Raw genomic sequence first — 144,179 nt, forward strand, 5'->3', positions numbered from 1 at the left:
GAACAGAAAAGTGTGAGAAGCATGGGTTGATTATCTCTCTCTCCCTCTCTCCCTATATATTTGATTCACACACACCATGGGTCATATATTTGGGTATAAAGAAAGCTCTTGAGCCCTAGATTCTAGTATTGGTTTTACCTATCGTGACCTTTGATAATCAGTTGAACAGAGCACATATGTGGGAGTTCTAAACTGCTTGGGTTATTCTTCTTGGGTCTGCCATTTTCTAGTTTTGTAATTTTGGGTCGTTATTCAAACTTTCTGTGCCTTGATTTTCTTAGGTTTAAGTTGGGCCGTTAAGAGGATGAATTAAATATTACAGATAAAACTCTTAGAAGAGTGGTTTGGAATGTGGCAGGAGCCCTTCCAGCAGAAAGCCTTCAAGGCCTGCTGGGTTTCTCAGCCCTGTCCTTTCTGAGAAGGTCCTTTCCCTGTCCCTGCTCTCCTGCACTCTCTTCTCTCTCCTCTCTTTCTTTTCCTTTCAGTTCCTCTCCCTGCTTCCCACTCGCGTCAGGGCTCCTTTGTGCCCTCTGCTGGTCAATGGCGGCAGGACCAAGTGTTCTGGTTGCTATGGCTACCGAGGCAACGCGGTAACCAAGGAGACCGAGGCGGAAGCTCGGGATAGCTCTAGCAGGCGGTGGTGACGCAGGCGGCTGGGGTCTCCAGGTGGGTCAGCAGGTTGCAGATGACTATGGTGGGCGGGCGGCGGGGCGGAGTGGCGACCGACGGGTCCGCCGGGTGCGGGGAGCATGGCGGGACGGCGGGAAAGTAGACCGGGTTCCGGGTGGGGCTGGGGCGCCGGCCCTGTAGGTGTTTGCTGAGCGCTGCCGTGTGCCTGACACAGTGCCAGGCCCACGGGCCGCAAGACACGGCCTTGGCCTCCGGATGAAACTCTTTTTCTATAAACAAAGAACTTTCCAGCCTGTGAGGTGAACCGAGAGTGAACCCCCAGGCAAGAAAACCGGGGCCTTGTCAATTATACCCCCTCTACAACCTGACCTTTTCAAACGCTACCCTTTTTTTAATTTTTATACTTTGAAGTCAGGGGTGCCTTATGAGAAATTTGGTTCTGTGGCAATCCAGTAGGACATCCCCTTTTGTAGCTTGCTTTCTGCCTGGGTGGCCACAGGCACCCGCTGTATTATAGAAGTCCGTGCTTCCCAAGGTGAGGGGTGGCAGATTCCTAAGAAATCTGAAGCTGTGGGAGTTTTTTTTTTCCTTCTGTCCCCAAATCGGCACTAGAGGTGCTCATATATGGGTTCAGTTATGTATTTTTTTCCTTATAGCCTGACTTTTTAAATCCAGAGTTAGCAAGACTCATTAAAAAGAAGTCGTATATATTTGAGGCTACACAGGATTAAAACTATGCAAACTGTATGCTTATGGAAAATGAAAACAAAAATAAGAACAAAAACCCCACCTTATTTTGTATCACCTTATTTTATAACCTACATAGAGGCCTGCCTGACCTCCCATGATATTTCCAGTTGTATTACACATTTATTTGTAGGTAGCTAAGTCTTTTGTCTATTTCTTTCAAAACACTTCGTACTTCCCACAGTTATTTTATTTGCTTTTTAATTTTTTCCTACTCTTTTCACGTACTATACCTGTTTGGCTCACCTTGTTTTTCAGAGCTTAATCTGATACCTGGCACAGAAGAGGTGTTCCTATATTTGTTGAATGTTCACCAGAGTCTGGTAGGATACATGGAAAAAAGAAAACAAAAAGATTTTGAAGTGGGAAAGAGGGTGTTTGTTTGATTTTTTTTCATAAGATTGTGCAATAAATTCAAAGCAGTAGGAAAAAGCTAAATATTTAAAAGTTAGCATATTATTATTGGCAGTATGTTGTATGTAGGCACTCTTCTAATTGCTGGGGATTCAAAGATCAGTGGCAGGACTGCCCTCAAATATTTGGGATGCTCATGGAAACCACACCTATAAAAGCAAAGCCGAAAAAATAGCACAAGGAAGCATATAATAGCAAATGAGTGTAATACGCATGATGTTCTTACAGAAAGAGAAGTTCACTTTTGATGGAAGAAATCTGCATCGTAGAGGTGGCCTTCCAACCTGGCAATGAATGGAATAAAACTTGGTTAGCAGAAAAGTGGAAAATAAAGCATAATGCTTAGGAAAATTAGAATGCATAATTGAAGCTCTCAAGTACCGAACAGAGTAGATGAGTAATTTTTTTTTTTTCCTTCTGGGTAAGGGGAAAAGTTTTAGAGAAGAAATTTATAACCTTGTATTACATGGAGGCAATCTGAAACCCAAAAGGTTTTCACCGGTGTTTAAAAACATTACTGTAAAATTTAGAAGGTAATCTGATGCCAAACAGTTCTTTCTCTACATTTCCTTTTTAATGACAGGTTAAGAATATGAAAGGGAGAAGAATATGAATGATATGAATTCATCATTTTAAGGATGTAGAACAATTTAGATTTCAAGTCTTAAGAGCTAACAGGACTGGGAATAAAATTGTACTTTCTGGCTTTGTCACCAATCTTTCCTTAATTTTCCCATTTCTAAGATATTCAGAAGAGACCACTTAGGATAATAGTGGATTGTATGAGAATGGGTAGGATAGATAAATATAAAAGAGCTTAGGATTCTGAATTTAATTTATGAATTAAATACTTTCATTGCTATTTGTAATCATATGAAGTTTTCAGTTGATAATAATTGTGTATTGATTTACGTTGTGCCTTTAAAACATTTTTTAAGCTATTGAGGAGTTTATATTAAATCTGACTCAGAGGCTCCTTATGAAAACCGATGAAGTCAGAGAAGCTGTGGTTTGAGAAAAACCTTGATGTTCCCTCATTCCCTTCTCAGGGTAGTTTCTAACGCTGCCCCTTCTCTGAACCCGGAGCTCTCTGGTGGCCCTTAAGGAGCCCGCTGATTTACAGACCATAAATTAGAGTCCTTTTGTTTGATATCCTGCAAATTGGGTGGGGGTGGAATTCTTATCATTTAATACATGGATAAACATGCTCAGAGACCACTCTAACACAAAGGTCCTCTGAAATTAAACCTAGCATCTTTTAACATTACTTATCATTTTTAGTTGACAACTATTTTAAAAAGATACCTTGCCCCTTGAGAGTGAAAGTAAACTTTCTTAATTGCTCTCAAGGGAACCTTCACATATAAGGTAAAAAAAAAAAAATGGGTGCCATGGGCACTATTTAATACCCTGAAGCAGCGTTTATCAGCTGTGTTGGTTGGCTGAAAGGTTAAGTGCAGCTGAGAAGTCAGCACCTGATTTACTTTCATGGCCTGTGCTAGTAGAAAATGGCATATATATTTATTTAGTGGGCCACTAAAGCACAGGACACTATGCCAGGGATCATGTATTATCAGTCTTTTCCTTAGATTTTTAAAAATATTTAAATATATATATATTTAGAATAAGGATACAATTTTTTTAAGAGTTTAAAACTACCATTTTTATTGAAATTCATTTTTATTTAATATTTCTTGCTTGGGTATCTAACTAAGTGCTATGGCAAACATATTAGTCCATCCAAGAGAGTTGGCTTTTGGACCTTAAAATATGTGTCAAAGTAAGGAAAAATTCTTATTTATTGGCTTTTGAATTTTCAAGTCTAAGATGATTTCAGGTCATTAGACTAATCAGCTAATCTTAGATAAGTTTTCAGTTACAAAAACTGTCCTATCTTGAAAACAGTGGTTTCCCAAACCTCCCATTCTGCCAGTGGTGTCATGGCAAATTCTAGAAGACTATGGCAACTCTTGATAAATACTCTGAGTTTCTAGGAGTATAAATCATCATAATTTCCTTGTTTCCATTCTGTGGTAGCCGGCCTTGATGCTTGAGTTGCATTCCCAGGATGAGAACTTATGTAGAAGGAGAATCAAACCATCATGGACAATATTGGGTCATAGTATCTGTACACATGTGGGGAGAAACAGGTTGGGGACAGAAAAATGATGCAGTCTAATAAGTCAGTTAACAAGAACATTTTCCAAATAACTATTAAACCTTTGGTATTTAATTATCAGAAAAAAAAATTGAGTCACCTAAGGACAAGTGGAACTACAAAGTTTGCATAATAGGGAGTTTATCTCTATTTCCCTGATTCCATTAAATGACTAAAGTTTTGTGCTTTGCTATTCTTCCTGCTGACATTATTATCTCCTTGCTGTCCCAAGAAAGGTGACTAATACTCTGTTGGTTTTACGAAAGGAAACAGGCGGGACAGCATGACTCACAATTATAATCTTGCTTTTCTCTTCATACGAGAAAATTGACTTATGTGTGTGACTTGATAAAACATTTAACTGAGAGGGAGCCTTACTAATTGCATTCAATGAAGTGAAATGCCCCCAAATAAGACCATTTATTGGTTAAATCACATTATCAGCTATAAATCTGAATCATCTCATCCTAATGAAATTTACAGACTTTTTTTATTCATTTCAGTCTTCATGTGTATGTTCAGCTTTATGCATACGTACATATACACCTGACCATTGAACGATGTGGGGGATTAGGCACACCAGCACCCCAGTTAAAAAACCACGTATAATTTTTGACTTTATTTTTTGATAATGGTGGCAATGATAACCGTATGAAAGTCTTCTTGAAAAATTTATCACAGTAGACTTAGGGTCCAGCAGTTGGATTTCCAAATAATGCCAAAAAGAGATAGAGACTCTTTGAGTAGGATTATTCCTGAAGTCTTTTTTAAGTGAGACAAAGTTTTTACCTACAAAGAAGGGGTAGAAGATGATGTATCCTCCCTCCGCAAAAGCAAACCAAATCTTAGTTTTCCAGGGGTTATCTTTAGTTTTCTTTGACACTCATTTTAGCTTTGAGAGAGAGGACTTGGTACTTAAGAAATGAGTCCAAGTTAAATGTCCCTCCTAAGTATTTCCTTCTGTTGGAATGTTCCATGGTATTGTCATTGTGTGGCTTTCCCTTTGATTTTGAGTTCTTTGAGGGAAAACACTGTATCTTATTTACTATTGTGATATCAGTACCCATAAACAGGTCAGGAAGGAGTAGCTACATAAATGTTTACTGGGGGTGCCTGGGTGGCTCAGTTGGTTGAACATCCAACTTCAGCTCAGGTCATGATCTCGCGTTTTTGGGAATTTGAGCCCCGTGTCTGGCTCTGTGCTGACAGCTCAGAGCCTGGAGCCTGCTTTGGATTCTGTGTCTCCTTCTCTCTCTGCCCTTCCCCAGCTCTCTTTCTCTCTCTCTCTCAAAAGTGAATACTTAAAAAAAAATTAAAAAAAACCAACAAGTGTTTATTGAAGGCACAAATACACTTAGTCTTATGATGCATCTACTACTTTTCTTACAATATAAAATTATTTTGTATAATTCTATTTGAAATTATCTTCAGAAATAAATTCCTTCAGAATTTTCTCCAAGGTAGTAAAAATCTACCCTTTCAGGGTAGATTTGATTTTTTGGAGGTAGAATAACTTGAAACTAGATTTGAATGAATAAAGTATTCACTCCTGCCAAACAATATATATTTTTTTAATTTTTAATTTTTTAAAATTTACATCCAAATTAGTTAGCATATAGTGCTATAATTTTTAGTTTTAAATGAGCCACAACAAAGTAGATTTGTATGTTTGTTGGGTATATGACAGACTTTGCAGGAGGTTTCAAAGAGGTATTCCAAAAATGTCTTGATCAGTGGTTGCATCATTGAAATTATGATATGGTGTCCCAAAGAAACAAAACTGAAGAATTGCACATTTGATTATGTAGGTTTCCATGTGACAATAACCTTCCATTTGGTTACTCCTATTCTGATGCCTTCTCTCCTTAAGTTTTCGAGCAAAGCTTCTAGACTTATTTTCTGTTTTCCCTCTAAAACTTTCAGTGCCTCTTATTAGCTACATATTGAATTCCAAATGCCTTAACTTGGCATTTAAAGCCACTCATTATTGAGCTGCAGCCTAAATGTCCAAATTTATGCCTACTTTTCCCCTTCCATGTAACCCGAATATCAACCAAATGGAGCCAGTCATTAGTCCCCATTCAAGAGCTGTTCTTTCTCATAGTATGAAGTGTTCATCCAGTCCATATCTTTTTATATAAGCCCCCATTCTCCTCAAAATGCCACTTTAAATGCTAGCCAGCTTGAATTCTCTCTCTCTTCTTATATTATCACATCTGTAAGTTTTATGGACTTTATAATTTCTACCCTATTTTGTGGCTTTTATATGTAGGTCTTATATGCCCTTTTTGACTCTATGCTATTTGAGCCAGTCAGCGGAGCTCCTTGGGCCTTGACTCCATGCCTCTTAACACAGTGCCTTGCATATAGCAGAGCTAAGGAAATATTTATAGGGGTTTTAAGTACATAGGAACACATATAAAAACCAGCAGCATCAAATGGTTTGTCCATTTAAGACTATGGACTCTATGGCAATGGCCCTCATATTTCTTTAAGGGCGTTCAGAATTTGGAAATTTTTATTCGTATAAAAACCTAATGGTTGTGCATGTGATTCAGTAATTCAGCATTACAGACTAAATTATTATAGAACCATGAATAATTGGGATACTCAGGAAATAGGGTGTTCTGAATAATTTAATTTTCTGGTTAACTTGGAGTTAGGCAGAAAATCTTCTTTGTTTCATTTCTTGTTGAAAAATTCTTTCTAAATATGCTAATTTCTGATCTTAGGCAAAGAGCATCATTAAAATTTTCTTTGATGAATGAGGATATTAGAATGCCTCTGGGTAATTATTACATACCTTAATTCTCATTTTATATTACCACATATGAACAAAAAAAGGTTTTGAGTTTGGATTGTATCTCTAAGGTTCTTTTCTTTTTCCTATATTTAGCCTTGTATATTATTTTTGGATGAAAACAAAACCTGATTTATATTTTTATACTCTTCACCATAGAAAGAGACAGAGTATGTACTTGTCTTAATGAGTACATTCTTCACTTTCCTTTTTAATTTTTTTATTTTTTACATTTATTTATTTTTGAGAGACAGAGCACGAGTGGGGGAGGGGCAGAGAGAGAAGGAGACACAGAACTGAAGCAGGCTTCTGGCTCTGAGCAAGTAGCAAGCATTCAGCAGAGCCCAACGCGGGGCTTGAACCCACGAACCATGGGATCATGAACTGAGCCGAAGTCGGACACTTAACCGACTGAGCCACCCAGGAGCCCCACATTCTTCACTTTCAATCGACTATTTCCACAGTCTTTTGCTATATAATTATTGGTAAAATTTTATTTTATTTTATTTTATTATTTTTTTAAGTAGCATCTTAGAATTTTATTTTATTTTATTTTTTTTATTTTTGTTTTCAATATATGAAATTTATTGTCAAATTGGTTTCCATACAACACCCAGTGCTCATCCCAAAAGGTGCCCTCCTCAATACCCATCACCCACCCTCCCCTCCCTCCCACCCCCCATCAACCCTCAGTTCTCAGTTTTTAAGAGTCTCTTATGCTTTGGCTCTCTTCCACTCTAACCTCTTTTTTTTTTTCTTCCCCTCCCCCATGGGTTTCTGTTAAGTTTCTCAGGATCCACATAAGAGTGAAACCATATGGTATCTGTCTTTCTCTGTATGGCTTATTTCACTTAGCATCACACTCTCCAGTTCCATCCACGTTGCTACAAAAGGCCATATTTCATTCTTTCTCATTGCCACGTAGTATTCCATTGTGTATATAAACCACAATTTCTTTATCCATTCATCAATTGATGGACATTTAGGCTCTTTAAATTATTGGTAAAATTTTAATTCCATCATATATGCTATATTTATAACTTCATTAGTATATCAATATTTGTCAAACTTATGATATATTTAGCATATGTGTATTTATTGTTTAGCCTTTGATTCAACTTTTTCCCCTCATAACAATTTCTGTTTTTAAAACCTGTCTGAATTGTATGTAGTTTTGAATTTGTAATTTAACTGCTTTACTCTGACATTATTCTTTTGTCTGCTACTTTTTCAGATGTTTTTGCAAATCACAATAATTTTTAGATAATATCAAGACAGTGAGGGGAAAAAAAAAAGGCAGTAATCATGAACACCAAAGATTTTGTAGTTCTTCCATGGGGGAAACCTGGAAATTCCGTAAAACTAAAATACAAGTAAGTGTATATATATTTATTACTTAAGTAAAAATAATTGCTAACATTTCTGTAATTTAAAGTATTTTTTTTATATGAGGCTGTGTAGAGTTGAACTTAAATTTTTGAGTTCTTTTCTCCATTTGCTTTACATTGGTGCATTTTTATCTATAAGAGAGTAGGTTTGAAATATTTTAAATCCCTAATAGTTTAAAAAATGAGGACTAAAATTATTTCTGCCACAATATCAAAATGAAAAGTGATAAATGAAGTTTGGGTTTATTGACTATTGAAGCAGTCGAACAGAAAGTTACAAATAGTTTTGTGACACTTATTCAGAATTAAAAAGAATCACCCTAAAGAAACTGAAAGACCCTGAAATTTACGGAGACTGTTGGGCTGAGAGACCTTTAAATAGAGAATAGAGGGTACTAACTATCCCTGCACTTCACCTATTAAGGGACAGTATGTTGAATTCATCTTTGTCTTGGAAGGATACTATCTGTCTTGGATTGCCTTGTGAACGCATTCAGCTAGAACCAGGCAATTCTGGTATCTTGGGAATTTTATGACATGGCAGGGGTATGGGAAGTTTCAATATACTGCTTCCCTTTGAGATCATCTAGTGTCACTGGAAATTCCCAAGGCCTTCCTCTCAGAAATCAGTAAGGGTCAGTCAGTCTGGGTTGGGGACAGACTGTCGATTAAAAATTTTTTTTAATGTTTTTATTTTTGAGAGAGAGAGAGAGAGAGAGAGAGAGCAAGATGCGGTGAGGGGAGGGACAGAGAGAGAGGGAGACACAGAATATGAAGCAGGTTCCAGGCTCCAAGCTGTCGGCACAGAGCCTGACGCGGGGCTCAAACTCACGGATGGTGGGATCATGACCTGAACTGAAGTCGGACGCTCAACCAACTGAGTCACCCAAGTGCCCCCAGACTGTCAATTTTTAATCTGTTTTGAGTTCCCTGAATCAGATCAACAGTCCTGTGGTTATTCAGTGTCTTCACACTTTCCTAATTCTTCCTTCACTTTTGAGATAATTGTGTGTAAGAGCATGTGTAAGCTGGAAAATGTTATAAAAATATATGGCAATCTCAGTACAGTTCACCCTTGAACAACAACAAGGATTGGGAACACTAACCCCCTAGCACAGTCAAAAATCCAGAACTTTTGACACCCTCAAAACTTAACAACCAATAGCCTACTCTTGACTAGAGACCTTATGGGTAGTATAAATAGTCAATTAATGCATATTTTGTATGTTATAGGTGTTATATAATGTATTCTTACAAAAAAGTAAGCTAGAGAGAAGAAAATGTTATTAAGAAATTCATAAAGAAGGGAAAAGACAACACCGTACTGTATTTATCAAAAACAATTGTGTGTAAGTGGACCCATGCAGTTCAAACTCCTATTGTTCAGTATCATCTGTATTATTTTTACCATTTTTTGGAGGGAGGGAGAGCAATCCCATTGCTACTATTACCAATTTTCCTTTTTTTGTGTAAAAAGAAAAGGGGACGTACATAATTTGATTATGGTCATATGTTTCAAGTCTGTGTTTATATACTTATAAACCATTCATCCAACAAACATTAATTGCATGTATTCTACACACTGTGATAGGGAATGGTGGACATAAAAGTAAGAAGACACAACCTTTGCTCTCAGGTAGCTTGTGGAGGATGTGAATAGATAGAATCACATTTACAGTATGTTGTGAAGCATGGTATGATGAGAAAGCATAAACTGCTGGGGCAGGGGTGAGGAGGTCACCAAGCTTTGCCTGAAAGATGCAGTTATTTGGGTAGTTACTGGGGAAAACTTGTGCAAAGGCACAGAGGCCACATACTTTGGGAACTTTCAGACACATGCAGCAATTTATGGGACAGAGAACAGATTTGGAGAGAAGGGAAGGATTGTATAGATAGTAAATTAACCTCTATGCCACACTAAGGAGTTTGGAATTTATTTTGGAAGGGAGGGGGAATCACTGTTTCATGGCCTTTAGGGCTTTGATCCACCCATGATCAGCAACCTACAAAAGCTAGGACAGGAACACCCACTCTATGTTAATATCTTTGGAGTTCCCTTTCTTACCCTTTCCTTATTCCAAGCCTCTGCTCATTTGATACTATCTTAATGATTATCTTGACCTTGTCTGACATTTTGGTGTTCTCCAACATTTGTCTTTCTCTTTCCCAGCCCCCAGCTCATTTCAGTAGGTTATTTCTGGCCCTTGCATTTGTTGGGTTGACCTGGTTTCTGCAGGATCAACCTTAGTTTTCCTCAGTGGCCTTACCTGCACCACATGCCCCTCCCCCCCCCACCCCGCTCCACCCCACTCTGTGTCTGAAGCTGTTTCCAGGAGGAACGCATGTCTTATTTCAGACCCATAGCATCCCATCAACTTGAACACTTGGTCAGTAAGCTGGTTTTTTCTTTTTTTTTTTTTTCCAGTCTCATTCCTTTCCTCTACCACAGTGGGGACTTCAAAACATTAAAAGTTTTCTAAGCAAGTGAGTAACACAATCACATTTGTACTCTTCAAACTCTTCCTCTGGAAGCCATGTGAAAAGTGTTGTGGGCCATTGAGACTTTGGGCGGGGAGACCAGCTCAGGTATCAATCCTAAACTATGTCCCCATTCCATTGCAAAGTGATCTAGGCATCATTATCCTCCTGTTTGCCCGAGTAAGAACCCTATGATTGTCTTAGATTCTTTCCTTTCTCTTTCCTGGTGAGTCCCCTGCTTCTGGTCAGTCTCCAAGTCCAGTTAATTCTATTTCCTTAGAGTTGTCAAATGCTCTCATTTTTCTCTCCATTGTCTCTATCCAGTCAGACCAGCATCATCTCTCTATTATTAGGCTTCTTGAAATAGTATCCCAACTGGCGGCCTTGACTTGCCTTTCAGCCTTACACCCTCTAATTTTCCATTCTGTAGTCAGAGTGATCTTTCTAAAATCAATTCTGTTAAAAACCTTTGATGGTTCTCATCACTTACAGAATACAAATCCTCATCATGGCCTACATGGCCCTTCATGATCTGGTCACCCTCCACATCAGCAATTCCATTTCTTACCACTTCCCCCTCCTTCACAGAATGCCTGGTCACGTGGAACCTCTGGTGCCTTGACCCACATATCACCTGTTTCTCCCTGTGCCCACACTTTTCTCTCTTCTTAGAACATTGCTCTCCCCACTTCCCTTTGACTTCCCCAAGGTCCTTTCATCCCTGAGGCTCAGCTCAGACCTCACTTTCTCCAGGAACTGCTCTTGCCATCCCTTCAGCTGGGCATATGCCCTGTGTGTTCGGGTACCTCCAGGTACTTCTCCAGTGACAGCACCATTATAACCATATTTCGTTTACCTTCATGTGTGTCTGTGTTCCTCTCTGTACTGGAATCTCCACTGGGTCTCATATCCTCTCACCTCCTATTACATGTCCTGTCACCACAGTCCTTGTTTGTACTAAGGGCTGAAGTACTCCTTGTGGAATGGATAAAGTGAAAATAGTGCCTCTCCATCAGTATCTTTACCAGCTTCTCTGAACCCACTGGCAGAGTGGTTTGCCTCCTTTAACCTTCCATGTACCTCTCTGGATTGTGTCCGCTTTGGTGCTTGCTTTTTGGTGACTGTTTATATAAGTTAGTGGCCTTTTCTCATTTCCATTATTCTTATTTTGATTGCTTGTCATTGAATCCTTGGGGACGCACTATACTTGATTATAGTCAAACACTGATGTAATAACAATGAAAGAGATTTAAACTCAGATAGATAATAAAAGCTAGAGAACTAGGTTGGCATAGACCTATTGAACACAGTGACTAATACTGACAAGAGACCAGAACTGTAAAATGAAGAAAATGGCTTGTGTCAAATGTTCGATGAGCTTCAGGTATTATTATCAAAATCTCTTGCACAAGAATCTGTAAGGGGGCTCTCGTCTGTCCTCAAAAAGTTCTTTTTTTACTGCTTTCTTTCAGAGGAAACAATAGGTGAGACTTGGCCCAGTTCACATTCAATCCCTTTAATGTAATAGCTCCTGTACAGAGGCCCTCAATGGGTGCTTTCTCCCTAATAGGCCCTAAACAGGCTCTGCTTTCTCCCTTTCTTTTTCTTTCTTTCTTTCTTTCTTTCTTTCTTTCTTTCTTTCTTTCTTTCTTTCTTTCTCTCTCTCTCTCTCTCTCTCTCTCTCTCTCTCTCTCTCTCTCATTCTCTTTCTTGCTTTCTTTGTATTATACAACATAGAGGTAGAAATTTATTGAAGGTTTCTAAGATGATCAGGTCAGCAAAAATGTGTATTCTGTAGAGAAAAGATTAGATACTTTAAACAGTATTCTTCCAACTACTTGAATTCTTTAGAGGAAAGACAGTATGAAAATTAGAAAATGTTTTGTCTTTTGCTTTCTATTTATATAGTATAAATATTTGTGCATATACGAAGACAGAGTTCATATGGAAAGTGAATTATGATTTGAAATCTCTCGCAGTGTAATAGGAAAAACAAAAATCTGACATTTGAAGAGTTACATACCTTAAGGAGAATGTTAATGGGAGGCAAATGCTAACTTTAGAAACTGTATTTCACAGAATGCAAAGGAAGTAATTAGGATACTCCATCACTTATTTACTATTCATAATTTTAATTAAGGGCAAAAGATTATATAAAATTATTTTGCCTTGTTTTTGTTTGTTTCCCACAAATGAACATTCTGTGTTTAACTAATACTCAGAAATGCTCAGGAACTGAGGATGGAGAAGATACAGTTAGAGTTGGAGAACCAACAAATGGAAAAGAAACTACAGGAATTCCAATCAATTTGGAGCAGAGAAAAGGAAGAAAGAGGGTAAGTGACATTTTTAGGGGATTTGAGAGGAATAAACTGAGTTGTGTAAGGAAATATTTCATATATCCTTGTCATTTCAACAAAGATCTGCCTTGAATGAATGATTTCTGGCTTTTCCTGTTGAACAAATAGTATCAAATTTCTCCTACTTTTTCTATTTGTGTCCTTTATAGAAGGCATGCTGCTTTTTAAAATTACCATTACTTGTGTTTGTTTTTTTGTTTTTGTTTTTGTTTTGTTGTTTGAATGTTCTTTGGTCTTACACTTTCTTATTTCTCTTCTTACATGACTCTTCTGAACCATTTGTAGCCTGAGATGTTTAGCACAGCAACACAGCCTTTACTGTCATAAAAGTGCCATCCGTAGGAGATCACCAGTTTATGTTTAAGGTCATTTTTATTTATGAAAAACTTTTGGGAGGCAGGAGTTTACATGTTCGTATATAAGAATCATTCAAACCCTCAAGTGTGTTTAAAATATTTTTAGATGAATGTGCTTTAGCTGAAATTTTATTAATGAGCACTCTCCAATATTGTGCTTTATATCTGTGCTCATCGTACTGAGAATTGTCCTTTATTACACAAATAATAAATCTATATGACACAAATCAAACAGAATTGATAGTTTTGTAATGGAAATGATATCTTCTTTGCTCTGGGCTACTCCCAGCCCATTTGTAGCACTGCTTTTAATAATTAAGGTTTTTTTTCCCCACCACAAATATCTTATCTTTGTATAAGCATATATGTATATATATGTGCGTGTGTGTATGAATGTGTGTGTGTATATCTGACTTGTCATTTATGTTTGTACAAGTGAGGTTATCTATAAAATGACTCATACTCTATTTTTTTTACTTAATATATCTTAGTGCTGTTGCCACATCAGAACACAAGTGATCTCATTCTTTTAATGGCTATGTAATATTTCTCTGCATATTTTTGACATCTTTATTTAAATATTCCCTATTTTATAATTATAAATGCTGCCATGAATATGCTTCTATATATATATTTTGCTTACATATGCAAGAGTATCAAAGGATTAAATTCTTACCTGTGTAATTTTAGATCAAAGTATATATGCAGTTTAGATCTTGGTAGATATTGGAGAAATTGTCTTTCAAATAGGCTTCAAAAATGTATAACTTTTTCCTACAGAGAATGACAGTTCATGTCTCATGTGCTTTGGCTGGTACTAAATATTGCCAGGCTTTTTGTATATTAAATTTGCTTTGTTTGGTGCTCCAAGGGATGATCATCAAATATCTATGAAATATCTTCTGAACCATTAAAGAAAATTCAGAATTTACTATATCTCCAGTAGTATTTATCTTTAAAGTATGACTCTTTGGAAAATACTCATGACACATACATACACTCCCTCTAATAACCAGAACATTGATTTAATCAAGCATCTCAATGTCATATGTCATCCCAGGTGACAAAGTATATTGTATATTTTGTTGCTGTTATTATAATGATCCGATGAGCTTAGTTTGCACTTCTCAATGGATAATGAAATATCTGTGAATCAGAGTTCCTGAAATCAGACTCGAGTGTGTTTTCATTAGCTGGGGATGTTTTTAAAAATGTTCTGAAGCTTGATGGAGTTTTCATAAGAGTTAAGTGTTTTTCTAAGGCCACAAAGATAATAAATGTTATAGCCAGAATGAGAACCTGCCACTCATTGGTCAGGAAGATAGAAGTTCAGTGTTCTGACCTTGACTTTATTATTTATTGTCTCTGTGACCTTGGCCAAGTTTTGTCTCATTATTTTTTAAGTGAGAATTGGATTTCTGCCCTGTTGACTTCAAAAAATTCTGTGAGACTCAAAAGTGCTTTGAAAGCCATCAGCTAAACAGTTCGCCTTCTTTGCCTTCTCTTTACCTTTCAGTGTGGGAGCTGATCTGTAGTCTTAAATACGGGATTCATCACTTAGTACATCTGCTGTTTTCGGTATTGTTTTGCTTCCTTTTCCTCTTTATACCTGTGGACCCTTAGCTTTTAAAACTGCATGGCAATCTGCAAAATTTCCTATAAATCAGTAAAGGTATCGTTAGTCATTGTAAATGTCTAAAAAATGAAATTCTTCATCTGTGTTTGGACATTTTACTTTTATTCATTTCTTCTCAAAAGTTCCAAATATGGTAGAGCCATATTTTAGAATTACCAAGGCTATCGTGGCATTATTGATATTTCATTTTCCTTTTGTGGTGATCTGTTACATGTTAATGACTGAATTTCATTTCTTCAAACAGGGAAAATATATTTGTTTTCATTAAAAGGAGAAATGTATTTAGTAATTACATTTTGTCCTCTATTTATATATACTGAAGGTCAAGTGGATATCACTGGAAATCTGGGCAAGTGGGAAAATTGAGTAATCAATCACACATAATGTCACAAAGTAAAGGAAATATTATTAAGGTAAGAAAATGCCATTTGATTCTCAGGGAATTTACCAAGTAAAGAGATAGAAATTAATTTTTAGATCTTGTATTCCCTTCCATACTTAAGAACCCACTAATCTTATTTTAACAACTTCACATATTATTGGATTGTGATTAATTTTTATGGGTTAATATGTAGCTTTCATTATTCAGATATATTTGTTTCTCATCTACAAGTTGATTTTAAAAAATTCATATTGAGTAGCATTTTTCTAAACTGAATTTTTTTCATGCAGTTCAGTTTTGGTTTCAAGTATGTGAAATACAACTATGTGGTTTTATATTAAAGTGAAAGCTAGGTTATTTGATGTAACGAAGGACAGACTTTTTTCCTGCCTTTTTATTAGATCACATTTGTTTCATGTGTTTATGTTCTACTTGAATAATAATTATTATTCATATACTGTTGATTCCATGTGTGGAGATACCTGAGGAAAGGCTGCCTTCAGGTTTCCCAGATGTAGAATTCCTTTTTCTTAACTGTGTGTCGTAAAATATAACATTAGATTATATGTAAGGTTAAAATCAGATGAGTGACTTTATGTAGGGAAAGCTGTTTTGTTTCTGGATTGTTTAGCACAAGATCCGTGACTTTGTAAGTTTTAGCTTATATACTCCTCTTTATTTTTAATATACCTGATATCCAACTTTCTTTGGGCCAGTTGGCATCTACAAACATCTTACTTGGTGCTTCTAACGTTTTTGGCTTCAAAAAAGCATTTTGTTCTTTACTGTCATTCTCTTACTGAGATATGTTTCTTTAATTTTTGGATTAAAAGTTTTATAGTCCACTTCCCATTTTTCATTATCTTTCTGAGATAGCATTCCATGTTTCAGATATTATTGAACTATAACATATTAAAAATGCTGACTTTGTGATTATTGACTTATTTATTCAATAACATTTGTTAAGTGCCTCCTTTGTCATATAGTGCATTATCCTTGTTCACAAGGAGATCCTTATCCAATGTGAAAGATAATGTGCATATGAAAATATTTATAGATTAAGTCAGTATGTAATTTTTGTATATAATTTTGATTAAATATATCAATATTTAGTATATGGACCATCTGTGCTTGGGAAAAAATACTTTAGTTCTACAAATATTTGAGAGTCTCCTAGATGTCTTTGTAAGGAAAAAATGATGAATAAATCATAATGCCAGTCCCCACAAACCTCATAATTGAGTCAAAAGATGTGGAAACATGGGGTTTGGAGAGCTGTAGAAGGTGGGTGTAGAAAGTGAGAATGGGCAGGAGGGAAGGTCTTGAATACCAGAGTTAGGAGTCTTGACGTTTTCACTGTGGGAATGGAATTCCTGGACAGTTTTTGAGCAGGAGGATAGTTAAGATTAAGGTAATGACTTAAGGTGCCTGATCTTGTTTAAATATGGAGTGCATTTGGAGTTTATAAATACAGAGTATAGAACAAATGATATCAAAACTGTTTTGATCATGTCCACATAAATCAAGAATGTATTTTGAGCATGGACTTTTCTATACATGAACTTTTTATTTGTTTATGAATAGAATTTATTTATATACATAATAGTTTACTAATATATCATGTGCATTGTGAGACAAAATATAGACATTAGTTAAGGATGACATAAACATAAATAGAAATTCTCTTCTACTTTCTGGATTTTTCTTGAGCTCCCTCAAACATGCATACATGCTACTTTGGAGGCCACTACTATAGAGGCCAATGGACTATTTAGAAGACTATTAAAAGAATCTAAAGGTCAAATGAGAAGAGTCTGTATTCGAATATAGCAAAAGTAAAATGAATAAAACTATGGAACCAAAAAAGCAATGAGAAAGAAAAGGAGGAATTCAAATGTATAAGTGATATTCCAGGCTGGATTGACTAGGAAGTAGAGTAAAGTAGGAGGTTGGAAAACAGTTTGGGATTTAGAGATCCCTCCCTCTCTCCCTCCTTCTTTCTTCCCTCCTTTCTTTCCTTTGTCCATTCTTTCTTTCTTTCCTTCCTTCTTCTCCTTCTTTTCCCAGCTTTATTGAGGTATAATTAAGATAATTTAAAATGTACAACATGATGATTTGATGTATGTATATATTGTGGAAAGATTTCACCCATAAGGTTAATTAACACGTCCATCACCTCACCTGTTTAAATCTCTTTTGTTGTTGTTGTTGAGGACATTTAAGTTCTGCCTAGCAATTTTGAAGATTTAGGATTTTGTTTGAATTCTCATGTGTTAGTTGAAGCCAAGGGAGTAAATGTGCTTCTTAAGAACTTATAAAAAGGAGAAGAAAGGTATAAAGGATAAAGCTCAGAAAGGGCATGTGGGAAGGATAAAGCTCAAGGAATATGGAGGTAAAAGAGAACTTTAATATTTATTCACTATTTTATACCAGTCAACAGTTTAGCTGCTTTTCCTGTTTTATCTCATTAAGTGCTTGTATCACTCTTAAGAGGCAGTTGTTATTTTTCCAATTCCACAGATGAAGTAATTTAACATCAAAGAAGTTAACTTGCTCAAGGTCAAGTGTCAGGGCCAAGATTTGGAATGTAGGCTTTCGTGCTGGTTCTAAGTTAATTTGCCAGCTCTCCAGTAAAGGGAGCCTGAGAAGCGGAAGAATGGTAGCAGTAGAATCAAAGTAATGTGATTTCATAAAAAAACGAAGGTAAAGGAGGGTGCTTTTAGAAAGTATGGAGATGTCAACATTGTTCTATACGTTGTGTGGTGAGAAAAGTTTTGACTGTGATTTTAGACCAGTGTTTCTCAAAAGGGGACAGATTTGTCCCCGAGGAGATGTTTGGCAATGTCTGGAGACATTTTTTTTATCACCACCAAGAGAGTTTTTGGTTTGTGGTTTTTGGTTAATGATAGGTAGTAGCTACAGGCCAGGGGTGCTGCTATTCACCCTATAATACCCTGGGCAGCCCCCCAACAAAGAATTATTTGTCCTAAAATGTCAATGGTATCAAGGTCAAGAAATCCTGTGTTAGTCTATATAGATTAAGATCCTGACTCATTTCATTAGCTCTATGATTTTAGGCAAGTCACTGAACTTTTCTGAGCTCCTGTTACCATATTTGTAAACATATATAACAATACTTGCTACTTCATAGAGTTTTAAGCAATGTTGAAGTTATCTGTCTGAAACCAATTGTAACATTGGCTGAAGATCACACTAAAAAATGTTTATGGAGAATGAAAATTAAAAAAAAAACCCACTGATTTGATATTTGGGTTATTAGATGGAAAAATACATTTCAAGCAGTTAAAAAAAGAAAGGTGGGTGATAATGAGTAAAGACAAATGTTGCACTGAGAATGAGAACAGAGCGCCACCTCTCAAGGATTTAACAGGATCAAGGAAAGACTTTATTACAGATGACCTTTGAACAACACAGATTTGAACAGTGCAGGTCCATTTGTATGCAGATTTTTTCAATAAATGTAGGTACAGTACTTAAATGTATTTTTTCTACGTTATGACTTTCTTAATGACATTTTCTTTTCTCTAGCTTACTTTATTGTAAGAACACAGTATATAATATAATAGCATACAAAATAGGTGCTAATTGACTGTTTATGTTATCTGTAAAACTTTCAATTAACAGTAGGCTATTAGTAGTTAAGTTTGGGGGGAATCAAAAAATCGTGCCCCAACCCCCATATTGTTCAAGAGTCAACTGTGTATTGTTTTCCAGAATCACAGAGATGTAGCCAGTTTGTAGTTGAGGGATGGACTCACTAGTGGAGGAAAGATTGAAGATGCAAGAGAGAGAGGTGCCAATTGCTGGAGGTTAGTCTTTGAAGAGACAGCTCATTAAGGAGACCTTAACCAATGGAAAGAGAACACATTTTATCTGATAAAAAAGATGGAAGAGAAAATAGGTGGCAGTAAAGGTAAATTTTTAGAGATTGCATTTGACAAGAGGTAAGGCAGGAAGCTGTGGAAAGATTTTAATGGGAAGATCTCAACATTCTTAGTAAATTTGAAGGCAAGATCATCTGCTCACAATAAGGAAGGGAAGTGGGGTAAATGTGAGTCTTTTGGAAAGAAGAAAGTTTGACATAGGCACTGTGGGAATCATGATTGAGATTTAACATGAAATGAGTTAGTAGACTGCTGAAGAGCCATAAGAGCATGGATTTGTGGGGGATCCAGTCAGGATTATTTCATCACAATGGTTGGTAGATATGGGAGGTCTAAGAGGAAGAAGGTAAGGTGATCATGGTTAGCACTGAGAAACTCTGAGTTTTGGGCTTTTAAAGGTGTGACCATTCAGATTGCTGCTTAGGTTTAAGGTTTGGTCATAATGGTCAGGTGGCTGAAGAGGGACTCAGATGGTCAGAGTAGTCAGCATATTGGAGGGTTTTGAACATCAGGATGTCAGGTGAACATGAACATTGAATTCTTCACGATCATCACCCAGAACTGTGATGGAGAGAAATACTGAGCAGATTGCTGAAGTTACGGTGGAGGAGGATCCTGGATGTTGATAAAGACAATAAACGAATGGCGAGGAGCTTCAGTAGAGGCAACTTTGCTGAATGGTGAGATCAGAGCAATATTCTGGAAGCAGCACTGAGGAGCAAACAGGGAGAAAAATTTTCTTCTCTCCTGATGAGTGAGAGGGAGTAGAAATGGAATTAAGTTCCTCTGGAGAGTTCTCTGGAAAAAAGTTGTGTCTGAGGAAAGATGGGTCCGGTTAACGTGAACTTTTGCAAGAGATGTTTTTAGGAAGGGTTTAAAACATAAGACAAATGGCTATTTAATAAGGGCTCTATGCAATGGCAGGATGGAAGGACAAGCAATAGAAAATGGCAATGTTTAAGTAGCTAATTAGATTACAAATGAGAATATTTGATAAGGTGGCTCATGGGAAGAGTGTGGGACCAGCATGGCAGATTAGGACCTTGGTGGGTGTTTGGAGGCATTTGTCAATGCCAAGGAGGCTGATGGTGACAGCATAGCCTGAGTCTGATGGCCCAGGTGATATGTCTGTGTGGTACTGCCACTAAACTGCCCTGTACCCTAATGGTACCCCTTCAGCATCTACTGGTGGAGGCATAAGTGGTGAATACCACATCAGTATATTGGATTCCTGATGTTTTGAATATACACGTATGTGCATATACATATATACATACATGTATGTATGCACGTGTATATACATATGGATGTGTGTGCGTTATGTGTGTATCCCAGGTCCAGCCCTACTCTATCCTCAACTCTTTCCCAAACAGATAAAAATCAGACTTAGGAGGAAATTCTATTTGCCTCAAAATAGCAGCTAGCAGTTTGTTCACTGAAATATTTTTATGCAGTTTGAATCATTTGGAGTAAATATGGCCATGTTTATAGAGCAGAAAAATATTCATAATAATAAAAACAAATTATAAAATTTCCCTAATAATGGATTCAATTTGCTTTGGCATCTCCATTCTGCCCAGGTAGTCTATAACCATATTGATCATGTTGCAATTCAGACATACCACTAAGGTAATAATATTGGCCAATTTTGCTATGAAAAATGAGATTAAATTATCTGTAACTTGTATAACATTTCCAGTTTAGAAGTAAAAGTGTGATTCACATAGAAATTGATTATTTCAGTCCTGTTTTCTTTTCTGCTATGTTTGGTACATAGCATCTGAGCAGCCACTTAAAGAATGTGAACAAAAAAATGCCCTTTCGAGGCAAAACCACTAGATTCACTGAGAATAATTATGCCTGAATTTTCAAAGATGACTGCAGTTGGTACAGCCATCGACATAGAGGCAGCCGTTGTTCTCATATTCTCATGGACAAAGTGGGCAATTGAGCATGCAAATTGCAAATTGAAAACTAGGCATGAATTGCCAGTGTCTGTATCAGTGTGCAGCATTCCTCCATGCTCGTTTGTGTACTTTGAATGTTGTTTTTCAATAAGACCAAGGCAAGTACGTACACTTGGTGAGTCTGTTTTATGTCTTAAAATCTTAAGATCCAAGGATTTTAAGTGACTCTTTGAAACACGTAAAGCGAACCTTATTTACTCAATATTTTGGCTACATCTTAGGAAAGTCAGGGATCACAGCGAATATGTTGAAGGTTAAATCTGTGATGCTTAAACATGTGGTTCTCTGAATTAGACAAATAAGATAATATTGGCTTCTGCAGTTATGTAAGCAGAGCAGCTCAGTGAGAATTCAGTTTAGATTTGGTCTACACAAATATTAGACTGTGTATGTTTCAGAAAGGTACCGAAATAGAAAAGGCTTACTGAACCTTTACAATATTTGAATATTAGTGCTTTTCTAAAATAATATCGTGATGATATATAAGGATTTTTGTTTAAAACATAATATGACATGTTTTAAAAAATGGTTTATATATTTCCAACATTGGGAGAGAGAGAGCATGTGCACACAGATGTGAGGGAGAGGCAGAGAGAGAGGGAAAAAGAGAATCCCAAGCAGGATCCACGCTATCAGCACAGAGCCTGATGCAGGCATTAATCCCATGAACTGTGAGATCATGACCTGAGCCAAAACCAACAGTCAACCGACTGAGCCACCAAGGCACCCCTTGAATTTTCTGTTAATTAAAAGTTCTATATATGCTTTAATAGTGATATTCTATTAAGATTGTATTATTCTTTCAAAATGTTTGCTTCACTCAAGATGCACTAGAATGTTATGGCTTTCTAATATTTCTAATAATAGTAACTTAAACTTTCTTTGAATAAGAGATTGTATCCCTGACAAATAATATGTATTTCATTAATTTAGCTTTCTGCTGGAAAAGTGAAATTAAAATTACTAAAGGAGCAACTTCAAGGTAAACAGTTTACCACTGTATTATTAGATGCTAAAGATAGAATTTATTTTTTTACATTTGGATTGCATAGAAAATTAAAGTGCTAGAATTGCTCATGCAGTATAAAGATTCTAAACACCAAAATGATCAGTCTTTATTTTTGATATTCAAATTCATTTTGTTTTCTGGGGGGGCAGCCTTACTTTATGTCAAAAAATATTAGAATATGAATATAAGAAGAACGTTTTTCAGTGGTGAGGACTTTGATAGCACTGTTTCTTAAACTTATATAATTTTATTAATTTTTTTAACGTTTATTTATTTTTGAAGGAGAGAGATACAGAGCGTGAGTGGGGGAGGGTGGAGAGAGAGGGAGACACAGAATCTGAAGCAGGCTCCAGACTCTGAGCTGTCAGCACAGAGCTCCACGTGGGGCTCGAACTCACAAACAGCGAGATCATGACCTGAGCTGAAGTCGGATGCTTAACTGACTGAGCCACCCAGGCGCCCCAAACTTATATAATTTTTTAACCGGGAAGATATTTTAGCAATGTAAGACTATAAATTGAAATTTCATCCTGGGAATGTAAAAGACTATTGAAAATGGCTTTATATTTTAATGAATTAGTGCACAATAGCAAAACCCAAAAATCTAGTTGAATTCTCAGTAATTCCAAAAGGAAATTTTTTTTAATAGAGGATAAGTACATTTAACTTGAATGGTTAAGATAGTTTGGCAGAACAGGTTCTAAAAATATATATAACATTTATTATAGAAGTTGTTCTGTATGAGGTTCATTTAGTTTGATCTGAAAATGGGACAGGATGCCATAGGGATTCTATCAAGAGCGTAGTTTTTAACGTTCTGTAATTTCACGTGTCCAGTTCAGGTGAGTTTTAAATAGAATGGGTGTGGGCAGAAATGTGGGGCTCCGTGGTCACAGGGGGCTGGGAGGGGAAATGTGGCCTTCCCAGTTTCCTGGAAAGAGTGGACTTGGCTACATACCATTGTTATTGGGCAATTAATACTGACATAACGTTTGAGAATTTAGAAATGTGCACAATTTCGGTACTTCATGGTGCACAACTTCATTACATTCATAAAACTGAATATCATATTTTGATATGATTGGCCTGACCTTTTTTTTTTTTCTCTTCCAGAGCCAGTGAAACAACCACTTAATCATAAAATGGCCAGTTCTTCTGAAAGTGAAAAATCCAAGATAAAAGGGAAGGTTTGTGGACAGTGTGAGAACAAGGCTGCTGTGCTGGTATGTGCACTGCAATAACATAGGGGCGCATAACGTTCACATGGCCTCATTCACCTCTCCCAAGCCAGCCTGCTTCTGTAAGCCAGATGCTTTTCCTTGGCTACCGTTGCTAAGGGGGAAGTGTGCATGCTGCCCCATCCGGCCAGCACCTGTCCAGAGAGCTGTATCTCACCTTCTCATTCCCGTTTAAGGATAACTCCTAATTCTTGTCCCCTCTCTCTAAGGTCACACCCAGCAGCACACAAATATGCTACAGTACTTTCCAAACCAAAAATACAACAAAAATTCTTCTTTGACCCCCATATCGCCCTCTGCACCCTTATTAGCAAAACTTCTGAAGCGTTGTCTACACTTGCCCTCACCATGTTCTCTCACCTTTTTTTTTTTTTTTTTTTTTGCTGAGGCATAATGTACTTTCTATGAAATAGATCTTAAATGTATAGTGAGATGCCTTTTGACAAATGGATACACTCGCATCAAGATAATAGAATACCCCTGAAAGTTCCCTTGTGCCTTTTCCAGTTAATTCCCACTACAAAGCCAACTACTGTTCTGATTTTTAACATGATACACTTAGGGTTCTATTTATGTACATAGAACAATAGGGTATATATTTTTCTGCCTAAGGCTTCTTTTGCTCCACATGGAGATTCACCCATACTATTATATTTATTAGTAGTTTGTTCATTCAAATTACTGAGTAGTACACCATTGTATTAGTATACCAAAATTGTTTATTTATTGACATATTGAATGACATTGGGTTGTTCCCAGTTTTTTACTACTGTATTTAAGGCTGCTGGGACATTTGTGTGCAAGTCTTTTTTTTTGTTTGTTTGTTTTTAAGGCAAAAAAGTTGTAAAGGGAAATTGAAGACCCCAAAAGATGGGTTCTAACAGTTCTCTAACTTCTCATTGCTGATTTCGTGAACTTAAAAAAAAAAAAATGATGGTTCGGGCGCCTGGGTGGCTCAGTTGGTTAAGCGGCCGACTTCGGCTCAGGTCATGATTTCACGGTCCGTGAGTTCGAGCCCCGCGTTGGGCTCTGTGCTGACAGCTCAGAGCCTGGAGCCTGTTTCAGAAAATGTGTCTCCCTCTCTCTGACCCTCCCCCGCTCATGCTCTGTCTCTGTCTCAAAAATAAATAAACGTTAAAAAAAAAATGATGGTAAAGTACACCATAATTTAAAAGTTACCATTTTAGCCATTTTAAGAGTACAGTTCAGTGGCGTTAAGCACATTCACATGGTTGGGATGCCATCAGTACCATCCATCCACAAAACTCTTTTCATCTCACAGAACTGAAACTGGGCTGCTTGCACCATGACTCCCATTCGCCCCTCCCGTCGGCCCCTGGCAACCAACCTTCTACTTTCTGTCTCTATGAATTTGACTATTCTAGGTGCCTCATGGAGGTGGAATCTTTCAGTATTTGTCCTTTTGTACCTGGCTTATTTCACTCGCTCTAAGGTTTTCAGGTTCCTCCACATGGTAGCGTGTGTCAGAATTTCCTTCCTGTTTTAAGCCGAATAATACTCCATTGTATGTAAATAGCACGTTTTGTTTATCCGTTCATCCATCGCTAGACACTTGGGTTGTTTCCACCTTCTGGTTTTTGTGAATAATGCTGCAATGGACAAGAGTTTAAATATCTGCCTGGTTTCTACCTTCAGTTCTTTTGAGTATATGCCCAGAAGTGGAATTGCCAAATTCTCATTCTCTCTTGATTCCTCTCCATTCAGAATTGGGTCTCCACTATGCCAGCAAGTGCTCCTATCAAGGTCACTAGTGACTTCCATATTCTTAAATACAGTGACCAGTTCTCAGTTCTTATATTAATCTATCAGTAATATTCGATGCACTCTTCCTCTTCTGTGACTTTTCACTTAGCTTCCTCTAGGACACAATTCTGTCTTGGTATCATTTTACTTTGCTAGGTGCCCTTTCTCAGTCTTTTTTGGCTTTCTGTATGCTTGACCCCTGAATGTTGAGTGCCACAGGGCTTAGTCCTTAGCCTTCTTCCCTAGTCCATCTACTAACTCTTTATAGGTAATTTCATCTACTCTCTTGGCTTTAAAGACCATCTCTACATGGATGGTTCCCAAATTTACATCTCTAACTCATCCCTCTCCCCTGAACTTTCAACTCAGACTGCCTATTTAGCACCTCTACTTGGATGTCTAACAGTAATCACTAACTTATCATGTTCAAAATTGCACCTTTAATATCTCTCCTCCCGACCCCCAACAGTCTCATAATGAGGGTCGATTCAGATGTCCCCTGCCCTGGCAGCCCTTTGTAAAGGACCAGCAGCTGAGTTGGCCTCTCCAGTTTTTTTGGAGCTTCTCCATGCATCCACATGTTTATTACTCCGTAACATATATATGTGTGTGTGTGTGTGTGTGTGTGTGTGTGTGTGTGTGTGTGTGTATATATATATATATATACACATCTGTATTTTCCACCCACCTGTGTAAAGTTCATGAGAGTAGGGATTTACTTTTGGTCAATGCTGTGTGCCCACCACCTAGAATTATGCCTGCAATTTAGTAGGCACTCAACAAACATTTGTTAAAGGAAGAAATTTTTTTTTCTGTAATAAAACCTTCAGCTATATCTTCCTTTTAGTTAGTATTAAAGTACTCCAGTATCTTTTGCAACTTAAAATATTACACTTAAGAAGCAGTTTTCCCCCCAAAGAATTTAATGATTATAACTAATATTTGTAGATTACTATAACTGATATTTGTTATAGTTTCAGAGAATTTGGCCGTGATCATTTCTGATTTGAGACTATATTGCTATCCTTATTTCATGGCAGTTTTAGCTGGTCTGGGAGAGTTAGAATACCATAAGTCTAATAAAGAGCTAATTGCAATATTAAATGTAAAACCCTGTCTCTTGGTACAGGGCTCTTATATTACAACATGCTGTTTTCTTATCTTATTTGATCTCTAATGATGGGCACTAATTTAAGAAATCTTCACAAATTATACCTATTTATAAATGTTTAAAAAATATAAACAATGTTAATATTCCTGATGTTGGAAATATGAAAGCTAAAAGGGACTTACTGGCTGAATTGAATTGTTGGGGTCCACTGTTCGTGATGAGAACAAAGCATTTATGTAGAAGCTATCAGTACTTCTTGTGAATCCTGTTCTATGTTGAGTACTGTTTAAAGGCTCTGGAATTTGAACAAGATGACATCCATAGGTCAAACTTGAGCTGGAAACAAAGGATCTGTTTTTCCAAAGAGAAGGAAAATCAAGAAGAGGACATTCCAGATAAGATAAATGGCACATGCCTTGGCTGGAAAGCAGACGAGAGTGACAATGTGTGTAGTGATTAAAAGGCCGATTTGCCTGAAAACTGTTATAAATAGAAGCAAGGATTTAGACCCTATATATTCTTAAAGAATTTCGCTATGATTTTAAGGAAGGAGGAAGGGCAGAGAGAGAGAGAGAGAGGGAGAGTGAGAATCCCAAGGAGACTCCACGCTGTCAGTGCAGAGCCCAAAGTGGGGCTTGATCTCACAAATCACGAGATCATGACCTGAGCCCAAATCAAGAGTCAGATGCTTAACTGACTGAGCCACCGAGGTGTCCCACAACAGTAAATGAAATAAATTATTTAAAAATTCAAGTTAGACACATCTAGTGAAGTGAAACATGGTGGTGGTAAACCCTGAATTTACCTTGTGTTCTTAGCTTCCATCATTCTGGATGGTAATGCTGGTTGTGTGGAGTAAACCTTCTTGTATCTGACGATAGGGTCTTCGTCAGGGAAAACTGTTTATGGGAGGTAAGGGTTAAGAGCTGGCATTTTGGAGGTTTGAATCTCAACTTTACCTGTGATTAGCTATGTGATCTTTGGAAATGGCTTAATTCCACTGTATTTTTTGTTTTCTCATTTGTGAGAGTGGGACAATATAGATAACAGTAGTCTATACCTCGGAATGATTGAAGATAACGGTGAATGCATGCAAGTATCAAGAGTAGTTAGCGTTGTGCCTGGCACATTGAGAAGAGACAGCAAATTGTGTGTGTTTCGTTGTTGGCACATTTTCATATCTCTTAACGCATTCACATACATTGATGGTAAAAATAAAACTCCAACCTTCAAATTTTGTATTTTTAAAAGAAATTCCAGTAGCTTTAGGCTGTTTGTACATGGTGAAAGCGAAATGGATAGTTAAAAATTACATATTAATTTGGCAAATGTAGATAATTTAATTAAACTCAAAGGGATTCTGAAGGCTTAGCACAACTGATCTAGGCTTGATCAAATTAAAAAGATATTTGCTAAAACTGCACTTGGGTATTCCATCATTGAAGAAGCATCTGTGGTGGAATGGAGTCCTTATCTACATTTTTAGTACATTTCTGCCAGTTATACACACTGCCTAAAAAGATTTTCCAGTTGGCGGTCATTTTAACCCAATTTAAATCCAAATATGCTTGTATAACAAAATATATAAGCTTAGTCTGCAATTCCAGCTTTGATCTTCTAGTCTACAACATCCGTTTGGCTACTTTCATTAAAAATCTGTTGTTAACAAATAATTGGCTTAGAATTCTATGTTGAAGCTGATTTCCAGTCTTCTATATTACCTTGTGAAAACAGTGCCAAGTATTTCTAAGAAATTTATGAAGTTATTAGCAAATATGAAAATTATGCAGAATACATTTTGAAATCTACATTAATATGATAGTATGCCATGTATGTATGTGAAATTATAGCTTTTTATTTGATTTTACACTTAAATATTATGGATCTAGGTAATGTTTTAATCATCATTTCTGTAAGAAACTAGTTCTTAAAACGTGAGTTGAAAGTGTAGGACTAATTCTGATATTAGGGATAGTGTTTTTTTTTTCACTTGAATGAAAAATCCAGTTCTGTATAGCTAATCACATTTGAAAAAAAATGCATTTGATTTTGATAATCATTTGACATACTGGATTTTATTTAATTGCAGATATTATCAAGGTTTTTCAATAAATGATCAGTGCTGCAGTTAATGGTAAATGTGATTTTTAGTAATTTGGTTCATGGGTGAGAGCTTGAGCTCTGAGCCAGACTGTGGGATTAAAATCCTGGCTTCATTAGCTGTGTGACTGGGCAAATTCTCAATCATTATGTTCCTTGGTTACTTCATCTTCACAATGGAGACACAATGGTCGCGTTAACCTTATTATAGGGTTGTTGTGAGAATTCAATGAGATGAAACATACAAAGCCCTTAGAACAGTGCATAAATGCTCAGTGTGGATGTTGTTATGTGGTTCTAACCTTCCTTTTTAGTTTTATTTACCTGTACATAATTTCTTGCTCTTTTAACCTTTGGTTGTTATTGTTAATGTTGTGTTAATCATCTTATATTTAATAAATCTGGCCACGTTATTGTAGGTAACAGAGTCATCAAATGGTGACTTGTAATACACTTTTAAAACATTAATGGACTCCTGTTTTTTTTTTTAACGTTTATATTTGAGACAGAGAGAGAGAGTGTGTGAGCAAGCGGGGGATGGGCAGAGAGAGAGGGAGACAGATTCCAAAGCAGGCTCCGTGCTGTCAACGCAGAGCCTGATGTGGGGCTCGAACCCACGAACCGTGAGATCGTGACCTGAGCCAAAATCAAGAGTCAGATGCTCAACTGACTGAGCCATCTAGACATCCTCCTGTTGGGTTTTTAATAAGAGTTTAGTCTACTTTTCCACGTCCTATACATTCTAGTGCCTGTTACTTGACGTGTGGTCTGCACACCAGCAGCTGCGTGGACGTTACCTGAGGCTTGTTAGAATGCAGGATCTCAGGTCCCATTCTAGACTTCCTGAACCCGTCTTCACAGTAACAAAATCCCAGGTGTTTCATATGCACAGTACAGTTCGGGAGGCATCACTGTATCGCACATTTCAGTCAGTCACTCACCAGTGCAAGGTAGAAGAGGTTGGTCAACCTCTCGCCACTCTTCCCTAGCTGCTTTCTGCTTAGGATTCCTTGATAGGTGGAGAGAGGAAGGAAGGGAAGAATGGTAGTGGGCACGCTAAGTGGGGAGAGGGGAAATGAGAAAGGATCGAAGGGAATGTGGGCTCTGTGACACAGACTTTCTGACATCATCCCTCCAAACCCTCACACTTTCTTATTTGTGCTGCTAGCATTCTTAACCTAGGCCAAACTCAAGAAAATGAGGGGTCTTAGACATTTGGACTGCTTTTTCTTAGGTCACAAAGGGTGTTGATGTGGCCATACAACTGCACAGCAGTAAGTGCACTTGCAGCAAAAATTCCATTTTCTTTCCTCTTTAAGTCTTACTCGATGCCTTCGTAGGTATAGGGACATCACATCAATTTATCCATAAACTTAAAAAAATACAGTTTAACAGTGTACAGATTTTTAAAGATAAATACAAACTTGTCCATAATCATTTCACTAGTCATAAAAATTGCTGATGTGTTGATGTAGTTGCATTGAGGTCTTTTTCTTATACTTTCTTTCCTTTGAGGAATCTTCTAAGAATAATTAAAAAAATTTTTTTAATGTTTATTTATTTTTGAGAGAGAGAGAGAGACAAAGTGCAAGCAGGGGAGGGGCAGGGAGAGAGGGAGACACAGAATCTGAGGCAGGCTCCAGGCTCCGAGCTGTCAGCACAGAGCCTGACACAGGGCTTGAACCCACGAAGAGTGAGATCATGACCTGAGGTGAAGTCGGACGCTTAACTGACTGAGCCACCCAGGCGCCCCCTAAGAATATTTTTTAAACCGTATTTTGAGAATCACCAGTGACGTAATGCCATTCAAAAAAGTATGTGGAGATTTTGGGGGAAAAATACTATATGGACTGTGAGATTAAAAGCTTATAAAAATGAAGTAGTTTTGACTCAGAGATAACGCTGTTTAGCCTTTGCCAGGTCAAGAAGTTTGGCCTGAGGTTGCTGGTTTTTTATGATTTGTCCAGAAATTGTAGATACATATATGCATCTAATACATATCTAAAACCTACTTGCAGCTATTATATTTATTTTGATATGAGAGTAATTAGAGTTTATAAGTTAGTTTTTCTCAATTACATCGTTTAAAAAAATTTTTTTTAAATGTTTATTTATTTCTGAGACAGAGAGCATGAGTGGGGGAGGGGCAGAGAGAGAGGGAGACACAGAATCAGAAGCAGGCTCCAGGCTCTGAGCTGTCAGCACTGAGCCCGATGCGGGGCTCAAACTCACAAACCATGAGATCATCACCTGAGGTGAAGTCGGACGTTTAACCGACTGAGCCACCCAGGTGCCCCTCAATTACATCTTAATGGGGTCAAGTGGTTGTTCCAGTTTCCATGAGCTTCTCAGTTCTTATGACATCTAGATATGTCATTGGAGAAATAAAGATGAGAACGATGACTTCTTTATGCAAACGTTTTCTCAAACTCACATTTTTATAATGTTGCATGATTTTTTACTGTCTTTTAAGGTATGCCTTGAGTGTGGCGAAGATTATTGCTCAGGTTGCTTTGCTAAAATTCACCAGAAGGGGGCACTGAAGCTCCATAGAACAACTCTTTTGCAGGTATCGCTTTTTAAAATGCTTTACTTGTAGTGTATTTATAAAATGTTTCAGCACGAAGACATTTAAAACATGTTTAGTTATCTAGAATTTAGGATGATTTATATTAATTTCTAAAATTCTATTATGTACAGTCTTTACATATATCTTAAAATTATTTTACTGAATGCTAATCTGGGTTCTATTTTGCTATTTAAACTGTGTTTTAATATAGTTCTTGAAACATTAGCTTGATTAGAGTTTTTAGATCATGCATTTTATCTATGAACTTGACATTTAAAAATTAGACAGCATTTTGTATCTATTGTGGTTTCAAAAGAACATATGGTTTCAGTATTATTTCTATATAGTTTATAAAAAGAAATCTCTAATATTTTCTTTTCATGTTTTTTTTAATTTAGTCTTTCATTTGTCCTCATCCATTATCATTTAAATAAGCTTATCTCTCAGGTTTCTACTTTTCTTTCTACATAGTAGAAGCTTTTATTTTTCCTTGTATAATCATTGTTTTTAAACTCAAACTCTGTCAGATGGTTTAAAAATTCTAAGATTTAAGTGATAAACATGGCTAAATATATATATGACATATTATGCCAGTTACATTTAACAATGGACTGTTATGTCATAGATTTCATTGATTGCACAGTAATTTACTCAACAAATATTTATTGAATGCCTTTTAGAAAGCAGGGGATGTGCTAGGCAGTACCTTAAACAGAAGAATAACGCTAGGATCCTACTCTTAAGGACCCGAGGATAAAAGTGGTAAACCAGGACCTAGTGTAATGGGTTAAAGATTTTAATGCCTTGTAGGCAAAAGGAAGGAGATGATCAGATCTGTATTTAGAAAGATCACTGGTAGATTTCAAGTTTTACATGTGACTTCAGTATAAATACTGTATTGGTAACTCTCAAGGATACTGATGACCCAAGTCGTAATAACCACAAAACATAAAATAGACCTTACTCATATCAGTATTTACCAAAGTCAGTTACTTTTGAATGGCTGGCTACTCATTGGTAGCCTCCTGGTAGAATGATGAAGGAAAACAAAACTAAAAAACGCCTACTGCTTCCTGCCTCAGGAAGTTTTGTACAACTGGACAGTTAAAGAAATGAAAATTAATGTCTATAAATGTGAATGTGATTATTAACATACAAATGATATAGATTTTAAAGGCACGCCACTTTAAAGGTGAAGAGTATACCCCTTGTGAGCTCATATTGGGAATTGTCCATTCAGTGATTTTTTTCAGCATGTTTTCTGAGTTGTCACTCAGTGGATTAGGTACCATGCCAGCTTGTATGGAAGAAAACAAAACAAAACAAAACAAAACAAAACAAAACAAAAAAGAGAAACGGCTCCTTCTCTCAACTTCAGTATTTGACCTTCAAGATTTATCTATGTCTGATTCTCTTCTCTCTCTCCCTCCCTCTTCCCCTTCTCTTTTCCTCCCTCTCCCTCTCTCTCTGTCGCATGTACATCACACAGACACACACATACTCAAAATCAATTTCAAAAGGCAGTCAAACTTTGCTGTGATATACCTTATTGTTATCCAGAGACAAATGGGATGATAAGTGTCAAGTCATGCTTACTAACACAACATAGTGTATGTTTTCTAAACATTTAGCATTTTTCTATTCCATATTCATGTCATTAAAATGGATGTCTTCTATATCTTAAAAAGGAGAACATCATCTTTGTAGATGAGATTCTTATATAATTCTAAATACAGAATGGATAAGGAAGAGAAAATTAATATTTCCTGACTAAATACTTTGTATCCTATACTGTTATATACTACCAGCATCATATTTACAAATTTCGATTGCAGGGGAGGAAAGATCGGTAAGTCAGAAATAGTAAAAATGTTATTTAAGTTCCTAGTGAATCTCAAGTTGTGGAAGACACGTTCATCTCTGAAAGTTAACATAGTGAATTTTATAATATGTATACGAATCAAACAGCATAGCAGGTGACAATGAATTCTTGAGAGGTTTCAAATACAGGGGTTCCTTTATGCATATGTTTTAAAGTTAAACACCGATAGAGAATATTTTCCACATTCATATTACTTCTCTGTGTTGCTCTCCATTCTGTGAAGGCCAAAATTGCAACTTGATGCTATTTCGAGGATAGTCCTGGGAAGTTCATTGCCTACTGAGGAAATCAAATTAGGAGGCTAAACTTAGAAAAAAAGTCTAGAGAAACTCCGCATGTTGGGAGCTAAACGTATATTGTTACTCTTTTTATATAACATGATTTCACTTACCCAGATTGCTAATTAATGAAATACTTTGCAGGAGATTTTCTCCAGGTAATCATGTAAATTTGACCATTTATTTATTCAGAAGAACTTAAATTAAAAAAGGTTTTTTTTTTTTTTTTGAAAGGAAGCTTTAACAAAAAGTAAAACATAATCCCTCCCTTCTTAGTAAAGAGTACAGTGAACACATCCTCACTATATTTTGGTGACACCTTCTGGTTATTTTGACCACCAGCTGTTACGACAGTAAGAGGCCTCAACTAGCTGATGTAGTATGGGTAGCTACACCTTCCTCTAAGAGATTTGCTCCTCTGGTTAGTACTTCACTTTTCTTCTTTAACATGTCTTACCTATTCTCTGCCGTCACTCCTTGACTTTAACCAACTGTTCCATTAGCTGTCTGCCATTTTCTTCTTATTTCCCTTCTCTGTTTGGCCTTTAATTTTTTGCAGTCATCTTGTTTCTTTTTCTCCTTGTTTCTATCATTCTCTCTGGTCTTTCTCTAGGAGTTAAGATTCTTGATGCTGCTTTCTGCCCTGGCCTGATGACCATTGGTCAGCAGTGAATGGTGTCTCTCTCTTGTTCAGCCCTCAATAATAAGTCATACGGTATTTTTAGATTCCCACTGTTTTGGCAACTGTCAAAGTCATGAGATTATTTTGTTGTTGACTGCTGAATTCATACCAAATTTGAGAAGTTAGAGCAGGCGTTTGATATCTGACTATTAAGCATTGCTATATCAAAAGCAAGCATCCTGGGGCACCTGGGTGGCTCAGTCGGTTGGTATCTGACTCTTGATTTCAACTCAGGTCATGATCTCATGGTTCGTGAGTTGGAGCCCTTCACCGGGCTCTGTTCTGACATCGTGGAGCTTGCTTGGGATTTCTCTCTCCCTCTATCTCTCCCCATCCCCTATTCTCTCTCTCTCTCTCTCTCAAAATAAATAAATATTAAAAAAATAAAAAGCAAGCATTCTTGGCTAATGGCCATTCTACTTTATATTCTTTATACTGACATTTCTGGATATTTTAAAGCATAGCCAAATTTGATTGCTATGAACTGTTTCAGCCACCATTCTACAGCCCAGTGAATCTTTACGAAGTTCACGGTCAACAGAGACCATTTTGTACTGCATGCCTTCTTTTACTTAAGAGGTAAATCCTTGAAAAAAATTAAAGGCAAACTATTACCATTTCCATGTTGACTGACATTATAATTTCAAAGGGCTTATCTTTTGATTTATGATTGATTTATACTTGGCAGTGATTCCAACACAAGTTTTTTTGTTTGTTTTTGCTTTTTTTTTTTTACCTCTCCAATCTCTGTTACATAGTTAATTATCTACAAAATAAAGTGTAAATGCAGGAGAGGAATTACTAGGATGAATCTCCTATTTCTATATTTAGAATGATTTGTAACACTCTAAGGGTTGAAACAATAGTGTTTTTCAGTGAGTAAGCCTCACATTGATGAAAAATAAGGTCTTTATCAGGCATTTCTGTTTCCTTTTAACAACAATCAAACTGAAGAGACAAGGTTAATCAGAGATAATAGAAGATGGGGGAGAAGGCAAACAAAACATATTCCGTTATGAAATATGACATGCGCAAAGGGAGATTGGATTAGGTAAATCATGAATAGATTCTGGTATGTATATTTTCTCAATTGAAATGGAGATTTTTTGTAACCATAAAGGAGAGACCTTGGGAAAGGGGGTGTTCTCATTAAGAGAGAAGCGATAACTGAGGTAGAATTTTCCATGTTTTCTGGTATAAAGCCTTTATACATAGCCTCTTTACTTGTTTTCAAATCTCCAAAGAAAGATATGCCTATATAGATATAAATGGGGATACATGTTTGCTTGAAAATACTTATGGGAACATCTTCAGATTACTACTTATGCTTACTGACTTTATGATAGTCTTTTTCTTTTAGTTGACAATGACTAATATCAGCTCTTAGGCTCACACTATCATTATTCTGTTAATGTTCAGAATAATACAGTATTTTTAGATCATAGCTCGTCACTTGGATAATATCATGGTTACCCACTTGGATGATCTCAGTGGACCCGTTACAGATGCTGTGTGTACACGTAGTATAGATGCAATGGTGTGTCACTGATTTCTTCCTCTTGAGAACTGAGATACTCACTTTCCCAGCTGCCTGGAGTGCTGCCTGCAGATAGATGGCATTTGGATCTCTCCTCCTCCAAGCTTACACTCCCATTCTGGGGCAGCCCATTCCGTGGTCCCGTATCTGGTTTGCGTGAGGGCACAAACTTCAGCAGACCCCTGCCTCCATTGAGAGCAGCTCTGACAGCGATCACAGCTCCTCCCATGGAGCTGGCAACTACATCAAACCCAGCTTTCCCTTTTGCCCACATCTGCCTCTGTTTTACATCACGCTTTTTCTCCTCAGAGCACTTCCCACTGAAAGGCAGGCAGGCAAACCTCAGAATTTGTTTCCTGGGGAATCTGACCCATCAATAATGTCATTCAGAGTGGGGTTATAGATAATTTTTGGCCTGATTTCAGAGTGTGCTGCAATTTTGGAAGGTCAGTGTATAATATCTCTTCCTTCATTTTTCAGATTCTGAACCAAGGGAGAAATAGATATTAGCGTGAAAACGTAGAAATCAAAATATCAATTTTATTATTGCTGCAATCAGAACCGGTGGTTGTGGTGTGAATGTCCAGACAAATTCAGCTTCCTGATTCTTCCTGGAATTGAACATTTTTTCACCCCCACCCCTAAACTGCAGACATTTCCCTTTGGCGTGGCAGAGCCAACCCAGTAAAACCTCTTAATGGATATCTAGATGGGAATGTATCCTTCTCTGGACAGGCTGTGCTCAGAGGGAGAATGAAGGAGGGGCCGAGGTGAGCATGCTTACCTCCTTCTCCAGAGTCTCAGAAATAGGAGAGATGTGTAAGGACGGGGAACAAATGTTCCCTTCACAAAGAATTATCATAAGTTCTCATGATTTTAGAGTCCAGGTAATATAAATATTTTGTATAAACTTGCTACTTATAAATATTAGTTAATATTACACTAAAAAAACCAAAAAAATGTATAAACAACTGATTCATGGCATGTTTTTCTCCTATTTCTTAAATATGAATCATGTTATTAACAAATATCTCTTGTGCCAACAGTCTGTGCTTATTGTTTTTCGGTATGATTGTCACTTCATACTTCCTCTATCAAAGGGTTTTTTTTTTAAAACTATGTTGTTATTGACTATTCATTCTTTTATATCTTCTGATAAGTTTCAAATCCTGTGAGGAAAGGGACTATTTCTGTTTTGTTCATCACTGTATTCTCAGTACTTAACATTGTACCTGACACACATATATCACATTTTTGAAACGTGAATGAATCACTAATGATCTGATCAAGCTCCTGACATAATTTAAAACTATATTTTCACTAGCAAAGTATATTTTTCTCTGAATTTCGAAAACCAAAGACTGGGTAATTAAAGGAGTTTATGGTATGTTTTGTGTTCTGTTGGTAAAGGACCAGCAAAACCCTTTCCTCTTAAGTCTGAGAATTTGAACTTGAGTTCATTTTTTTAGCTCTTTTCCTGGGAAAAAGATGAACGTAGTAATGTCAAGTATGTCCCTAGACAACATACTAACGGTAAACACGAGTCCTGATTGCCAACTTGCATTCAAATGTGAGAACGTAAATACTTGGAGTAAGCCATAGGTCTCTGAGTGTGGTGAGCTTTGTACTGTGGCTTCTGCTGTGGGACTCTGGATGCCGCGCAGATGAGGATTGACCTGGTGGAAGATAAGGCTTCTAAGACGACGTCATCCTCATGTTTTTGAGCTGTACTTGTGCATGAACTGTGGCAAGACTCCCACTCAAGAAGAACAACTGATGCTGTCCTGTCAGCAAACTGTTGTCCCTGTTCTTATCTTTCTCAGTAGACCGATGCCAGGACTGCTCCGATGATAGCCTTGTGAGACTGCAAATTCAGTTAACCCGGGCAGACTTCTTGGTAGGCACTGCCTACCAGGCAGTTTCAAAACACAAAATGGTGGGATACCTGAAAGATAAATGAAGACACTTGTATAAGCACCATTGGCAAGAATATTTTTGAAACAGCTCACGTACTATCCATTTATCAATTCAGTTGAGTGGATTTTAGTATATTCACAGTGTGTAAGTATCAACACGATTGATTGTAGAACATTTTCATCACTTCATACCCTTTTGCTACTACCACATGTCCTGATACCCTTCTTTCCCCGATCCTCTGGCAACCACGAATCCATTTTCTGTCTTTGTAGATTAGCCTGTATTTAATATAAATTGAATTGTATAATATGTGGTCTTTTATGACTGGCTTCTTTTACTCAGTAAAAGTAAAAGGTTTCCAAGGTTCATCTTTGTACTTTTATGTTTATGGCTAAATAACACTTCATTGTATATATTGATATGCCACATTTTGTTTATCCATTGTTGGATGGACATTTGGTTGTTTACCCCTTTTGGCTATTATGAACAGTACTGCTATGAACACATATGTACAGGCTTTTATATGGACGTATGTTTTTATTTCTCTTAGCTCTGTCTCTAATAGTGGAATTCCTGGCTCATATGATAACTCGGTCTTTAATTGTTTGAGGAGCTGCTGGAGTATTTTTGAAAGTGGCTGCTCCATTGGACACTCCAGTCAACAGAATTTGAAAGTTCTGATTTCTGTGTGTCCTAGCCAACACTTTTTTTGTCTCACTTTAAAAAAAAAGCATGCAGTGTTATATTACTTTCAGGTGTATAATCTAGTAATTCAACACTCCCATACATCACCCTATGCTCATCAAGACAAGTGCACTCCTTAACCCCCATCACCTGTTTTACCCTTTCCCTCATTCCTCTCCCCTCTGGTAACCATCAGTTTGTTCTCTATAGTTAAAAGTCTGTTTCTTGATTTTCCTCCTTTCCCCCCCTTATGTTTGTTTGTTTTGTTTCTTAAATGCCATGTATGAGTAAAATCATATGGTATTTGTCTTTCTCTGACTCACTTATTTCAATTAGCATAATACTCTCTGCAAGATTTCCTTCTTTTTTATGGCTAACATTCACATCTTCTTTTTTTTTTAATTTTTTTTTAACGTTTATTTATTTTTGAGACAGAGAGACAGAGCATGAACAGGGGAGGGTCAGAGAGAGAGGGAGACACAGAATCTGAAACAGGCTCCAGGCTCCGAGCTGTCAGCACAGAGCTTGACGCGGGGCTCGAACTCACGGACCGCGAGATCATGACCTGAGCCCAAGTCAGCCGCTTAACTGACTGAGCCACCCAGGCGCCCCCATTCACATCTTCTTTATCCATTCATCAGTTGTTGGACACTTGGACTGCATCCATATCTTGGCTATTGTAAATAATGCTACATAAACATAGGGGTGCAGCTATCCCTTTTGTTATTCTTGTATTCTTTGGGTAAATACCCAGTAATGTGATTGCTGGATAATAAGGTATTTGTGTTTTTAATTTTTTGAGGAACTTCCAATGTCTCACTTTTTTGATTCTAGCATCATTTTTAAAATTTATTTTTAATTTATTTTTCAATGTTTGTTTATTTTTGAGAGAGAGACAGAGAGACAGAGTGTGACCAGCGGAGGGACAGAGAGAGAGGGAGACACAGTTGATTCTAGCATCTTACTGGGCATGAAGTCATATCTCATTGTGGTTTTGATTTACATTTCCCCGATTACTATGCATATTGAACATCTTTTTATGTGCTTATTGGACATTTGTGTATCTTCTTCGGAGGAATATTGACAAGAAGTTTTGAGAAGCCCTAGATATGGGACAGTTAATAGCCAACACTTCAGTGAAACCACATCTGTGATAACTTTTTCAATGCTAGTACTAAGAGAAGCTAGAGAAAAGGAAAAGATGACATTTGAAAGAGGTATGGAAAGGGAGAGTAGGGCTTCTCTTATCATCACTGAGGAGTTAGAAGAACATAAATGGTTTAGGGAGTGTATTACAAAACCAAGTGACGGATGGAGCAGCAGATATAGTGCAGAAGGTAAATACAGTGTGAGGGTGTAATGCAGATGTGGTTCAAGTCAATCCCAACGGGAAATAAGGGCGTTTCTGTAATATTTATGCAAAGGGGATCTGTAAGATAAAACTCATATATGCAAGCTCAGAAACTTGCAGGGTGGTTGTGAGGATCCGATTAAGTGACAACAGATATAAAAATATTCAGCTTATAGCAGGTGCTCCAGACATTAGGTTTTATTAGTCAGGCTATCGTATTTGAAAAAATTCAACACCAATCTAAATTTAGAACCTAGAAAACAAAGTATATTAATGATCATGCATCTAAAGAATTAATGAAATTGTTACTTTTGGTTTTAGGGCTGTCTTCGAAATTGTTGTAGTAATATATATTTTGGAAAGCTTATGTGAAAAAAAACAGTGAACTAAAGTTTTAGAAAAATACAGACCTCCTCATTATCCAAATAGAGAATAATAGAATCTCAATTTTGGAGGGGACCATAAAGATTATTAGTCTAACTACATGTCCGAAACTTTAATCAATCACATTGTTGTTGGATATTTGCAGGTGCTAGTAATACTATCTTAAAGTTTTTTCATGGAATCTGACAAGGTTTACAGCAATTTATGTTCACTGGTCTTTATAAAATAAAAATGTTCAATTGTGATGTAACAACATTACTATATATATAAACCAAATATGACAAAGTATTGATTGTTATTTGTTAGGGAGTTTATTCTGCTATGTTTCAAAATCTGTTATTCAGAGCACTGCATAGAAAATCATTTCTTTCTCATGTAGCTCAAATGTGAATAATTACTGAAAGCAGCTAACTCATCTGGATGTATACATGTAACATTAGTTGAAAACAATAGTATGTACTTGCCAAGATAATTAATATAGTGCATAATTATATGGCATCAAAACTGCAAATGGAAAGATTGCAGGTGTGTATTTCCTATGTTATTTTTTTGTTCCTAATCTGACTCATTTTTAAGATTGCTCTCTAAATAGAATTTTTTACTGTTGTAATAAAACTTGAAAGGCACAGCTATTTAGACCAAGATCATCCCATTTTATTATTTTTCTGGATACTAAGTGATTTAAAAATTGTTGACAATATGTCATATATATATATATGTATATATATATATATATACACACACACACACACACACACACACACACATGCTTTCTTGTGTGTGTATATATATATATGCTTTATTGTCTTATTTTGAAATATTTTTCCTGTGTTAAGTGTGTTTTATTTCATTATTTCATATTTATCAAGTCCAGATTAGTTTTATTTGACATTTACTATCAAACAGTAAACCACATTTATTTTTATTTTTTTTAATTGAGATAAAATTGGCATGTGACATCATATTCATTTCAGGTGTAGAAAATTATTCCATTTTTGTATACGCTACAAGTGATCACCACAATAACTTCTCATTTTCACGGTGAAATTAACCACCTTCATCCATTTTACCCAACCTTCTTCCTCCTGATAACCACCAATCTGTTCTCTGTATTTATGAGCTCTGTTTTATTTCATTTGTTCATTTGATTGTTTTTTTTTTTTAGATTCTACATATAAGTAAAATCATACAGTGTTTGTCTGCCTGACTTATTCACTTAGCATCAAACCCTCAAAGTCCATCCATATTGTCACAAGTAGCAAGATTTCCTTTATGGCTGAGTAGTGTTCTATTGTGTGTGTATAATATTACATATATGTATGTATATACATATACATATATACATATACATTTATGTACATATATGTGTGTGTATATACCACATCTTCTTTATCCATTAATCGATCAGTAAACACTTAGGTTCCCATCTCTTGGCTATTATATGTAAAGCTGCAATGAATGTGAGGGTGGATATAGCTTTAGAAATTAGTGTTTTCATTTTCTTTGGATGAATACCAAGAAGTAGAATAAATAGCTGGATCCTATGATAGTTATCTTTGTAATTTTTTAAAAAAAATTGTTATTCATTTATTTTGAGAGAGAGGGAGAGAGGGAGAATCCCAAGCAGGCTGAGCTGGCAGCATGGAGCCTGATGCAGGACTTGATCTCACAAACTGCAAGATCATGACGTGAGCAGAAATCAAGAGTTGGACACTTAACCGACTGAGCCATGCTGGTCGGCAATGTAATTTTACAATTTTTAAAGAACGCGCTCTCTTTGTAATTTTTAAAGAACCTCCATACAACAATGTATGAGGATTCCCTTTCTTCTATACCCTCACCAACACTTATTTCTTGTCTTTTTGAGAAGAGCCATTATAACAGATATGAGGTGGTATCTCATTGTGGTTTTGATTTGCATTTCCCTGATGATGAGTGATGTTGAATATCTTTTCATGTGCCTTTTAGCCATCTATATGTTTTTTAAAAAGTATCTATTTAGATCTTCCACCTACTTTAACCCGATTCTTTTTTTTTTTGCTACTGAGTTTTTCATATATTTTAGATATTAATCTCTTACTGTATATGTGCTTTGCAAATATTTCCTCCCATTCAGAAGGTTGCCTTTTCATTTTGCTGATAGTGCCCTTTGCTGTGCAAAAGTTTTTAGTTTGGTTTAGCTCCACTTATATACTTTTGCTTTAAAATTTTTTTTTAATATTTATTTTTGAGAGAGAGAGAATGGAGAGGAGAGGGCAAAGAGAGATGGAGACACAGAACCCGAAACAGGCTCCATGCTCTAAGCTGTCATCATGGAGCCCGATGCTGGGCTCAAACTCATGAGCCATGAGATCATGACCTGAGCCATAGTCAGATGCTTAACCAACTGAGCCACCCAGGTGTCCCTTTACTTTTGTTTTTGTTGCTTTTGCTTTTGGAGTCATATCCAAAATTCAAAACCAAGACAGGTGTCAAAGAGTTTACTGCTTGTGTTTTCTCTTAGGACTTCTAGGAGTTTTGTGGCTTTGGGTCTTATTTTTAATCTACTTTGTGTTACTTTTTGTGTATATGGTAAGGTAATGGTATAGTTTCATTCTTTTGCATATGGCTGTACAGTTTTCCCAACATCATTTATTAAAAAGACTGTCCTTTCCCCATTGTATATTCTTGACTTCGTTTTATAAATTATTGAACATATATGTGTGGCTTTATTTCTGGGCTCTCTCCTTTTTATTTGATCTACAAGTCTGTTTGTTTGTTTGTTTTAATTTTTAAATATTTATTTTTGAGAGAGAGAGAGAGAGAGAGAGAGAGAGAGAGAGAGAGGCAGACTGCAAGTGGATGAGGGGCAGAGAGAGAGAGGGAGACAGAGAATTCAGAAGCAGGCTCCAGGCTCTGAGCTGTCAGCACAGAGCCTGACGTGGAGCTCAAATCACAAACTGTGAGATCATGACCTGAACTGAAGTCAGTCACTTAACTGACTGAGCCACCCAGGCGCCCCTACAAGTCTGTTTTATGCCAATACCATACTGTTCTGATTAGTGTGGCTTTGTAGTTTGTTTGAAGTCAGAGAGCATTATGTCTCCAACTTTGTTCTTTTTTTTAAGAATGCTTTGGTAAATCACGAATCTTTGATGTTCAGGATCTTTTGTTGTTCCATGTGAATTCTAGAATTATTTATTCTAATTCTGTGAAAAATATCTTTGGTATTTTGATGGGGATTGCATTGAGTCTGTAGATTACTTTGGGTAGTGTGGACATTTTGACAATGTTAATTCTTTCAATCCAAGCACAGAATATCTTTCCATTTATTTGTGTCTTCTTCAGTTTCTTTCATCAGTGTTTACAGTTCTCAGTGTACAGTTCTTTCACTTCCTTAGTATAAATTTATTTCTAAGTATTTTATTCATTTTGGTGCAATTCATTTTGGTATAAAAGGGATTGATTTCTTAATTTCTCTTTATGATAGTTTATTATTAGTGTAGAACCACAACAGATTTCTGTATATTGATTTTGTATCTTACTCCTTTCCTAAATTCATTTATTAGCTCTAACAGTTTTTTGGTGGAGTCTTTAGGGTTTTCTATATATAGTACGGTGTCATCTGTAGATAGTGATCATTTTACTTCTTCCTTTCGAATTTGGTAGCCTTTTATTTCTTTTTCTTGCCTAATGCTGTGACTAGGATTTCCAGTGATATGCTGAATATACGTGGTGAGAATGAGCATGTTTGTCTTGTTTCCAATCTTGTTTTCCAAGAAAAGCTGAAAGCTTTCCTTCTAAGACTGGAAAGATAATCTTATTTCAATTTTCATTCACCATTGAGTATGATGTCAGTTGTGGGTTTGTCATGTATGATCTTAATTTTGTTGACATACTTTCTTTCTACATCCACCTTGTTGATAGTTTTTATTATAAATGGATGTTGAATTTTGTCAAGTACTTTTTTTGCATCTATTGAGAAGATTATAATTTTTATCCTTCATTTTGTTAATGCAGTGAGTCATGGTAACTGATTTGCCGATATTGAACCATTCTTGCATCCCTGGAATAATTCCCACTTGATCATGTTATATGATCCTTTTAATGTGTTGTTGGATTTGGCTTGATAATATTTTGTTGAGAAATTTTGCATCTATGTTCATCAGGGATATTACTGTTATTTTCTTTTTTTGTGGTGTCCCTGTTTGGTTTTGATATCAGGATAATGCTTGCCTTATGAAATGAATTTGGAAGTATTCCTTCCTCTTCAATAATTTGGAAGAGATTGAGAAGGATAGCTATTAAATCTTTTTTTGAATGTTTGGTAGAGCTTACCAGTGAAACCATCTGGTCATAGACTTTTGTTTGTTGGGAGTGTTTTAAATGACTGATTCAATCTCTTTATTCTAGTAATCTGTTATGATTTTCTATTTATTCATGATTAATCTTTTTTTAAATAAAATGTTTATTAGTTTTGAGAGAGAGAGAGAGAGAGAGAGAGAGAGAGCAAGTGGGGGAGGGACAGAGAGAGAGGGGGACAGAGGATGCAAAGTAGGCTCCACACTGACAGCAGCCAGCCTGATGTGGGGCTCTAACTCATGAACCGTGAGATCATCACCCGAGCTGAGCTGAAATCCGACACTCAACTGACTGAGCTACTCAGGAGCCCCTCTTCATGATTAATCTTGGAAGATTATATGTTTCTAGGAATTTATCCATTTCCTCTATGTTATCCAATTTATTAGTGTAAATTGTGCATCGTGTTCTCTTATGATCCTTTGTATTTCTGTGATATCAGTTGTATCTTCTCTTTCGTTTCTCATTTATTTGAGTCCTTTTTTTCGTTGGTGATTTTTAGCTAGAGGTCTGCCAATTTTTTATGTTTCCAACAAACCAGCTTTTAGTTTCGTTGATCTTTTCAATAGTTTTTCTTCTCCCTATCCATTTGTTTCTGTTCTGATCTTTGTTATTTTCTCCATTCTACCAACTTTGGGCTGCTTTTGTTCTTTTTCTGATTCTTTTGGGCATAAAGTTAGATTGTTTATTTTATATTTTTCTTTTTTCTTGAGGCATTCCTGTATCACTATGAACTTTTGTCTTGGAACACTTTTTATGTATCATAGATCTTGGAATATCATTTCAGTTTTCATTTTTCTCAAGGTATTTCTGAGTTTCTCTTTGATTTTTATCATTGTCCCATTAGTTCAGTAACATGTTTTTAAATCTCTGTATATTTGTGACTTCTCCAGTTTTTTCTTGTAATTGATTTCAAGTTTTATACCATTTGGGTGGAAAAATGCTTGGTATGATTTCAGTCTTCTTGAGTTTGTGAGACTGGTTTTGTGGCCTAACATGTGATCTATCCTGGAGAATGTTCCATGTGCACTTGAGAAGAATGTTTATTCTGCTGCTGTTAGATAGAATGTTCCGTGTATGTCTGTTGTCTATCTTGTCTAATGTTTCATTTAAGGCTAAGGTTTCCTTATTGATTTTCTATCTGGATGACCTATCCACTGGTGTAAGTGGGGTATATTTCATCACTGTCAATTTCTTCCTTTAGGTTATTAATACCTGCTTTATATATTTAGGTACTTCTATGTTGGGTATATAAATACTTACAAATATTCTCTTGTTGGATTGTCCCCTTTATTTTTATGGAATGCCTTTATCTATTATTAGACTTTTTAAAGTCTGTTTTGTCTGATGTAACTATAGCTACACCAGCTTTTATTTTTCATTTCCATTTGCATGGAATGTCTTTTTCTATCCCTTCACTTTCAGTTTGTATATGTTGTTAGTTCTGAGGTAAGTGTCTTATAGGCACATATAGATGGGTCTTTTGTTTTAATCCATTCAATCATTCTATGTTTTTTGGTTGGAGAATTTGGTCCATTTACATTAGAATGATTATTGATAAGTATATGCTTATAGATATTTTGTTGTTCTTTGGCTGTTTTTCTAGTTTCTCTCTGTTCCTTTCTTCTTCTATTGCTTTCTTCTCTTGTGTTTTGATGACTTTCTTTAGTGTTATGTTTAGCTTCCTTGTTCATTATCTGTTTTATATCTACTATAGATTTTTGCTTTCTGCTTTTTGAACTGCTACTTTTGCATTGGGTCTTAGGGTGAATCTGCATGCAAACCCTTTAAGAGTGGACTTTCTGTTCCCATAACCTTTTGGGTCTCCTGGATGTAAGCCCCATTGATTTTCAGAGCCAGACATTTTAGGGGCTCATCTCTCTGGCTGTGAAAAACAATGGGGCTTACATCCAGAAGACCCAGGGTTTGAGATGCCTGATGTGGGATATGAACCCCGTTACTCCTCAGGGAAAAACTCCATAGTTGGGAGATGTCTCCCGATTGTGGGTCTGCATGCCAAGGATGAGGATGTTGGCAACACCGCATCTCTGTTCTGACTACTTGTGTCATTGTGGCCCTTTTGTCCTTTGTTTAGCTAGTTTTCAGGTCTTTTCGGTGGGAATTGATCTATATGTAGCTCTAGATTTGGTGTGTCCATGGGAGGAGGGGTGAGTTCAGGATCTTCCTAGACAGCCATCTTGAACTGCTGTCTCAGTAAACTGCATTTATAATTAGGAGCATGTGTCCCGGTCCTCATTTCTCTTTGTTCTCTCTTGATGAGTCAGGGAGGAATGATAATACATGAATCTTTGATTAGCAAAATTTGTGGTTTTCATTAAACTTTGAGGAAAAGTAAATCTAGGGGTCCTTTAAGTTCTACTTAAAGTAGAATAAGCAAGAAGTTCCACTTAAATGATGCTGGAATAAGCAATACATTTCAGCCACATGAATTTCACACTTCCAGAATTTGATTTTTATCTTGCTTGCAATACGCAGATTTTTTATACCATTGATATTTTTGTCCCACTCATGCAAATACCATATCTGTTTTTAGAAATATGATGAGCAGAACTCTATTTAAAACATGATTCTGTTGTGAGTTTCCCCCTTGCAACATTCTTTCACCCTGTAAATATTTAGTTTTCTCCTGTATCTTCATGTATTTATATGGGAACTTCTACTCAAATTGTTCTTCTTTTCCGGTTTCTACTATATGGAAATTCCTATCACTTGCTTCTCTGTCTTTCTAGTTGCCCTAAAGTTAACTTTCTTTTGATCCTAACACTAGATGAAACCTTTGATGAAATCATTTGTGGATGTTTTCTTCTTTGACTTTCATAGAGAATTCATAGTTGGCTCTATGGTAAAGCCTATATTTTTAGGGAACAAACTTGAACTAAGACAATCTGTAAAGACGGATTCACCAGAGAAGCAAAATAACACTTTTTTTTGTAAGAATATAAGATATATTTTAGTGAGGTGGAAGAATTGAGAGAAAAAAGCTCATCTTTTTCATTTTTGTTTAATGGATTAGGACATCCAAGCTTAGTGTAATTTTCATAAGTAAATTTTTACTTTGCAAAAGTATTTTTACTATTTTTACTAAATTTAATGGATTTACTACATCTTTTCATAGATTTTCCGAGGAATTTATCTCTTGTTGTAGTTACTAGTCCCTCCTTTCTATGTAGCTCCCAACTCAAAATGATGTAATCTGATTTGTTATTGTTGACTTTAGGAGATCCTTATACTGTCATCACGAATGTGTTCGATGCAATGTATAAAGAGAAATATGATGGCAAAATAACCTGTAGAAGTTTCTTTGGATAAATAAATCTTAGGCAAACATTTTTATGATTTTTAATGAAAAAGTTTATTTTACTACAGATTATATTCAGTGTACATGCACTTCTGCCATAATATATGATTTCTGAAAAACTTTCCATTATGGAAAATTGCCCACTTAACTTCAGGAAAAATTAGGGTTAGGGGAAGGCCACTCAAATCCTATGAGATTTTGTAACCAGAGCCCTAGCAAAAACAGTTAACGACACCACTGACACATATACGTCGTGGACTTGTGCTTCCTTCTCTGTGATGAAGATCCTAATAGCAATCCACTTCTAACAGAGATCATTTTCATCAAAATGGACAAATCTGACTCAAATTGTTGCCTCCTTAATAATCCATTGTTTTAAATCAGTGGGAGTATCTTTATAGCTTCTTTATCTGCACTCATGTTTTTCTTTTTTTCAGATAGCTTTACTTAGTGGGATGCATGGTTGTTAAAGCCATTAAAATAATTCTTCACACAGGGGAGGCTTTATATAGATTTTCAGCTTTTTTCTTAAGGTCTTCCTATACTGCTTAGGTTTTGGCTTTAATTGTGAGACCGCTTGACCATGATTGTCTCAAAACAGTAATGTGCTGGAAAAAAAAACTTAAGAATCAATAAAACTCCATAGTTATACTGACATCATTCCCCTATTTACCATTTGAGTATGAGGTAATTCACATCAAAGAAACCAGAACAAGTTGTACTTGGGAAAATATTGCTGATTTGGGAGGAAATTGTTTTCTCAAAAGCCAGGTCAAAGAAAAAGCTATATATGTAATATGATCTATAGCATATACAATTTTTAAATTCCTTCAGTGCATAATTTTGTCTTTCTGAAATAATTTAATGGTTAAAAGGTATCCAACTTCCACCTCTATTCCACGGTCACTGCAACCAGTGAATTCATAATGGTTCTTAAGTTCTACTTAACACATTTTCTCTGTTTGTATGTGTGTATCTCTATAACTACATGCCTACCAAATACAAATGAAATAACAGGCTTTAATAAAAGCCTGTGGTTGCAATAAATCTCTTCTACAATTTTGCAACTGGAAAATCAATGGAAGTTAACACCATGAAAACAGACATTCCAGCATTTTTCCCCCAAACTGAGGAAGTAACATAGGTCTACATTATATGTGAATTTCTTTGAGCTGATACTGCTGGATCACATAAGGAGGCATGGATATGTCAACATGATCATTAATATTTATTGCTGGATGGCCAGGGTTTGGGATGATGATGGTACTTAAGAGTTTTGAAGCACTGACACTACCATAAAGTATATCATTTTTCTAACTAAACTAAAACTTTTACTCTTAGACGTAAACTTCTACAAGGTGCCATCCATTTCAAAATGCTATAAAATATCAACCCTCTTTACTTTTGATTAATGATACATTGTCAGAGTGATGAATTCTTCTACAGTGTAATTTGAAAGATAATATCATTCTAGGGAGAAAAAAGTTCAGGTGAGAATTTAGAACAGTTACCAGATGAAATCCTACCATCACACAGTGTAGTGAAGGATTGGGGGGTGGGGATCTGGAAATGCTGGCAGTAAATCACATTCTTTGGCTTTAGTTTAAGCTTCTATCCTACAGTGAGATATGTGATTTACTATGCGCCCTGAAGGCTGTTTTGGTTTTATTTTTAAACATTTTTAGCATGTAGAAAAGTTACACAGGTAATTTTATTCATTTCAGTCCCCCCCCTTTCCTGTTGCTACCTATTAGTACTGTTATGTATAAATTTTAATATTTAGAGGATGGAAATATAATTATCTTTGAGCTTTAAAATTTGATGATATCTTATTAATAGATATGGTACGGGGTTTGATACTTAATATGCATAGTTCTGTATTTTTCATATTTTGTTGCAATAACTTTACCTTTTGTTCATTGGTTACTTATTAAGATGATATTTGTTATATTAGTAAGTGAAAGGTAATGTGTTTCGTGTTGCAAATCTAGATGTAACCTTCTAAGCAGAGACAAAAGACTGCAGGGATATAGACCAAACTGTTAATAGTGGTTACCTCTGTGAAGTACTACTCATTAATTGGAAGAAATGTCTGTTTATTACGTTGAAATTATTTTCTTAATTTTTTAAGTTTATTTATTTTGAGAGAGAGAAAGAGCTTGCATACCCACAAGCAGAGGAGGGACAGAGAGAGAGAGGGAGAGGATCCCAAGCACGCTCCACACTGCTGCAAGCATCAACTATGGACTTGATCCCATGAACCATGAGATCATGACCTGAGCTGAAATCTAGAGTCAGATGCTTAACCAACTGAGCCACACAGGCACCCGTGTTTATTACTTGTTAATATGGTGGCATTATGATTTCTTTTTACTGGGTTTCTGTAATTTAAAAAAAATGTTGCTAATTGAATGCTAGGTCTGTGTTAGCTATTTCTCGATGGGGATGCTCTTGAGTATTTTGGGCAGGAACTTTTTTTCTTGAGCTCCACCATCCCTCAGATTTCAGAGTACTGATTGAACCTGGTTATCGCCGATTAAATAGTAGTAATGCTCTCCAGTGAGCATGAAAACCCAAACACCTCCCCACATTTTCAGATTTTCTTGCCGCAGTTAGGAAGCACTGATCCTTAGTTAGATTTCCTTGCACTAGCTTTGGCAACAAAGAATTTTTCCTGTTGTTAAAGGCCTCACAGATGCATGGGAGTAGGGGTGACGCAGCTGAGTGATACTAAGAACCAGGACTAGAAATTAGAAAGCTGTTGAGAGCCAAGGCACACTTCTTCTTCCACTTTATTTTTTTCCTGTGTATCCACTTTATTCTTTTTTTATAATTAACAACTTGTGAATTAGGTAAGAGAATGTCAGTGACAGAACAAATGTTGCTTCGTTGATTCCAAATCTAAATTTTCATGAACTCAGTGAAGACTAAGTGTTTACTCCTTGTTCAATGAACCGTGGCCCAGAGGACAGAAATATGTTGAGTAATTTGTGTCTCCCATGGTGGGGCCGGTGGGGATGAGCACCACTGTGGGTCAGGGAGAAATTACCATGGAAGGGGACATTACGTGAAATTGAGTATTCACTTTAATACAAGTCTCTGCTGCGGTTAGACATAGTGATGCAGAAAGCTACTTGTTCACTGATTTACTTTTTAGTCCAAACTCCTTTTATTGAGGTTTAATTTACATACTATCAAATTCACATTGCAAGTGTGCATAATTAAAAAAATGTTTATTTATTTTTGAGAAAAAGAGCATGAGTGGGAGAGGGGCAGAGAGAGGGAGACACAGAATCTGAGGCAGACTCCAGGCTCTGAGCTGTCAGCACAGAGCCAGAAGTGGGGCTCAAACTCATGAACCATGAAATTATGACCTGAGCCAAAGTCAGATGCTTAACTGACTGAGCCACCCAGGCACCCCCCCAGTGTATACTTTTTAAAGTAAATTTATAAACCTGTGCAACAATCACCACAATTGAGTTTTAGAACATTTCCATCACAACAAAAAAATCTCCTGGTGCTTTTTTGCAATCAACACTTGCTCCTACTTCTAGCCCAAGGCAACTACAGGTCTGCTTTCTGTTGGTATAGATTTATCTTTTCTAGACATTTCATAAAAGTGGAATCATTTCTATGTAATCTTTTGTGTCTGCCTTTTTGTTTTACTTAGCATAAAGTAAAGCATATTATTGCATGTTCATTGTAGGAGTTTTTTCCTTTTTAATGCTAAGTAATATTCTATTGTGTGGATATATCATATTTTGTTTATCCAGTCATCAAATGATAGATATATAGATTGTTTAGGCTTTTGGTGTTTCGAAGTTTGGGCTAAAACATAAAAGGAGTTTGGCCTAAAAAATAAAGCAATAGGCAAGCAGCTTACTGCATCACCACAGAATAATGCTGTTATGAATATTTATTTGTGTACAGATCTTTGTGTAGACTGTTTTCATTGCTCTTAAATATCTGGGAGCAGAATTGTTGACTTCCAAAATAAGTATTTGTTAACTTCTTAAGGAAATTCCAAACTATCTTCTAAAATATCTGCAACATTTTCCATTTCCCGCCAGCAACTTACTAGGATTTCGTATTCTGCACATCCTCACCAAAACTTGGTATTGTCAGTGTTTTGCATTACAGCTATTCTAGTATGTGTCTAATGCCATCTCATTGTGGTTCTAATTATACTTCTTTAATGACTAATGATATTGAACATCTTTTCATTTGCTTATTAGCCTTCTATATGTCTTTAATGAAAAGATTATTCCAATCTTTTGGCCATTTTATTTTATTTTATTTTATTAAATGTATATGTATTTTGAGAGAGAGAGAGAGAAAGGGAGAGAGCGTGAGTGGGGGAGGGGCAGAGAGAGAGAGTTAGAGAGAGAATCTCAAGCAGGTTCTGCATTGCAGTGCAGAAACCAACTGGGGCTCCATCCCACGAACCATGAGATCATGATCTGAGCTGATACCAAGAGTCGGACACTTAACCAACTGAGCCACCCGGGCACCTCTTGGCCATTTAAAAATTGCCTGGTTTGTCTTTGTGATAGTGAGATTTAAGTGTTCTTTATACATTCTGGATGTAGGTCTTTATCAGATATACGATTTTCAAATATTTTCTTCTAGTCTATGGCTTGACTTTTTAAATGCATATTAAAAATATTAATTCTATATTTTTTGCATTTCCATGTGCATTTTAGAATAATATTGTCAATTTTAGGATAAGAGTGTCAATTATTACACACACACACACACACACACACACACACACACACAAACCAAATGCAAAACCTGAAAGAATTTTGATACAGAATGTATGGTGTCTACAGATCACGTTTGTTTTGACAAAGCCTTAATTTATCAATTGTTTATTTTATGGATCATGTTTTAAGTGCCACCTCGAAAAATTTTGCCTAAAATGTTTCTCCTGTATTTTCTTCCATGAGTTTTATAGCCCTAGCCCTTGGATTTAGGTCTATGATACATTTTCTTTTGTATTTGGTATGAGGTAGAAGTCTAAATTCATATTTATGCCTATGGCTATCTAATTGTCATAGCACCATTTGTTAAAAAGACTGTCGTTTCCCACTGAAGTGCCTTGACATCTTTATAAAAATCAATTGAACATAAGGGCTTATTCCTTGACTCTGTATTCTGTTCTTTTGATCTATTTGCCTAGCCTTATGCCAATACTGCACTCTTGATTACTGTTGCTTTATAAGAAGCTTTAAGATTAGGTGATATAAGTTTTCCAACTTTGTTCTCGTTTCAAATTATTTTGGCTCTTCTAGATCCTCTATGTTTCATATACATTTAAAAAATTTTAATTATAAAATATACATGAAAATATTTACCGTCTTAATCAATATTAAGTATATATAGTTCAGTATGTTCACATTATTGTGCAATCTTCAGAAGTTTCTAATCTTGCAAAACTGAAACTCTATACCCATTAAACATTCTACTTTGTATTAATTTGACTACTCTAGAATCTAATATAAGTGTAGTTATCGAATATTTGTCTTTTGGTATCTGGCTTATTTCATTTGGCATAATTTCCTCAAAGTTCATTTACATCATGGCATGTGTCACTTTTTCTTTTTTTTTTTCTTTAAAGCTGAGTAATATTTCACTGTGTGTGTGTGTATATATATATATCTATACACACACACCACATTTTGTTTATATATTCATGCATTGATGGATGCTCGCATTGCTTCTACCTCTTGGCTCCTGTGAATAGTTCTTCTATGAGCATGTGTATGCAGACACTTCTTTTGAGACCCCACTTTTCATTATTTTGAATATGTACCTAGAAATGGCTTTGGTAGTTATGTTAAGCCCATTTTTAATTTTTTGAGGAAATTTCATTTTTTTAATAGCAGCTAAACTATTTTACAATCCCATTAATAGTGCACAAGGATTCTAATTTCTCCACATGCTTATCAACACTTGTTATCCTTTGTTTTCTCCTAGTAGCCATCCTAATGGGTATGAGATGATATCTCATTGTGTCCATATACATGAGAGGGTAGGCTTATCAAGTGTTAAAAAGAGATATCCTGATGGGATTTTGTTAAAGATTTTGTGTGGTATACAGATTGATTTGGAGAAGATTACCATCTTAACAATATTGAGTCTTTCAGTCTATAACAGTATTTTGTTCCATTATTTACATCTTATTTAATTTTTCTCATCAGTGTTTTATACTTTTTAGTGTCAAAGTCATATACATTTTTTGTTAAATATTTTCTTAAGTATTTTATTCTTTTGGATATTACTATGTATAATTATTTCTTAATTCTATTTTGGGTTGTTCATTGCTGGTATATATAAATAAAATTGATTTTTGAATATTGGTCTTGAATCTTGTGACCTTAATAAACTCACTTATTATAGTAGCTTTTTTTTTTGATACCTTAGGATTTTCTACATATGGAGAATTCATATTCTCTACAAATAAAATAGTTTTAATTCTTCCTTTTTAATCTAGAAGTTTTTTATATTTATTTTTTCTTATCTTCTTGTGTTAGCTAGAATAACCAGTAAAATGTTAAATAGAAGTGGCCGGTGTTCACATCCTGGCCTTGTTCCTGATTAAGGGCAAAACATTTAGTCTTTTCCATTGATTGTGATGTTAGCTGTAGGTTTTTCATAGATGCTCTTTCCAATTTGAGGAAGTCCTTTTGTATTTTCTGTTTCTCCCCCTGTTTTCATCGTCCCAACATTTATTATGGTTTTTTTTTCTTTTATTGATATGGCTTTTACAATACTTGATTTTTAGATATTAAGATTGCATTATTGGATATAATTTCACTTGGCCATGATTCATAACTTATGTATTTGTGGATCAGATTTGCAAATGTTTTGTGAAGGAACTTTGCATCTATGATCATATGGAGATTAGTCTGTAGTTTTAGTTTCCTGAAATGTGGTCGTCTCCTTTGGCATTATGTTACATTAGCTTCATTAAATGAGTTGGAATTATTTCTTCCTCTTTTTTCCTGAAAGTGTTTGTGTTAGATTGGTGTAATTTCTCCCTTAAATATTGAACAAACTTTACCAGTGAAACAATCTGAGTCTGGGATTTTTCTCTCATGGGAAGATTTTGAATTATTACTTTCTTTACCTTACTCAATTCTGATTTCCTGTTATTTAGTGAGTCAATTTTGATGATCTGTTTTTCATTGAATTTATCTAGTAGATCTAAGTTGTCTAATTTATTGGCATGAGATTTTTAGGTTCCTCTAACTTCTGTAGGTCTGGAATGATGTTCTTTCTTTCATTATTGATTTTGTTAATTTGTATTTTACTCTTTTTTGTTAGTTTAGCTAAAGGTTTATACATATTCAAGTCTTTTTAACAAACTCAATTTTAGTTTTATTGATTTTTTTTTCAATTTTGTTATATTTCATTTATTCTGATCTTTATTTTCTGATTCCCACCTACTTTTGGACTTTTTCTTTCACTTTTTTCCTACTTTCTTGAATGAGGATTAGATTTAGACTATTGATTTTATGCCTTCCTCCTTTCCAAAACAAACATTTGAAGCTATAAATTTCACATTAACCACTGCTTTAACTGTATCTTATATATTTTGATATGTTTAATTTCTAATCAATTTAAGGTTCTTTCTTTTCAGGTTATTTTCTAATATCCCTTGTGATTTATTTTTTTATCGTAAGGTTATTTAGAAGCAAGTTGTTCGATTTCTAACTATTTCGTGATTTCCCAAAGTTATTTGTTGCTAATTTCTAATTTTTTGTTGTTGTTGAGGTCAGAGAACATACTTTGTATGACTTCAGTTCTTATGAATTTATTAATACTGGTCTCTTCTAAAGAATGTCCCATTTGAACTTGAAAAGAATTAATATTCTGATATTGTGAAGTCAAGGGTTCTTTCAATGTCTCTTAGGTTAAGTTACTTCATGGTGGTATTCAAGTTTTTATATCCTTACTGATTTTCTGCCTAGCTATTTCATTAATTTCTGAGGAGGGGGTTTGAAGTTTCTAATTGGACTTTTTAACTGGCCTTATCTCTTTTTAGTTGTATCTGATATTCCTTTATGTATTTGTGGACTCTGTTGTTACATATATAACTGTTGTAGATATAATTGACTTTAATTATATTTTGTTGACTTTAATATTATAAAATATCCCTCTTTGTGCTATTGCATTTTTTGTTTTATTAACATAGACTCTCCAGCTCTCTTATGATTCTTAATTTCAAAGTATATATTTTCCATCTTTTTACTTCATTTATTTATTTTTAATTTAATTTTTTTTAATTTACATCCAAATTAGTTAGCATATAGTGCAACAATGATTTCAGGAGTAGATTCCATAATGCCCATTACCAATTTAGCCCATCCCTCTCCCACAACCCCCCCAGTAATCCTCTGTTTGTTCTCCATATTTTCCATCTTTTTAGTTTTAACCTATTTGTCTTTGAATCTAACTAAAGTCAGGCTCTTATCAATGGCATATAGTTGGGTCTTATACTTTTTTCCTACCAAGTCTGACAATTTTGGTCTCTATTGGTGTGTTTAGTCCATTCACATTCAATATAATTACGATGTAATTAAATTTACATCTTCCATGTTGTTATTTGTTTTTTATATGCCTTTGTCTTTTTTGTCCCTTTTTCCCTTACTACTTTCTTTTGTGTTAAAGATATTTTTATTGTGCCACTGAAATTACTTTTTTTGAGTGTGTGGGTGTGTGCATGTATGTGTGTCCATGTATTTATTTATCTAGTGGCTGTTCTGGGTATTACACTATATGACACTACTTCATGTCAATACTAACTTTGGTAAAATATTGTAACCTGACTCTATTTGTAGCTACATTTTCTCTCCATTTCTTTGTGTGGGTTATATATTATATATCAATGTTACAAATCCACAATATAGTGTCAAAGTTACTGCTGCATGTTACTTTATGTATTTAAAAGAAGTTAAAAAGAGGAAAAAGGAAATATTTAACTACGTTTTATATTTACCCATATATTTATGTTTCTGGAGATCCATCTTCTGTTGGATTTAATACCTTTCAGCATTAAAACCTTTATTTAGTATTTCTTATAAGGCACATATGCTTGTAATGAATTATCTCTTACTTTGCCTATTTGGGAACATCTTTCTATTTACTTTCATTTTTAAAGGACAGCTTTCCTGAATATAGAATAATTTTTGGCAGTTTTTTCCTTTCAGCACTTTGTATCATTCTACTGCTTTTTGCTCTCCCATTTTTTTCCAGATGCAAATATCAGTTTGTTATTCATATTTATGTGCTCATATATGTGATAAGTAATTTTTCTCATTCCTTTCAAGATTTTCTGTTTATCTTTGACTTCCCATAATTTAGTTATGATGTGTCTTGGTATGGATCTCTTTATATTTACCTTTCTTAGGGCTTGTTGAGTTTCTTGGATTTTTAAGGTAATAGTTTGTATCATATATGAGAAGTTTGGGACAATCATTTTTTCATATATATATACATTTTTTTTCCTAATTTCTCTCTCCCTGATACACTCACTAAATATATGTTGGATGATTGATGCTGCCCCATAGGTCTGTAAGACCCCATAGATCTTTAATCTTTTACTTTTTGCTTTTCAAATTAGATAGTTTATCTGTATCTTTCTTCAAGTACATTGAATTTTTCTTCTTCCTTTTCAAATCTTTTGTTACTCTATTTAGGTCATAGTTAAAAATTTTTATTTGGTTCTTTTTTATGATTTCCATTTCTTGAGTAGCCCTAATATATAGCTTTCTCATTTTCAGAATCATCCCACTAAATGTTTGACTGGTCCATTTCCCACCCTAACTGGGACTAACGTCTCAGGCTGTCAGAGCTGTAGGTTCATTTATAACCAGATCTGCTAGCTCATTGATAATGCCACTGTAATTTTAAGATTCTGCCCTCTGCCAGGAATCAAGCATGTTTCCTGTTTAGCAAGGCCAGTCTGGCCCTGGTAACATTGACCAACTTGGGAAGGGAGATACAAGATAGGAGCGACCCCATGTGAAGAAGATCTTTGGTATTCTCCAGTAATGTCATAGTAGTTTTTCTTGAGAAAATACTTTTCAACTTGGTGTTTGCTTTTGGTTGATTTCAGAGCCCTGAAGCAGTTTTTTAAAAAAAATTATCCAGTTTAACATTTGTCTTATGGGGATAGACTTATTTACTGACCTCTTCACTATACCGTAGTCATAAAGTCCCACTTCTGCCTATTGAATTGGATAGAGATTGTTTTCTGGATGTTTGAACTATTTCTCTTACTTACAGAGAAGTGGTATATTGTGATCTAGTAGTAAAATGGTAGCAATCATTTGAATGCATTACTTTGTGTCATCACTCTCCTAGGTGATTTTCATACAGGATGTATATTTTTCACAACAGTTCTGCAAGGTAGATATTGTCTTCATTTTATAGGTACAGAACACTTAGGCTTAGAGAGGTAAATGATTTTCCCTTTTGTGCTATTATTAACAGTGCCATTGATTTTGCCTGTGTTGACATTGACTTAGAAAGCTTGAGTATATGGAAGGAATGTTCAAATAGAACTTTTAGGCACTTTTATCTCAGTAAGTCAGCAAAATTTGATTCAACCAACATTTCTCAAGTACTTAACCAGCGTCAAGCAATGTTCTAGCTGCAAAGTGTGAAGGATAGGGCCGCAGGGAGAAGAATCAAAAGAAGGCGATGTAAAGGATGGTATATAAGGCAGAATAAGACATGGTCCCCTGTCTCAAGGAATTCATAATCACAAAAGGGAGGACAGATGTATTCAACCAATTGTAACACGACTGAGTGGTAACTATTCTGACACGATGATTATTAAACCTTAATGAGCATTCAAGTTGCATATTAAATGGCAGGTTCTGATTCAGTGATTCTGAGTGGTACCTGAGATTTTGTATTTTCAGCAAGTTTCCAGTTGATGGTGATGCTGCTGATTTATAGATTACACACTGAGGAACAAAGTTCTAGTGCGGAAGGAATTATAAGGGCACATAGAAAATATATAAATTCTGCTGCTGTTCGTTGAGGAAGAAAACTTGTTTCAAAGAGATTAAATAATTTGCCCTTCTGAACTATTTTTTATAATGCCATTGATATACATTGCAACTGGATGACATTTGATCTGGACCTAAAATGCTAAATAGAATTATAATAGGAAAGCTAGCTTTCCCAAGGAGAGAGGAAAATTTTGGCAAGAGATAGAAGTAATATATTTATGTGTGTTTTTTAATAGGAAACACTTAAAAATTTTATCTTTCCCTTTCCTTCCTTCTTTCCTTCCTTGCTTCCTTCTTTCCTTCCTTCCTCCCTTCCTTCCTTCCACTAGCTGAAACAGAATATCCATTTAGGAGTAGTTTCCAAATATGAAGCTGCATATTAGGGTAATACTTGCTGGCGTAGAAGAGCCCAATCTCAGTGGCTTAAAAGAGTAAAAGTTTAATTTTACTCACCTAGAGTTCAACACGGATGTTCCTACAACATCTCATTTTAAACATCCCCTCCCTCTGGTTTTGGGGACTTTAATATGTAGCACAACCGTCTTAGATGTGTTACTTCCAACATCACTGTACATCCATTTACAAAGCTTGCTGAACAGTAAAAGGGGTACTTTCTTACTGCCTTGCCACTGGAAATGAAATTCATCACTACTTCTCACATTCTGTTAAGCTATCACAGAGTTCCACCCAGATTCAAAGGGAGAATCTGTGTTTGTGGAGAGATGTATCTAGTAGTTAGTTGTAGATTCTTCTCTAGAGTATGTATGGGGAGACTAATCTGGGTAATAGGAAGTTGCAAATCATTAACATATATATGATATATTTTTCTGATACTTAGGAAGTTATAAGTATTATAAAATGGTATGTTATAGCACTATGGTAAATTTCTAATGTTAATGATGTTGTTAAATTTTATGCCTCTTAAGAGATAGATGTTTTATAGGATAAAATTACCCTATAATTTTACTCTTCTAGAGTACTTTTCATTTTGTTGTTTGTAAGTTTTGTTTTTGCAAAGTTCACATGGCTCCCCACAAGTAAAGAAGAATCTGTTTTTGCCTTGAGTTTCCTAGTGCCTAGCAAAACATGAAAATAAGTAAGCAGAATAAGTTAGAAACAAAAACTATAAACAATCTAATACCTGCATAAGCAACTATGTATAGATTTATAGTTTTTTTTTAAGTTAAAAAATTTGTTTTTAAATGTTTTATTTATTTTTGAGAGAGAGAGAGAGAGAGAGAGAGAGAGAGAGAGAGATTCCAAAGCAGGCTCCATGCTTTGAGCTGTCAGTGCAGAGCCTGATGTGGGGCTTGACCTCATAAACTGTGAGATCATGACCTGGGCCTAAGTCAGTTGGCCCAACCAGCTGAGCCACCCAGGCACCCCTGGAATTATAGGTTTTTTTAAAGGAAGGAAAAATGTTCATATCTATTGAGAACTATTAATATATTGTAAGTCTCAGGAATTCAAAAATAAAACACATTATCTGTGTTAGTGTAATTTAGAAGAGAGAAGGAGGCTGGAAGAAGACCTTGGTTCTAACTCAAGCTCCAATATTTTGTATCCATTTGGCTTTAACATAATCATTATGAGCTTGAATTTCCTTGTCTATGTAATAGGGATCATATCTGTTCCCTTTCTGTGCATATTTGTTTTAAGAATAAGAAAGATGACATATACCACTCTAATAACTGAGAAAATAATATTTATTTTTATTTCTTTATTTATTTATTCATTCATTCATTCTTTAAATCTTTATTTTTGAGAGAGGGACAGACAATGCAAGTGGGGGAGGAACAGAGAGAGAGGGAGACACAGAATCCAAAGCAGGCTCCAGGCTCTGAGCTGTCAGCACAGAACCCAATGCTGGGGTCAGACTCACAAACCGTGAGATCATGATCTGAGCCGAAGTTGGATGCGTAACTGACTGAGCCACCCAGGCCCCCCTGAGAAAAGTAATATTTAAATGTAAGTTACTCTAGGAAAGAAAATTCCCATTTGTTGGCATTTTATTTTTACCAAATTAACAGAACTTTAAGATAATCAATTGTAGCACTTTATTTTATTAATTATCCATGATGTTAATCTTATTTTTTATCAGTAAATTTAAAAATGAAATATTTTTTTGTGTGTGCCATTTCAGAGTCCCTTAATATCCTACCTGAAAATGTTATAGCAATTAATTGAAACATTAATAGCAGGATTCGTTTTAGGACAGGAATAATCTTTGTTTTGTGTTAATATATTTGGATAATTCTGTGTTGATAATTTTTTATAAAATCAATACTATTGTTTTTACTACTTTTAAGAATGTGTAAAATGAAAACTAGACATTCTAATCATCTTTGAAATCAATAGATCTCTATTCTAGGGAATTTAAAATCAGGCTTATATTGGATTACTCCTTTTTTAAAAAAAATTGTTAAAATACAGATGTTTCTGTAAGGGTAAAGCATTACCTTTTTGAATTTCTTTTAAAAATTAGGATTGTATAGATCTGTATAGGCTTTTTGATGATCATTGGGAAAATTTGGAGCAGATGCCACAGGTATTTATACGTGTGTGTGTGTGTGTGTGTGTGTGTGTGTGTGTGTATCATAGATCACATTGGTCATTTTTCTTTTTTTAATGTTTACTTATTGAGAGAAAGAGAGAGAGAGACTGCATACATATACATGCAAGTGGTAGAGGGACAGATGGAGAGGAGAAGAGAGAATCTCAAGCAGGCTCTGCACTATCAGCACAGAGCCCAATGCGGGGCTTGATCTCATGAATAGTGAGATCATGACCTGAGCTGAAATCAAGAGTTTGACACGTAACTGACTGAGCAGCCTAGTGCCCCCACATTAGTCATTTTTCATATATAATTCATTAATTCAGTGTGAAATAACACTAATTAATTTTATCTTAAGTGATTTATTCCAGAATGAGATTGCAGTGAATTTTAACAGATCTAAAAAGGTCGTAACTGGAAAGTTTCAGTGTAATCTTAGTTATTTAAATAGGTAACTAGATGAAAATTTAAAAATAGGAATATTTCCATGGAAAGGTACAAAATAATTATTTCTAATCCTTGCTGAAGTTATTCTCTGTCTTGAGGACATTTGCTAATGGAGTAAGACCTATTGCTTGGTTTTCTAATACCAGGTTTTCAGAGAGCCTCATCCTGGTGAAAAGTAATATTTTTACTGGCGGTTGTTTGGTTCAAGCTCAGATGGGATCCAGAATCCTGCAGACTCTTTGGGCAGACCAGGGTAGCTGCTGATAGGAGAACTCTCAGAGACTAGGGTCTTTCCAAGAGTTGCCTGTTCCTTTTCAGTTACTCTGAAAGCATGTGGAAAGCTTTCTTTTTAATCTTTTTCTCAATTATATATTTTATTCTGCAATTCTTCTTCTCCCTCCTCCCACCGCCTCATTTTTACTGTATGTTATATGCCAGGTACTCTGATCACCATAGAAATATTTAAGGGAACCGCTCTTGCAGGCGAAGAGAGGACAGAGACTCCATAGAAATATTTAAGATGTTATTTTTTCCTTTTGTGAACTTATGTGGTATGATGTAATAGATAAATATCAAAAGGTGATGTAAAATCAGTATTGTGTGAGCTGGTAGAGATCTACTTTGGGTATGAAGAGAGTACAGAGGATGGGCACCTCACACAGCCAGAGGGAAGAAGGCAAGGCAAGGTTCCTGGACCTTGAGAATAACTTGGGATGAATCTAGAAGGAGAACTAGGAGTCTGCCAGGTAAAGAAGATGTAGAGGAGAGAAGCCCTCCTTGGTAAGGGAAACTCATGAGCAAAGATATGATATGAGGAACAACTTGGAGTTTACTAGGGAACCTACAGATAGAGGCACTTCCTGATGTGCACTTTTGAATACCTAATACTTGCTAAAAATGTTTTATCAACAAGGGATGCTCATTACTGCCTATTCAGGCTCCTATTAGATTAGCTATATTTAGTTCTTTAGCTATGTTGTGCACAAAATAGCACATCTATCTATTTGGGGTTGGCCTAGGGGAAAGGCTATGAGTCACTAGAATTATACACACCTGGGGTCATTTTCCAGCTCACCATGCCACCCACTCACCATGTGACCAGTCCTAAATTATTTAAATCATCAGAGCTTTTATTCCTCTACCTTTAAAACAGAGGCAAAAATAGTTATGCTTTAGAGTTGATGTGAGGATTAAATGACATGTTTTTAAGATCCTTAGGATAATAAGAGCACAAACTAGCCCCTCAATAGATGGCAGTTATCACTGTTATATTGGATGATATCAATGTTAATTTGTGTTTTGAAATATTAAATAAAATGTATTCAATTTTACTAATCCTAGAATAATAAAAATATGATTTAATGTATCTAAGTTACTTAGGCTGACATATTAGTCTTTTAAGTCATATTTTGCTCCTTTTTTAACAGGCAAAATCTCAAATATTATCCAATGTATTGGATGTTGCCCATCGGTTTATCAAGGATATTAATCCAGATGAACAGAAAGGGGAGAATAATTCTGTAAAAGAGATTAGTAAAAGTCAGCATAAACCCAGATCTCTTCCTCTGCAGGGGAGCAATTCTGAGGTAAGCTAAGTAAAATGTTGTAGACATTTTCATGTCCTACATGATCATGGAGACTGTCAGTTATAGACGTAGCTAGAGCTATGGAGTTTTGCAGATTATTTTACCACATTGTTATTTAATGTTTGAATTTGTTTCTTTTTACAAATGAAAAATATCTTGACTGTAAAAATCCTTTTAAGGGGACTACTTTGATTCCACTGAATAGTGATTTTTTTTATGAATGATTCTTTGACCATGTTGCTTTCTGGGCATTTCCACCATGTCAGGAAATGAATGAGTATTTGGGAGAAACACACACACACAAAATGCAATATAACAATTTTATTGTAGTCGGGATTTCAGAGAGGCTAAAAATACAAAACATTGCCAAGTTTTAGATGACAGGCAATTTATACTTATTTAAAATTGGATTTATGCCAATTTCTTAGTCATTATTCAGATTGGCTACTGATCCCATGATGTACTAGGTAAGCTTTCATCAGCTCGTTTCTGTATTTTATATTAGACTTGTATTGATTCTTTAGAGAAACAAGCTTCCTCAAACTTGAATCTATGTAATTATCCTCACTCTTATAGATGCCACTCACCTTTGTTTCCACTGTAGTTCAGAAATAGTGAGAAACTTGGCGAAAGTCACCCAACTGTTACTTGGTGATTGAGTCAGGTTTGAACTTCAGTTTGTTGAGTTCCAAACCCATGCCTACAGAACATGAAAGAAAACATGCGTTATGCTAGTAGGACCTCTCTCCCAACAAAGAAACAGTGTTTGAACTGTCCAGGAAAGTAGGTGTTTTTTTACATTGATTTTACTTTCTAGTAGACCTGTCACAGGTGATTGTGAAGAATCACTGAACAAGTTATAGCTTCATTATTATAACAGTAATGTGTTGAGGACTGACTATGTGCCAGGTACTGTTCTACATATTTTACATGTATTCTCTATTTCTCGCTCTCTCTTTTAATTTTTTAATGTTTATTTTTGAGAGAGAGAGTGTGTATGTGAGCAGAGGAGGGAAAGAGAGAGAGGGAGACACAGAATCAGAAGCAGGCTCCAGGTTCTGAGCTGTCAGCACAGAGCCCAACTCAGAGTTCGAACCCATGAACTGTGAGATTGTGACCTGAGCTGAAGTGAGACACTTAACTGACTGAGCCCCTCAGGTATTCTCTCTTTTTGTCCTTTCTTAATTTTTCTTTCTTTTTTTTTTTTTTATCAGATGAGAAAATAGTGACAAAGATCAGTTTTTATAAATTGCCTAAGTTCCATTGATAGTGGAACTTAGATTTAAATTTAGGCTGTCTCCAAATTACTTGCTTTTAACCACTGCACAGAGGCTGTGGTTTTGAGGGTTTCTCCTTCATGCCTGCCATTTTATCTAATTTATCTTATCAACAAAAATGGTGATAAATGAACAGCTAACAACCTTACACTAGTCATTGTGCTTAATATTTTAATTTATCCAATAATCACAATAATCATATAAGTTTTCCATTATTATTTCCCCATTTAATGGATGACAGAGGCAGAGAGGAACTAAGTATCTAGCCCTACTAGAAAGCTTACTCCTCTTGTCCCCATAGGTGATGTATATGCTATGAAGGTCCTCCACTTCTTGTCCTAACTTAAAAGCTGTCAATTCAACGATTTCATCCAGATGTGTGCATTAGAATTAGCTGGAAAAACGTTAAAGAAACACACATGACCAAGGTCAGCCACTTTTTGGGTGGGTCCCGAGCTGTGGTTTTAACAACTGCTCAGTAATCGTGATGTGAGTACTTCTGGTTGGACGTCCCTACTCTCAAGCCTTGGGTGTGCAGCTGGACTCAGTGCACACACTGAAGAGATAATTCCTTTATGTGCTTGATCCCTTCTGGGCCAAAGAACAGTGGTTCTCTAGCTATAACAAACATCAGAAGCACTGGGGGAGTTTGTTAAAATGTGGTCTCTCATCTAGAAAGTGGGGATAGAATAACATATCTTGCAGGGATATCATGTGGCTTAGAGGGATAATGAATACACAGCACTGGGTTCCATGTGCTCTTTCAAATTTCCTAGTCCCTTCAGAACTGGGCAGAGTCGTGTTGGGCTCTGAGTGCAAGTGGCATAGGGCAGTTCTGGGCTCAAACATTTATTTATTTTTGGTTTTTACATTTATTTGTTTGTTTGTTTGTTTGTTTGTTTATTTTTGAGAGACAGAGAGAGACAGAGCACAAGTGGGGGAGGGGCAGAGAGAGGGGGACACAGAGTCCGAAGCAGGCTCCAGGCTCCGAGCTGCCAGCACAGAGCCTGACGCGGGGCTCGAACTCACAAACCGGGAGATCATGACCTGAGCCGAAGTTGGGCACTCAACCTACGGAGCCACCCAGGCACCCCTGGGCTCAAACATTTAAAAGCCAATGTCCAATCCTCTGACTTTTCTTATCCTGCCACTACTGTGAGGAACCCAAGTATTCCGAAGGCTTAGCTGTAAAATAAAAATGTCTTATGTCTCCAATTCATTGGTTGGAAAGAAGCTGCCCTGGAGACTTCCTGGAATCATTGCATAATTAAACCATTTTGTAAGAAGCACTGAGATTTCAGGGTTTCTTCATTAGTGCAGTACAAATACATACACTCACATACTGATTACTGGATTCTCACTTCTAAAATTCAATATTTTCTTTTTTTTACATTTTTTAATGTTTATTTTTGAGAGAGAGAGAGAGAGAGAGAGAGAGCGAGAGAGAGCAGGGGAGGGGCGGAGAGAGAGAGGGAGACACAGAATCGGAAGCAGGTTCCAGGCTCTGAGCTGTCAGCACAGAGCCTGACGTGGACTTGAACCCACGAACCGTGAGATCATGACCTGAGCCAAAGTCGGAAGCTTAACAAACGGAGCCACCCAGGTGTCCCTAAAATTCATTATCTTCACACTAAATTTACCTCTTCTCCGAAACCTATATAGATGTCACCATGGGTGACAGCATATCTTCTAGCTTTCCAGGTGAGCCAAGAGCTCTGATCTTTTGTAGTCCCTTTTCTTCTTCCTCTGCATGTCCAGTTGGTTACCATGTCTCATATAGTTTAGCATCTAAAAACTCTCTTGAATATTTGGTTACTTCTATCCTCATTTCTATGCCAAATACTGAAATTAGCTTTTTCTTGAAGTGCAGTAGGCTTATAACGTGGAAAATGGATTTCATTCTCTCCCTTTCTAGAAGTCAATAATTATTCCAATTTTGTTTTTATGTATTTCTTTACACAAATATTAATATGTTAGACACTGCTCTGAAAATATACTTTCTACACTTAACAATGTGGTTTTTTTTATTTAGGTACATTCTATAGCCTTCTCATTCCATATAGTGGTTACAAAACACCCCATTTATTAGATATTAAAATGACTTTAAAATCTAAAAATTTAAATTTTAAAATTTTAAATTAAAATATATAATTTCCACTGACCAACATTTATGCTATTTGGGTTTTTGCCAGAGCAAACTATAGCATAAAGAATAATTTTGAAAAATATTGTTTTGCACATGTGTGTGTGTGTATGTGTGTGTATCCATATGATAAAATCCTGAAATTCCTGGTTGAAGAGGGTCATACATTTGTAATGTTGATAGATATTACCAATTAGCTGTAACATTTTAACTGGTTCCCTTGCATCCAAACTCACTAATCCTTAATTTCTCTCTCTGCCACACTACTGTGTAGGACTCTTCTGTGGCTTTGTGTTTTCATTATGTGTAAGTCTAATTTCCTCTGTCTGGCAGCAGGATCCTTTACGATCTGCCCCAGAGTACGTTTTACACTATATATTTTCTCATATCTTCATTTTTACTATTGCAGTGAAAACTGGTAACAGTTCCATGCCACTGTGCTGTTTGACTCCATGTTTTAGCGTATATACCATTTCCTGTCTCTGGAATACTATCCCTGCCACCTTTTGCCCGTAAAAATCGTGTTTATCTGAATTAAATACCCATTTCTAGCACCTGTTTCTATTGTGGACTTTTTAACCTGTGTTTCTGTGGCCAGCATCTGGCACAGTGTCTTCAGACTCCCAGATGCTTTTTGTTAATATTTAAAATTTTGGACACATATTTAATACTCTTTTCTCAATTATCCTCTAACAGTCTTCCCGTTTATTTTGCAATTAAGGGGTGAACATAGAGGATTCTACTTTTGTATCTAGAAGATACACAATGGAGATTTAGTAATTTGATCAGTGTAGGTAAATCCACGTTGCTAATTCAGCATCGGTGTGGACTTTATTTTGCTTTATTTTCTTAATTTGGCTGTTTTCTCTGATTGACTGGATAACTGCCAAATGCTCTTTTATTTTCTTCTGTGTGTTCACAGAGGATCTCTATTTTGTACGGAATTCACCCTTTCCTCATCATTATGCTAAGAAGCATGCAATGTTTCATATACATTAATTAATTTGTTCGTTCATTCAACTGACTTTTAATGAGCATCTATTTCGTGCCAGGCACTGTTCTTGGCACTGAAGAAAAAGACAAAGGGCTGGATCTCATTACATTCTAATGGGAAGAGACAGACAATAAATAAACATATAGAGTAAATTCACACAGAGATGCTGTTGGGAGAAAAAATATAGCAAATAAGGGAATTGAAACTGGGGGACACCAAGGGGGTATATATGTAGGGTCATCACCTATTCTCTGAGTAGGTGACAGCTGAAAAGAGACCAGCTGAAATGAGTGCAATGGCTATGTGAAAATATGAAGTATCATTCCAAGTGTTAGATATGGCTAGGGCAGGCCCCTCAAGCAGAGTGTGCTTCATGGGCTCCAGGAGCTGAAGGAATGTAAATTTGGCTACAGCCCAGTGGAATGAAGTAGGAATTGAAGGAAGTGAAGTAAAAAACAAACAAACAAACAAACAAACAAACAAACAAAGGGTTATGAGGTCCGTATGGTCTTGTAGGTCCTAGTAGGAGGCTTCATAAGAGTTTCATAGAGTCATTGGAAGGTTTTGAACATAGGAGTAACATGATCAGATTCACATATTAAAAAAAAAACTGCTCTAGGGGCGCCTGGGTGGCTCTGCTCAGGTCATGATCTCACAGCTTGAAGGCTCGTGGGTTCGAGCCCTGCGTCTGGCTCTGTGCTGACAGATCAGAGCCTGGAGCCTGCTTCTGATTCTGTGGCTCCCTCTCTTTCTCTACTCCTCCCCTGCTCATGCTCTGTCTCCTCTCTCTCTCTCTCTCTCTCTCAAAAATAAATAAGCATTAAAAAAAATCTGCTCTCTCTCCTGTGAAGGGGTTGCAGAGAGCAGATTGGAGGAGTAGAGGAGTGAGATTCATGGCTATGCTGCCTTCCAGGGAGAACACTGGTAAATGACATGATGATAAATCCTCAGTTGAAAGCTCTAGTTTTTAACAATTTTTGAAGAGACCATTTATAATTGCTGATACAGTTTTAAAGAAATCAGTAAAGCATATAAATAAGTACAAACTAAAAACATTACATTTTTAAGTTTAAAAGTAATCTATGATTCAAAATGCCTAATAATGCTGCCTATATTTTAAGATACAGAAAATTTAGTAAAGCACACTTAGATGGACTTTTAATTGGTTTAGGTAGACGTTCCAACCACAAAAAGAACAGAATGTTCAAATCCAAGAGATAGGCTCCTGTGTGAAGGGTCATTTGATGAAGAAGCTTCTTCCCAGTCCTTTCAGGAAGCTTTAAATCAATGGAGAACTGGACACCATGATGACGAGAGTCAGAACTTACGTGCGGCAAAAGCAGGTACAGCTATTTTTATAAAATGAATGTTATAAAATAAAGCTGAGTTTGTTTTACTTATCTCCATTCTCTGTGAGTATAACTGCAGTGTTCAAAAACTATTAGAATTGGGATAACAGTTCGATATAACTCCTTAAAGGGGTATTCACGGTACAACCAGCGGTTAGTGGTTTAATATTTATGGAACCCTGACCTGAGCACTGGGGAGATTTGCATTTGTTTCCTGTGTAAATTCAGACTGTCAGATGAGTGGAGAGTTGAATGCTTTCAGCTCCCCAACTCCTGGAAGAAAGTTTTGTCAGGACAACTGTTCCTTTATTGAGCTGTAATTATACATAAAACAAGAGGATCTGTGAGATGGAGAAGTAAATAACTTTTTTTATATGTGTCTTGAAAAAATATATTTCAAGGATTCCTATAAACTTAAGATTTATCTTATTTGTTTTCTGTTTGAGGGGATATTTCTCGTTTTTATTTTTCCTTGATGATTTTTGCACCCACACTCTAGATATCGAAAATTGGATGACTGAGGTGCATACTGTCTCTGCTTTACATTTCCTGGTATCTCTTGAGGAACATCATACTTTTAAGAGTATTTGGTTTATTGATTTTATTACTCAGAATCTTGTAGAGACTTCTGATAGCTTTTCACTGAAAATAAAATGTTAGGTAATACATTTCAGTCAGCTTTCATCTTCATTGACAGTATCCAATTTTATTATTTTTATTTCATTTTTTTTTTCAGGGCAGAAATTCTCCTGATTATTCATTCTTTATGTCAAGGTATCACATACCACCTTCCAATTAGAATTGGACTTTTTACTGAGTAATGTTCTCCTTGAACATTTTTTCCTTGAAATATTTTCCCCACACTTGTTCATGCCACATCAATTTTGTTAATATTTCCAAGACTTTATTTATATACTCTCTTTGTAGCATGTACCTTAATATAACTTTCATTGCCTATGTTATTTTATGTGCTTCTTATATGAACTTTCATATTTTGATGTATTTTTTACTTTTCTACTCTGAAAGGGACTAAGTCTTCTATAAACGTACCTTTCTGATTGTCTACTTTGAAAGACATAGAGCTTAAAATAATAAAAGGACTGATCTGATAAATCAGATAAGGTCAAAGAGGAAAAAAATTTCATAGTGGATATAACTACATTATAAGAATAATATAATGATTATTTTAAATGATTTGGTTAGAACAAAAAGTTAACCAAGAAGAAAATGAAAATAACCCAATCCAACCATCTAGAGATAATCAATGTTAACATGTTGTTACATATTTTTCAATAGACGCAGTGGCACAAACACACACACAAGTATAAATGGGGTGACACTATATATGTTACTTGTAACTTTTTTGCTTAGATTCTGTCACGGGTGACTTTACATATAAATGCAATTATACATCAATTATAATTGTAACTGTTGTATAATAATCTGTATGCCATTATGTATTTAATCAGAATTTTTTTTGATGGATATTTTGTTTCTGATTCTCACTATTGTAAAATAAGTTATGATCACCATATCGGCTATTCATTTACTTGTACAGTTACCTTAAAATAAATTTATAAATGCAGAAATGTTGTGTCAGTGGTTGCTCAGGAGAAATCATTAAGATGAGGACTTTTGTTGATAGAAGTGATTTTTTTTTGCCCCAGAGTATTATATATGACTATGTGTTTATTATATGTATATGCTTATAAATGCTTTTCTTTTTCCAAGACATTAAATGGATATAGAAAAATAAATATTTACAAAATTTGTATAGCTTATGGAGAAAAACAAAGCAGTAAGCACCATTCTTTCTCTTCTTTTCTCCTACGAGATTGTCACTGATCTGGATTGAGTATTTCTTCTTCTTCTTTTTTTTTAATTTCCTCGTAGTTTACTGCATATGTGTGTCTCTAAACAATATATTGTTAAATTTGGATGTAGCAAGCAGAAAGCTAGTATATGTATTCTTTTGCACCTTGTTTATTTCATTCACTATTATTTACTGAGATTTATCCTTGAAGATGTGCATAGTTGTATTTTATTCATTTTTACTATTTGATATGCAAATACCACTATTTGTTTAAATGTTGACGGTTTGGGGAGTTGATTCCCATTTTCCATTACAAACAATGCCGTTATGAATATTTTTGTACAGGTCTCCTGCTATGCATGTGCACACATTTCTAGGATGTCTGGTCCTGGGATTGAAATAGGTGGGTCATGGGATGTATATGTCTTCGGCTATACTAGATAAAACTGAATTATTTATCAAAGGTTTTATATTGGTTTATACTTCCCTGCAGTATTTAAGAGGTTTGGTGGCCTCCCGTTATCATCAACACTTCGTCAGATTTTTAAATTTTTGTTGGTCCGTTAGAGATAAAATGGTATATTTACTCTGTGTAACTCAATACAAGTGTTATTGAGTATCTATTTATATGCTTCTTGGCCATCTAGCTTAGTAACACGTTTTGAATTCCCAAGTTTTCTAGTTATTTCTGTTATTGATTACTAACTTGAATTCATTTTATGTGAACTCCCAAGGCTCATTTCCTTCAGTGTGTGGAAGGCATGTTCTTACAGTGGCCTAGAAGGTTCAATGTAATCTGAAGTCCATTATCTCTGTGATCTCACTTCCTGTTACTCCCATCCTGGCTTACTCTGTTTCAGCTCCACTGGCTGCCTGGCTGTTCCTCAAACACCTCATCAAACACATCAAAACATATGTTCACCTTAAGAGTTTGGCACTGTCTATTGAGAAAAACACCCAACATCCCGCTAATATGAACAAAGGGGCATCTCACACAAATTCTCACAAAAGGTAGCTAGAGAACCATGAAACGAGGCAGCAAACCAAAACCTAAGTTACGTATGTGGCACTTTTCAAGGGAGATGAGTTTCATAGATCCATGTGTTCTAGATTTGTTTGCTATAGGCAATTCTAAACAATGGCTATCCTGTTAAATGCATTAAACAGATAATATTCTCCATACATATCATTAATCTATTTGCCGGGTGCCCCGTTATTAACATCTTAACAAGCAAACTAACCCTGGTCACCCACCATCTTTATTTCCTGGGAATGTACCGTTGATAATGGGAGAAGGGTGAATCCCAGGCCAGATGCTATACCTTCTTCCTACTCATCACCTGACAGATCTAGGGGATCATCTCTCAAGCACAGTGGCTCTTCTCTATGACTAAACAAACATACAAACAAAAAAGCGAGTCCTCATTTTTAGTTTCAGCTATCCTGTCAAGAAATACTTTGTTTTGCCCTGGAAAGGGGGACCTGTAGTGGGGGGATCTCCTTTTGTTCATGTCCTTAACTTCTTTTCTTTCAGTTTAGTGCATTCTGATGGTGTTTCTCAGAATTTCCTCCGATTGCTTTCTTCAACACAGCTCTACTTTGTGGGGAGAATAGGGATAGTGTGACTTACATTCTTTTGGTTTATTTCTCTTGCTGGTATTAGGCTATTTCTGGAAGCTATTCACTAAAGGCTATGGTATGAGGTTGGGACTGTTCTCTAGGTTCAGTCTTCAAAAATAATTTTTCCCATCCTTACTACTTCTCTTTCTTCTCCTCCAACAGGATGGTCAGTTTGGAGAGATGGGTAGTATCTAAGAGGGTGGAAAGACTGGTAATCCTGGATTTATACTGCTTTCTTTCCCAAAAACTCCATCAGTTTTAAATATCTCTGAATAATGGTTTTAATTTAGTAGTACTTCAGAAACATCTTAAGCATCTGGAAGTGAATTGCCATGGAGATATAAATTCATGAGGACAGTTGTCTCCTCCAGGTGCCATTCTGAGTTATTTATTTTCCATTTCCCGTAATGTGTAAATATTATTGTCAGTGGCTATGATACATACCTTTATGTGTGTGTGCATTTATAGAATATATAATGAATCTGCTTGTATTTATCTTTATCATTTAAAATAATTAGTTGCTTTTAAAAATGTTATGAATCATAAGATTCTTTCATTTCAAGGGATTATTGAAGAAAAGTGTCTATACAGTCCTTTAATAAATTGCTAACATTTAATACTTGTGCATTTATTAAGGCTAGAACTATTGATTACATAGATAAATATCAAAGCATATTTGCTTTAAAATTGGTGACTGGTATATCTTGAGAGACATGGTAATTTATAGACAAGTTTACATTAATTTTGCACATTATACTTATTTTTATAGACTCATTGGGAGAATGTGAAGTACAAACTAATCTGAAAATTTGGAGAGAACCACTCAATATTGAATTTAAAGAAGACAGTCTTTCGTATATGGAAAAATTATGGCTTAAAAAACACAGAAGGTATTTTCTGAAATTTTGCATTATAAATAAGAAATATAAAAGCTGTTTATGTTCCTGGCTTGTGTGACATGCTTTTTTGTAGCAGTTTTATATGTGTGCTTCACATTTGCATAAATAATTTTAAAGCAATATTAAATCCCTATGAAGCTTCTACTGTTCTAATAAGGATTTAAATTTTATTTATGTATGTGATGCATCATTCATTTAGAGTTTGCTATAAAAGCAAATTTGTATGTGAGAAAAAGACACAAATATGGTATAGAATTTAAGAATAATAGCAAAAATAATGCAATAAATGAATGATTACTTTGAAAAGGTATTGTTCTCATATTTTACATTAGCATAGACTTGTGAGGCTCTATTTTTCAGAATCTACTTTTAATTATACCTTTAATGTTATAGTGTTATTAACAGTATTCAATTATTTTACTCAAAGAGTATATCATTAGCTGTGACATTTCATAAATTGTTTAAAAGTCAAGCTATTAAATATTGGACTAAAATTATTACTAATTACATGTTAGAGTCATTCATAGTTGTTTTATGGTCATATAAGATCTGTATTGGGAGGTACCTTTAAAGGCTCACTGTGCCCTATAGTAGTACTGTTCACACTTCATTGTGCCGATGAATCACCTGCCGACTGTGGCAAGATACAGATTCTTCTTCCGTAGGTCTGGGTGGAGACTGGCACTCTGCATTTCTGAATTTCTAACAGCTCTCAGCTGATATTTGTGTAGGTAATTCTGCATTTTGAGGAGCAAGGTGTTGGAGGACCAGTCTAGAATGTACCTGAGGAGGGGTCATTAAGCCCTTGCTTCACCTTCATTCATACAAAACTATCTCCTGGAATGGCCCATTCCATTTTTGGAACATTCTCCCTGTTGTAGTATCTCCTAGTGAGCTGTAATTTGTTTCCGACTGGTTTCTAAACATGGTCTCAATTCTACCAATTAAGCCAATACAGAGCAACTTGAATTCCTCCTCTCCGAGGCATTCCTTCAGATTTTTGAAATCAGCCCTCATGTCTTCCTTGAAGTTTCTGTTTGACAGGTTAATATATGCCCCCATGCCCCCTTTAACTGTTTTTCATGTGGCAAATTTTTTAAAAATTTATTTCGAAATAGGGCATACAGAAGAGTTGTAAAACAGTATGAAGATTTCCCACATATCATTCATTCAGCTTCCCATAATGGCAACATCTTACATATCCATAGTGCATGTATCAAATCCAATAAATTAACGTTGGTACGATATTATTAACTAAACTACGGACTTCATTTGGATTTCACCAGTTTTTCTACTGTTGTCCTTATTCTACTTCAGGATCCAATCCAGGATCTCACACTGCCTTTTTTTGTCATAGCTCCTTATCCATTATAGTTCCTCAGTCTTTTCTTGTCTTTCAAGACCCTGACATTTTTAAAGAGTACTTGCCAGATTTTTTATAGAATATACTCAACTTGGGTCTATCTGATGCCTTTTCATAATTAGATTGAGGTTATGCATTTGGAGGAAGAATAACACAGAGAGGATGTGCCCTTCTCAGTGTGGTATCACAGGATCATGCTGTCAGTGCATCTTATTACCAGGATGTTAACCTTGAGCCCATGGTTAACGTGGTGCTCACTGAATTGCTCTGCTGCACACTCATTCTTTTCCTTTTGTAATTAAGGTCTTGGGCTGTTATACAGAATACCATAGACCAGGTAGCTTATAAACACAAACACTCATTTTTCAGTGTTTAAGGCTGGAAATTCCAAGATAAAGGTGCCAGCAGATGCAGTATCTGGAGAGAGACAGCTCCCTGGTTCATAGATGGCCATCTTCTCACTGTGTCCTCACATGGCAGAAAGGACAAGGGGTCTCTTTCAGATCTCTTTTACAAGGGCACTAATCCCATTCATAAGGGCTCTGTCCGTATGACCTGATCACCTCCCAAAGGCCCACCTCCTGATACCATCACTTTGGAGTTAGGGTTACAACACTTGAAACATTCAGAACAGAGCTTTCTGCCCTGGCCCCAACAAGGTTCATGAACTTTTCATATGCACAATATGTTCATTCCATTCTAACAGCCCCCAGATTTTCACTTATTGTAGCATCATCTCAAGTCTAAAGTTCATAGTCTCATCTAAATATCATCTAAGTCAGATATGAGTGAGATTCAATGTATTATTCATTCTGAGGCAAATTGTTCTCTAACTGTGAAATTATGAAATCAAACACGTTATTTGCTTCTAAAGTACAATGGTGGGACAGGCATGGGATAGATATTTCCATTCCAAATGAGAGAAATAGGAAAGAAGAAAGGAGTAGCAGATTCTAAGCAAGTCTAAAACCCAATAAAGCAAATTCTATTTAACCTTAAGTCTTGAGAATTAGCCTCTCCATTGATGCTCTGCACTCCAGGGCCCACTGAGATAGAGGTCCCACCTTCCGGACACACTAGAGCAGGGGTCCTGCCTTTCACACACACTGAGGCAGTGCCCCCACAGCTTTACTAGGCAAGGCTGGGACCCCAAGGCTCTGGGTGGCTTTGCCCTCATGGCTTTGGGTGGCCCCATTCCTATGATGGTTCTGTGTGGGGTCACATGCTTGTGACTTTCTTGGGTGGGAATCATGTGGCTTGGCTAGCTTGGTGTTGCAGGGGCATCCTTGCCCCTAGAGGTTCACTGGGCATTGCTCTAATGGGGTCTCCCTGCTGTGTGGCCTGCAGCTTTCTCTGCCTGTGATGGGAGGTATAGCCCCGATGAGTTTTGAATTGCCTTTGGAGGTCATTTTTCCATTGTCTCTGACAGTGGAAAATATGCCTTCTATTTAGATGGCTAATCTTCCTATCAGATGACCATTTGGCCATACACGTCCTGTTCTCTCCTGAATAGGCCCTCTCATTTTTTTCAATGTGTAAATTCTGATAATATTCCAAATATTTAAGTTTTGTTTCTCTTTTGACTAACAATTCTGTCTTTAAGTCATTTCACCCTTGCGTTTTACTATGAGCAGTCAAGAGAATCCAAGCCTTTCCTTCAATACTTTGCTTAGAAATTGCCTTAGCCACATAACTAATTTCATCCCTCTTAAGTTCTATCTTACATAAAACACTAGGACACAAACACAATTCAGCCAAGTTCTTTGCAACTTTATTAATTAAAATTGCCTTTCCTCCACTGTCCAATAACATGTTCCTTATATCCATTTGAAACCTCAGCTGGATGGTATTTACCATCCCTATTTCTACTGATACTCTTTTCAGGATTACTTAGATATTCTGTAAGAAGATTGAGGCTTTTCCTCAGTTCTCCTCTTTTTTGAGTCCTCACTGGAATTGCCTTTAAAGTTTCTTTCACAGCTATATAAGGTTTTTTTAGTATGAACTTTAAACCCCTTTCAGCTTCTACCCATCATCAGTCAGTCAGTTCCAAAGCTGCTTCCACATTTTTAGCAGCACCCCACTTCTGGTACCAGCTTCTTTCTTAGTCCATTTGGGATGTTGCAATGGAATAACATAAACTGGATGCCTTGTAAACAACAAACGTGTTTCTTCGAATTCTGGAGGTCGGAAGTCCAAGGTCAAGACACTGGCTGACTCAGAGCCTAGTGATAACCTGCTTCCTGGAGGCATCTATTTGGCTGTGTCCTCACATGGCTCTTTCGGAACTCTTCTATAAAGGCATCAGTCCCACATGGGGGCTGTGCCTTCATGACCTAATTACTTCCCACAGACCCCACCTCTTAATGCCATCACATTATGTATTGGGATTTTCACACATGAATTTTGAGAGGGGGCACAAACATTCATATCAGAGTGATTAATAAATGTTTTAGGGGAGATGCCTTGAGATGATACAAAATCTTCTTTTTACCTAAACTCTCCTCTACTAATTTTAGTATTTACCTGTGGAATTTTCCAGCAGCAGAATAACTAGTGATTTTCTATTTCCTTCATTTCTTCTATATTTATTAATTAGAATTCTTCAAGGAAGAATATCCCTACTTCCCCTTTCATTTGTTTATTCAGTTGTTTATTTGTGTGGACTCATGGATATGCATTTTTTAATTAATATTAAACACTATTGTTATTTATTTTGTGACTCAAGTAGTTCCTGCCTTGACCCCTGAGAGCTGTTTCAGGTTGACTCCCCTCTTCTTTCAATGCATCCTCATCCTTTTTTGTTTGTTGATTTGTTTGCTTTTAATATACCTTCATTTTTCTGGCACCCAACATGCATTTCTGGGCCCTAGCACGGAAATAAGTACTCCAAGTACTCTTGATTCCTTTTTTTTGAAAATGGTGTTAAGAAACCAAGATCTAGATTATAGAGGTGCTCATGGCTACGCAGGAAACACAGAGCCTATTTCATCTCAGAGAACATCTAGGAAATATATGTATGTGTACTTACCACTATACTCACATAGCCAAATTTATTTCTGTATCTATATACCTGGGTATCTATTGAGGTAAACATGAAGTACACTCCTACTTGACTCCAAACCAGCATCACATCCTTTCTTTGCTTATTTGTGGTTACTTTCACCTACAATGAGAATCCTGGCTCTCATTATCTATGATATATTTACTCATTTATCAGCCCGTGTGTGTGTGTGTGTGTGTGTGTGTGTGTGTGTACAGTTGTTCCAGAATTTCAAACTAATATTACTGTGAGAAACAAATTTACCAACTAGAGTGAATTATTTGTATGTAGTGTTTTTTATCTTTAGCCTACAGTATCTAGTCAAAAACTTTTTCTCCAAAGTTTCTGAGGCCATGGTGCTCATTTCTTTCCTACCTCCATTAGAGTAGATCTGCCATTCCCTGGGTTATGTCCACATCCTGAGTACTTTTTAAAAATTGAATAGCATAAACTTGTGTACAGTTCTATGGATTTTTACAAATGCCTGGAGTCAAATATTCATCATAGCACCAAACAGCACAGTTCCGTCAGCTCCAAATTCCCTTTTGCTTCCCCTTTATAGTCAACACTTCTCCAACACAAGGCAACCATTGATCCATTTCCATCCTTATACATTTGCCTTTTTCTGAATGTCGTGTAAGTGAGATCATACAATAATGTAGCCTTGTGTGTCCTTTATTTAGCAAAATGCATTTAAGAGCCATCCGTGCTCTTCAGTGAATCAAAATCCGTTCCTTTTTATTGTGGGCCAGAATTTCATCATCCTGATGTACAGTTTATCCATTAATCTTTTGAAGAACATCCTGCTGATTTCTAGCTTTTGACAATTACGACTAAATCTGTTAGAAACATTTGCAAATGGGTTTTTGTTTGAATATCAGTTTTTAATTCCTTGGGTAAATACCTGGGCCGGGCTGGCTAGATTGCTATGTGTATATTTATCTTTATAAATATACCGCCAGACCCTGTCTGCAAAGTGACTGCACAGTTTCCACACCTTCCTGCAATGTATGAGTTCTGGTTACCCTCCATCTTTGCCGGTGCCTGGTATCTTTGGGGTTTTTTGTTTGTTTGTTTGTTTGGTGCTGGTCATTTTCCGAGGTGTATGGTTGTATCCTGTTGTGGCCTATGGTTCATTCAGATACTGTTCTAGTCTAGTTATTCCTATGGAACTGCTGTCCAAGCTGTCTATAGCTCTTATAAAGTGTCATGCCCGTACCAGTCTTTTAGGTCTGAAGCTTATTAGTGTGTACCTGTCAGTTAGTCTGCGTTCAATAAATACTTGTTTACATTTTCAGGAAAATCTGGTGAGGGAGTCTTACTCTAAGAGACATTTCATCCTTTTATTTACATGGCATGATCTTTCGAGCAAGCACTGGTGCCAGGGTCCCAATATCCAGAATACAGACTTATTTCATTGAGTAACTATTTGTTTGTTCATGGGCAGATCATTTAAACTTTCTTGGTCTATGTTTTCTCATCTGCAAAATACTGAATTTAGAATAAACAGTCAATAGTTCCAGTACTCTGTTGCCTAGATTCTATAAGCCTTTGGTTCAGGGCTTTGCTCATGAAATTAAATAAATTTTTACTTCACGAAGAAGGAGTATCTGAATAATAGTAAACTTACGTGCATCTATGATTGAACTTTTTGTATACTATATCCGTGTCAAACTGGAAACAGGTTCCTGGTGGCCACGTGCCAGTTTGTTTTGACCTTTACTCTTTATATTTTCCATTACTTAATTAAATTATAGATGTAAGATGGTACGCTCATGAAATTTGTCAAGACACAAAGCTGAGTAATATATAAATATTTTGGAGTGTTCTGATATATACATTATATATATTGGGAAAATTCACATAGCCATAGATTGTCAGATTATCAAATCTTACTGCCTTTGCAAATTGTGAGAGAGGCCATACAGAGTAATGGTTAAGAACATTGACTTGGGGAGGCGGACTCCTTGGGTTCAAATCCTCTTCTGTATTTACTACCTAAATGGTTGTACAAGTTGGTTTACTTCTTCGTGCCTGTTTTCTCATACGTAAAATTAAGATAACACGCGTGCCTAATTAATATAGCTGTTAATCTTTAATACCCCAGATTTGTTAGAACAGAGCCTCGTACATTTTAAGCTTTGTGTCAATGCTACCTGTTAATATCATTAAGAAGGTCCTGACTTTTACACGGGGACTCCATGAACTGGCATGGTCTGGAAGGGCTGTAGCTATTTATATTCTTGACTAAAAGGTGCCACCTTACCGGGAATTGGGGAATAGCCTATGAAACCAATGCATAATCCTGACCTCTGAGAATTCCTGTGTTTTGTTGCCTTCTATACGAGATGGGCCATATCAAACTTCATTAACTGGGTGATAGATGCCATAGCTGGAACACACTACATTAATATTGGGAAAGCATATTTTATCACCCTGCTGGCTTGGTTAAAGTTCAGGAAAATGTCTTTAGTTTGCCTTGGGACCTATCAACATAATACCTAACGGTGATGCACAACACACATTCACAAATTAACTTTTTAAATAGTGTGGTATGTCAGGGCCTCCATGTGGCTTGTAGGAACACTTACTTTTGTCTTAACTTTGATTTTCATCTAAATGAAAAACAGTACGACATGCAATTGAAAACTCTTGTATGATGTTAATTTGATTTATGAAATTATTTTAATAGATGAAGACTCTGTTACACAGTCATACTTTTCTTCCATGAATCAGAAGTATAGCTTTGGTTTCATCATTAGTTTTGTATGCTCATTCATTTGTGAAATAAATCAAGATCTTGCCTGGGAAAGTTTCAGGTAATGTATTTTAGTCTTTTAATTGCTTCTCGTTCTGTAGAACTCCACAGGAGCAACTTCGAAACATGCTGCCAGATGCATTCATACCTCAGTGTAACACTGCTGGTGAGGCACAGTGTTCCCAGAATGAAAGTGATGAAGACAGTGATGGTTAGTTCAGTCTTGATTAGATATTTTCTCATTTATTATTTCAAATTTCAAACACTAAGCATTTGTTAGCATCTGCTTTTTTGTTTTGTTTTGTTTCGTTTTACTATATTACCCTCAACTGGACTCTGCACCCTTTATCTGTAGCTCAAAATCAAGCACACTCTCCTTCCCATTTGATAGATTTACTTTGCCTTAAATTAAATAGTTGGTTTTTTAAAGTTTATTTATTTATTTTGAGAGAAAGTGTGAACAGGGGAGGGGCAGAGAAAGAGGGAGAGAGAGAATCCCTAGCAGGAGAATCCCTCTGTGCCTGGTGGAGCACGGAGTTCAATGCAGGGCTCAGTCCCCGACTGTGAGATCATGACCTGAGCTGAAATCAGGAGTCAGATGCTTGATTGACTCAGCCACCCAGGCATCCCTAAATGGTTGTACTTAAACGTTAAATGTTAAGAAAATATGTGTTTTACTTGAGCTTGGGAAACTGACAGCATATATGTATTAGTGTGGGTGCACAAGAGAACGTTATTCTCTTATTGTTGACTATGTTATTTGAAGATAGGGAATTATCAGGTGAAGTATATCCTTTAATGACATTATTTCCTAATCTTATTTCCTAGTTGAGGAGACCAAACAATACCCAGCACTTTTTCTGCCAGTAGAAGAATTTAACATAGAGAGACCCGAGCCATCTCTAAATATAGTTGAACTGGATGATGTAAGTGTATAATGACTACCCTATTACTTAGCAAACAAGAAATTCCAAACATATAGTTATAACTACATATTATTTTCAACAATATTTTTTAATTAAGCATTGTTGGGGAAAAATCTACAAGAGTTTGAATTTAAACATGCTGATAGGAATAAAATGGTATGGTTTTTAATGTAGGCAGTAAATTTGTGAGCTGAATTGATATTGTGCTATTTTTGGAAACATGTAGTGTGGGAGATGAGAATACATTTTATTCTCTTAGCTTATAGAAATGTAGTTTAGTGCTTGTTTTATTTAGCCCTTTATGTTATCAGTCTTTTAAACAAAAATTGGTCTCCTTATATGGTGTCTATTTAATATAATTTGTATATATGTAGTTTCTTGAATGTCATCTAGTATTATTTTTTATTTAAAGAAAAAATAGTACTAAGATTTAAGGGATTTAGTGTAATAACTTGAATATAAACTCTAGAAGACACAAAATAGAATCACCTGAAAGTTGAGCCAGTCAGAGCTGGAGCTTTAGGATGAAGGTTTAAGTTGGGACAAACTCAGCACATTTCTGATTTTCCAGTCATCTAGTAGCTGAATGTACTACTTGTCCTCGCTTCTGCTGTGTGTGTGTGTGTGTGTGTGTATGTGTGTGTGTGTGTATGCGTGCACGCTCCTAGCCACATTTTTATTTCCCCTCTGGATAAATTGTTAAGATACTGAACAAATAAGCACACATGCTTACATATGTGTGTGTGTTCTTGACATTAATTAGTTGATGCACAGAGTAACCTTGTAATATGCTGGCCAGAGAACTAAAAACACCTCAGTCACTAGCCTACTTTGTACTCAGTAGTTACATAGTAAAACACCTGTTAACTGTTGTTTCTAGGTGTGATAGTAGTAATGACATGACTGACACAGCCAATGCCCCCAACAAATATTTATTGCGTTAGTTCTCCTGGAATTGTTCTATGGTACATAGTCAGAAAGCACGTGACATTGCTTGTAGGGAGAAAATTCTCTAAATATTATGTACAAGTTAGATGGTTAATGTATAATACATTTATTGAACGTACTAATATTATACTACATACATTTAATAAGACTTATGAAGAGGAATTTGAAGAACCAGGAAACACAGTGCCCTACAAAGTTGAGTTAGCAGATGTAGACAGTCAACAAAGGTAAGATCTTTCTAAATCGCTTTTGATGTTTATTAAAAACCTACCCAAGAAATCAACTATCTCTTTACACTTGATCTTAGCCAAAAGGCCGAGAAGCGATTCAACTATCTCTTTAAATGAGAAATTCATGGTGTAAAAAACATGACTTCGATATTAGAATATATTTTACTAAAGCCATGTTTAAATTTGTGCACAATATTTCTAACATTTGCCAGTATTCAATAATTAGAAAAGTGACTATAATGATATGTATATACTCTTACCTAATATCTGGATTATTTAATAGATACTTCTAAATTTAGCATTATTATTTGAAATGGCTTACCAAGGATGATATATTTCTTATGAGCTTTCTTTGTATTTCCAATTTCTATGAACCCTAAATAAAAACAGATATATTAATGATTAGTTTGAGAGATAAAAAGATGTCCCAGACTATAGATTACTTTCTAGGTAGAGTTTACTATGTGATGAATTAAATAGATGAAGCATGAAGCATAACAGTTCACTTTGTAACTATTTTTATAATTTTGTCATTTCCAAGTGAAAAATAACATCTAGCTCTGTTAGTAATGTTAAAAAGTACTCCAAGTCTCCTTTGCTGTTGAAATCTTAGCTAGAGTTTCATGTATTTTGACTACAAAGTATTAAATTGGGCAAACAGCAGAGTGAAGTTCCTACTAAGTAGCCCCAACCCCATTTTTTGTTTATATGTTCAGATCAACTTATTTGTTTATATGTCAGCATTTTGGAATAGCAGTGGGCCTAAGTGATGCTCTTGGACCTGAAAAGCCCCATGTTTGAACACATAGACTCACATATCTAGAAACAAATGTGCTTTTGGCAGGAGACAACCTTTTGGTCAGTAGATAAGAGATTTGTATGGATTACCTAAGGAAATGAATGACATTTATGCTCTCTAATTTGATTCCTTTATATATCCTATCACAAGTTCTGCTTTGACCTCCATGTTATAGAAGCCAGAGAAAGTTACTGATGATGGTTTGGCAGTAGTTTTGCACTTTGGGTTTGGAGGTGTCCATGAAGTTTCTTCTTTCCTAAGAAGAATCATAAAGGATCATAAGTGGCACAGGAGCATAATCCAGGAGCTTTTATGGTGGTGCTATGTAAAGCTTACATAAATATCGGGTATTATTAAATATATTATTCAATTTATAGAAAATGTTTAAATTGTACATATGTTAGTATATAGTAATCATCATTAAAAACTGAAAATTTGACTCTGATAGTTCAAATGAAAAGTTTATGTAAGTACTAAAACCTTGATTTCATCAGATTTCAATGAGCTTGAAAAGGTAACTCTCCATTTTTAGAAGAAAGAATATAAGGAACCAAACATATTTCAGAATGTTTGTTTTAAAGAGAGAGAGAGAGAGAGAGAGAGTGTGTGTGTGTGTGTGTGTACGCAAGCAGGGGGAGAGGGGCAGAGGGGGGAAGAGAGAGAATCTTAAGCAGGCTCGACACTCAGCACAGAGCCTGACATGAGGAGCTCGATCCTCTGACCCTGCGATCATGACCTGAGCTGAAATAAAGCATTAGATGCTCAACTGACTGAACCACCAGGTGCCCTAGAATATTTTTTTAAGGAAGCTCTTAATTGACATTGTTGACATTGTTCAGTTAAATCTGATTTGGTCCAGTTACCTGTGTCTTTAAACCCAAATACTATTTAGTTACTTGTGGTTTAGAATGTGTCCACAGTAAGGTTAAAAAAATACTAAATTAATGTAAACAAACCTATTCCTTAAAGGTTGTATTGTATTTGTTTTAATAAGCTGGGACTTTTTACTTTCTTTTTTTATCCTTTCTTTCAACTCTTTTCTTTTGCTGTCCCTAAACATGAAAGTTGCACGTTTCATAATTATCAGAATACTTTTCTATATGAAAATGACATTCATCAACATCATGTTTTCACCAAGGGAAAAGCAGACCTCTTACATCTTCATCTGAACAACAGCTCTTCCTCCTGTAAAAATAACTCAAAAGGTAACTTTTTTTTTTCTTATGGATCAACATGATTAACAATGAATGTTGGTAATTTAATAAAACCAGGTAGGTATTTCACTATGTAAAAGCTTTACCTATTTTGCTGTTCATTTAAACCCCACAAAATTTGGTGCTTAGAAAACCTTGGTTGAAAATATATAGTTTTCTAGCAAATACCCTTTTCAGTCAATGGACAACAGTGTATCCAGAAGAAAAAAACTGCCTGTGTTGGTTGCTACCTCTAAAAGTTATTATGGACTGAGAAAGCAGCATTTAAAAGATTACATGGATATGCCTTTAGTGACAAAAATCTAATTGGCATCCTGTTGCCCTCCCTTGCATTAAATCTTCTCCCCAAATATTCAGTTTTGATGTAAAGTTTTACATAAGTGATAAAACCAAACCAAACCATAACAAACCATCCTGTTTATATATCTACATTATTACTAGTAGTTGCCTTGGAATTTATAGATTAGGATGCTGTGTGCAAATGTCTGGTTTCAATTTCCAGATGGTGAGAGCACCATTTAAAGATAGTCACAGTAAATTATCCTGGCTTGGAAGTCAGATTTCATTTCCATTTCTTCCTTAAATCATTGTGTGACCTTGAACATGTCACTGCTTTCTTAGATCTCATTTTCCTAAGCTAAAACATAGGAATTAGATTACTTCTAATCTGCTTTTCAAATATTATTTCTAATCTATTTAGTATTTTCAGAAAAACTAATAAATATATCTTGTGTGAAGGACTTGAGAGATACTTGAGAGCATTATTTAAAATAGCTAGTTATAAAACTGATGATTCCCTTCTGATTGGGTAGTAGATGGTAGAGAACTGTGATTTGTGGTCATCCTGCTGGACTTGACATCTTCAGCCCATAAGCCTATAAATTATTATGACCAACTATGAGCTATATCCACGTGGGAATTTAGGACTTTACAGGGCTCCAGACCTAGTCCAGAAGATATTTTTTGATCTACATGGAACATTGTGTCCCAGTTACCTTTGGGGAAATGCTGAATATAAATATCCATTAAGTGTTACTTTAGGGGAGCCTGCGTGGCTCAGTCGGTTAAATATCCAACTTCAGTTCAGGTCATGATCTCGTGGTCCGTGGGTTCGAGCCCCACCTTGGGGTCTGTGCTGACAGCTCAGAGCCTGGAGTCTGCTTCAGATTCTGTCTCCCTCTCTCTCTGCCCCTCCCCACCCCTGCTCTGTCTCTCTGTCTCTCTCTCAAAAATAAACATTTAAAAAAAAGTGTGACTTTAAAGATGCTTGATTTATTTATAGACTTTATTTTTTAGAGAAATTTTAGGTTCACAGCAAAATTTAGCAGGAAATACAGATTGTTCCTATACACACACACACACACACAGACACACACACTCTGCCTTCTCAAACTCATAGCTTCTCCCCCAATCAATGTCCCAACCAGAGTAGTACATTTGTTACAATCAATAAACATGCATTGACACACCATTATCAACAAAAGTCCATAGTTCACAAGGGTTCCCTCTTGGTGTTGCACATTCTGTGGATTTGGACAAGTTTATAATGACCTGTATTCATCATTATAGTATCATAAAGAAATAGTTTTAGTACGTTTAAAATACTCTGTGCCCTGCCTTTTTATATTACCTCCCTCCCACCTAATTCCTGGCAACCACTGATATTTTTACTATCTTTATGATTAAGCCTTTTCCAGAATGTCACATAGCTGGAATGATACAACATGAGATCTTTTCAGATTGGTTTTTTTCACTTAGTAATATACACTTAAAGGTGACTCCGTGTCTTTTCGTGACTTGACTGATCATTTTTAAAAAATGTTTACTTTTCAGAGAGAGAGAGAGAGAGAGAGAGAGAGAGAGAGAGCGAGCGAGCCTGAGTGGGGGGAGGGGCAGAGAGAAAGGGAGACATAGAATCCAAAGCAGGGTCCAAGCTCTGACCTGTCAGCACAGAGCCAGATGCAGGGCTCCAACCCACGAACTGTGAGATCATGACCTGGGTGGAAGTCAGAGGCTTAACTGATTGAGCCACCCAGGAGCCTTGATCCTTGTGTGTGTGTGTGTGTGTGTGTGTGTGTGTGTGTGTGTGTGCGCGCACTAAGTAATATTTTATTGTCTGGAGATACCACAATTTATTTATACATTCACTTACTGAAGAACAACTTGGTTAATTCTAAGTTTTGGCAATTATGAATAAAGCTGCTATAAATATAAACATCCATGTGTGAGTTTTTGTTTGAACATAATTCTCAACTCATTTGGGTAAATACCAAGGAGTGCAATTGTTAGATCCTATGGCAAGAACATGTTTAGTTTTGTAAGAAATCACCAAGCTGTCTTCCAAAGTGGCTGTACCATTTTGCATTCCCACCAGCAATGAATGAGACTTCCTGTTCTCCACATCCTTGCCAGCATTTGGTATTGTCAGTGTTTTGGATTTTTGTCATTTCAGCAATAATGGAATGGATTTCATTGTTGTTTTAACAACTTACAATTCCCTAAAGGCATATGATGTTGAGCATCTTTTCATATGCTTATTTGCCATCTATTTATCTTCTTTGATGAAGTGTCTATTAAGATTGTTGGCCCATTTTCTTACTGTTCAGATTTTAGATTTTTTAATGTTTTGGATAACAGTACTTTATCAAATATGTGTTTTGCAAATCCTAAGTCTGTGGCTTGTCTTCTCATTCTCTTGACAGTGTCTTTTACAGAACAGATTTTTAATTTTAATGAAATTCAGCTTATCAATTGTTTCTTTCATGGATCCTGCCCTTGGTCTGTGTCTTAAAAAGTCATCACCATACCCAAGATCATCTAGATTTTTATGTTTTAAGAGTTTTAAAGTTTTGCATTTCACATTTAGGTCTACCATTCTTTTGAGCTAATTTTTGCGAAGGGAGTAAGGTCTGTTCCAGATTAATGTGCGGGCATGCAAATGTCCAGTTCTAGTACCATTTGTTGAAAACACTGTTCTCCATTGTTTTGCCTTTGCTATTTGGCAAAGATCAGTTGACTATATCTATGTGGGGCTATCTATGTGTTCTCAGTTCTGTACCATTGATGATACGTTTTTCTATACTTTTACCAGTACCACATTGTCTTGGGTACTATAATTGCACGGTAATTCTTGACGTTGTGTAGCGTTGGTCTTTGACATTGTCCTTCTCCTTCAATTCTTCTCCTTCAAAAGCTGTTGGCTTTTCTGGGTCTTTTGCCTCTTCATATAAACTTTAGGATCAGTTTATGAATATCCACAAAATAATTTGCTGGGATTTTAATTGGGATTGCATTGAACCTATAGATCAAGTTGGGAAGAACTGACATTTTTGCAATATTGAGTCTTCTAGCTGTGAACATGGACTATCTCTCCATTTATTTAGTTCTTTGATTACTTTTATCAGAGATTTCTAGTTTCCCCTCATATAGATCTTACATATTTTGTTAAGTTCATTCTTTTAAGTATTTCATATTTGTGTGCTAATGGTATTGTGTTGTTAATTTCAAATTCCACTTATTCATGTTGGTATATAGGAAAGTGATTGTTGTATCTTGACCTTGTATCCTGCAACCTTGAAATAATCACTTATTAGTTCCAGAAGTTTTTTTGTGGATTTGTTCAGATTCTGTACATAAACAATCATGTCATCTGTGAATGAAATTAGATTTTTTTCTTGCTTCCCAATCCGTATACTTATTTCCTTGTTTTATTGCATTAGCTAGAACTTCTAGAAGGATTTTGGAAAGGAGTTGTAAGAGGGGATATCCTTGACTTGTTCCTGATCTTAGGGTTAAAGCATCTAGTTTATCATCATTAAGTATGATGTTAACTATAGGGCTTTTTTATAGATAGTCTTTATCAAGTTGAGGAAGTTCCCTTTTATTTCTGGTTTGGATCTATTGATATGATCTTGTGATTTTTATTCTTTAGCCTGTTGATGTAACAGATTAGATTAACTTTCAAATGTTGAACCAAGATGTCTAGTTTTTATGACTTAATGGGACTTCCACTGAATAGACTAAATTAAATCGCACCTCTATTTTTTGCATCAGATTTTAAAGATTAATAAAAAGGCTGCTTTGTTACCTCTTCAGCAGTAGTGGAATTATGCAATCTTGCAAAAATATTACAGAGGTTAGTTGTAGACATTTACATATAGAAAATGGCATCTCTTGGGACGCCTGGGTGGCTCAGTCGGTTGGGCAGCCGACTTCGGTTCAGGTCAAGATCTCGCGGTCCGTGAGTTCGAGCCCCGCGTCGGGCTCCGTTCTGACAGCTCGGAGCCTGGAACCTGTTTCAGATTCTGTGTCTCCCTCTCTCTGACCCTCCCCCGTTCATGCTATGTCTCTCTCTGTCTCAAAAATAAATAAACGTTAAAAAAAAATTAAAAAAAAGAAAGAAAATGGCATCTCTTTGTACCATAAAATCAACTAATTTCTATTCAAGCTTTCAAGGAAAATACAGCATTATTGTGCAAGTTTCATTAAATTGAAGAGCCTTTATAAAATTTTTCTTGTAAAAGTATTTCTGTGTTGTATAAGTAACTGCCTTTCTTGTAGTAATTGTGTGATTTAAGAAGTGATAGTTGTTGGAAATGGAAGTTCTAAATGCTATGTGTAATTGCCCAGCTATACAAACATTTGATTGCAACGAGTAAGTCCTTTGAGCAGCAAGGCAGAATTTACATCACTGGAGAGTATTTTAGTCATAGCCTTTACTATTTTATACCATCTATTTATAGAGATAAGATATTTATATTGGAAAGAGTATAGGGACAATCAGATGAAGCTATATTCAATCTGGATAATGATATACATATTTTTATTTAAAATGAATGCAGTATGATATAAAAATTATTAAATAATTTTTATTTTTCATAAAATTTAGACCAGTGTTTCACAGTCCCGGCTGCACATTATGATCACCTGAAGAATTTGGCAGGGTTGGGGTGGGATGGGGGGAGACAGAAACAGTGCCGCTCCCAGTGTCTGATTTAATTGGTTGGGGTCAGGTCCATACGTTGACAATTTTAAAGAGTACCTTCAGATGCTTCCATTGTGCACCCAGGTTGAAAACCAATGCTCTAAACCAAGTCGTTTACTTAAAGCAGACATAATGAGGTGGTGACTAATATAATCTTGCTCATTTTGTAGCTTTCCAGAGGCAGCTGTCCCAGCTTAAAGGTTTTTCTGTCCCCTAACTGGTACTGCTCTTGCATCTGGCACATTTCCCTTTGCCCTCACCTTATCACTAACCATTCTAAGGAAGAGAAGCAAAATGCAGAAATAAGGTTCTCTCTGTATTATTTTTCATAAATTGCTATTGTAAAACTTGGCCGAGAGAGGATGTAGGAAAGTGGGAATTGAGCCACAGGCTGCAATAAAAATGTGCATCAATTTCAAAATTTCATTACAAAATAAAATCATGCCTCCTTCCATTAGTCTAGCTCATCAAGGTTTGAATGTATCAGTAAATTATGATTATCATTCATGAACATAAGCAGAGTAAAAGTATTTTAACACTGATATGTCAGTAAAGAGATGTTGACAAAATAGAGCTTATTGATAAGAGTTTACACCATAGAAGTTTTCATTTATTGACAGTTTAATCAATTTATTTAACTTCATAAATAATTGTTTTCAACAGCAGTAACTTCAGATACAAAATTTGACACCATTGTGGATCCTGATGTTTATTCTCCTGCCACTGAAAAGTTAGGGGAAAGCAGCTTTTTTGAAAGAAATTTCAAGGAGAAAACTATAGATATGGAAAGTAATCAAAAGTCTGATGATTCCTGCATATCACTTGACAGCAAGGATTCTTTGCCAAGTATAGGTTTAGAAAAACCTTCCACTAAGGAGCAATTATCTCAGGACATCAAAGAATCCTTGGAATTTAGCAATCTGCATGAGAGGCCAAACCCTGAAGATTCTAAAACTACAGAGTCACCACTGGTAAGTCTCTATTATGTTTATTATATTAAAAATGCTGTAAGAAATGTCATAAGACAATACATTCTTAAACATTACTACCTATTGAAGTTACAATGTGCTACCTTATATTATCATGAGATAGTTGAAGAATGACTCCTATGGGAAAGAATGCTAATTACTTACAGGACAAATTCTAATATGGTAAATGCCATGATAACAAACGGGTTTTCTATGACAAATAACACTCTGAGGCCCACCTCATGCACCATAGTAAGAGAGCTGTTACTTTTCTAAATGAAATTTATTATTATGAATAATTTAGTACAAGAAATCCTTTCTAGCTTTTTACTGTATAGTCCCGGGTTTAAATGAATTAAATGCAGATATGTGGATAGAACCAGTTTTTGTAGCTTAATGTAAGTATAAGGTTTTAAAGGCAATTCCTTCAAAAACATGGCTAATAAAGATATATGGGTTTAGTTTGTATTTCATCTTAGAGGAAAAGTAAAGTAGCTCATTGTTGCATTATTGCCAAGTTTTGAAACTGTATTTGAATTTCTGTTCTCTATATTAAAAATCTTAGGTAATCATGATTACCTAATACATTTTTTGGAAATTAGGCAAGTCAGATATTTGAACAACCCTTCAAAGTCATTTGAAATAAATCTCTGCGGTGCCTAAACTGAAGCGGGGGGACCAACAACGTAGAAGAAGGAATGTTGAGCTGCTGCCACTTCTGCTGGGGGGATTGGATTTTTGTGCCCACTTTGTGATGGGCCTTCTTCCCTGCCGAAGCGCAAAACTGGGCTGAGATCTTTGCAAAAACTTGTAATCCCTAGAAGTCTCCTCAGTCACTGAAGGACTACCCTGGGAGACGTACTCACAGATGCAACAAGATGAAGGGCAACTGATTTCTGCAGAGGATCTCGGCCAGGTCCAGAAATACCTTCCCTGAAAAACGGAAATCTTGGGCTTTCTTTGAGTGTAGGTTTACAGTTTAAGCATACATTTCTTACTTAGAAGCCCCAAGTCAACAAATTAACATTAATTTTAATCCGTGTCTATTGATGCTCTCATATGTCTACCAAAAGAAATCCATTCCCTTCTAGAAGATATTCCCACAATTTAGCCAATGATAGATTCTCAAAAGTAAAGCCTCATCACAGATGAGCGTTTCTTCCACCTCCCACAATGAGGAAAAACAATCATAGAGTGAATTTCTGCAACAGAACTCTAATTTTCTGATGTCCACCGCATGTGCAGTGTCCTATGCTATGGGAGAGGAATCCTGAGCATATGGACCCCAGTTCTTGTATACTGGGTGCAAGCCTGCCTGATCTTTGCCCCAGGGGGAGACCTTGTCTTCCGTAACCTAATAAAAGGCATTTGGTCCAAACTCACAGATATGTAATCTGTGGTAATTTGTGTAATGGAAAGCAATCTAGCAGTTAAAATGAATGAAATAGAACTGTTTTTATTTACATGGATACATCTCAAAAATATGAGATTAAAATTTAAATATAAAAGGACACCTAGAGTTAAGTCAATATTTTTTGAAACATTGAAGATAAATGTAATTTTTTATGGATACATTCAGACATAATAATAGTCAAAAACATGCATTGGAATAGAGTATGTCCACTTCAATGCAATAATACAATTAACTCTAAAGACTGATTTTTTTGGTATGGATAGCTAAAGCAAAATTTTAAATTACTAATATTAAACAGTGTGATCAAGTCATGTTCAATTACATATCTAGATATTTAAAGTATTTCATAATTAAAATTGAAATGTTAAAAAGCTACTCCTCATATTTTTATCCCTTATACTACATTGGTAAAAAAAAAAACTGGTAAATGATCATGTCATAGAGAATGGTGCCTTATACACAGTGGTAGAATCAACTTTATTTTCATCCCTGATGACTAGACACAAACTGTTTTAATTTTTCTTCCTGCTCTAGTAGAAACCATTCCTTAAGCTACTTAAAGAGACTACTTTAAAATTTTTTTGCTGGAGTCGAAACTTAAGAGTGAGCAAGAGTTTTTAGCAGTAGAATTTCTTGACTTCCACTTGGGTGCAAGATAGTTGAATCTGCACTTCAGTTTTAAGATATTGAGTCCTTCATAAAGGTGGAATCTATGGAATGAAGTACCAAGTTGTAAGGCAGCAGCAGTGGGGTAGGATAGGGTGCCAGGAAGAACAAGGTCTAGTTGGGAGCTCTTGGTTCTGGCTTGGAAACCACCAGTAGTTAACTCTCTGAGTTTGGGAAACAAGCAAGCACCCCCCCCTTTCTTTGTTCTTATCTGGTAACTGGTGCTTCAAAAAAACGGTTCCAGAGTGGCAATTGTCTAATCCAGTTAAGAGCTGCACTAAAGCTGAAGGATGCTGTAAACTGGTAATCAGTGTCTGGGAGGGCCAGGGAAGATGTCATGAGCAGAGCCAACTTGGACTTGTCTTTGAAGGAGATGCTTCATCGGTCACTATCTTTGTTTTGTAATATTTTGTCATTTATACGACTTATAAATTTGGATAACGTTATAATACATTTTGTGTTGTTTACTCCCTTCAAACAGGCTGTGCTTGGGCATTAATTAGATCCTTTAGGGAGCTGTTAAATACTGAGAGCACTCTGATTATATTTTAAGCCCATCTAGAGTCTCACTTCTGAATCTCTAATCTGTTTCTTAACTAGACTCATGTATGTTTTAGTCCCATTAATATTCTTTCCTAGAATGAAAGCATGTCGTAAAATGAATTCATAGGGTGAGGGAATAATCCCAGGCTTCAAATCAGCCAGAACCTAATTCTGCTAATTTCTGGCTGTATAAACTTCTCAAGTTACTTCGCTCGCTCTTACCTCAGTTTCCTACATGCATATCTGCTTCACAATAAGTATTTTATTAACTTAGATTTTGTCTATGACCAGATTTATTTCCTCAGTATTCTGCTTTCATCTTTGAAATTAGTTTCTGTACAGGCAAAGATACTAATGCAAAAGCACAGCATATAGGGGGCATTCTGTTTTCCAGAATAACTTATACATGAGGACACTAAGGGAATAAAATATAAGAAAGGAGAAAAAAAACCCTTTATTTTGTTTTGTGAACTTCTGTCTTCCTTGGATCAATGGAACTTTCAGATAATTGCTATGTCGTGGTTTAGATGTTTTTCACAACTTTTACTATATATAAATGTTGTGTTATTGTCTATGTCTTCACTACTAGACCCTAAATTTGATGGGGATGGAATCTGTGCCAAGAATGAAGTAGGTGCTCAATGAATGAATGTGCTGCTTTGTGTTGATGAGATAAAGCAAACTTAATTTTGTTGAATATTTTGTTTCCTAGTTGTTACGAGAAATAGCCCTCAGAAGTAAGCCTATAACTGAACAATATCAAGGACTTGAAAGATTCTTTGTTTTTGATAAAAATGAGAGACTCAACTTACTTCCTTCTCATAGCTTAGAATGCAGCTATTCCAGTACTAGGATTACAACTGCAGGTAAATTCAGACACGAAATCAGATGGCCCGTCGACCAACCTAACGGTTTTATGACACTTTTTTTAAAACAGTTCATCCTCATTTTGGGAAATACTGGGTAATTCTGTTCAGTGAATAAAGTCATTTTCTTCTCCAGTTGAAATTATTAACCCTGTGTGAGTTGCTGCATATTTGTGTTTGAGGCCATTATCAGAATGTGAGAGGACATAACTATAATGAGGTTGAGGAAAGATTATTTTTAGAATTTAGAATGTAGCCCTTACTAAATAGTGAAAGAGAAATTCTTTGAATCACTTCATTAACTGTTAAGTATTGTATGATGATTCCTAAATACCGTCTTAAAAGCAAATCTCCAAATCTCAGATTCTGTGAGATTTCTGAGACATATCTGTAGTTTCCTTCTGAAAGTTACCAATATTCTTAGGTTTCCTAAGAATTCAAATGTATTTATTCATGTAGAAACTGTTATACTTTAAGTTATCTTGTTACATACTGGAAAAAATATTTGTTTCTATTCAAACGTGCGTGTGTGTATGTGTGTGCGCGCGCGCGTGTGTCTAATATGTTTGCAATTTAGAGTTTGCTTCTTTTTGTTAAGCTATGCAAATCTAATGTTGTTTACTATATCATTATGAGATTCTGTCTCTTATAATATATGCCTCACTGTTATGAATGGTCCTTGCTTAGCTAAATATTATCCAGGAAGACAATAAATAAAATAAAGCAATAACATGAATTTTCCTCCTTTTCAATATTGAAATTAGTTTACCATTTTCCCATATCAGGAGACCGAGAGTGGATGCCAGGCCACAGCATAAGTGCCTCGGCTGATCACGCAGTTGTCTTGGGTGTTGTGCAGACTGCCCAGAACCTGTCCACAAGCAGAACACAGCGAAAGAGGGGTAAGGACAGCCTGAAGGCCACAGCGCCATATTGATGACTCACTGTTTTTGTTTTTGTTTTTGTTTTTTTTTTTAGTTTGTCTCAGCACTTTACTAGGTACCTGAAAATTCATCTTTGCAGTCTCATAATGTAAACTTATTCATTTTAAGTGGCTGTCTTACATTTTGTCTCCAAAACCAAAAAACCAAGAGTGGTCCTGATTCTTCTCAAAGACATGAGTTAACTTTAGTTATTTTTGTAACAATGTATTAGTGAATAATATATTTTTTAAGTGTAGCTCAGGGTATGTTGTGTATTTTGAGCAATCCTTGTAAAACACCTACTTGGTTTTGTTACACTCTCAAGAAACTGTATTTATACTAGATTTTGCATATCATTCACTTGGTTCATATTATTCTTGTTATTTTTAAATATGTATTTCTTTTTGAGACAGAGCACAAGCAGGGATGGTACAGAGAGCGAGGGAGACATAATTCCAAGCAGGCTTTTCACAGGTTGTGCAGAGCCTGGTGTGGGGCTCGAACTCGTGAGTCATGAGATCATGACCTGAGCCAAAACCAAGAGTCGGATGCTTAACTGTCTGAGCCACGCAGGCACCCCACTTAGTTCATACTGTGATCGGACGCAGCCATCCATCATAGTATGATCGGATGTTCTAAACCTCCATAGTATGATCCTGTGTTCTAAACCTAGCGCTGAATGTGTTAACCCTGGAATCTTGATTTCAGTTCAACTCCATTCTCTAACCAAAATAACTGCAAGATTGTCTATAGGATAACGCTTTTGACGTGTTGAGTCTCATGGTAATATTTTCCTAGGGCGTGTATGCAGAGAATTTTGACATCATTAAAATCAGTAGTTTTATTAGCTCATTATTGGCATCCAGTAATACCTGCTGCAATAAGTTTGCTTTAGGCTGAATGTCACGTGCAGTTGCTGTCGATGACTGATGAATTAAGACACTTTCTATAGACATGTGTTGAGTATGTTGGCATGAAGCCGGGCCCTGAGGGAAAAGAGTTGCATGAGTCATGTTGCCTCATTTTTGGGGGCTCACAGGTTTGGGAAGAACAAAATGGGTTATTTACCTTCGTTTGAGGCCATCTTCGAGCCAGAAATTTAATTACACGTGATTTGTCCAAAAATGCAAAATCGATATGCCTCTCTTGCCCTAAATCCTATTACTAAAACTCCTTGGCTAGCTTAGATCCTTTTCATATGCACTTATGTTGAGACTCTGTCAGATTTAAAAGTTGTTTTTGGGTTTGTTTTTTTGTGTAAAAACCATCCATTTATGATAAATGTTTTTTCTGGCTCTGTAATTAGGTACCTATTCTCACATCAAAGCCTTGAGCAGCTTCAAAAATTCTAGGTGCTTCCTTCTGAGGCAGTCAAAGGAACTGTTTTAACAAATTCACATGCATGCTATGAGGAATTTATTACCAAGACAAATCTTTGTAAATAAGTAGCCAAATGCTTTTAAGTATCAATTTGGAGTGATCTGTTTGAAATCAATAATTTACTATCAAAAACATTTGTAGGAGTACTTACTTTAGGCCAGACACTGCCAGATACTGGTGATACAAAATATACCCTGGTCCCTGCAGTCCAAGAGCTTAGAGTCTAGTGCAGAGGTTCTCAAATGTTAGTTTGAACATGATCACCTGGGAAACCTCTTATAATATGGATTTCTTGACCTCATTCTTTTTTTTTTAAATTCTTTTAACATTTATTTTTGAGAGACAGAGCACAAGATGAGGAGGGGCAGAGAGAGAGGAAGACACAGAATCCAAAGCTGGCTCCAGGCTCTGTCAGCACAGAGCCAGATACGGAGCTTGAACCCACAAACCATGAGACAGAGCATGACTTGAGCCAAAGTTGGACGCCTAACCGACTGGGCCACCCAGGGGCCCCTTGACCTCATTCTTAAGATTCTGATTTATTAAAGCTGAGATAAGGCCTAGGAATTTGCACTTATTTTATCAACAATTCCATGTTATGCTGATGTACACAGTCCAAAAACCATACTGAGGGAAACTGCTATACAGAAACGTAAACACATAAATGACTGCATATAAAGTACACATCTTATAAAAGGACTGCGGGTAACATACTTTTGGAGATCAACCGGCGATTAATAATAGCATATGTGATCAGTCATGATAGAGGTAGTACATGTGCAGCCTTTTAGGAATAGAGATGGTAAAGTAATTGCTTTGCTGTTGAAAAGGGTAGATCACCAAAGCGTTAGGGACTAGGTGACATTTCAGCTGAATTTTAAAAAATGAATAAGATTTACCAGTTAGGGGCAGAGGGAAATGACTTTCTGAACAGAAGCAGTAGGCTGAAACAAAACTAAAAATTTCTTGGCTATGCTATGAGTTACCAAAATCATATTTTCTAAACTGATGCCAACGTATAAAGGAATTCTTCTGTAAGATTTTTAAGTTTGTGAACGTAAAACTCTGATAGTTGTGAAATACAGCGGTGTTTAGCAGCAAGCCCACTGATCATCGCCCGCCCCTGCCCAGACCTCCTCCTCCCCCACCCCATCTTCTTGTCTCCGCACAACCATATAAGCATCAGGAAGTGTCCAGGTCAGGAGCCATCTTGCCTCCGTCTGCCCACCACAGCCTCTTCATCCCTAGAGCCTGCTGATTTCAGCTCTAATACTGATCCTGAATCTCACCGCTTCTACCGCTGTTGCCCAAGATGAGCCCAAGCCAGTTGTCCATCATCCCTCATTTGTCTCTCAGTTTAACTTTTTGCCTTTCCTGAAAACAAGTTTCCATAATTAATTTCCATCAAATTCTACTGTTTATAGTCAGTGGGTGAATTGTTTATAGTCATAAAATTGTTTATAGTTTAGAGGGAGCTGATCACATTTTCTGTAAACTTAAATCATAAGTTGCATCTTGTCAGTCTCCTGCTTAAAAGCATCTTATAGTTTCATAGACAGCAGGACAAAATTGTTTCTTACCAGACATCACACAGCAGCACTGAGTTGGTCCTGCCTGTCTCCCCTAACCACGTCTTCTCCCACAGTGCAGCTACGCTGGCTCTCTTTTTGTTCTCACACAGGCCACGCTCTCTCTTGCTTGTTAGCTTCGGAATTTGCTCTCCCATCTAACCTGGGATGGTCCACAGCCTCTTTCTCCAACTTCACCCCCTTTTTCATATGACTGATTCTTTCTCATTTTTCCATCTCAGCCCAGATGCTGCCTCTTTAGAGAGGCCTTCTGAACCCCCCTTTACCTAGTCTCTTGAGACCCCCAATCACGTTTGCCTTCTTTTGTCCTTCTCATAGAACCTATTACTAGGTGAAATCATTTTACTTGTTAATTTTCTGCTCTTCCTATGTTTGGTTGGAAAGAAAGCAAGGACCTACCCTGTCCTTTTCATTGGTGTATCCTCAGCGATAGAACACAGCCTGGCATTTTGTCAGCACTCAGGAAGTGTGTCTGCATGAGCAAAGCAGGATAGCAGGACTATGTGTTAGTCTGGAGTACAACTGGAGGGTGGGAGCAGTGTCTCCTTCAATTTTAAGTCCTCTGATCCTGACACAGTGCCTGGCAGTTTTAGGATTTGACAAAAGATTTTGTAATTTAATTAGATTAGGTATTAATTCATAGGTTCTTGGAGTTAGAGGGGATTTAGGACATCATTCTGTCCAACTCCTAAATTTTCAGGTGAAATATGCATTTGCATATCTCAGGTCACAAGGTGATTTCTAATTGAGTGAGATTAGACAAGTGCTTCCCACTTTAGCCTTCTTTCCATTAACCCATGCTGCTAAATAAAATGTACGTATAGGTGTGGGAACTCGTAGAAAATACATTTTTATATTTTATGTATAAATTCTTAGTAATTTACACAGTGGAACAAGAATATCAAAAGACAATGATGTTTTGCACACTTTATTCGGGAATAAAATAGCTCTTTGCTCAGATGTTATTTGTAATTGAAACACTATACAGAAATCGTGTTGCTCTACTTATGTTTCATCCAGTTCTAATGTTTTAATTTAGAATAACAATGACAATTATTGGTTAAATACTTTTCACTGAGTGATGCATGCTTTCATACCCGTGTCAGCATTCTTATGCCCTTTGACAGAGCACAAAGCATCCTTCTCTTTTATCTTTCCAATATTTGGCCTGGTCTCATTAGTGATCATACAGCATATATATTCTTTCGCTAATACCAAGGACAATTTCTCTAGTTATTTTTAGAGTATAACTGTGGTCAGTGGTAATTTCTAGTTTCCTAATATTACACTGCCAGTAATAGCACAAGTTGCTTCAAAAAGGAATTTCTGATGTGTGTAATCTACAAACTAGACTTTAAAAAAAATCATGGAATGATCCTTTCAATCATGGCATTTTTCATTGGTGCCAGTCTTTTTTCTTTTTAAGTTTATTTGTTTATTTTGAGAGAGAGACACACAGAGAGAGCAAATGAGGGAGGGGCAAAGAGAGAGGGAGAGGGAGAATCCCTCTGACAGTGCAGAGCCTGATGCAGGGGTTGAACTCACAAAGTGTGAAATCATTACCTGAGTTGAAACCAAGAGTTGGACGCTTAAGTGACTGAACCTCCTGGTCACCCTATCGTTAGTGCCAGTCTTAACGGTGTTTCAAATCTTAACCCTGGCAATAACATTAATAAGCTTGTATGTTAATAAGCTTGTGGAAAGAATGATGTACTCACCTAAATAAACAACAACAAAAAAGGAATAAAATTAAGGATCAGATTGAAGCTTCCTCTGTCACTGTGTTTCAGGTACTTTAAATTACACTTTAAACATATTTCCCATAGGAAAAAATTGTCTGTTTGCTGCGTGCTAAGCATAAATCTGACCCACTCCCAGTGTACTTTTTTTTTTCTCAGTTGGCATCAATTAACTTCTAATACTGTGGCAACCAGATGTTGTTACAAGAGTTTGGCAAATGTTTGTGTTCTTCTGAATTTTCTGAAGGGCATCTACATTATGTTAAATTTTTTCAACTCACATTTACCTGTGTTGGCAGAAGTCCAGTTCTTCCTCATAACATCTTCCATTTATTTTATTTAATTTTTAATGTTTATTTATTTTTGAGACACACACACACACACACACACACACACACACACACAGTGCAAGTGAGGGAGGGGCAGAGAAAGGGAGACGAGACACAGAATCTGAAGCAGGCTCCAGGCTCTGAGTTGTCAGCATAGAGCCTCACACAGAGCTCCAACTCAAAAACCCGTGAGATCATGACCTGAGCTGAAGGTGGATGCTTAAACAACTGAGCTACCCAGGCAACCCTATTTGTTTTATTTTAATCAGAATTCTTCATTCCTCTGAATTTTATTTGACTGGGACACAGCACAACATAGATAGGAAGGTGGAGTTTCTCCATAGATGTAGAAGTTTCAGTGCGTACAGTTGAATTACTTTATGCTCATTGGCCTGTGCTTCCACGATTGCCGTTCTCACTACTGCTTTCTTATATGGGAATGGCAAGTTTGCTTTTTTTTTTTTTGTATTATGTATTGTTATGTATTTGTGTACTTTATGTATTATGTACTTTTATGGATTATAGGTAATAGAGGAAATTATTTCCAAATTCTAGTCATTAAAGTAATCCACAGGGATATTTCCATTTATTTGTCTTAAAACATAAACACACTTTTGTCAATACATTTTCTTCAGAATTGTCTCTGTGTGCATAGACACAAAAAGGTCAGAATCTTATTTTAATTTATGCATAATTTCATTCCAACAAAAAATGTTTTCAAAATTGATTTCTGAAATGTTCATTAAAATTGGTGCCCTTTGGGACTTACCTTAGTCAGTTTTAATTGCTTATATAATTACATACTGCATTAGGATGCTTCTTAGGGTACTAGCTACATTCCAAGTAGATTTTTAAGTTTAAGAAAAAGACAAACTCAGTAGTCAGTAAATGTTTAATACATGGCAACTACCTGTAGTTACTCTTCTGAATCTTACATTTTCCTTTGACTTGAGTGGACATAATGTTATAATGGCATATGTTCAGTCAAATCATGATTTTCATTATAATGATAATAGCACTTCTTTAAAGAACCCAATTTCTACCCAAAACCAATTTGTATTAAGGAATACAAGGTTATCTTATAAATTATTTGTATTTAACATAAATATATTTATTTAAATCTAAATAGTGATTCATTACGTATAAAAATATACCTGCACTATAAGTTTCTAAATTTGTACTTTGAATATTCCCTTGGCCTTCATTAAAGAATCTTGTGAGCAGTACCAAAAGATATCTATATCTATCTACATCTATGTATCTATACATAGATATAGATATGTGCCTATATATATATATATGCTATTTATATTTATATCTATTTATATCTATATTTATATATATCTGTATGTATCTATCTATATGTATAGATATCTATAGATATATGTATCTATAGATATCTCTATATCTATATTATCTATCTATAATTAATTTATATTAGTGTAAGATTTAAAAGGATTTTTTTCTTACTATGAAAGAAACACACATGTTGAAGAAACCAACTAAATCAGCCTTTGAAATAGGTCAGGGCAAAGTTGTGACTGCCTTAGTGGAACAAAGTAATAACCTGAGGTAGATCTATGTTTCTGGAACTTTTCTACTAATTGCCCTATAAAGCAACAGAGAGTGAACTCATATTTAGGAAAATAAGAAATATGATCTCAATTTCTTTAAAGCCCATATTTTTCTAAAAGCGTTTTCATACTAATATTTTGTGTCCATATTTGTTTTAGTAGAAGAATGTTAAGCACCATCAAATAAAACTCACTAGGTTCAGTAGGAAGTGTACCATGTCTATTCTATGGGTTGTTTTTTTTTTTCTCTTAAAAGGCAGAGTTTGGTATAATCCTGGAATTTAAGAAACAGGGCACATATTTAAAAAAAGAAAAAAAGAAACGGCACAGTTTGGATGGCTATCGGGTAGATTATAAAATTGGATGTTGAATTGTTCTGGAATTGACTTGGTTCACAGAAGTTTTGCTTCAGTTAATATTAAAATTAACTTGTCTTTTTCTGAGTGTAAGAAAAAAAAGAGCAAAATAACCCCAAGGTGTTCTTTATGATGTAGGGAAAGTAACTTGGCATTAACTGCTCTAGGTTCAAAGGGATGGTATTTTGTATCTTTAAGCATTCATTCAGAAATTTTAAAACAGTTGATTAAAATTTTTTTTAGTTTTCATTTTAGGGGAGATATCACAGAGACCTTCAACAGCACATATACCCCTTTCCAACTCCGTGAAAAAAAGCTCCGGTTGCCTCTTCTCCCATCCTCGATCAAGAAGTGCAGCTGTTCGATCGTTATCTAGAGCTGCTTCTGAAATTTCAGAAATTGAATACATTGATATTACTGACCACACTGAGCCTTTCTTAGATGACACTGCTGATCAGCAAACCTTAGACAATTTGGAAAAAGAATTAAATGTGCTGGGAAATCTTGCAGGTAATGCTATTTTTTCTTACTGTAGACAATGTTAACTCTGCCTTCTGCTTGATTCTTTATAACATCCTCCAAGAAAACAAGGCTTTCCCTTTTTCCCTCATATAACTGTTAACCTTTGTATTTGTTTCCTTGGATATCCCCTGACATCTCCCTGAGAATGTTCCCAAATGGGTGGATGCCCACACCAGGGATGGCCCCCTTAGCCTACATAATACACAGTTAAAATGGAATAAGGAGGGGCTCCTGGGTGGCTCAGTTGGTTACGTGTCCAACTTCGTCTCAGGTCGATTTTGTGGTTCATGAGTTCAAGCCCCGTGTTGAGCTCTGTGCTGACAGCTCAGAGCCTGGAGTCTGCTTCAAATTCTGTGTCTCCCTCTCTCTCTGCCCCTCCTCTGCTCGTGCTCTGTCTCTGTCTAAAAAAAAAAATGTGGCATAAGGAACTTCATGTGGACGAAATATATTTTTTTTCTTCTTTCTACAAACCTGCTGAGTGGCTAATCTCTGTAGCTTTATTAAAGCTACTGCCCAACACCGTTGTTGGAGGATTGAGCTGTTAGATCTTTTAAAGCAGTATTTGGCAAGCTTCAGTGCCAATGCACTGAAATGCAGATTCTGGGGTGGGGCCCAGGATTCTGCACATCTGACCAGTACCCATTTGATGCCAGTGCTGCTGATTGACATACCAGTTTGAGGAGAAATTAGACTTCTGCATTCCCTTTCCTAAAATCTCAGTGGGATTGTAGTCTAGCAGATCATAACCATATTCATGAACATACAAGGGTCTGGTTCTGTAACAGACCGCAGGGAAATCAGTCCCCTTTTCATCAGGAAGTTGTTCATGCAGTTGTTCCTGCCGCACATCCAAGAAGCAGGCCAGAAACTTCCACATGTGCTTGCTTTTTGGTTTCGTGTTTGTTTGTTTGTTTGTTTGTTTGGTTGGTTGGTTTTTAGTGATATCCTCCTCTGTTCACCTCAGAATAAAAACTTTTCTATTTGCATAAAAAGAACATATCTTGGCTTTGAAAAATTCAAGAAATACCAAAAAATACTAAAAGGGAAGCCAAAATCCTCACAACATCTTAATCCTTAATCCTTAATATGAAATCCTTAATATGAAAACAACCATCTTATTTGATGAGCAAATATTAATATTTTAAACATCTGCTTATGTCATGAGTATACATATAAAAATACATAGAAGGATGAATAGATTGAAGGAAAGACAGTAGTCATTTTATAAAAAATAAATTTAGGCTCTACGTATTTTTAAATGGTTACATATTTACTCAATTAAACAAAAGATAAATAGAAATGAAACTAATGGAAATTATAGATTTCAGGTACTTTTTCATCACAAAAATATTAAGTTGAACTATATGAAATTGCTTTTTGTAGACAAGAAACAGTGGGATATTGGCAACTTTTTATAGTCTGTCTTGTACTTTTGTGTAAATATCCCTTTAAAAATTAAGAAAAAGGTAAAAAAGGAATAGTAAGCAATCAAGACCATTTATAATTATCTATGATTTAGTTTTATACAATAATGATGAAATCCCTATAATAAGGATGAGGACTTATTTGTTGTGTTTTTTAGCCACGTGTGATTATAAATACTATTGAATATATTGCTATTATAGTTACAATTTTTCATTTTTTTAAGGTTTCCTTTTATTTCCTTTTTCGTAGTGAAAATTCATAAAGATTAGATGATCAGTACCAGCATTTTTATTTTGGCTTTCCAATTTTGAGCCTTTATTTTAAATATATTTTTTAATGTTTTATTTTATTTTTCAGAGAGAGAGAGAAAGAGAGAGAGTGAGCATGAGCAGGGGAGGGGCAGAGAGAGAGGGAGACACAGAATCTGAAGCAGGCTCCAGGCTCCGCTCTGTCAGCACAGAGCCCAACTGGAGGTTCAAACCCATGAGCTGTGAGATCATGACCTAAGCCGAAGTTGGACACTTAACCGACTGAGCCACCCAGGCACCCCTTGAGCCTTTTATTTTGATTCAGCTCTAGAAGATTCGATTGTGACATTCTTGAGAATTTGTTTCATCTTTACGGCTGAATGGCAAATTAGCTAGATTAATCTAGTGGATCACACTTTTTTCCCTCTGCATTTAGTAGACATTTCTCCACTGTCTTCTGTGCCTCATTTTGATGCAAGTTAGTACTTAGCACAGTTTTTCCATTTACTTTTGTTTGGTTGAATTTAATTGTAGCTCTATTACTCAAGTTCTTTCATGTTTGAGAGTGAGTGCTTCCTTTATATTTAAACGGCAAATTGAGTGAAGGTAATATAGTTGGGGCATTTTTCTTGTAAACCTTGTACATGCTGATTCATTGTTATCTGTGTCTGAATTCTGTTATGAAGTAGTTTAAGGTCACCTTTATTTTTGTCCTCACTCTCTCTCTTGCATGTGACAGGCTTCTTTCCTGAATGGATGTTTGAAGAATTTTTTCTTAATCTTTGAAATTCAATAACGGGACCAGGAATGTGTTTCAATATCAATAATTCAGCATTTCTTAAAGCAGTGGGCTCTCTTTCTATCTGTAGAAAAATTGCTCCTTATTTTCAGAGATATTTTCTGCTGTTGTATATTTGAATTGCTTTTCTGTTCCATATGGGATTATCCTGCTGACGAACCTATTTTGTCTGTGTTGGATCTTCTTTGTACAATGTATTTACTTACATTTTCGTCAACTCTTTTAACCAATTTTATTTTCCTTTGCATTTACTACTTTACCTTCAGCTTGTCTTCTACATTGGGATTTTAAATTTCAGCTACAGTTATAATCCATTCTTTATTGACTGATTTAATACATTAGCTTTCTAAAGGTATTCTTTGATTTCTTTTTGTAAATTTTTACTTTATGGAAAATTTTCAAGAATGCAAGAATAGTACAAGGAGGGGCGCTTGGGTGGCTCAGTCAGTTGAGTGTCTGACTTCAGCTGAGGTCATGATCTCATGGTTCATGAGTTCAAGCCTTGCATCAGGCTCTGTGCTGACAGCTCAGAGCCTAGAGCCTGCTTCACGTTCTGTGTCTCCCTCTCTTACTTCCCCACCCCCACTCATGCTCTGTCTTCTCTCTCTCTCTCTCAAAAATAAATATTAAAAAATTTAAAAAGGAGAGAGAATAGTAGAAGGAATTACTGTATACTCTTTACCGAGTTCACTACTTGTCTTTTGCGCTATTTGGATATATGTATACATGTACACACACACACGCACACTGTACTTTTTTGTGAATCATTTGAGAGGAGGTTATAAACATTATGAGCCTTGATCAAAAAAATACTTGAGTGTAAAAAAGTACATCAGTCAGTGTGTGTTACCCACAAACAGGACATTCTTTCAAGGATCATAATACAATGATCAAAAATCAGGAAATTTAACATTGATACAATATGATCCTCTACTCTAGTCCACAGTGCCTATCTAATTTTTAAAACTTGTCTCAGTGGTGTTCATTATAGCTTGTTTTTTTCTGGTATCGGATCCTATCCAGGAACAGGTGACCATTGAAAAATTTTTTTCTTGTTAACATCTGACATGACATTTGATCTTTGAGATTAGTTTTGCTGTTTTTAATTAATTAATTTTTAATTGAAATGTGATTGACTTACCATAACCTTTTAGTTTCAGCGGTACATAATAGTGATTCAGTGTGTTTATACATTATGAAATAATCCCCATAGTAAGTTCACTTACTATCTGTCACCACACACAGTTATTACAATATTATTGACTATATCCCCTATGGAGCACATTATATCTCTATGACTTGTTTATTTTATAACTGGAAGTTTGTACCTCTTAATCCCCTTCACCTGTTTAGCTCACTCCTCCCACTCCTTTCCTCTCTGGTAACCAACGGTTTGTTTCCTATATCTATGAAACTGTTTCTGTTTTGTTTTATGCGTTTGTTTTGTTTTTTTAGATCCCACATATAAGTGAAATCATGTAGTATTTGCCCTCCATGTCGTTGTAAATGGCAAGGTTTCATTCCTTTTTTATGGCTGAGTAATATTCTGGTGTGTGTGTATGTGTGTGTGTGTGTATATCTCACATCTTTATGCATTCATATATTCATGGACACTCAGGTTGCTTCTGTATTCTGGCTATTGTAAATAATGGTGCAATGAACATAGTGGTGCAGATAATCTCTTTGAACTGGTGTTTTCATTTTATTCAGGTAAATATCCAGAAATGGAATTGCTGGATTGTATGGTAGTTATATTTTTACTTTTTTTGAGGAACCTCCGTATTGTTTTCCATAGTAGCTGCTCCAATTTACATTCTTACCAACAGTGTCCGAGGGTTTCCTTTTTTCCATGTCCCCACCAACACTTGTTATTTTTTTTGTCTTTTGGATAATAACCAATCTGATGGGTAGTATATCATTGTGGTTTTGGTTTGCCTTTACCTGATGGTTAGTGATATGGAGCATATCGTTTCATGTGATTGTTGTCCTTCTGTTTGTCTTCCTGGAGAAATGTCTGTTCAGGCCTGCTCATTTTTTAAATGCATTGCTTTTTTTTTTAATTAAAAAATGTTTGTTTGTTTGTTTGTTTGTTTGTTTATGAGGAAGAGAGTGGGAAAGGAGCAGAGAAAGAGGCAGACAGAGAATTCCAAGCAGGCTCTACACTGTCAGCACAGAGCCTGATGCAGGGCTCCATCCCACCAACTATGAGATCATGACCTGAGCCAAAACTAAGAGCTGGATGATTAACTGACTAAGCCACCCATGTTGTTTGCTTTTTTGATACTAAGTTGTGTAAGTTCTTTTTGTAGTTTGAATATTAATCCATTATTGGCTGTATGACTTGCAAATATTCTTCTCCCATTCAGTAGGTTGCCTTTCCATTTTGTTAATGGTTTCCTTTGCTGTACAAATGCCATTTAGTTTGATATAATCTCATTTGTTTATTTTAGCTTTTCTTGCCCTTGCCTGAGGATACTAGTCCAAAAATATATTGCCAAGACCTGTGTAAAAGAGTTTACTGCCTATGGTTTCTTGTATGAGCCTTATGATTTTAGGTGTTACATTCAAGTCTTTAATCCATTTTTAATCTATTTTTATATGTGGTTTAAGATAGTGGTGCAGTTTCATTCTTCTGTGTGTAGCTGTCCGCCCAGTACCATTTATTGTAGAGACTGTCTTTTCCCCATTGTATATTCTTGACTTTTTTGTCATAGTTCAATTAATCATGTATATGTTAAGCTTTCTGTTCTATTCTATTGATCTATTGTTTCCATGCTTTGCAGTGTAGTTTGAAATCAAAAGGTGTGACACCTGAAGCATTGTTCTTTTTTCTCAAGATGCTTTGGCTATCTGGGATCTTTTGTGGTTCCATACAAATTTTAGGATTCTTTGTTCTAGTTTTATAAATATGCCATTGGTATTTTTATGGAGATTGCATTGAATCTTTGGATTGCTTTGGGTAGAGTGGACATTTTAGCAGTATTTATTCTTCTAATCCATGAGCATGTTGTATCTTTCCATTTATTTATGCTGTCTTCTTCCATAAGTATCCTACAGTTTTCAGAATACAGGTCTTTCACCTCCTTAAATTTATTTCTAGGTACTTTATTTTTGATGAAATTGTAAATGGGGGTTATTTTTTATTTCTCTTTTCGATATCTTTTTACTATGTATAGAAATGCAACTGATTTCTGTATATTAATTTTGTATCCTGTGACTTTACTGAATTCATTTATTAGTTCTTAGAGTTTTTTGGTTGAATCCTGGTTTTTCTATATTCAGTGTCATGCCATCTGCAAATAGTGAGCATTTTACTTCTTCCTTTCCAATGTGGGTGACTTTTTTTTTTCTTTTTCTTGCCTATTTGCTGTGATTAGGACTTCCAATGTTGAATATGTTGAATGAAACGTGGAAGTTCAATAAAAGTGGTAACAGTGGGCATCCTTGTTCTTCTGATCTTAAGCTTTTCATGGTTGAGTATAATGTTAACATTTGGGTTTGTCATATACGATCTTTCTTATGTTGAGGTGCATTCCTTCCATACCCATGAGTGGAATTGGCCCAGGATGTACCACGGTGGGGTTGTCTTGGGGACATGGCTGCAGCTGTTCTAAGCTAGGGGCCCGGGCTTGTTGGGTCAGTTCTAGCAAGCCAGCTATATTACCTGGACCTTGCTTTTGTCTGTGCTATCAAGGTGGAGGGGGAACATAAAAAATGGCACTTTCAGGGCACCTGGTTGGCTCAGTCAGTTAAGTGTCTGACACTTGATCTTGGCTCAGGTCAAGATCTCATGGTTTGTGGTTTCAAGCTCTGCATTGGGCTCTGCTCTGACAACATGGAGCCTCCTTGGGAATCTGTCCCTCCTTCTCTCCACCCATCCCCCACATATGTGTGCTCTCTCTCTCAAAATAAATAAACTTTAAAAAAAATGGCACTTGCTGGTCCTTTAACCCCAGAGTGATTTCTAGAAGTTTCTCACCTTTTAGCAGATGCACTAAGGTTAGTAAATAGATTTCTTTCACTTTCAGTCAAATTGCCTTTTAAACCACTGTTTTTCCATGTGTCCCAAGGTGAGAGAGTATGTACATGGATCCCTCGGAGATATTCCTCCCCACTGCAGGTTGCCACACTGGGTATGGGGTTCCCTTCATGACTATATCCCTATGTCCTGCCCTTCTCTGTGTGGTCTCCCTCTTATTTATTGTGCAAAAGCTCTTCATTCAGCCCTCAGTTCTTTGGGAGGAATTGTGTAGCTGTAGATTCAGTGAGTTCATGGGAGGAGGTGACTTCAGGGTCTTCTTACACCACCATGTTAGACTGGCTCCTTAACAATTTTACACTGTTCTTAAATTTATTTATTTTTGAGAGAAAGGGAGCATGAGCTGGGGAAGGGCAGAAAGAGAGGGAGAGAGAAAATGCAAAACAGGCTCTGCACTGACAGCACAAGCTCAGTGCAGGGCCCCAACTCATGAGCCAAAATCAAGAGTTGGATGCTTAACTGACTGAGCCACTCAGGTGCCCCAGTTTTACACTTTAAAAAATATATATCATTTTCACTCTTTCCTTTGTAGCTAAAGGACTCATGGGGGAATTTTCTTATGGTCTTGATCTGTTTTCTACCAGATTGATCTTTTATTTAATCATTCTTTGCATGCCATGGATTCTTGGATTCTAGTTTGTTCATCTGCATAGCTAGTTGCTGTCATTTCTTTGTATCTTATGTGTTCATACTTATTGTGGGCAGCTTTGCTCATATGTTCTTTTCTGATATAGTGAGATTACATTTTCCCTAAAATGCTGTCCACCTGTACCAAGGTATGTCAGTCTTCCCTTTGGAGCTACTATTTGTGGATTGGTTATTGCATTGTTTTCTGTATCTTGCCAGCTCAAAGGCATGGGAGGATCGATGAAGGGCTGGGGAGCTTATCCTCCTTTATTGGAAGGCCTGGGCTCACTAGTCTTCTTCTTGATTACATTAAATTTCATTGCACCTGGTTTCAGCTGTGTTCTGTCCCTGTGGGGACACCTGCAGGTTTGTAATTTTCTTGCCTCTGCTAAGATCTTCCAGTGGGTACTTAGGGGTTTTACAAATATTTCAAATTATTTCTTCTTCTTTCCCCTTCACCTACTTTTCTCCAAATTGGTGTGGTATTGGTGAGACTTGTCAGTGCTTTCGATGACTCTCCTTTTCCTGTTACTAGTTTAGTGTTCATATCGGCTGGGGAAGAAAGTGAATGGACGGCAGTGGCACCCAGCTACACCACAGAGAGTCTTTATTTGGTTGTCCCTTGTTGAAATTTATTATGTGGACTTACATTCCTTTCTTTGTCCGATTCCTTTTATGATTTTAGTTTAGTTCTTTTGCTTTTCCTATTCATTTCATTATGGGTTGGGGGATGAGAGTCTGTGATCCATCTGTACCCAATCCATTTGCCTTCCTCTAAAATACTAAAAATCAAATGTAAGTCTCCTTGGAGGTAATTCTCACATTAAAGACTAATTCTAAAATGAAGCATGACAGGCCTGAACTAGATCTAAAAGGATAACCGTACAGCTTTTAATCAGAAAATGAAGGGTTTCTTATTTTGATAAATTGGTGAGTTCCATTATTTACAAATGAAACACCAGACTTAACAAGCAGTAGTCTCTTGTGTTTGTTTCTAACCACCAGCTTCCCTATTTCCTTTATCACTTTTGTTCTTACATACTTCACTTTTTCCCTCTGCCACTCATTTTTCCATACACTGATGCCAGTATTTTCACTAGAGTGCATAACTTTTCGTATATGAAGGCAGCATACGCTGCGTGGCCTGTGAACCACCAGGGCTTTTCTGATGGTCCAGGAGCAGAACTAAATCACTTACACACACTTGACCCATGGACAGCTCTCTTTATGTTTGGGAAGATTGGCTTTGGATGAGTGCACAGCTTTGGAGACATTCACCTGGAGCTTAGGAAGGAAGAGGGTGGCACATCAGACCCAACAAAATAGTCAGTGAGGTGATAGATGCTGTGGTGTCATCAGCTGCTATTCCAGAAAACTCACGGTTTCTGTACAAGGCTTTTGTATTGTGTTTAGCATCAATGGGCAGAAAAATTCCACCCACATTTCACTACTTATGGTGCAGCCTGGAAAAACTCCGTATGAGGTTTGGTTGCACAGACGCACAGCTACACAATTTGACTCTTATACAAATGTAAATGTGTTCACATCCCTGTGAAAGCTGACATTTTGTGAGCAGCAAACGTGACTTGTTTTCTCTTAGCTCTAGGATACATCCATTTCCTCTAACTTCTATGGAAAACAACTGCGCCAGGCAACTGGGAGAAGAAAAGACAGCAAATAACTATATTCAGTGAAATGTTTCCCCATTCAGATTGCTGTGGCTGATATGAGAGCCCTTTCAGAAGCAGGCAGGGCAGGCAAATGGGCGGGCGGGGGTAGAGGACAGGTATACAGGTTGCAGACCAACTTCCTGCTGAATCAGGAGATGGGGGCAGGAAAGCCGGGCAGTTTTGAGCCAGGCTCTGGGTCCAGGAGCCTGGTTTTGAAATTTGAAACCTCTACCTCCTAGCTTCATGACATTGGGCAAATGACTTTCACAATCTCACTTTGCATCAGTTTCTGTGTATGAAAGACGGCTACAATAGGCCCTATCATAAAATTTTTCAATGATTGAATTTAATGATATAGTAAATATTATATTTATGAAAAATTTCTTTCTCTTTCTCTCTCTCTACACACACACACATACACACACACACATTCTCTCTTAAGAGTTAATTGCTTAGCACATAGTAAATCCTGAAAAAGAAACTTAAATTGTTTAAGAAACCAGTGGTTGGTACTTTCCACATACAATATAGGTAAGGTTCTCTTGGTAAGTCTAATTTTTAGTCAAAAACATCTAAAAGCTGTTTTCATTCTACAATGATGTTTTCTTCTGGGCCACCGTGAGGGTGATAGTTAGCTTTAGCTCATTCCATATAATTATTTCCTCCACAAATATCTTTGTAAATAAAGCTATCATCACTTCCTTAGTAGGTTCAACATGACCATATAACTTACTTGCCAAGTCGCTTTGTCAACTTTTGAATATTGTCATAGCCTGAAGATATTTGGGAAACATCAGAAGATATGCAGTATGAGAAAGTATCAGTAATAATGCACATTAAGGCATTCATGTTTTCATTAGTTAAAAATAATTCATTTGTTCAAACTTATTCTGACTTGTGGTTTAAGGGTTTGTACTTTTAAGACTTAAATTCCCATGGCAATCCTATGTTTGTATAAGTCCACAGTAGTTAACTGAGCCAAGCAATTAAAAAGAGGAAAGTAATTTTCTTAAATAAGAAAGACTAAAAATCTACCTGATACTAACTGATGTAGCTATACTGTTGGAGCAAAAAAAAGTGAGATAGTGAATAATTGGAGCCTCTGTTCATAAGTTGACCATCAAGTAAGATATTACACTCTATGGGGGCTAATCAGGGTTTATAGTTAGCAGATTAAGTAAGTAACCCTTGTAAAGAGAGGTTAAGATGGACTGGAATGGCAATCTTTTTGCTTTGGGTCACCTTTCAATTTCAAGAAAAAAAATGAGTGCCACATATAAATGAAAGTCAACATATTTTTAAAAATTCTGTCATAAGGAATATGAAGCCATGCAATGAGTAATAATCACTACTTGTTTTTATATGTAATGTTGCTTCATTTGATCTTTATAACTACTCTGTGAAGGCAAATGAAGCAGGTATGATTTTTAATCTCCCCTTCGTGGATACAGTAACTGAGGCTCTAGGTGACGTAATAACTACCCAGGGTCTCCCTTGGGTGCTCAGAAGAGACCAGGCACGAACCTGGGCAAGTCTGCCCCACATTCCTTTGTCTCACCACCCTACCACAGTGCACTTAACTAATGTGAAATCCTTACTCCTAATCAGTATTGTGACCGCATAAGAGGCAGAGGGTGTGGGCAGGGAGAAGGTAAAAGGAAGAAGGTAAGAAGGGATAAACAAGGCGAGACACAATAGCAGAAGGGAAGAGATGGAGAGAGAGAAAAACAAAAGTCTGAAGGTTTGGGGAGGGGGCTCACAGGTTACAGGGTAAGTGTCCTGGTTGTCACAGCCTCCTAAACACTGGGATGTCATTGGTATCTCTGCTAATAGTCCTTTAGATGGTAGTGGTGGTGGTGATTTGGGTTCCTTATAGGAACGTAACCTGTCTGCTTTGTGTCTGTTCTTTGAAGTTTTTATCCTGTCTCTTTGTTCCCACTTTTCTTTCCTTCATTTCTTTTACTCATCTAAATGTTCATTTCCCTGTAGAATAAAGTTTTACGTGTATATTTTAAATGACTTGAGTTTTAGAAATACACCTTAAAACTTTATATTTAGTCATTTTTTTCCCCTTTGCCATTCTTTATTATCGAATTTAAGAGGTTCTTCAATGATCAGAGGACATACACTATTACTCCAGGGACAGAAAAAGGCTTAACTTCAATCCATTCCTCAATAGTCCACTTTCTAGACAGTTATAAAGTAAATTTATAACAGCTGAATTTCCACTATAAATGTCAATCCAGTCTTCCCTGGTTTTATATTAGAAAGTCTTAGGTTTTTGTATAATTGATCTTTTACATTTAACACTAACCCACAATAGAGTTTTCATAGGCAGTTTTATTTTTCCCTGCCTTGAAAATCAGGTGATGTCACCTTTGCCCCTCTTAACTTCACATGGTACTTGGAAATATCATTTTGAGAATGAACAATTATATAAAAGTAGGCCCATTCTATCTAGACATCCGAATTAGCTCTGCTCAGTCAGGACTGAACTGCCCTGCAGAGGTCGGATACCTCTCCTGGTGGTGTTCTTTAGACCTAAGAGTTGTTATTGGGTTTCAGTTCTGTACTTGCACCAGTTGCAAATCCTGAATTGATTGCTTTCTTACGGGTAACAGTCCCTATCACTGGGGCAAGTGAGGGTGCTCTGCATATCTGTCTTTTTTACCTTGCAGAAAAAGAGAAGAGAAAATAGAAGTCCATGCTAAAGAATGAGATTCTGAGATATAGAGATTTCCGACGTTGCTGAGCTAGAAGAGCTTAGGGCTAGTTGCATTTCTTCTTCTCTGGTTGTGTGACTTCCAAGAAGCAACCAGTGTCTCGGGGACCTTCAGTTTCCTAATCTCCAACAACTGGGGAGGGAATAAAAATTCTAGCTGAAGAATCTTTTTGTTTTTCTCAAAATTAGTCTTATACAGAGCTCCAAATTTAAATCAGAACGAGTAAAGCCATTTTGATGATTTTGGGGTTGTGGAACAGGAGCCTCAGCCCCAAGACAACTGTATTTCTCCAGGTATCATAATTTGAAAGTCACTGGGCTAAATAATTTTAAGGACATTTCCAGTTGTAAATGTATTGAGGACTGTCTTGCAGCAGGAATAATCGAAGTTTCTTCCAGCAGGGGAATGTCTGCTTGCTCAAAAACTTCAAGTAAATACTATCCAAGAAATAATCGTAATCATAATCATAGAATCATAATTCTCTCAGTCCAGGTGAATGTTACACATAGTTTGGAGTGTGGGCCTTGTGATCAGGAGAATATTTGCTTGCACTTTCATCAGAGTAAGGGGAAAAGTAGCACCCGGTAATTTTAACAGTTTTAAAAGTCATGCCACCATAACCTTAGGTAAAAGTTAGATGGCTCTTCCAACTTCATCAATGATGAAAAGAAGGCATCATGGTCTTTCTAATACAGCAATCATACTTATTTTTGTACTTGACTTTTTGGTAGTTTATATAAAATATGTTTGCTTATGCATTTGCTTATTTAACTTGCACTGTTTGCCCTTACATGAGCTAAACCATAGGCCTGCTTCATGTAAAAGATTTAAGTCTTCTCCCCTTTCGCATACAAATGGTTATTATCTATCCAAACAAAGCAGAAAGTAGAAAGGGTAGCAGAAAAGAAAGGAAGCAGAAAAAGAAAGGGTAGCTTTGCCAAAAGTAACCTTCACCTCAGACTGTATGGGGGTAAAGCTTTTATTTCTTAGAAGACAAAAATAAACAATAAGGTGTTTAACATTCTGGCAAATTGAGGACTTGCACGATATTCTAGCCTTAAAAGAGGAACCTGTGACTTTCTTTGCAATTTTGTAAATTCTCAGGACATTTAACACTTTCTTAAGTGTAGTATATATTTAAAAATCAATTAGGTTAGTTGAAATAACTCAGAGAAAGACAAATACTATATAATATCACTTACATATGGAATCTAAAAAACCCAAACCCACAGAGAGGGAGACTAGAATAGTGGTTACCAGGGGCTAGGGGGTGGAAGAAATGGGGAAATATTGGTCAAACAGTGTAAACTTTTGGTTAAAAGATGAACAAATTCTGCAATGTAATGTGCAGCATGGTGATTATAGCTAATAATATTATATACCTGAAGGTTGCTAAGAGAGTAGCTCTTAAATGTGTTAGCTAACACTATGGTGGTAATCATTTTGCAATATATAAATGTTCCAATCAACATCTTGTACACCTAAAAATTACACAATGTTACATGTCAATTATATCTCAATAAATTAAAAACAAATTGGGGCAATCCCCCCCCAAAAAAAAACAAAAACAAAAACATAGTCCATCTGATTAAGGTGACTTGATACCCATGCCCTAATTTAGAAGCTCAGAGCAAACCTCCTTCATATTCTGCTCATCCCGCATATACTAGAAAATTGAGGTGATTAAAAATCTGTACTGACCTTCTTTGTAATGCTTATAGTTTATGCTGGGTAAACTTTCAGCACCATATGCTGTGTTTGTGTCTTGAATTTATGTGCTGACATAAAATGTTTCAGATCCTTCAGAAAAACTTTACAGTCTAACCTCAGAAGAGTTACCAGCCTTCAACAACCACTTGCTGGACATAAGTCAGACTACCGGAGATTTCCTTAAGAGCTCAAGTGCCGGAAGCCTCTGTGGAGTTGAGGAACAGAGGTAGGTTAAGCCGGCAGCTCATATGTAATGATAGCATACATGGTGAAATTTTTGACAAGCCCCAAATAGTTATCTTTACTATATGAAAAAAGATCGCACTCACGTGGGTGCTTCATATGGCCATTCTCTGTAAAATGTTTGGGTCCTTTGTCGACGTATTATCAGGATTTAGTAGAAGGCTTATGAAGTTGTTGCTTTAATGTGAAGAGATGATTCTCTGCTGGACAATGTATGCCAGAAAAACGAAAAGATATTTGGAATTTTATAATCCTTCAACATTTCTTCTTATATTGAAAAACAGTTGCTTTACTTGCATTAATTAACTTAATAAATTCAAACACTTTGCACTAATAGAATCTTACTCAATGTGAATAAAACTTTTAGAATAGAATGTCGAGAAGATTCTTTCTTGAAATTAGGTCAAGATTGTTAATGATAGTATATTTTAAATTAAGTCATTTAATTCTTTCCTCACATGAAAAACATTTAGGGTTGATCAATTTGAAAAGAACATAGGTTATACTAATGCTTCAAAAAAGTAGTTTATCATGTCAGTCTATTACTGACGTGCTGGAATTTCTTGAAAAGGGAGGAAGGATCCTTGTAGAAGGATTAAGATAAATGTAAAATAGAAAGTCCCTTGAACTGTAAATTCCTTTGATTGGTTTGAAGTCTAATATTGCATTAAAAGGGAATCAAGAGTCCATTATTATTCCATCTTTCTAAAAGAGAAAATCATTTAGCTGTGGCCCTTGGATTTTTGCATTTCTAACACCACTTCCATTTTTAAAAAGAGAGATCAATATAAAGTTGCTATTTTTTCCCTAAAAAGCTCTTTTAAAACAAAGTAACTAAACCTACCACATACTCTCAGCATCATTTCATAAAAGAAAGGACATTTAATACTAAAAATATAAGGGGCACAAACAGAATAAAGCAGTTCTTTAAAATTAAAAACGTCATGAAAAAGTCCTTACCTTGTCCTTATTTTCCCTTCTTAGACCAGTGAAAATTTTTATCTCAGTCAGATCTGCCCTAACCCACAGATCAGAGTTTAGGAACTTGATGATTTAGCCTCTGTGGGTCATAAAAAAGAATCCAAAAAGATACCTATCACAGGATGAAGTATTTTATATTATTTAGTGGCATAGCATGGGCTGAAATTCTAGATAACTTGGACAAAAAAAAATCTGAATTACACAAACTCCTTTCTGCTCCCCCACACTACTTCCTTCCCTAGACCTGACACCTGTATGCTAGACTTTCTACCAGTTCTTCTCCACAGTAAAATGTAACAAGATAAAATAACTAAATAATTGCTGCCATTAAATTTGGTTTTGGCATATCTTGATTGGCTATCCACATAGTCCTAATTTACAGTACGCAAAAGAGGTGATTTATTTGGCAATCTATTCGTAGGGATTCTATTGCACAGCCAATGTAATGATGAATGTTCTTAATGATGACCTGAGGCTCGGCAAGTTTCTGAAGTGCCTTCTGAATCATCAGTGAAAGACACAACCAGAGAGCATAAAATCGTCTCCCCTTGGTTCCACTGTGGCTTTATTTCTCGGGAGAGGGAGAATGATGAGAATTTCTCATTAAAAGGAGGCTTGGTATATTGGGCACATTGAAAATTATGGCCCCAGTCGGAGACAGCCCCCTCACATCTGCCTGCCTCCAATGACTTCAATGCATGTAGTATTGATCAGAAGATGAATGAAGAGTTGAAACCTGGTTCTGTATATTGTGTATTGATCTTTTAATGTATTTCCAGCTCTTCTGAAAAAGATACTGAAATTCAGTCTTTGCTGACACTTTCTGAAAGCAGCACGGAGGAGGAGGAGGAAGAGGATTTTCTTGACCGGCAACACGTCATCACACTCCCATAATCAAAGAGTGCCTAATGATAATGATCATTTGTTCATTACGTTTTCCATTTGGTACCCAGAGTAAAGCAAACAGCTGAAAAAAGTGACCAAGTGATTACTTGTCCCCGGTGCTGGAGATTTGATTGTTAATGTTTCTGATATTTCAAGATTGGCAGACTAATAAAAATCAGTGAAATTGTAAGTTCAAGGGCTTTTTCTTCCAAACGATTTATTTTATGTCAAACGCTGATCTATATTACACACAATATTAGTAAAATTTCGTGAATTTTAAAAACGAACAGTTATAATTGTGTCTCTAGAACCTATTATAGATTAGAACATGATTGCATTTAAAGTAATATTGGATGGTTGAATTATATTTTAAGCAATTATGTCATCAGTAAGAGCATACATTTGATGGCCATAGCATTAATTGAGCCTGGAATCCGTGTTTTGCTTTGGTAATTACTGTTTCGTTTTGTTATGTTTCGTTTTGTTTCGGTTAGGGTTTTTGAAATTCACACAAGTTCTGGTAGCTTCAAAAGTTGCTGCCAGAAGAGAAAAAAGAAGACCCAAAATAAAGCAGACATAACACTTGTCATTCTACTATGACACAAAAACTTATACTAGAAAACACAGAACCCGCCCCCACCACCTCCCACAAACATCTTACTTTGGGCGTGTCACTGTGATGGTTAATTTTTTGTCAATTTGGCCACACTGTGGTACCCAGATATTTGCTAAAACTTTACTCTGGATGTTTCTGTGAACGCATTTTTGAGGTGAGATCAACATTTAAATCAATAGACTTTGAGTAAAGCTGATTAGTCATAGTGGTGTGTGTGGATGTCATCTAATCAGCTTGAAAGTCTTTTCTTTTTTAATTTTTTTTAATGTTTGTTTATTTTTGAGAGAGACAGAGACAGAATGCAAATGGGTTAGGGGCAGAGAGAGAGGGAGACACAGAATCTGAACCAGGCTTCAGGCTCCGAGCTGTCGGCACAGAGCCCGACACAGGGCCCGAACTCACGAGCTGTAAGATCATGACCTGAGCTGAAGTCAGTCGCTCAACTGACTGAGCCTCCCAGGTGCCCCAACTTGAAAGTCTTAAGAGAAAAAAGACTCAGGTCCTCCACGGAAGAGGGAATGCTGCCTTCAGGTTGCCTTTGAGCTCAAACTGCAACATTAGCTCTTTCCTGGGTCTCCAGCCATCTGGCCTGATCTGTAGATGTTGGATTTGCTAGCTGTCACAATTGATTCTATTTCCCTAGACAACGCTGACTAATACAAATATATCTGTAGGACAGTTGTGACACCCAGAGAAAATAACACATGCAGAGGTGTTTTGCTAGTCTTAGTAGTAGTAGATCTTGGGGTTGGTGGGTGTCCAGTGCTTTACTTGATCTTATAATTCAAGGGTTTAAGAAAAGAGCAGAAGGAGACGTGGGGAGGGATAGTTTCATGGTTGTCACTTTGTGACGCTTTAGGACAGTTTCCCCTTAAAGAGATTGTTGACATCAGGAAAACATACCTGCAGGTTGGCTATGCCATCATCACAGCATTAACTGTATCTCAAGGTTCAGATTCTTTTTTTCTTCCCTATGATTCTGGGTTATAGAAGATTGGTGATTGTTTAGTGTAATTTATCTCTGATAATTTTTCCATGGGATCGATACATTGTACTGGTCATCTACTAGCAGGATAGAAAATGGTGAAGACACCTATTTCTATGCCTTTCAATATAAAAATGCGCTTCATTAAAGTGGTTCACATAAATGAACCATTTATGTGGTTCATTTATAAGGAAATCCACTCATACTATCAAAATTAAATTTCCTGAAAGAAATTAGTATCTTAAAATGAAGAGTGTGACTCCTCCAAAGTGTTCACTATCCTCTTAGCACTTCCTCTGTCCCCATCCCAGGGAGTTAACTGAGTCACCTTCAAATCTGCGTCGTTTATGTTAAAGGCCCTTCTGTCATCTTGTCCTGAGGCTGATAGCTCTCTGACTTTTTGTATTTGTAGTTAACTGTTCATCAGTTAAAATAGGAAGGAAAATACATTATTTTTGTTTTTAGCATGTCTGCTCAGGTTTAAAATTTCTCTACTCTCCCTACCCTCCTTTGCTGTAGGACATCTTCATTCCTCTGATGAAGAAGAAAATTGCTCCCTAGGTGCAATTTATAAAAGTCCAGTGTTTTTCTCAATGTGGAAGGAGGTGTTGTCTTATTCTCATTAAGGAAGAAGGACCACTGCTTGAGTCTTTTAAGAACTAGCTCAGAAAGAGATTTTATAAGATACTGTTACCTTTTACAATGTAAAATTTTTTAAATAAAAATAAATCTGAGAATTAGTTGTCATGAATGCATTTCTGGCCAGAACTTGAGATAATGGATAGACCATTGACTTTGTCATTCGACTTCCAATATGACATTGAAATTAAACATGAGGGTCCTCGGTGGCAGAGCAGGCTCCCTTCTGCCTTTATTTGCTTCCCATATCCACACATTTAGAAAAGTTCCTTAATTCCTTTGCCATTAGTCTAATGAGGAAATAAAAACTAAATAAGATTGGAGCCTTTGCCTGAAGCAGTTTCAATGTGTTCTCTCATTTTGATGCTCAGGCTTAGAATCACTGTTAAAGGCACGCACCTAGTTCTGACTGTGGAATCCAGAGAGTTACAGACATTCAAGAAGAATCACAACGGTTTTGTATGCACGTTGGGATTTAGTAGTTTATACTCAGACATGCCTAGTGGTGTGATAGTAATAGGAAATTCTATAATTTTATAACTCTGGAGATACACATAATGGAAACAAATTGACATTAAGTTATATTTGGTAGCTTGAATATATTGTTTGATATTTACTGTCGTTCACATCTAGTACACTCTGAGTGTGTCATTCTAGACAGGCCAATGGGGTGCACTACCCTTTAAGACCACTCAGTGCTGTGCCTTATATGTAAAGTGCAAAGAAAACCTTTCTTGAACAAATGACTGTTACAAAATGACTCCATCTCTGTAATAGGGCACTCAGATATTTTAAATAATTCCTTGATTCAGAAAAAAACAGGTCTCTATGTCCCTATGATTCAGTGGTTGGAAAGATCTTGAGCAATGCTTATCTCATCTTTTTTTTTTTTTCCTTTAATTTTATTGATTTTGAGAGACAGAGACAGAGTGTGAGCAGGGGAGGGGAAGAGAGAGAGGGAGAGAAGGAGAATCCCAAGCAAGCTCTGCAGTATCAGCCCAGAGCCCAAAGCGGGGCTCAAACTCATGAACCGCGGGATTATGACCTAAGCTGAAGTTGGACGTTTAACCGACTGAGCCACCCAAGTGCCCCTCAAAATGTACTTCTGAATGAGACTTTTTCTCATTTCTGTCTAAAGTAAGTCCCTGTGTTCCTTTCTCTTTCTCTTTATTCTTTCTCATAGCATCCTACTTTTCCCTTCATAGCGCCTCAGAGCACAATAATGTATTGGTGTGAATTTTGAATGTATGTCAAGTAGACCTTACATTTCAACTAAACATGGATTATATCCATTTTGCTCACCACTATGCACTTAACCTCTAGCATATGCCTAGCTCTCACTACTGGTCATCAGTAATGAATGAATGAATGAATGAATGAACATGCCAGATCCAATGATAAGCCATCTTAGTCCCTAATTTTTCCCAAGGGGAGACAGTATGATGTGTATGTATGTGTATACAGTATACACATACACACATATACGTCTCATGAGAGAAACACAGGCTATCAGGTTATATATTTACTAGATGGCAGATCATTTATTTGAATGTGCTTCTACATCACAAAATGGAAGAAAAAAAGATACTGACTTTACTTAGTTCAGAACAACATTGTGAGAAACAAATGTAGTAGTGAATGCGGAAACACTTTGGAAATTGGAAAGCACTCTGTCATGATTATTACCATCACTTTTCACGAGTTAATTCTACACATTGAATATACAGGCACATTAATGGATGGATCAGTTAGTGAATTTAGGATCAAGTTAATGATACACAAAAGTCACTCAACGTAATATCTAAAGTGGAGAAAGTTTTCAGTGAGTTGGACAATTTGACTGATATGAAGTTGTTTATGTTGAAAGCTAAATATCTAAATTTATTTTAATATTATTTTTGAAACATCTATGTTTAGGTTTCTTCTGTCATGTGTAAGTTCAGAATTTTTATATATTAAAATTGCACTGATACTTTTATTATAAACACTCAGATCATCATACTTTCGGAGAGGATAAATTGTAAAAACATACCATTTATACCTCCCCAAATCTGTTTTTATAGGATATTCTGTTTCATCATAGTTTTCATCCCTGGTTATTTATTACTAGCCACATTTTCATGAAAACAATCTTTATTTCCTCAGAGTTCATCTGTGCCTGTAGTTTATCCCCCACCTAAAGTCATAATTCTTTGTTAGTGACACCCTGATTGTTTGCTGGGTAAATGATTATGATGTTGCAAACAGGATTATGACTTTAGCTGGGGAATAACCAGCAGGCATAGATGAACTCTAAGGAAATAAAATCCTCCCTTTTTAATGCAAATGTCTTCCATAGTTAAGGAAAAGGAGAGGATATTTTTAATGTTCTCCATGAGGTGACAGTTATGTTTAAAATGAGAAGAATTAATTGATTGATGGGGTTAGCTTGTATTTCTTTTTTCAACTAAATGTAATAGGCAATAACAGTTATGGAAACAGTTCTCAGCATCTCTATGCTCTTGCTTCTGCCAGAAGGAAGCACTCTTTCTATCCAGAAAACAAAAATACATTATTCTAGATACAAATGCTTAGGAACATTCCCAAAAGGGGAAATGTACTTCATCCCTATTTTATAATTAAGTCTTATTTATTCATAAGTTAAGTATGAAAGAGATGTTTTAGGGTAAATTTTGATATAATTTCACTTTTTTTTTAGTTAATGGTCATATTTTTATAGTATAACATTTTGTCGTTTATCCAAGTGACAGTAGATTTCGTAAACAGCTTCTATACTTAAAAAGTGAAAGTGGCAAGTGCAGGCAGGAGATGAACAGACGCACATTCAAGTTTTCAAAAGTAATTACCCCATTTACTTTCTCCTCTCACCTACACCACAGCCCTGAAAGAAACCCTGGTAAGTTAGGCCATTGAATCAATCAGGATATGGTTTAATTTTATATCACAGGAAACTCCAAATAACAGTAGACTAACATAGATGATTCTCTTGTATGTAAAGTCAGGGAATAGGCAGTGTAACGCTGGTGTGGCAACTACACCTTACTGTGTTGTTTCTATCCTCAAGGTCACCTTGTCGTTCAAGACGGGGGCAGACTTCTAGCCATCAGATCTGAGTTCAAGGCGTCAAGAAGTGGGAAAGTGGGGAGCGCGAAATAGATACCCCCTAACTGAGGTAACTTCCTTTAACTTCCCGGAAAGCTCACACAACATTTCCACTTGCGGATTATTGGCCAGAACTTAGCCACATCAGATGCTAGGGAATTTGGAAATGTAGTGGGCTTAAGTGGGCACATTGCTACCCAGAAGAAAATTGGGCTTGTGTTACAGGGGAAGGTGGATATTGAAGGCACCTGGCTGTCTGTCACAGCCTCTAGTGTTACTTTCATTACTGGTCCACCACAGTTCACTTTCAGAATATATGCATTTTGAAGTTGATGTGGTTTGAAATATGTGGCAGAAACCAACATTTTGAGATTTAAACAAATCAAATTTAAGAGACACTCCTATACTTAAATCACTCAAGCTCATGTATAAACCATACCTCTCTTTTAGTCTGAAAGACATGCTTTAGTTACACAAACAGAGACCTCATCATTATTCAACTTCAGGTTTTCACCTTAGGACTTCTTGAAACACATTCCACATCTCTTTAAAGTTCAGTCTTTGGGCTGATGCCCAAATCCAATCTGCTTTGGCAAGGACTTTCAATGCACTCTGTTAAAAAATACTGTGATATGAAATATTTGTCTCAAATGGATGTTCCAATATAAGGATATTTTGAAACCTATGATGGAAATTTTTATGACAATACACAGAGAACAAATATGAAATAGTTTCTTCTTATAGGAATATTGAATACTAGTATAGGAGAGCCAGAGATTACAGATGTTCACATAAAGCAGTGCTTACATCCTTTGTAGTTGACATATCAAATGAGAGATTAAAGCCTTTCAAGCCAAATTCTGGGGACTCATAAGGTTTCTTGATTTGGGGGGAGGAGTATGAAGGAGGACTGAGTTCTCAACAAAAGCATCTCTGCCAAGATATTTTTTATGTAAAGGGAGTCTCTATGAGATAGAAGAAAGAATTTTGCCACAAAAGTTAGAGATCTATGGCATAGAGTCCCAAATCTCTGGGCCCTTCTCAGGCTGGTGTTCTACGATTTATATTGTCACAGAATGTTATATGTTGTTAAGATGTTTGGCTGGATTTACATCTTTTTTGCTGTAAGACCAGACTCCAGAGAACCATGAAGGAAGATAGGTTCTCCTTCTCAATTCACTGAAAGCTATTAAAAAATTATCCAACTTCAAGCAGTTGGCTACATTGCTCACAGACTTCTAGTTAGATGTGTGTTTCTTCAAGTACAGAAACCTAATCAAGATACTGAAAGTAGAGTGGGTTTATTTTACTAAGAAATTGAATTGTATGGAAATCTAAGAACAGGTAGCTTTGGAAGAGGTGGCCTTGGTCACTCATGGGTTCCTACTTTCGGGGGGCACATTAGCTCTATGTTTCCCTACTGACTGGCTGCTTCTGTTCACTCATCCTTTCTGCTTCTGCTCAAGGATTTAACTTATTATGGTTCATTCAAGGCCTCTGTCTCATGGTTTCCCTCTCAGTTTCACTCAGACAGCTACTTCAGTCTTGAATTGGTTTTTCAATTCTAAATCCAGAGAGAGACGTTAGATTGGTCTGGTTTATATTTTCAAGCCAGACAACAAAGTTGCCTAAGGAGGGCTCAGGGCTGGGTCAGAGTCCAACAATTGTCACCAGGCCGTGGTGAGAGGGAGTGGAGAGAAGAAAGGACAATTTGTTTTAAAAATGGTCTCTGCCTCTCAGCAGGCCAGGAGCTGTGATTTCAAAAGTGAGGTGGGTCTGGTATGCCATGGAATTCTCTGAAAAACCCTCAGGAAAGGAGTGGAGTGTCAAAGAGAGAAGTTTGTAGGACAGAGTTGTGATGTTGGGGTGGGTGTGAGGAGAGGGACAGAAAAGAAGCGGTGTTAAGGGCTGATGCTCCCTCAGGATCACCCTGATGGTGTGGGAACTGTGCAGGTAGTACTGTCAGCTTCAAGCTCTTACCAGGCCCCCTCAAGGCCATCCTCTCACTTGTGATTCACGTGTCAATAGTACTCTATGCTCAAAGAGCCAATACTGGAAATAGGTAACCTGGAGCTTCATTCTAATTTTGTTCTCTAATGTCCTCATCATAGACACATTTTCATTTCCAGGACTGATCTACTTGACAACTATGAAGTGAAATTTCACACTGAATTCCCCTCGGAGCAGAATGTTCTCTAGAGGTCTCAGCAGACTTTCAAAAGCAATATTACAAATGTGGCAGGTGCCTTCCCTTGGCTTGTCTGGCATCCGGGGCCAGATGATTCTGACGGGAGCTCAAGCCTGTCTCACAGATTCCCCTTTATTGATTCTTGAAATGGCCCCATTTTCTTTTTTATAGGGGAGGAACTAAACCTCAACCAGATGCTTGTGATTAAAATAAGAGATAATGATAATAGAACTTTTACCAAGGATATGTCTCCTCCTGCTATCAGATAAATGCCAAGGTGAAAACAAGCCATTTATCTGCAAATAAACCTTGCCCTGGGGGTAGATGGTTTATTTTCCAAGTTTGAAATAATTATACTTTGACAGCATCACTCTCCTCTCAAGATTTTAGGTTTATTATAACATCATTAAAAACACATTTAGTTGGTATTAGTGAAACACAGTTCACAGAACTGTTGTGTAAAAGACAATTTTGACATCAAGATAGTCAAAAGCAGTCTCAATCTAATTTTCTAAAAATCCATATTTCTAAAAAAAATATTCCTTATCTTCTCATGAATTAAAGCATCTGCTTTACTGACACTTCTTTGAAATAGATGGAATTTTATTTTCCTTTTCTGTAAACAATAATGATAGACTACAGTCATACCAAATGGTCAGTGTTTCATTTTATGGTATTTCCTGTTTTAGGATGTAGAAATAGAAATGCTTCAGTTTTTAAAATTATGTTTAGAGAAATTATTCCACTTGATGTTACAGCAGCAGTCAGCATGAATGCTACCTCAGAAGAAGAAAACTGTTTTTCAATTTTCTTTATGGAATCCCAGCTGTACAGAGTTCAAATCCAGGTGAAGCATCTAATTTCTTGAAATGGATAATCTTTGAACTACCCACCACAAATGTGGTGGGAGATTTGTTTATAAAGGAGATAAAATTCCCATTCTTGGCTCAATCCAGAAAGTTCCTTAAAGAGGGGACAGCATGCTATTATATCTCCAATGAAAAATAGATTTCTCTGAACCTATATCATTAGTCAATCCCCTCACAATAGTTTTTGCTCCCTCCATGGTAAAATTCCTTGAAAGGGATGTCTAAATACCATTTTCATTTCCTGTGTCCCTTTTGACCATGAAGTTTGGCTCTTGTTCTCACCATTTGATCATAATGCTCTTGTCAATGGTGACCTCTATATTCCTCAGAGCTCTCCATAGCCTCTCAGCCTCATTTGATGTGGTTGACGACTCCATAGTCTTTGAAACTGTTGTTTGCATGTCCTTGAGGGCACCACACTCTCATGATTTTCTTTTTCTCTCACTGCTACTTCACAGTGTTGTCTGGAATGCCTTCTTTTCCCAGCTTCTGAAATGTCAATGTGTTCAAGGCCCAATCTTGTAAACTCTTACATATCTACACTCTCTCTTAGTGACCCTATCCAACCTGAAATATACAAGGTCACCTTAATAATCACCCTTAACTCCAGATTAGGATACTGACATGCCAAAAACAGAGTTGTGGACTTTTCTTTGCAAATTGATTTCTTTGGTCTTCCCCATTTTGTAATGGCAGCAGTGTTCATCTAACTGCTCCAGCCAAGGACACTGGGAGTGACCTTTGAATCTCCCCTTTCCTTTCAGGCTCACATCCATTTTGCAGTAAGTGTTGTTAACTCCAACTTAAAATATGCCTTGAACGTTACCTCTTCTAATTGCCTCCGCCACTCCCACCTGACCCAGTTTACCCGTCTCACCCAACATCTCTACTTTGCAAAATGGCCAGAATTATCTTTTAAAAGTGAAAATCAGATCATATTCCTCCCCAGTGCCAACTCCCCCACTGGCCTTGTATCACAGTTACAAAACCTAAGTCAGAGTTTCCCGGTGGCCATCAAGCCCTTTTGTGATTAGGCCCCTACTTGACTCTAGGGCCTCATAACCTACTGCTTTTCCTTGAACTCACCCTGTTCTGCACACACTGGCCTGCTTGCTGCTGTTTGAACTCAAGAAGGTTCTAGCTTTAGGACTCTCCTTTCTGTAATACTCCTAGGTCCCCTAGATTCTTGTATGGTCTTCCTTCTTCAGGTTCAGGTCTCAGCTTAAATATCTCTCAGAGAAGTTTCACTGGTCATTGTATCTGAAGGATCCATACACCTCTTCATTCTTCCCCTTGCACATGAATTTCTTCCTGACCTTTACTACAGGAAGCCTTTATTCACCTTTTTTACTAGCATCCTTCATTAGAATATAAATAGCACCCTCCATTAGAATATAAACTTTCTGAAAGCTTATATTCTAATATAAGCTTTAACTTTAATATAAGTTATAACAGCTGAATGGCTGTTCCATTCCTAACTATGTTATCGGTGTGTGTCTAGCACAAGGAATATCCATTAGTGAATATCATTATTCATTTGTGAGTACTGATCAAGTGAAAAACTTTTGCTCTGTTCTGTTTTTTGCAAGGTGTAAGGTAGGCAGCTGAAAGAAGAAATATTCTATAGTAATTTCCTAACATATATCGAGCATCTATCATGTATTGTAAGCATTTTTCATCACCTCATAGCAACCCCAGGTGGTAAGTACTATTATTAGTCCTCATTTTACATATGAAGAAACAGAAGCACAAAAATAGTTAAATAATGTGTCCAGGGTTACAGGGCTGGTGAGAATGCTAAATTACAAATATAGGCCTTCCAATTCCAGAGTCTAAATGTACCCATGTGTACAATACTTCCTTTCTACTTCTTTCTCCTTCAGTGAACTTTTTTTTTTTATTTTTTTTTCAACGTTTATTTATCTTTGGGACAGAGAGAGACAGAGCATGAACGGGGGAGGGGCAGAGAGAGGGAGACACAGAATCGGAAACAGGCTCCAGGCTCTGAGCCATCAGCCCAGAGCCCGACGCGGGGCTCGAACTCACGGACCGCGAGATCGTGACCTGGCTGAAGTCGGACGCTTAACCGACTGCGCCACCCAGGCGCCCCTTCAGTGAACTTTTAAAAGATAGTTTACTATTGATTTATGGAACAAATTTTAACTTTAGGTGCTAGGATTAAACCTAAGGTTTCCTTAGTAAAATATCTGAACATAACTTTATTATAGTGAAGTCATAATTTAATTCTTAAAAATGTGTTTCTCTTAATTTTTTTTTAATCTTCTACATTGAAACTAGTAGACATTCAATAAGTCTTCGATGAACAAAATATCAAAACCAAAGTCTAGACATGTGATAAATTTATACTCTTAGAGTTATAGGGTTTATTTTTCTTCCAAAAGTGTAGTTTGTCAGTGATTGGGAGGTGGTAGTCAGGAGGCTAAAGTTACTGTGTGTCCTTTCTCTCCTTGACTATAGGATCAGGTACCACTTGGATCATCAGATTTTCTGAGTATACTTGCTCACAAAACAATTCTGTGAGGCATCTCATTTATAACAATAGTCAGTATTAGCCTAATAAACATTTTTGACAATCCATTATGTGCTAGGCCCTGAAGTAGCCTTTGGGGCATAAATGAATAAAGTATGAATCCTGCCTCAAGGAATTTATGGTCTGATAGGGAGGATAGACACATACGTAATTGTACTAATGAATGTAGATTGACCTCACATCTGTGAGATTTGCATTAAGAAAGGCTTCGCAGAAATGATATTTAATTTGAACCTGGAGAATGAGTTAGAATTTGTCATTTCAACCAGGGTAGTTGGGAGGGGGATGAAAAGCATTCCTGGCAAAACTTATGTGGCAGAAATAGCCCACATATAGAGGGAAACAATTGTCTTTTGGGTTTTCTCATTAGTAAGTTCATTAACTATCATTCAGTTCTGTATCCAGGCAATTTATAGCCCGAAGACAGAAGATTCTGAATTACTACATGCTAACGTTATCTTAAGGTTTGACATTAGGAAACAGTGTATTCTCCTAAGCTCTGGCGACTTGATATTCTGTCCTAAAGGGACAGGAAGCAATAGAGTATTTTTCAAGTTACATATTAAATAATGATGACAGGATGGAAAAAGAGCAAGGGGGATTCCCATGATACATGGGGACAAGCTGAAGCCAGCCATAGATGGCAGGAGTGTGGCATTCAGCACATCAGCCATGTACTTATTTGTCTTCTCGAATTCCTGGAAAAACTGTCATCACCAGGGACCTCCAGCAAAATGAGTGATGGGGTCATGGGCTGTCTTCCTTTTGATTTAGTGGAAGATGGAAAGCATTAAGTGCACTGTTTGTTGAGGTATTTATCTCCTGCATTGTCATATGCAGCTTAGCACAGAAAGCAACATGGAAAGAAACATTTTCATGTCAACGTGGCTCAAACTCTGCTACATGGAGAATTGGTGGTTTCAAGGAGACTGCTGAGTATGGAGGGCATCAGGGGGCAAGGTTGTGACCCCTACTCTAGTTTCAGCAACAGAATCTCTACTTCTGTCACTCTTTTGTGTAAGATTTTTTTTGTCACCGAAGATTTCTCATCTAAAATGTTTAAAAAGCAACTGTTCTAATTCTAAGTGCTCTATAGTGAGAAATGAATCCTTCTTATGACTATTTTAATTGAGTGGAATAGTACTGTGTACATGCTTAGTGCCGCATAATGCACAAATCCATAAAATAGACTGCCGAGCACCTTGTTTTCGAAAAGCTCAGCTTGACTCAGAAGCTGAGTCATTGTTCTGATGATGCACTTTATTTCATCAATTTAAGAAGGACTTTAAGTCTGTAGCCTCTAGTTTTGCTGAGAAGAGTTTGAGGAAACCTCTCAATGTGTGAAGTGACTCTACAACCTATTTTCATTCACAGTTGTAAGAAGCTGAACAAATAGATTTTTTTTAATTTAAGAAATACTCAATATCAGAGGCTTTTTTCTAGTTTTAGAGTGTTTGAAGATGTATTTGGAGTGGAAGTGTAGAAAGCAGGAAAGTCCAGGACCTAGATGGAACATGTGTTTCCTTAGTGGAACAAGCACTTGGAGCTGAGAGAAGGGCCATCACCCAGCTACAGGCAACCTCTACAGACATACTGGAAATAAAAGGGCATAGCAGTTAGCTGAGCTGTTCTGTATTTAGAACAGAAGGTGGGAGTAAGATCAAGGTAGGACCCCAGCAAGAGAAGATCAAAAATATTCAATAGATCATCAAAACAGGGCCCAGAAACAATGGGATATGTGGAGACCTGGTGAGAGAATTAGGTTGAAGTCCATTTCTTAGCTCGATGTCTCTAGAATATGGGCGAATGGGTCCCCGAAGAAATTCCAGAGAACTTTTGAGTACTATGAACTTGTAAACTTACATAATTTTGTACTGTGGAAAGAGTCCATGGCTGCTACGGAGTTTTAAAGAAGTCCACTTATGAAAAAGTTTCAGAATTGTTGCGTGGGATCCGAAGTTATGCTGGACTAGGGCCAAGAGGACTTAGTGCTGAGATGTCTGAATAGCAAACTACTTCCCGAAGAAGGACAGGAAGGAACCCCAGAATGTGTACAGGAGTCAGCCTACCAGAGGATTGGCTAGCCCCTGCTTTGGAGACAGTTAAAGGAAATTCCGCTTTGTCCTTCCTGAAGTCTTCTCTCTAGAGCAAGAGTTTGGGCAATTAACAGAAAGTGCCACTTGAGGACTCATCAGTGGAGATCTGTAAGCATCCCTTCCAGTGAGCAACATGTATAGTGTACAGGACCTGGATTCATCAAATTCTTAGCTCCTACAGTGTATTGATCTTGTGTAGGCATGTAATGGACTCTAGCTCTCATGAAGCTTACATTCTAGTAGGGTAGTTCAACTATAAAAAAGATAAGTAACTATAAATTGTGGTTAGAGATATAAAAGAAATAAGCAGGGTTCTGAGATTGTATTAGTTAGGATAGACTGTGTTATGCTACAGTAGCAAACATCCTACTAAAATTAGTGAGTTAATACAACTCCTGCCATATATCATGGTCAGTTCACTGAGGCTTTGTTCCACATCATCGTCATTCAGAGATGTAGTCTGATGAAATCTCTCCCATCTGGAACATTATCAGTTACTGTAGCATAAGAAAAAAGAATGAGATAATCACATAGCCCCTCTTTAAACTTCTGACCAGAGGTGACACATGCCACTTCTACTCATATTTCTTTGGTTAAAGAAAGATAAAGAATAGTTGAGCAGTTGCTTTAGGTAGTCAAGAAAGTCCTTTATGAGGAGGTGATATTTGAGTTGAGATCTAAAGGATAGAAAAAAAAAAAAGCAGGCCACGTAAATAAGCGAATGAAATGAGGAGGGGAAGACGCTGCTAGTCAGAACAATATACATGGACAAGAGTGAGCTTGGAATTTTCTAGAAACATACGGAAGATATGTGTGATCTGAAAATAATGGAAAGTGGAGGAGACTGGTTGAAAATGAGAGCAGAAAGATAGGCTGGTATTTGCATTTTTAAGTGCAATTGTTGGCTATTGCGAGGTTTTAAGGAGTCTAGGGACAAAATTGAATTTAAGGTTCAAAAAGTTCATTCTTGCTTCTCTGTGGAGAATGTATTATTGTGGAGCAAGGATGTTAGTGGGAAGAATGGTTTTGAGTCTATATGTCTGTGCTAGTCCAGGGAAAAGGCAATAGGGGCTTCACCAGTTCTCCACTAAAACAGTTGGGCTACTTTGTTTATTTAAAATGTTATGGCCCTTGGTTAAATCCAAGAACGGTTGCAATAATCTCTCTAGACAACCATTTCTAAACCCTGGCAGGTCTGCATTCCCAATTCTCACACACAACCTATCTGTAATCCTATTTCTCGGACGCTGAGTAGCTTCCAGAAGAGTTGCTCCTGGGATTTACTCTTGTTTTTGTAAGTTATTGACAATAAACAAGAAGTAATAGAAATAAGGGGGTCCTATCTATGGAATGTGGGGTGGGTGGGCTAAGATAATCCTATAAACCCCCTTTTCTTTTTTTACTTTAATTTATACCATGGCCCTTATTAATTTATTATGTCATCCATTCACTCATTTACCCACTGTGTTCTGAATGCCTAAGATGTCTGAGGCTTATGCTGGACACAGATAATCAAAGGTGTAGAAAACCACTTTGTTTTCCTCAAGAATCTTATAATCTAGTGTGTGTGTGTATGTGTGTGTGTGTGTGTTAGAGAGAGAGAGAGAGAGAGAGAGAGATGACATATAGTGCAAGATTATATCCATTATTCTCAACATGTTTTCTAATAATTTGACAAGAGATTATGGGTAGTAAATGCTAGGTCTGCCCAATAGTCTTCACCAGTAAGGTGTAACAATGCTTCCAGCTTTTCTTGGGTCACACGAGTCTCAGGAGATGGGTTTTGTCACAACTTTATAGATTAATTACCCTTTGCCTACTAATCATGAGAAACACATCATGTCATCACTTGATTATTCACAAGAGTCCAGAAAAATACTATGATGGCATTTTACTAGCCTTACAAAAAAAGGTATGTATGTGGAGATTACAGATCTCTAATTCTATCATCTATCTATCATCTATTATCTATCTATCTATCTATCCTCTGTCTATATCCAGATCTTGGCTTGGTCATACAGCTGTTGCAGAAAGGCATCTCACATTGAAAACTCAGGAAGCCTTTGAAAATTTGGTTCAAATTTATTATTATTATTATTATTATTATTATCATTTATTACTGTTATTTAGCAATGCTTGGCCCCTCCAGTGGGATTTTCACCAAGTTCACTCTCAGGGTTGCTATGTATGGTTGTGCAGTTGTGCCAGATCAAGGGGATGAATGTGAGATAAAATCCAGCTTGCACTCTGCTTGACAAGCTGTATCCCCTTATGAGGTATCTACATCCACCCGGATAGCTCTTTAAATTGAAAGGTGGCTTGTAGGTAATTGGGACTCTTTTCCCCTAAACTCAGGTAACAACACCTGGTATTTGTAACAAAGCACCCAACAACCTCTGGTGTCCAAATCCCTAATGTGTTTTCTGGATCCTCAATTCTTGGAAGAGGATCCAGCTGATGAGGTACCATGGGGATGCATACAGCGACTCTCTGTTCATGTGGCTTACAAAACTGAATAGAGTGCCAGATGCCTTGATGAAAGTGATCTTGACTAAGGCTGTAGTTTGAGTAGGAAGATGCATCGTGCAGAGAGAGACGAAAGAAAATTTGAGACACCCAGATAGTCAAATCAGTCTTGCTGACCAGTGGTGTGTTATGGCCCAAGCTGGATTAATCTCCCATTTATTTATCACATTGTCAGGGCTTAGTTTCTGTGTTATTCAGCAGGTACAAAACAAGTGAGAGCCCGTTAGCAAGGGGCTTCAATACCTGTATCAAGGCTGGAGGCAGGGAATATGTTGGAGCCATCTTATTCTCTCTTATCCTTTTTTATCCCATATGTAATATACGAACAGTTATTCCTATCATTTGTGAGGTACAGCTAAGAGGTACTGTTTGCACAGGGTTTTGCAAAGTGTTCAATATGTAGCAGGCATTAAAAAATTAAGCAGTGATGGTAATAGCAATGCAGAGGCAAAGAAGCAGTTGTAATCACATCGTGAAACTCAGTTTTCAGCTGGAGCCCTCTGGCCCTCTGATATGTGCTTTAACTTGGTCTAAATCCCAACCCACCCTCTTTCTGCCTTGTCTCATCCTTCTCTTTGTGCCTATTCCATAGCAGCACACGTTGTTTTCAATTGTACTTCCTCAGTTGTAACTGCAGAAGAACGACACTGCTTCCCACAAGGGAAGGATCCAGACGTATATTCAAAGTTTCCCCTTTGCTGAAGACTTTGTGGGGGTGGAAAGGAAGTTGTAAGCATAGTAGAGGACATCATGTCTCTAGTGGTGGAAAGAAAGGAATATTAGTCTGGACTGGCAATAGCTTGGATGTCATGGACGAGAGAGAACAGTGGCACATGGCTCTCAAGTTTTAAATCAAATGGGAAGATGGTGCTGTCATTTACAGAAATGTTATAACAAGTGACAGACTTCAAAAGGAACATTTTATGTGATTATATATGTAATTTATGCTGTAATATTTCCCAAATATATATTTGCCAGGCTTAAAACTATATACTACCACTATCAACAGCTATTTTTAACTTTTATTATTATTAACTATGAAATTAGGTTAAGTGGAAATTCATACTGTTTTTCTTCTGTGGTTTGAAATCACCCAGAAATGATATATATCATATCTGTACAACAAGACCTTTAAATATGCCAGTTTATCAAAGATACATGGAATTAAGCAAATATAAATAAATTTACTTATAAGAAATCTGAAAATGATACAGTAAAATGTCTTTAATTGATTCGCATTGGAATGTGATGGCTGGTTAATTCAGAGGCTTATTGGGAAACCAATCTAGCCCTGATGTGGAGATAATGGACTGCTAATTGCCATGCATTTGAGCCTGTTAATATCTTGTTTCCCACCCGCTATGCTCCCTCCTGTTGGCACGTCTGCCAAGCAGATCGACCTGAGCTGTTGGATAAGGTTAAAGTGCTTAAGGCATTAAAATCTCCAGCCATTTCACTCTCATCTATTGCTATTTTTTTTTTAGTATTTCAAAAAAGAAATGTTGGAGCAATTAGCTATCACAGAAAAATCATTCTCTTTTAATGCCACATAGTTTATATGTGGAGCCATTAGTAATAAGGACATACAAGCTGGATCATGGGGCTAAGAACACATTTAGTGAGAGTATAATAGAAAAGAAGTTATTAATGCCTAAGGACTGTAAATATTTGAACTTGGACCAAGAAAAACAAACAAAAATAATGATTTTAAGGCAAACATTTTGCCTGAGTTTCCTAGTAGACCAATGAGTTATAAGGGTTGTGTGTTCATTAATCAAACTTATGACAGAGGAGAAACAGTGCTAATAGAAGGTTAAGAGCTCGAATTGACCTGAAAGATCAATTTAACCCAAACCAATGATTTTATAAGGAAACTTGAGGGCCAGCAAGGTTAAGTAACTTGCCCAAAGTTATCAAGCCAGTTAGAGTCAGGGCTAAAACTAAATTTCAGCTCAGGATTTTCGCACAAAATCACTTCCAGGCTGTGTGACTTACAGTTGCCAAGCACATTGCTCACAAGGAGAATCTATTTGGTTCTTCATTCCTTTATTGAAATTAAAAAAAAAAAACACTTTTTCTGAGGACCTACTGTGTTCCTAGCAGTTTTCTGGGCATTTTGGGCTTGGGAAACAAAAAGCTCTTGGCTTTAAGAGACTTACACACAACGAGCGGGTGGGGAGGGAGAGATGGTATATGATAGAGTGAACTCAAGCAGAATGTCGGTATGAGCATGGGGTAAGGAGCCTAAGGGGAAGTAGAGAGACCCTGGGGGTTGAAGGGGAATTTCTAACGATGGGTACCTGCTGCTTAGGTCAGGAGGGAGAAGAAGCAGGACCCACCGTTAAACTACAAACACCTTTGTGTGAGATTTACAAAGGTGTTCCCTTTGAGTAGCTTAGCCCAATGGGCATGTGGCTTGGATACTGGATTTCAACTCCAATCACTCCCTGTGGCTGAATTCTGATGTCAGGCACAATCTCCATAACGTTAAGCAGAAGGATGTTTCAAGCCATCCTAGGAAAGCCTATACAACTTACACCTGTGAGGTGATTACTAAGGCAGGTGGCACAATTCCTATCTCCCACTCTTTCTCTTCCTAGCTGGGATTGCTCAATCTAAGTGCCAGACAGATGCTTTGCATTACTTACAGAATAGTTCAGTTTACACACATTATTGTATTACTCTGGGCTATAACAGTGTAGTTAGTACAGATTTTGAATCCTGCCTCTATCAATTACTTATTAGCTACGTGAACTGGGGCAGGTTACTTCTACTGTCCTATAAAGTGCAGAAAAAAATGTGTAATAGGAACCTTATGACATTGTGAGGGGCAAAAGAATAAAAATATTTACAGCACTTACAAAAGTGCTTAGCATATATAATAAGTCCTGTATAAATACTAGATGTTATTATCTCATTTGATTGATAAAGTAAATCTATAAAGTCAGCAGTAGTACCTAATGATCCCATTTAACATATGACCCAGGCTATCACTTCAGAACTCAAAACCACTTAAGATTTTACAAGATCGATCCAGGTTTGTGGAAGTCCAAAGTCCTTCCTAAAGTGTTTTTTTGTAAATTCTTCCTGCCTTGCCTTCTCCTGGTTGCCTTAGTTCTTTTTCTCCACTCTGGAGATGGACTTGCTCTTTCTCATGAGTCATCCCTTCTTCTTCCTCATCTCCCAATGTTTACCATCAACAATAACAGAGAGCTCTCCAGTGTAAGAGAATTGCACCTTACATAGCAAACAACTTAAAATTGTACATTAAACCTTTCTCCTGCTTGCCACAGAGATTTCTAATGCTTGGAATATCTCACATTTCCCCCACACTCTCACCATCTTGCTGTCATCTCTCTCTCTTCCCCTTTCTATTTCTTCTTTGACTTTTTTTTTCTCTTCACAGTGTCCCTTCAATAGTAGGAGCCAAACAACCAAATTTATCTATTTATCTCATTTTCTTGTGCAAAGAAACTAAGCCTTCCTTTTTTTTCTTTTTTTTTTCTTTTTTTTTTCCTGTCTTGGCTCCTGCTCTTAGAATCTTATCTTTTATCCCAAGTGTCTTAGTGTCTTATCACAGACCTTTGCTAAACAAAGGAAATTCTCTCCCTGAACCTAGACCAGCTAAGAAAATTGATTTTTCTTCTTTGTTACCAATACAGGAGGAAACCAAAGCACAGAGAACTTATGTGGATTGCTGAAAGTTACCCATGTGATATTTAGCAGAACAAGTGCTTGAACAAAATTACTTTGACTCAAATCTAGTATACTTTCTGTTGTCTTCTTATTTAAAGAATAGTTATGAGATAGTTGAGTGTCTTGTCTTTTGATATATTTATTGAGTACACATTCAGTTGAAGGCACTATGCTAGGGACTAAAATTTCAAAGATAAGATTTAGTCTATGCCCTCAAAGTACTTAAAAATTTACTGTGGGCAACAGAATTCTTTATAGTTTACAAAGAAAATGACCTTGCATCAACTAGAGTAGTTCTCCTTTTGCCAATATTATATCTTGAGCTGCTGTCTAAGACTTTTGTTGAAGAAATAGTTCATAGTTTAAAAAAAAAGAAATGAAAGAAAAAAAGAAAGATAATCATTGATATAGGTAGGTTAGTATGGAAGTCCTTTGGTTTACGGTTAACAGTATTCCTCTAATCAGATAATCCTGTTATTTTTAATGATTCATTTGTAATTGATTCAAATAGTAATTTGATTCATTCCTCTTTAAATAAGCATGCATTGCTTTAAAATTCAGAAGAATATAAGGATGAAAATAATATTAACCTTGTCCTTCAAAAAGAATGAAGTCTTGCCATTTGCAACAACGTGGATGATACTAGTGGGTATTATGTTAAGTGAAATAAGTCAGAGGAAGACAAATATCATATGACTTCACTCATATGTGGAATTTAAGATACAAACAGATGAACATAAGGGAAGGGAAGCAAAAATAGTATAAAAACAGAATGAGAGGCACACCAGAAAAGACTCTTAAATACAGAGAACAAACTGAGGGTTGCTGGCGGGGTGTTGGATGAGGAGATGGGCTAAGTGGACAAGAAGCATGAGGGAGGACCCTTGCTGAAATGAGCACTGGGTGTTATATGTAAGTGATGAATCACTGACTTCTATTCCTGAAACCATTATTACACTATATGTTAACTAACTTGGATGTAAATTGGAAAAAAAAAATCCTCTGCCTACTCATTTAATTCTGTTAACTTTTTGCTGTATTTCCTTTTAGTTTTTATCATAAAATAGACACACATATAACTTGAGAAAAACCTTTCTATATATAATTGGTGTTATGGACTAAATTTTGTCTCCCCCAAAATTGATGTGGCAAAGTCCCAACCCCTAGTACCTCAGAATGTGACCTTATTTGGAGACAAAGTCTTTAAAGGTGTGATTAAATTGAAATGAGGCTGTTACAAGGGGGCTCTAATCCAGTAGGACTGGTGCTCTTATATGCAGAGGAAGAGACAGCAGGTGTGAGCCCACACAGAGGAAAAGCCATGTGAGGACACAGCAAGAAGGTGGTCATCTGCAGGCCCAAACCTTAAAGAAGCCAAGCCTGCTGACCCCTTGATCTTGACTTCTAACCTCCAGAACTGGTAACTAATTTCTGTTGTTTAGGCCAGTCTATAGTATTTTGCTATGGCAGCCCTCACAAACTAATTCAATTCTTATGAGTTTTCTGCAGCTAATATTAGATCATGAGCATTTTTGCCTTGTCGATAAAAACTCTTCATGAGATAATATGCCAGTGTAAGGAAACATCATAATCCAAGTAACTATTCCCTAATGTTAGAAATTCAGCTTTTGTGTCTGTTTGCTGAAGAACCTTCAAAGTTGAGAATTATTGAAGCCACAGGTTCCTTAAGATGGTCTGAATAGGAAGTTATTGGGTTGATTCTATGGGCATAATAATACTGACAGTTTATTTCAACTAAGAATGGTAAAATATGCATCACACTTTTCACTGCAAACAATGTTACTTGATGACAGTGATACCTTGTTATTGCTATGATGGTTAAAAGCCTGTCCAATAACCCTCCATTTTCATGATCTTAAAACATAGCTATTAAGACTTGATTTTCAGTGAAACTCTGCAGAGTCAATTTTCACATTTTCCTTTTTAAACCCTTCATTTCTGAATGTTCATCATGATTTGGTTTGAATTTCATTAACATGATAAAGGGGATTACTAGCAGGGGCTTCCTAGTTTCTGATTTTATCTTTGGATTCTTTAACAGCTTTGCTTAAAATAGCATTTCATAGACTGTTACTTGATCATATTGATTAGTTCAGCTTACTAAGTATTTTAAAACAAAACCACAGAGATATTAAATCCTAACAATGGTTGCATATCTTCAATAACTGCTTCTCAGCTATTTAACCCACATCTAATACTACTTCTCACAAATAATCCAACCCCATAATACTTCTCACAAATCTGAAGCAAATAGAACAATTGCCTATTCTCTACTTGGTACATTATTTCCTGAGGATAAGCTTTGCCTGAAATAATTTGGAACTTTATAGAGTGATAAGAAGACCAAGGGAGTATTAATCAGGATTGCAAATCAGGTTCAAGCCATGCTTCTCTCACTAGGAAGCCTTGTGACCTTGGATATCTCCAGTGACATTCTTAAGTGTCAGACTGGTTACCAATATAGTAGAGGTACTGCTAACAATAGGCCCCATCCCTCTCCATCCATCACAATTATTAGGGACCAAAGGCAATAGGGCAGGCACTGGTAGTTATCATCACCAAGTGTGTAGATGAGAGGTAGTTCATTGACCTTTTCAGACTAATACATTCTTGGTGTTCTGCTTATGAGAAAATGATGCATGGCATACAAATGCAATGAGACCTTCTTAAAATCAAGAGAACAAGAAATCTTCTAGTTAGACACCTTCAGCATTTCCATGGTGTCAGGAAACTTCTCTCTAAAAGTTCAAATTCCTATGTGTAGAGTTGCATATTTTGTCTTTTTTGAGAAGTAGGTTTTTTTTTTTTCTTCTCCTAAACATCATTTGAAATGCAGAGACACAACAAGCAACAGTCTGCATTTCCTGGAGTTTGACTCACACTGGTATTTTTAGTGATTTACACTTATTTTTAGACACTTTTTTAAGTGGTTTACATAAAAAGTTAGCCAGTTTCTCTATTTTAGTGCAATTTACCTCATGTGCTCCTGACTCGTTTCTATCAGTAAGCTAAAATAAATAACCAATTAGCACAGTTTTGTTCGTGTTTTAGAACTGAGGACATTAGGTCTTCTTCATTTTGTGTTACTAATTGGAAACCATCAGTAATGGGGCATTTACAAATTAGTTTGGAATGGGAATTATTCTTTGACTTTTTAACTGTTTCATGGGGAGTGAGTAACAGGAATTTTTTTTTTTTTTTTTTGCTATTTATGAAAAGAAGGAAAGAAGGTACTTGTATTAATGAAAAATCATCTTGGCTAAAAAAGTTCTCAGATCATTGAGTGGATCTAAAAATAACTTGTGTTATGGAAATACAAAATAGATTTCCTCTGCCAATATACTCCTATCAAATCTGACCCTAGCCTACCAAATTGACCTTGGACTGTGATGTGAACCAAATATAAACTTTGTGTTTGAGATATTGCCCGTTTGGGTCTATATTACACTTTTTAATTCCTTGGGGAATTTTTTTTAAAGAAAATGAACGATCCTGGACCTACTGAATTAGCATTCTTTGAGATGGAACTCCAGGAATTCAGGATACTGGGGACTCTGATAGACAATAAACTTTAAAAACCACTGAATTAGATAACTCATTTATCCTTAAACAGATTCCAATGTTTGGTCAAGTTATTCTCTCTACTGAGGATATTATCTTCCATCCAACTTCACATTTCTGTCCTATTGATCTTCTAAGGCCTAATTCCAAAGTTATCTCTCCATGAAATCTGACCTGAGCCTTCCAGAGCAGAAGCAGTTAGTTGAGGTTCCTTCTACTTTGCTTATACACCTTTGGTGGTACATACTCTGTCTTGGCAGCAGTTTGGAAGGTGACTTCCTTACCACTGGAGCTATCTTGTGGGGCACCTGTGTGGCTCAGTTGGTTAAGTGTCTGACTCTTGATCTCAGCTCAGCTCTTGATCCCAGGGTCTTGATCTCAGGGTCTTTAGCTCAAGCCCCGTGTTGGGCTCTGTGCTGGACACGGAGCCTACTTAAAAAAAATAATAAAAATTAAAAAATCAAATTGTAGAACTAACTTGTAAGTTCTCTGGGGGCAGGAAGCACATGTTCTCTTTTTCTACCATCTGACTGAGTGCCCATACTCAATATTCACACTTATGTTTATATATTGTGAATAGCTCAATACTTATTAAGTGGAATTCATCAAAACTTCAGACTCCAATGGAAAATGGGGCAAACAACAAATAAGACTAATCCGTATACTTATGTAATTATTTAAAGAAAGTGGATTAGGCTTCAAGCCTCAGGATAACCTGAGAATCTTTGATGCTTTTTATTAATTTCAAGCTCCAGTTTCAGAAACAGTCTGTTCAAAAGCCATGTAGAAATGAGGTAATGCTGAAGAGTCTGAATACTCTTTATGACTAAGTTTTCCAGATAAAAATACAAAACATCAAATTAGGGGCACCTGGGTGGCTCGGTTGGTTGAGGATCCGACTTGATTTTGGCTCTGGTCATGATTCCTCGGTCATGGGATTGAGCCCTGTGTTGGACTCTTTGCTGACTATGGAGCCTACTTAGCCTGCTTAAGACTCTCTCTTACCCCTCTTCCTGCTCCTCCCCTACTCACATGCACATGCACATATGTGTGTGCTCTCTCTCCACCCCCACAAAAAAATCAAATTGAATTTAAAATTTAGGTAAACAAAAAATTTTAACATAAGTATTCCCCATGCAATATTTGGGGGCAATATCCATTGTTTACCTAAAATTCTAATTTAACTGGGTGTACAGTGTTGAGATAGGTTTCATCAAAATTCGTGCCTGTGAATGTGACCTTATTTGGAAATAAGCTTTTGCATACGTAATCAAGTTAAGATGAGGTCATCCTGAATGATGGTGGGCCTTAAATCTAATCACTGATGTCCTTATAAGAGGAACAGACACAGAGATATAGAGAGGAGAAGATCATGTAAGGTGGAGGCAGAGATTAGAATGATGCATCTATAAGCTAAGGAACACCAAGGATTGCCAGCAACCACTAGCAGCTGGAAGAATTGAGGAAGGATCCTTCTCTGAAGGCTGCATAGAGAGACAGAGACATGTTGATTTCAAACTTTCAGTCTTCAGAACTGTGAAAAAATAAATTTTTGTTTTAAGGAACCTACTGTGCGGCACTTTGATATAGTAGCCCGGGAAAACAATACACTGAGTGTCCCACAGTTTTTATTTGCTAAATCTGGCAACTCTGTGGAGATTGTCTTCAGTTTCCTAAGAATATTCATTTGGTCATATTGTCAGGCATCACATGATAGCAGGATGTGCTGTGATTATATGTTCATAAAACAGATTAGTTAATAGACCATAATTTTGATATAAATTTGAATTGACTGTAGGACAAAATGGCTTCTTGACAGAATCTAACATTAAACAAAAATCCACTGATTTCTTACATAACCATGTGCCTATAACAAAGCCTATTTGAAATTTTGCTAGGATTCATCTCTCACTGTGAGAGGCATGATGGAAGAGCAAATTTCTACATGTGATTTTCTGGGTCAAAGGGCATAGCAGACAACCATACTCATGTCTTCTTTGTCTACCCAGGTGGCCATCTGCATATAATTCCCATGCAGTGTGAGGATATCCTGAGTCTTGATGGCCTAAGAGTCAATGTGGTAATTAGTCTACTTGGCATCATAGAGCCAGATGAACCAGAGAGTTTATTTCATTGGAGTGACCCTCAATCCACAAAGAATGAGAGATGGTAGGTAAATCTGCCAACTTCATGAGTTCTCAGTGGTATAATGAGGTACATTCCAGTCTCTCAGATGGTCCCCAGTGAGACTGAATCCCATTTGCCCACAGAGGTAACCTACTCATCAACACACCCTGGCTTCCCTTGCCTCCATCTCGCTTCCCCACTCTCTTATGTGCTTCCTGAAATCACATACTAGTGTCTGAAACTTTGTCTCAGTATTTTTTTTCTTTCTCTCTCTTCATTTTGGAAAACCCAAACAAAATCAAAGTGAACACACACTTAAAAAGCTTTATGTTTTAAAACAAATACCATTAAATTGCTTTCCAGAAAGATTGAATCTGCCTGCACTCCTACTAAATGATCTTTACTTTCATTTTTTAACCAAGTGAAAGAATTGCCCAAACTTCTGAATCCTGTGTGACAGAGATAACCCCTGGCAGCCAGATAGAGCTAGAATACTTTTGAAGGTACATTTTGTCATTAATAATACCAGTGGCTGAAGTTTTAATGAATTGCTCAAAATACCTAACTCAAAAACCAGTCATGCTTTTGCCCAGTGAGTTTTAAAGCTTTGTGTTTCCATTCAGATCAGATAAGTGTTTTTATTTCTACTATTTGGCTGGAAACCTGCCATAATTTTAAATGGGGCCATTTAGACAAGATTCTTTTCATTTAAGCTTCCAATTCCTAAAACATAACCTCTGGTATTTTATGGTTTTCACTTTTTGAACATTCCTTATAGTCACAGGATCTAGACAAACAAATTTTTAATTGCCCTTTAAAGGAGATATTCCACCTTCAAATCTGTTTTTTCCACCTTCAAATCTAATAAGTAAAATTACTGTTAATTTTCTTGTCTCCACCCCCAGTGTTTCAAGAATGTTATAAATAAAAGTTTTACACTATTATAATAGGATATTCATGTGTCTGTAACAAAATAGATAAGAAAAAGGAGGTGTCTCTCTCTCTTTAGGATTAATAAAGCCCTTATATTCACATTCATTAAATCATGTAAATAAATAGAGCAAACCAAAGGGAAAGCAATTCTGAAAATTTATTTTTGTCATGCCAGATATATGTCCTCTTCAAGTAACTAAGATGCCTGGAAAAGGCTTATTATGTTTTCCTTCCCTTTTGGGTCTTGGTTAATTCTCTAATAATATTACAGAAAAATCAATGTCAATCTTCTAGAGCAGATCCTTCAAATGGCCCTGTTTTTATCAAGCAATTATTCCTGGAAATAATACCTTCAAGGTTGATTAGCAAGAGTTTTCTAAAATAGCATAAATACACTGAAACTTATATGGTACTTACAGATTGTGCTGCAATACTTGTGCCATGGATACAGACATTTACCTTAGTCCAGCTCCATCAGTCCTAGAGAAAAGATGAGCCCTTATGGTAAAAATGATTATGACAGGAGTTAGAGACAGAAATATCTAGATTGTGTGTGTTGTTTGTATTTGTGTGTGTGTGTGTGTGTGTGTGTGTGTATGTACATGTTTATACATATCTTCTAAGGCCAGTCAGTCTGGGTAAAGATGATTGAGGAAAATATTGAGGTATCACTTGATTAGTAATTCAGTAGT

The 144,179-nt window shown here is 36.5% G+C and overlaps 1 protein-coding gene across 5 annotated transcripts; it reads left to right on the top strand.

Annotated features, from left to right (window-relative positions):
- Positions 1-591: 591 nt before the first annotated feature.
- ZBBX (zinc finger B-box domain containing) lies at positions 592-119,817 on the top strand. 5 transcript variants are annotated; one of them, XR_008297836.1, is made up of 22 exons: positions 594-666; positions 2,020-2,100; positions 7,984-8,122; positions 12,838-12,951; positions 15,290-15,380; positions 22,155-22,203; positions 23,344-23,453; positions 30,917-31,012; positions 62,840-62,998; positions 68,584-68,755; positions 72,964-73,084; positions 80,359-80,468; positions 81,086-81,183; positions 82,279-82,358; positions 84,226-84,365; positions 90,022-90,329; positions 93,662-93,815; positions 94,601-94,717; positions 101,961-102,215; positions 115,556-115,694; positions 117,472-117,763; positions 119,698-119,817. XR_008297836.1 is itself a non-coding variant. In XM_027061485.2 (21 exons), the coding sequence occupies exons 3-21, from the start codon at positions 8,055-8,057 to the stop codon at positions 117,584-117,586; spliced, it is 2,496 nt and encodes an 831-aa protein (XP_026917286.2). In that variant the 5' UTR covers positions 594-666; positions 2,020-2,100; positions 7,984-8,054; the 3' UTR covers positions 117,587-117,767. The 5 variants fall into 5 exon arrangements, 2 of the variants coding, with proteins under 2 accessions (XP_053077212.1, XP_026917286.2); XR_008297837.1 differs by lacking the exon at positions 594-666 and adding an exon at positions 871-1,165; XM_027061485.2 differs by lacking the exon at positions 119,698-119,817 and having other exon boundaries at positions 117,472-117,767.
- Positions 119,818-144,179: the final 24,362 nt, after the last annotated feature.

Source organism: Acinonyx jubatus, chromosome C2 (assembly GCF_027475565.1).
Source record: "Acinonyx jubatus isolate Ajub_Pintada_27869175 chromosome C2, VMU_Ajub_asm_v1.0, whole genome shotgun sequence".
Lineage (NCBI taxonomy): Eukaryota > Metazoa > Chordata > Mammalia > Carnivora > Felidae > Acinonyx > Acinonyx jubatus.

Coding starts and splice junctions, on each gene's coding strand:
- ZBBX (XM_027061485.2), top strand. CDS start 8,055: ATGAACACCAAAGATTTTGTAGTTCTTCCATGGGGGAAACCTGGAAAT. Junction 8,123..12,837: donor TCCGTAAAACTAAAATACAA/GTAAGTGTATAT, acceptor ACTAATACTCAG/AAATGCTCAGGAACTGAGGA. Junction 68,756..72,963: donor CTTACGTGCGGCAAAAGCAG/GTACAGCTATTT, acceptor TTATTTTTATAG/ACTCATTGGGAGAATGTGAA.